This window comes from Rhinatrema bivittatum, chromosome 5 (genome assembly GCF_901001135.1).
Source record: "Rhinatrema bivittatum chromosome 5, aRhiBiv1.1, whole genome shotgun sequence".
Taxonomy (NCBI): Eukaryota; Metazoa; Chordata; class Amphibia; order Gymnophiona; family Rhinatrematidae; genus Rhinatrema; species Rhinatrema bivittatum.
In genome coordinates, this window is record NC_042619.1 from 243,177,155 (window position 1) to 243,319,672 (window position 142,518).

Consider the following 142,518-nt stretch of genomic DNA (forward strand, 5'->3'; position numbering starts at 1 on the left):
TGGGTTTAAAAAAAGGTTTAGATAAATTCATGGAGAAGAAGTCCATTAACTGCTGTTAGAGAATAGGCACTGCTATTACTGGCATCAGTACTTAGTGTTTGGGTACTTGCTAGGTACTTGTAGCCTGGATTGGCCACTATTGGAAACAGGATGCTGGACTTCATGGATCATTGGACTGACGCAATACAGAAATTTCTTATGTTCTTATGCATGGAACGGCCTCCCAGTGGAGGTGGTGGAGACAAAAACAGTCTCTGAATTCAAGAAAACATGGGATAAATACAGGGGATCTCTAAGGGAGTGATATAAATTATAAATAAATTAATTGGGTGGATGGGCAAAGTAGATGGGCCATACAATCTTTCTGCTGTCATGTTTCTATGTATGCTCAGATTACAAAATATGAGCATACGTCTGTGCTGCCCCATATATGTGCACAGTTCTCTGAAAGTTATCCTCCTTAGCATGCACACTACGTTTTAGTGCATGGGTCTCTAAATGAGTACAGTGTGAGGAAAAATTGCATATTTCAATTGTATTATGGTTGCAAAACAAATGATGTCTTAGTTGTGTTGATTACTTTAGTTTGTAATATGTTTTGTAACTATGTTGGTCATCATGAGTGAGCTTTTTTTCTTTTTTACTACTTTCCCCTTTTTAAGGAGATAAGCAATTGATATTTATCTGTGGTTTATTAAAGACAGATAGATACTGTTGCACCATTAATGTACATTTTTCATGTGTTGAGAAATAAAGCATTAACATTTTTTGCAAACAGGGCAGTTGCTTTTCACACTTAAAATATGGCCATGCAAGCCATGAGTCTAGAGATGCATAGACCCCAGACTTTAAAGATGTTTCCTTTGCTAATTGACATCATGTATTGCATTCATTCTACTATGATGCTATATGTTAGGGCTGGATGCGTAGTTTGGCAAGCACTGCTTTGCAGGAAACCTCTGTTTGGTTCCCAGGCCAGGCTCTGCTCCCTGGGCTTGTCGGGGTGGGGGATGCTGTGGAGGCAGCCTTCACAGGCCCTGGGGGTGGAGGTATTCAACAGCAAAACACAGTGGCCAGGCTTAGGATTGATTGAGTTCTGGACTGAGCTGTAGTTTATGGCTTCTGGCTAAGGACTATCGCTGCAATGATTGGACTTGGCTGAGTTGGGAGGGGGGTATAAAAATCAAGGCAAAAGCTCCAGGAAGTTGCAAGTGAAGGCCCATGGAGTCATAGCCCACTTCCAATTTTAAAAAGCTTTTCCCCATCACACAAATCAGCTCATTGCCATGCCCACATTACGTGTGGACCTTTGCCTTTAAGGACTTATATTTTTTTTTTTGGCCACCTCAAGAAGCGAGGGTGGGTATCTCAAGACCCCCTGAGGGTTTTGCTATACTTGGGGGAGGGGGCACTAGTTGGGCTGCTAGGGCCCTTTAAGAGGATGGCGACCCCAGGTTATAGGGGCCACCATTCTGCTCTATGAAGCAGGACCGCAACACATTTTCCCCAAGTCACACAAAGAGGAAACAGATGATGCCCAACATGAATAGGAAAGAAAAACAGTTAATAAGACCAGGTCACAAATCATCCATCATCTGCATGAAAATGTTCCCCGAACTCTTTAATGGCACTCACAGATTCAGTCACTTGTATATTATTATTATTATGCCAAACATGCAATTTAGCCGGAAACTGAAGTGAAAAATTTGATGTTCCTCTTCATTAGTTTTGTACAAAAGGGCACAAACTCTCTCCTCTTGCTCGTGACCAGAGCAGAGAAATCCAAAAATCCTGAAAAATAAGCACTTTATTTCCTTCTATAGGCTTACAGTATAGAAGTCCAGCAAATCCAGTTCCTGCACTAGCCACGTTTCCAATAAGTTTAACAGTTCATATCTACTCAGCGACGTTCTCTAATATTCCAATGAAACACAAATTGCTATGGCATGAGCAATTTTCCAGATCCTCAAACTTTGAATCCATTTCACTTGTCATTCTTTCCAAGGCTTGCATTTTAGTTTTAAGTGCTTTGGTATCCTCCTCAATTCATTTACCAATATTTGCAATCCAGTGCCATAACTACTGAGTTAGTCAAGTCCGTCACTCCCATTTTATCCATTGCACAAGGAGCTGTTGATTCCCTTGTGCTGACCATTTTGCTTTCTCCCAACTGCAGTTTCTCTTTATTGATTTAAACCATTCTCGTAGTCGTTTCTTCCACAGTTTTAAAAATGAACTTGTCCATACATGGAGGACACTCTTAGCCGTAGGTTCTTGAGATCCTCATAAAAGATGAAGGGGGTGATTTTTATGCACCTAAATGGAATTTTGAAAACTGCGACATACATACTATTGAATTGTCAATAGGTTTTATGCGTATACGTGTAGTTAGAGATGGTAACTTTAAAAGTGGCGTGCGGGTGCACGTTTGTGCATTCATCAGCCTGCGCCCAGGGATGCAGCTTTTTTAGAACATACGCATATATATGTGTGCATGTTATAAAATAGCCTGACTGCATGCACATCTGCGCTCAATTTTAAGTGGATGCGTGCCTGTGCATGCAAATATCGCTTCTACCACGTAAGTGGGAGGATTTTAGAAGGCATGTGCCATTGACAGTTTCCCCAGTTCGTTCCCAGTTTGCCCACTTTCGGGATAGGCCTCCCAAATCCCCCTAGTTAAATAGCCCCCTTTCCCCCCTGTTAGCCCCCTCCCCTTAAAACCCCACTGATCTGCCTAGATTGTTTTGTTTTATAACGTACACATCATCCATAGCAGAAGTAAAGTTACACAGCAGGGGACCCCCGGCACGTGTCAGTGCATGTAAGTATTTACCGTGCAAACTTCATGTTAAAATCCTGAATGCCCATGCCCCAACCCAAGTTCACACCCATTCACTGCCCTATTTTTTTTTTGCAACCTTTCATTTGTGTGCACAGCAGCATGTACGCACGAATGCAGGTGGCTTTTAAAATCTGCTCTGTGCATGCTGGCACAACATATTTGCGCATCCCCTAATTTCGATATGCGTCAGGCTTTTAAAATCCAACTTTAAGCGCATAAATGGGCTTTTGAAAATTGCTATGATATAGGCTACTTTTACACACGTAAATTCTTTTGAAAATTTTCCCCCAAAATTTTATAGCTCAATAATCACAGGAGGTATCTGGAGCTCAAGATAAGTATGTCCTCTCCATCCAGTTCACCACATCACATGACCTCAAGCATTGCCTTTTCTTTTCTCCATTAAGAAAAAATAAGAAGAAGAAAAAGAAAAAAGGAAACGAGGAAAAGAATTCCTCAGACCAAGCACAGCTATATTAAGCCATCTTGGTTCCCCCTTCATCACTTTTTTTGGAGTTATTGTGCCTACGGATGGATGGATGGTTGGCCCCTGCTGATTAGACAATTGTAACGCATATTGTTTAAGAGTTTACCAATGCTTTGCAATTCTGAGCAGATCAGTCATAAAGGTGGCATTGCTCTCATTACAACCTTGATTCCACTTATAGACCTGACACTTTTGCACTATGATAGATGAAAAATGGGCCTTAAGCAATGCACTATCAGTATTTGAAGGCAGTTGACTAAGTCCCCCATAAAAGACTTCTCAAGAAATTAAAAAGTCATGTGATAGGAATATCCTTTTGTGGATTGGTAACCAATTAAAAGACAGGAAACCGAAGGTTAGGACTAAATGGTCAAATTTCCAAACAGAGCAAGATCAGTAGTGGAGTACATCAAGGATCAGTACTGGGACCTGTTCTTTTTAACATTTTCATAAATAATCTGGAAAAGGGAACAAGTGAGGTGATCAAATTCGCAGATGACACAAAATGATTCAAAGTTGTTGGCAGGTGAAATTTAATGTGGAAAAGTGCAAAATGGTGCACATAGGGAAAAATAATCCCAACTACAGGTACACAATGCTGGGTTCTGAATTAGGAGTCATCACCCAGGAACAGGACCTTGCGGCTCTTGTGGAGAATACATTGACGTCCTCAACTCAGTGCGTGGCGGTGGTCAAAAAGTAAATAGAATATTAGAAATGATCCGAAAAGAAATGGAGAATAAAATGGAAAATATCATATTGCCTCTTTGTTGAAACATGGAACGACCTCACCATGAGAATTGTGTGCAGTTCTGGTTACCTCATCTAAAAAAAACCATAGCAAATAAAATAAATGTTCCCAACGTTCGTCGGTATATAAAAGTTATTAAATAAATAAATAAAAATAAATAGAACTAGAAAGGTGCAGAGGAGGGCAACAAAAATGATAAAGGGGTTGGAACATCTCGCCTATGTTGAGAGGCTACATTGATTAGGGCCCTTCAGCCTGAAAAGTGATGGTTGAAAGAGAACATGATAGAAGTTTCTAAAATCATGAGTGGGGTGGCACAGGTAAATAATTTATTTTTATATTTAGCTTTTCACACATTTTTCAGCACTTCAAAGTGGATTACATTCAGGTACTGGGGGTATTTCCCTATCCCCAGAGGGCTTACAATCTAAGGCCTGGATTTATCAAAATGCACTAAATATTGCATGCAATAGAAAAGGGGGTGTGTTTTATGGTAATAGGCAGTTTATTGCAATTTGTGCTAATACCTATGCAAAGAGCTAAGTGAGAGAGAGAGAGACTGACTAGCCATGATACCTGAACGCTAGATAGGTATTATTTATATCTCTATGGGAGGCCCACCTAGTAACTCGAGGTGAGGTTTAGGTATTAGTGTAGGGGGTTAGGGGCCACTTTGACATTCAAAGTGAAACGTACGAACAGAACAGTGCACTCTTGTGAAGATTTGATGAACCTCGGAGTGAGGAAACTCACTCCAAGAGGAGATTTGTGCAATGTTCTCTCAACCTAGCTTGATGTTACCCAGGTAGAGAGTCCATCAAGCTAGAAGGGAAAAATACCTTGCTTCCCATACTTGAAATTTTTTTATTTCCAGTCACCTTGAGCTTGTCGTGGATTAGTGGGGGTGGCAAAAAATTTTCACCCTCCCCCAAGACAGGTTCCCATTCACACACAACACACCCATCTCTCCCCCCCCAAGCAGATATTCACATCCACCCATCCAAGACAGACACCCATTCACACCCAGCCACCCTCCCACCTCAGGCAGGCTCCAATTCTCACACACACTTACCCATTCCCCCAGGGAAGGGTCCCATTCACACACACACACACACGCACGCACACACATCCCCCCAGGCGGGCTTCATTCACACACATTCACACCCATTCCCCCACCGGGCAGGCTTCCTTCATACACATTCACACACAACTTCTATGCAGGCAGGGTCCACGAGTCTCCCTTGCTGCTGCTATCACTCAGTACCTCGTTTCTTTGGAGAGCGCAGGATTTGTTGCACATTTATTTATTTTATTTATTTATTATTTTTTATATACCGACATTCGATCTGAGATATCACATCGGTTTACATTCAGGTACTGTAGGTATTTCCTTGCATAGAAAGATGATTCTTATGCGAGTGTTCAATAATGCGGGACCCAAAAAACACAAAGGAAGGCGATCTATAATAGCCGTCAGGATGAAAAAAGGGGATAGATGCCAAAAGTCTTATAAAATTCCTTTATTGAAGTGGAGACACAAGGGTAGCCCGACTCTGGCCGAGTTTCGCCGTCTGAAATGTTTGACCGCCCGAGTGGAGATTCTTCCGTGAATGCGTTCAAAAGATTCAATACTGTTGTTGGTCATATAGTGGTTTATATGACCTTCCATATTCAATTCACTTGAATCTAAATTGTGAATACAAGAGAATATATGTAAGCCCCTGAGGCAGCCGTTTTCAGACGGCGAAACTCGGCCAGAGTCGGGCTACCCTTGTGTCTCCACTTCAATAAAGGAATTTTATAAGACTTTTGGCATCTATCCCCTTTTTTCAATAATGCAGGGCCAGCACTTGAAGAGGAGCTGAAAGACGGACTTTGTCTTCTGTTCCGGGTCGACTTCTGCTTCTTCTGCCGTCAAAGGGATGGGGTCCACAAATGGCCACAAGGGCTTCCTGCTTCTTCCACCGCCAGTGGGATCGGGTCCATCAGCGGAAGTGAGGGTCTCTATGCTCCCAGTGCCGACCCCCTGGGTGTGCTGCCCTGTGCAATTGCACGGTTTGCACACCCGGTGGCTCTGGGCCTGTACTCAGCACTCGTACCGCTAGCACTTCCTGTATGCTCATCTTGTGCATCATGAGATGGCCATACAGGAAGTGCTAGCACTGCGAGTGTTGAGTACCACGGGGCTGGTAGCACCCAAGGAGGAATCGCAGAACAAGCTCCCATTTTCTTCTGCTGCTGCCAGTGATTACACGAGCCTCTGCATTCTTCCGCTGCTGGTGAGGTGGGGTCCACCGGCGGCTACATAGGCCTCTCGCTGCTCCCTGTCCTGGCCCCCACTACTCTCCCGGGAGTGCCGCCCCATGCAATTGCACGGTTTACATACCCGGTGGCTGTGAGCCTGTGTGTGTGTGTATGCATGTGAGAGTCCATATGTGACACATAGGCTCTCTCATGCACAGACATGTACTCAGAAATACATGCACAAGCACAAAGGCTCTCACACAGACATACACATGCACACAGGCTCTCAGACAGACACACATTCATGTACACAGGCTGTCTCTCATACACACACACACATATATACAGGCTCTCACATGGACACACACAGACACAAAGGCTCTCACACAAACACATAGGCTCTCACACATACATATGCACACAGACTCTCACACAAACACACACACACAAGGGCTTCTCACACAGACAACCCCATGCACATGCACTCAGGCTCTCACACACATACACACACAGGCTCTCAACCAGATAGACACAAACACATACACATGTCCTCAGACATGTGGTCTCCTCTTCTCTTCAGTCCATGGTGGGATGAGCTCTACCATGGCCCCTGCCAGCCTCCTCTTCACTTCAGGCCATAGTGGGATGAGCTCCATCATGGCCCTGCTGGCCTTCCTGTGCTGGGGAGGAGGGGAAGATGTGTGTGCCAACGGGAAATGTCGGATGTGGGCACAGACATGAGCAGCTTAAAGGGAACACTGCCCGCAGCATCTCCTCTTCTTTTGGCCACCAGAGGGTTGGGCTCCTCCAGCAGTCCCACAACCTCTCCTGCTCCCACCGTTCCCCCTCTAGGTAATGCCGCCCCATACAAATGCATGGTATGCACACCCAGTTGCACTGGGCCTGGGGAGCAAGATGAAAAGGAAAGACTGAGAAGGGAAAACAGACAGTGGGAGATGGGGAGGAACTGAAAGGGGAAGATGGCGGATTGTGGTTCACTAAGCGATGGAGATAGAAGGTAGAGAGCTTAGATAAAAAAAAAACATTTATATTTTGTATTAATAAGTAAAAGAATAGCAAACAATAGTTTAATTCTAATCTTAATATTGTGGCGAATAAAAAAATGTAAGAATGGATTATATAGAAATGGAAAAGAAAAGATCTGAATCAAGAAATATGATTAATACATGAAGTAAGAGGAAATAAATCACAAATACAAAACATTTCTAATATCCAAATGGACATAGCAGAGGCTGCGTGCGAATTAATAAGACACTTGTAAAACTCAAAAGATATGTTTAAAATCCGTGCAGTCAAGTAATACAAATCTTTATCTATAAAGTAAGTGAAACCCCCCCGTCCCAGGAAGGGAAGAAAGAGCATGCTACCATTGAAATGAGCTGCAACAGGAGAAAAGGCAATGCAGCAATGTAACATGAGCCACCAGGGTGGAAATCAGAGAAAAACCGAAAAAGTTATCAGACCCCCTACTGTGAAGGTAATTAAATGACTAAGAACATAAGAACTTGCCATGCTGGGTCAGACCAAGGGTTCATCAAACCCAGCATCCTGTTTCCAACAGAGGCCAATCCAGGCCATAAGAACCTGGTTAGGGGATTGCATGTGACATCCCCCTGACTACTGCTACTGACTTACAGAGAAATATCACTTCACACATAATGGCAAAGTCCTAAATTGCAGAACTCTGCCTGAATGAGGGATTTGTATAGAAAATGTACTGAAAATCAGTCCTATCAAACAAACAGATTTTCATCCTGAATGGATAGGGGAGAGGGGGGGGGGGGGGCAGAACCCTTGGGAACCTGGTTCTCAGAACAGAAAAGAAAATAGGTGGTAGGATGAAAGAGCCTGCACTTAATCTTTTTCCATATTCCTGCTTGGGTCTTAGCCTTTGTGGCTGAAAGGAGGTGGTCTCTCCAGGCTGGGTAACAGCAAATACTGGTCATGGGCTTGGGTCTACTAGCCATAATCAATGATCAATAAGCAAGCCATGAATCTAATTAAGATATAAATCCAAGCAAAGGAAATCCTTTCCACTGAGGAAAAAAAGCCTAAGGATGCTGGCTGTACACAGGTGACAGTGGATCTTCCAGGAGGACAGGGACCCCAGCAGCTGATTGGGAGGCAAAGTTGGGTCCTCCAGCAAGTCATGGACCCCAGCAGCTGATTGTGAGGCAACATTGGATCCCTCAAGAGTGCGAAGATCTCAGCGGCAGATTGGGAGGTAAGGTTGGGCCCCCCAGGAGAACTGGGATCCCAGCAGCTGATTGGGAGGTAAGGTTGGGTCCCCCAGGAAAACAGGGATCCCAGCAGCTAATTGGGAGGTGATGTTGGGTCCCCTAGGAGGGTGTGGAGCCCAGTGACTGATTGGAAGGCAAAGTTGGGTCCCCCAGGAGGGTGCAGACCCCAGTGGCTGATCAGGAGGTAGTATTGCCTCTTCCAGAATAACAGGGAACCCCCCCCCCCCCCAGCCTCAGATCAGGAGAGGAAATCATGTCCCTAGGAGGGTGTGGACTCCAGCTCTGAATCAGCAGGTGGAGTTGGGGCTCCAGGAAGTTGCAGCCTCCAGCAGCGGATCAGGAGATGGAATTGGGTCTTCCAGGAGGACGCGGATCTGTCAGTAGAATGGTGCAGAGGTGGAGCAGAGGAGATTGCAGATGTAGTTCAGACGCAATGTATTTTCCGCTTTCCTTGACCAGCAGTACCCACCAGCTCAGTTGCATTTCTTCACATGGTGAGACCTGGGGTAAAGGAGGGGGGATACCGGTATTTGATGTCCTTCATATTCTACATGATGGTATTCTGTGGGGACTAACACCCTCATATAGCTAAATGTACTTGCTGTCTTGTAGAAATGTCTACAGTTGCATAGTCTGAGACTGATATTCTTGAGCAGATAAATGTGCTGTTTGATATCCTGCAGCAATGTACATAGTTACATAGTAATACAGTCTAATAAGTCTAATCGGATACAGTGTAATAAATTTGTATATATTTTTAAATACTGCCAGACCTGTTCACAGTCCCAGCTGTTTTTCTGGGGTGAAGGAAAGGAAATCCCATCCATTAACACCTTCTTCCCTAGATGGAGGCACCAGGCACCAAGAACAAAAGGACGGACAGAGTCTGCCTGAGGGGAGCTCCTGCCAGATTGATCTCAGACCCAGGTAATTTGGCATGGGGGCATTACATAAGTATAAATTGACAATAGAAAATAAAAAAAAATAAAACTCTCCCAAAGAAAACACTTTCATACTTATATGCTTGATAACATGGTCCAGAATTAGATAATCTGAATGTCTATCATTTTGCAAAATTAAGCATACATCCAGAATGAATCCATGCCTGGGACATCTGCTTGGTCTGGCACTTAAACTCAGGCATCCAGAGAACTCAAATGTATAAAATCTGTTCATTTTTAATTTGTTAAGGCTCCTAACTTTCAGACTCATGCGCCTAAGTACTGACTAAGCTTTTGAAAATTGGGCTCTGTGTGAGCACTTCAAAATAGAGAGGGAAAAAAAGAGCCATCTTCCATATAAGCAAGACGGACCATAAAAAAGGCTGACTTTCAGTGGATAAAATTGTGGATGCTGGACTCGCCTTTGGCTTGTGGAACAACATAAAGCTATACTGAAAAAAAAATGGCCTACATCTTTCTGTGGCAAGCAAAAAGATCCTAAAAGAAATATTCAGAACATACATTGACAAACGTTTAAACTAGAGGCCAGGAGTGGTGGATGGAAGTGGATGGATTTGGGATGTCATCTCCGACAAGCGCATGAAGACAATGGGAAAATGGCAAAAGAAATCATCTTAATAGTTCACTCTTCAGCAGCAGGGTAGGAGGCAGCAGATATGAGACTATATAGGTATAGGCAAACCAAGAAAAAATAGACAGAAAGCTATAAGCACAAATGCTTGCAGTCTAAGCAATAAAGTTCCAGATCTGCACATCCTAATGGTGGAGGCAAACTTAGATATTGTTGTTGTTATGAAGACATGGTTTAATGATTCCCAGGAATAGGATGTGGCCATGCCAGGCTATAATCTGTTTAGGAATGACAGAGATAGCAGACAGGGGAGGAGTAGCTCTTTATGTCAAAAATAATATTAAAGCAACTGAAATGCAGAGAGCATGGGAAAAAGAGGAGGTGCTGTGAACCATCTTACCAAGGGGAGATGGCAGTTCCATCCACATCAATATGATCATACCTGGGAATTTTCTGGATTTGGTCCGGAGACTCCAGAATTCTAAAGGAATTTCCTGATCTCTGGGCCAGCATCCGAAAACTCCAGGTGCTAGTGCAGAATCGGGACCTGGAAGGAAAAGATGCTTGGGCTGCACACACACAGGAGAGGGAAGAGGAGGAGCATTCGACCCCAGTGGTGGAAGAGAAATCAGGGGCTGCATGGGCCCCACATGGTGGAAGGAATGCAGACCAGATTGGTCAGCTCTGTGGGGCCGAAGGAAACGGGAAACAATCCCACAGCCGAGTTCGATGGAAAGAAGGAGAAGGAAATCCAGGAGGCCTGGAAATGTCTGTTGTCACTGGTAGGTTCAGGGTAAAGAGAATGCATGAGTATGCCTATGTATTTGGAAGAGGGAGAGAAATGTCTGAGTGTGCATGTGAATTTGGAAAAAAGGGAGAGAAGTGTGTGTGGAGGGTATGTGTGTGTGTTAGCGTGCATGCGAATGCAGAAGAGGGAGAGAAGTGTGTGTTTGTGCATATGTATTTGGAAGGGTTTACTTCAATAAGGGCGAGCAGAAAAGGGCGAAGATCAAAAACGGCTTCAATAAAAGGGCACTGCGAAAAAAGGCACGGCTTAATAAAAGTGACGATGAAGAACGGCAAACCTCATAACGGCGATGAGATTAAAAAAGGCCCGTGCTAATAAAGGCAGTGATGAATTTGGGTGCCTCTAATTATTCACCATTAGAGGCGCCCATATTAGCACGGGCCTATAATCTCATCACCGTTATGAGGTTCGCCGTTCTTCATTGTCGCTTTTATTAAGCCGCGCCTTTCTTTGCGGCGCTCTTTTATTGAAGCCTCTTTGATCTTCGCCCTTTCCTGCTCTCTCTTATTGGAGGATACCATTTGGAAGAGGGATAGAAATGTCTGAGTATGCATGTGTGTTTGTAAGAGGGAGAGACGTCTGTGTGGTTGTGTGTGGGCATGAGTCTGTGTTAGTGTGCATGTGCATGTAGATGAGGGAGAGAAGCGTGTGAGGAAGTTCTGAGGAGGGCTAGAAAAAATTGCCTCAGCTTACCAGTCTTGCACCATTTCTCATTTATTGTGAAGGAAATGTGCACATATGAGCATGCTTCTAGGAAGGTCTATCAGCTATATTACTGGGATTAGCTGCCAGCATAAAGCTCTCTGTAATCGCTCACTCCTCTGCACCCACTCACACAAGGTAAGGCAGAGTATTAAATTATCCTATTTATTAGCACTGCCAATGTTGAGGTATGATACAAAATCCAGTTACAATTACTTGTTCCTTTCACAAATGAAAAACTATTGTTTTTTTCTGTTACTAGTTGGTTTTATAACTTTAAGTAATAAACTGCAAGGTGGCTTCATTCTGGATTCAAATTCTCAAATAATAAAAGCTGCTGAGTAATTATTAATGCTAACAATCATAATAATAATATATTAGGGGTGTATAGAAAAAAATGTTTTGCATCATTATGCTGGTTTATTTCAGATTTAGGATGTCTATCATTTTGTTTGCCCTGTACATCGTTTGGCTCGCTTCATTTTAATGCTAGCTAAATTTATACAACACGTGTTCTTTCTTACAGCCTGCCTACTTTGCTAATAGAGCATACTAAACTACTTTTATACACTTTAAAAATATACAAAACCCAATCTTCTTAGGTTGTTTTGCATCATTTTGGATGGGAAATGACACAAAATGATGAAACAGATATCCCTGGCGTTTTCACGTTGCTTTAAAATGACAGCACATTCCCATAATTGATATATTATCACTAGTATTTGTAAGTTTCTGTAATGCCTTTTTTTTTCCCCGAACAGGCTTACAATGTGCTACATCATAATAGGGATGTGAATCGTTTTTGAACGATTAAAATTATCGTCAGATAATTTTAAAATTGTCCTAAATCGTTAGAGTGCACAATACAATACAAATGCCCCCGATTTATCGTCAGGGGCATTTGTATTGTATCGTTAAATAGGGCGCGGGAAAACCGGCACACCAAAACAACCCCTAAACCCACCCCGACCCTTTAAAACCAATTCCTTACCCTCCCCCACCCTCCCGAACCCCCCCCAAATGTTAAGTTACCTGGTGGTCCAGTGGGGGGGGGGGGGTCCCAGTGTGATCTCCTGCTCTCGGGCCATCGGCGCCATTTTGGCTGCCACTAATTAAAATGGCGCCGATGGCCCGATAAAAAAAAAACCCACCCGACCCTTTAAATCGACCCGACCCATCGCTAATATTTTTTTTTAGGGAGGCCCGCGCCGCTAAAAAAAAAAAACCCCGCCCGACCCTTTAAATCGACCCCCCCTTCCCGACCCCCCAAAACCTTTTAAAGTTACCTGGTGGTCCAGGGGGGCCTCGGGGAGAGATCCAGGGGGGCCTCGGGGAGAGGAGAGATCCAGGGGGGCCTCGAGGAAAGCGCCGGCCATCCAGTGCTCCTACCATGTGACAGGGGCCGGCCAATGGCACGGATACCCTGTCACATGGTAAGGGCAAAGGGGCATCGGAGCCATTTTTTTTTTTTAGAACAGCTGATGCCTGGGAACGGGAAATCTTTCCCCGAGGCCCCCCTGGACCACCAGGTAACTTTAAAAGGTTTTGGGGGGGTCGATTTAAAGGGTCGGGTGGGTTTTTTTTTTTTAGCGGCGCGGGCCTCCCTAAAAAAAAAATTTGCGATGTGAATTGGAATCGGAAACGATTCCAATTCACATATCTTAACGATCAGATTCCACCCCCCCCCCCCAAGCCGAATCTGATCGTTAAGACGATCTGGCACACGATTCACATCTCTACATCATAATAACATTTAAGCATGCAGCTACCTCTGGGGTGGATGGCCTGGGAACTCATTTCCAAAGTCTGGACTGTATGTAAGCCTTTTAGGGGGAAGATGCAGAAGGAGCTCTGCGATTGTATGGTTACAGACGTGTAAACAGAAGCATAGAGATAAAGTCGCTACCTCAGGACCAATTGACTATCTAACCTAGAGGGGAGGCAGCACTTCATTCTCTTTTAGAGAAGGAAACAGTGTGTTACTACTTAGATAAGAGAACAGTGAAGGATTGGGTGAGAGAACTTGTTGTGGCAAACTGATGACTGCGGAAGCTTCTGTTGACTGCAGAATCGTGACTTTTTGCAGACTGACAGAGTTCTGGCTGTCTGCTGCTGAGACAACAGTGGAAAATATTTTTTTTGGTCATGGTATCTGGTTTAATCCCATCACAACAGAGTGGCGCTTTCAAAAAACAGCAATTACTCATGGACACGCCAACAAGTTAACAAAAAAACATGATTTCAGGAGAAGCCAGATTTTGGGTTTTATACTTCACCCACTAAATTAAATAATTATAGAGGTTTCAACCAGGCATAACTGATCTGTTATAACAAGGAAATCATAGAGCATGGGCAGAAAGGCAAAATCAAGGCTTCACCTATAAAAGGGGATTTTTTTAATTTCTAGAGAAAATATCTCAGAATGCAGAGATATAAGACTTGGTGCTCTACCATCAAAATTGCCTTAAATGGGCTAGTCCGGTGGCTCACTGGTAGTGCTGTGCACAGTCATGAAGATGACAGGTTCAATCCCAAGCCTAGGGCTCTGTGCCTCTGAGCTGATCAAGGCTGAGGATGCAGTGGAGGTGGTGTTTACAGCCCCTGCAGTGAAGGAATACCAGCCATTGCACAACAGTGACACCCAGTGGCCAAACTTAGGACCTATGATTGCAGGGTTCCAGAACACACCCTGGCATGTGGCCCCCAAGCCAAGTACTGATATTGCAATGTCTGGCCTAAATGAGGTGGAAGGGATATCAAATGGGGGGGGGGGGGGGGAGGAAATCCCCAGGTAGTTGCAAAAGGAGCTCCTGGCACCAGATCCCAATCCCTGTTCTGATTGAACTGGAAGCCAAAAGAAACATGAGAAAACTACTGAGCAAAAATATTTTTTAATTATTTTGGGGAGCTGGGATGGGAGTGGGTGAAGGAGAGAAATTTTATAGTCATGGGGTAGGGTTGGAGGGAGTGATGGAGCCCCAGTGATGATGTTTCATAGTTAGAAGGACCCTAACTCACCATGAGGAGTAGCCTAGTGGTTAGAGCGGTAGGCAATGAACCAGGAGCCCAGTGTTCAAATCCTGCTGTCACTCCTTGTGACCTTGGGCAGGTCATTTTACCCTCCATTACCTCAGCTACAAACTTAGGGGGTCATTTTTCAAAATGCGATAAGGTGTTTTTGCATGTGAAAAGCCCCATTAATGCATGCGATAGTATGGTGCAATGCAAATTCTGAAAATAGGAGGAGTTAGGGGCAGAGAGTGGGCTGGGTTAGCCTGTCTGTGAAGAGCTATTGCACAGCTGTAATGCCAATTTTAACTACACTGGTTTCATTGCCATTTGTGATGTCTCCTGTAAGTCTGATGAGAGAGAGAGAGAGAGAGAGAGAGAGAGAGAGAGAGAGAGAGAGAGAGAGAGAGAGAGAGAGAGAGAGAGAGAGAGAGAGAGAGAGAGAGAGAGACTGGCCATAATATCATGGCCCATAGGTAGGTATTTGTATCCCTATGGTAGGCCCACCTAGTAACTCGAGGTGGGGGTTAGGGGCCACTTTGACATTCTACGTGATACCTACGAACAGAACAGTGGTCTCTTGTGAAGATTTGCTGGCCTTCGGAGTGAGGAAACTCACTCCAAGATGAGATTTGGGCAAGGTTCTCTCAACCTAGCTTGATGGACTCTCTACCTGGGTAACATCAAGCTAGGTTGAGAGAACATTGCCCAAATCTCATCTTGGAGTGAGTTTCCTCACTCCGAAGGCCAGCAAATCTTCACAAGAGACCACTGTTCTGTTCGTAGGTATCACGTAGAATGTCAAAGTGGCCCCTAACCCCCTACATTCTTACCTAATCCCCACCTCAAGTTACTAGGTGGGCCTACCATAGGGATACAAATACCTACCTATGGGCCATGATATTATGGCCAGTTTCTCTCTCTCTCTCTCTCTCATATCCGGGATCATTAAAAATGGTCCCCCAGTGGTGAAATACAACAGGTTTGGCAATTTGTGCTAACTTAGGTAATAAATACTATATTAGCATAAAACATGCCCCTTTTCCTATCGCATGTGGTACTTACCGCATTTTGATAAATCCACCCCTTAGTTTACAAGCCCTCTGGGGATAGGGAAATACCTGAAAGCACTTTGAAACACTGAAAAAGTGGAATATAAATCTAAATAAATAAATTTTGATTTGTCAGTGAATGGGAGGGCGGGACTGGTGAGTCTTGAAGGTACCATTTTCATTTGTCAAGAGGATGGAAGTAAAGCTTCAGAGAAGCCAGAAAGGTCAATGGGATTCATCAGAGGTGTGGGTCAAAGGGAGGTTCCTCTGTATTAACTGGCCTTTGCACTTTGGGCATTTAAAGATTCAGTTCATACACCTGTTAAAAAGCCTGTGCTCCCTTTAGCATGACACTCTGAATGCATGTATACTTTGCATCTCATTATCTTAGTGAATTGGTTGCTAATGGTGAGATTAGCAATGGTGAGATCAGCTTCTATGGGATGGATGGATGGATGGATGGATGGATGGATGGATGGATGGGCCCCCCCCCCCCCCCCCCCATATACCTTATCCTCCCAAGAAATTGTTTTTACATAGAAATGCAAATCTTCCATCATAGTTCATAATACAATTTTACAGATGTATTGTGCTATTTTAAATGAAAAAGAGAGAAGCTACTTTTTCTATGGAACCCATCTTCTGCTCTTGTAGGACTTACGGAGCATGCTCCAGTATGTCCTTCATTTTTTTCTGATGTTTGTTGCTTGATATAAATCATGTAAATGCTTCAAGTATTATTTTTTTAGTCCCACTGTTGAGAAAAACAAGTTGTTTTTTTTTCCTAATGGGAGGTTTAACCCTTCCTGTTTGGCCAGGGCTCAGTTTTGTGACTGTAGTAGAGGTCATCCTCCCATAATGCACAGGTTCTCAGTCTCAACCAAAAGCCCAAGATGGGACCAGACTCAGCTCCTGAGTCAAGAAAAATACAAGCTATGCTACTTTGAGGGCTACAAGTGCCCTAGAAAATTTAGGATTTCTTTTTTTTTACAGCCAAAACAGCATCACCTGCTTCATAGGATGAGACAGGACACAACTTGGCTGTTATGGCCTTATAAAATATCTGGACCCAAAAAAACAAAGCGGAAGCCGATCCAATATTGCTGGTAAGCAAAGAGACAAAAGATGATCGGTGTAAAAGAAGCCTTTATTGGAACTAGCCCAAATATCTGACACAGATTTGTTTCTAAAAGGCTTCTAGATAATAATTTTTTTTTTTTAAAGGGCAGAACATTTATATTCTCACATTTAAAAGAGAACAAGACAAACAAAAAGCAAGAAAGGGGGCAAATGGATTGATGTAGATCTATCTAATATGTGTCCTAGAAATCTTGTCATGAATTAAAGCTTATTATAGCTGGCTTCTATTTTCCAGTTCCTTTAGGATAAAAAGGGAGCTTTTACATCAGCATGTTTTCCATTTGCAGCGCACCATACAATAAAGATCTGTTGTTCGGGGGCTCGGGCACACTGGGGCCCCTTAGATTTGACTCCTGGGCTTGGGTTCTTGCTCCTGGAGCAAGTGTTGTGCAGGCAACATTCACAGGCTCTGGAAGTCTCCCGACCATCACTGGACGGCTCAAAGGAGGGACGTGTGCTTGTGCTGCTCAGCCTAGAGTCGGGGGGGGGGGGGGGGGGGCCTGAAATTAAAATGGAAGAAAATCTCCAAACCAGGGGCGGGTAAGCTTTTTGATCCGCGGCACCCTCCCCATTCATGCAATTGGTTGGTGTCCCAAAAGATGGGTTGCTATATATACTGTACACACACACACACACACACACACACATATACACACACACACACATGGGCACAGAGAGTCAAGTTCCCTGTACCCAGGCAGGCACAGAGAGAGACGGATACCTCATACCCAGACAGACTCAGACATCCCACACCCTGACCGACAGATTCCCAGGCAGACAGAGACTCCACACACAGAGACAGACAAAATTACCCCATATCCACACAGACACCCAGAGAGACAAAGACACCCCACAGAGAGAACAGAAACCCAATACCCAGACAGGAAGAGAGACGCCGACATACCACAACTAGACAGAAAAAAGACACCCAGACAGAATGCAGACACACACGCACCCACCCACACACACAGAGAGGCACAGATACAACACACCCAGACAGACAAACACAGGCACCCAGACACAGAGCGAGACACAGGCAAACAGACCACATCACACACCAAGACCAAAGCACACCAGACAAACACAAAGATACACAACTCCACATCACACCCAGGCCACACACCACAATGCTAACGACTGGAAAATTAAAAAAAAAAAAAAATCTTTAGGAGCTGAGAAAAACTCCATCCCACCCTACCCAACTTTTTATGCTTTTCCACTAATTTTTCCTATTTTTCTTTCTTTTTGTATTTTTCTTAGTTTGCCCCTCTTTTTTTTATTTTCTCATGTTTGATTTGCTTATTCACCTTTATTACACTTTTTGCCCTTATTCTCCCTTCTCCTCCTCCTTATTCTCTCTGGCCCCTTTGCCTATTCCCCTCCTTAACGTCACTTCTTTTCCCCTAGCAGGCAACATCTGTGATCTCTCTCCCTGGGTATGGGACCCGACAGCAGCAGCAGGAAACCCTCCCGGGCAGAGGCCTGAGGTTGGCAGCTCCTCCTGGGTTGGGGAACACTGCAGAGGCTGTTCCCATGTCCAGGTCTTCTGCAGAGTAAACAGCTCCTCTCCCTGGCCCACTGAAAGCGACTCAGGGCTAAGCCATGGAACACTTACCCTGACCAACGTCCCTGCATGCTGGCAGCTCCCTCTCTCCTGAGCTTGCAGTGTCTCACTGAGACTTAACAATGCAGCCATCTTTTGTCCTTCCCTGACTGGGCAGCCTGTGCACTTCCCTTAAGGATTGTTCAATCCCCCTCCCCCCCCCAGGGGTTCATCCCCCTGGTTTGCTCACCCCTGCTCTAGTCTAGACAGCTGTGAATGGTGGCCCAATGCGCCTTGCTTTAGACACCCAATACCCTGATATAAATGGCAGTGAGCAGGACAAGGACTTGTTCTGAAATTAATGAAAGGCCAAGGAGTACAAGGAAATATCTGCTTGCTTGCCTGCCCATCCCCCCCCCCCCCAAAAAAATAAAGTTTTCAATAGATTTGTTATAAATGATTAGTGATGTGTTGATTTTATTGATAGTTATTGCTCTATTGCAGGTCAGGTCCAACTGATTTTTCAAAAACGTGACTGCAGCATGGTTTTCACAGCAGGAACTCTTTCTTTGATTTGGTTTCTAATGGCATTTCCAAAAGACTATGTTCTGTCTCAGGTTAAAAAATGTAAGTATGACACTGGAGTTACTTATAAATAATTATGATTTGCCATATTGGGTCAGACCAAAGGTCCATCAAGCCCAGCATCCTGTTTCCAGCAGTGGCCAATCCAGGCCATAAGAACCTGGCAAGTACCCAAAAACTAAGTCTATTCCATGTTACCGTTGCTAGTAATAGCAGTGGTTATTTTCTAAGTCAACTTGATTAATAGCAGGTAATGGACTTCTCCTCCAAGAACTTATCCAAACCTTTTTTAAACCCAGCTACACTAAGGGCCGGATTTTAAAAAGATTACGTGCGCCGGGCCTATTTTTAAAAGGCCCAGCGATGCGCGTAAAGCCCCGGGACATGTGTAAGTCCCAGGGCTTTACAAAAGGGGCGGTCCAGGGACAGGACGGGGATAGGGCCAGAGGCCTCTGACAGAGCAGCCATTGCCGCTGTGTTGGAGGATCGTGTGCCGGCAGCCTGCCAGTGTGCGCAACTTGCGCCTGCCTGGAGGAAGGCGCAAAAGATAAGACAAAGGACAAGGGGGGGTTAGAGTAGGGCTGGGGGGAGAAAGGTTAGGGGAAGGGGTGGGAAGGTCAGGTTAGGGGGAAGGAAACATGGAAAGGCAGCGCGGCTCGGTATGCACAAGGTGCACAATTGTGCACCCCCTTGCATGCGCCGACCCCTGATTTTGTAACTTGTGCACGCCTGCACACGCAAGTTATAAAATCGGGTGTACATGTGCACGCACCTTTTTAAAATCTACCCCTAACTGCACTAACCACATCCTCTGGCAACAAATTCCAGAGCTTAATTGTACATAGAATGAAAAAGAATTTTCTCCAATTAGTTTTAAATGTGCTACTTGCTAACTTCATGGAGTGCCCCCTAGTCCTTCTATCCAAAAGTGTAAATAACCGATTCACATCTACTTGTTCAAGACCTCTCATGATTTTAAAGACCTCTATCATATCCCCCCTCAGCTGTCTCTTCTCCAGACTGAACAGCCCTAACCTCTAGGGATGTGCAGAGCAAAATTTTATGTTCATATTTCTTATGTCCGAAAGTGGGTCCCACTTGCGGCCAATATGGACATAAAAAAAATCTAATGAGTTGGGTATATGTACATATGTCACCCATTAAAGTCAATGGGGGAAGGATTTCCAGCCTATTTTTGGCTGCAGAATTGTGGTTTTCTTATCAATTGGCCCAGGAGAGAGTTCCCTTTCCTTTGTGCAGGGAAGTACTCCCTGGAAAGGGTCCACCCCTAGAGTTGTGTGTACCCGGTGTTTACATTGGCGTCCAGTGAATATCGTTGGCGTCTAGTGAATTCCGTTGGCGTCTAGTGAATTCAGACGGTACTTACGCACTTCAGCAGATGACAAAGGAATTGGAGGATCTCTCAGAAATAAGAATACGTGTGGGAATACAAGGTCTGGATGAACAGGCAGGCACAGCAATGGAGTTAAAACAGCAGTAGGAACACAAGGCCTGGATGAACAGGCACTTCATTCGAGGACAGAGGTCAATCCCAGCTAGGGACACAAGGCCTGCATGAACAGGCACAGGAACTAGGTTAAAACACTGGTAGCTCGCCAGCATCTTTCTGATGCATGCTAGAATATTGGCAGCGGTATGGGCATGGTCCGTCAGGTGGGTGTGCAGTAAAGCCCACCTCCACCCTCATGCTTGTTCAGGGAAGGACTCCCTGGAACGGGTCCACCCCTAGAGTTGTGTGTACCCGGTGTTTACATTGGCGTCCAGTGAATATCGTTGGCGTCTAGTGAATTCCGTTGGCGTCTAGTGAATTCAGACTGTACTTACGCACTTCAGCTGATGACAAACGAATTGGAGCCTAGGATCTCTCACAAATAAGAATACGTGTGGGAACACAAGGCCTGGATGAACAGGTACATCATTCGAGGACAGAGGTCAATTCCAGCTAGGGACACAAGGCCTGCATGAACAGGCACAGCAACCAGGTTAAAACACTTGTGGGAACACAAGGCCTGGATGAACAGGCACAGCCACTGAGTTAAAACACCTGTGGGAACACAAGGCCTGGATGAATAGGCACCGCCACTGAGTTAAAACACCTGTGGGAACACAAGGCCCGGAAGAATGGGTACAGCAACTGAGTTAAAACACCTGTGGGAACACAAGGCCGGGATGAAGAGGCGCAGCAGTCGAGCACAGAGGTCGATCCCAGCTAGGGACACAAGGCCTGGATGAAGAGGCACATCATTCGAGGACAGAGTTCAATCACAGCTAGGGACACAAGCCGCGGAGGAAAAGACACTAACCAGGATCCTCCAAGCCCTCATTTTCTCCAAATTAGACTACTGCAACTCTACATTTCTTGGACTCCCTTCCTCATACACAAAACCACTCCAAATGGTTCAAAACGCAGCAGCCCGTCTACTAACAAACACTAGGAAAAGAGACCACATTTCCCCAGTCCTAAAAGACCTCCACTGGTTACCAATTCAGTTCAGAGTCATTTACAAATCCATCACCTTGATATACAAAATCTTTCACCAACACACCATAATCGACCTACAAATTCCTCTCCGTTTATACAAATGCACAAGACCGACCAGGGAAGCCTACAGAGGATGCCTCCTTGTTCCACCCTCCAAAACCACTTATCACAGCACCTTTAGAGATTGAGCCCTTTCCACAGCAGGTCCACCGTTATGGAACTCCATCCCCCCAGATCTCAGAAATGAACCTTGCCTCCTAACCTTTCGGAAAAGACTCAAGACATGGCTTTTCAGGCAAGCCTTCCCGAACTGCACCTAACACACACCATCAATAAATTCTCAGCTCAGAAGCTGTATATATTGGACGCCATATTTGTAATGTACTCTTGTATATTTTTATATTCTACACATGTATATAATTAACCTCCTCTATCCCTCTTTATTTCTTACACTCCCAGTTCATAGCCCCAGTTAATTGTAACTGCATCTCTTCACCACGTGTATTTATGTTATAGGTTGTTTTCTTTGCACCCCTGTTTTCTGTAAAGCGACATCATGTGAACGATTTCATGAATGCCGGTATAAAAAAACCTTAAATAAATAAAATAAATAAGTAAGTACCGCAAGGGAAAGTTGAAAACAACTTTGAAGAGGGAGTTCAAGAGGGCGTGAAATTGTAAAGAGGTAAATGGGTGGGGTCCGTGCAGTCCGCCCGCAGGATTCAACCCGGCGGGTTCGGTCGGACCGGGGTTTCGGCGGATCCCCCACCCCCACCCCTTTCGCGGGGGGTGGGGGAGGGGCGGGGAACGCCTCCCGGACGGCCCCCGGCCCCCGCAGGGCGCATTTCCTCTGCGGCGGTGCGCCGCGACCGGCTACGGTTCGGCTGGGAAGGCCCAGGGGGGGCAGGTGGCCCGCTGCTCCAGCGGCGCGTGTTATAGCCCCCCCTCCCGGCGTTTCCTCCTTCCCCTTTGGCAACTGTTAACTTGTCTTAACCTCATTCACTACATCTATGCAGACGATGTTCAGATTCTTATTCCCATAACAGAATCTATTAACAAACTTGGCTATTCTTACAAGCCTTCCCTGATCCTTCAAACTTTCACTAGATAAGTAAAGCTACTCAGCTTTCAATATGGAACTTCGCCCCTCCAATATTCTCCTCATTTAGCTACCCTACTTATGCACTTCAGAAAATGACAAAGGAATTGGAAGATCTCTCAGAAATAATAATACGTGTGGGAACACAAGGTCTGGATGAACAGGCAGGCACAGCAATGGACTTAAAACACCAGTAGGAACACTAGGCCTGGATGAAGAGGCACATCATTCTAGGACAGAGGTCAATCCCACCTATGGACACAAGCCGTGGAGGAAAAGAAACTAACCAGGATTCCCTCCGTAACGGCGAGTGAAGAGGGAAGAGCCCAGCGCCGAATCCCCGCTCGTCCGGCGGACGCGGGAAATGTGGCGTACGGAAGATCGCCTCTCTGGCGCCGCTCGGGGCCCCAAGTCCTTCTCATCAAGCCTCAGCCCGCGGACGGTGTTAGGCCGGTAGCGGCCCCCGGCGCTCCGGGACCGGGTTTTCTCGTAGTCTGTTTGTTTGGGAATGCAGGCCAAAGTGGGTGGTAAACTCCATCTAAGGTTAAATACCATTTCCGGCGCGTGTTATTGCCCCCCCCCCCCCCGGCAGCAGCTTCGCCGTTTCCCCCGCCGTTTCCTCCTTCCCCTTTGCCAACTGTTAAGTAGTCAACCTCATTCACTACATCTATGCAGACGATGTTCAGATTCTTATTCCCATAACAGAATCTATTAACAAAGCCATCGCACTTTGGAACAACAGCTTACAAGCCATCACTAATCTCCTCAACAGTCAAAGCATGAGATCTTATTAAGAAACTGACATTATCCTCAACAAATTCTTACTCCTAGCAAAACCTATACCAAGTAAGTACACAGGGGTCTGTATTTTCATACCCCATTGCTTGCTGTTTGAATACCGCTCTTGCCGTACCGACCCGCAGGGTCCACCTAGGGACACAAGCTGTGGAGGAAAAGAAACTAACCAGGATTCCCTCAGTAATGGCGAGTGAAGAGGGAAGAGCCCAGCGCCGAATCCCCGCCTGTCCGGCGGGCGCGGGAAATGTGGCATACGGAAGACCGGCTCCCCAGCGCCGCTCGGGGGCCCAAGTCCTTCTGATGGAGGATCAGCCGGCGGACGGTGTTAGGCCGGTAGTGGCCCCCCAATAAAACCACCAAAGACTGCTTCTATAAACTGCAAGTTTAAAAAAGGATAAGACCACTCTTCCACGCCAAACACTTCAGAACCATCCTCCAAGCCCTCATTTTCTACTACTGCAACTCTACATTACTTGGACTCCCTTCCTCATACACGAAACCACTCCAAATGGTTGAAAACGCAGCAGCCCGTCTACTAACAAACACTAGGAAAGGAGGCCACATTTCCCCAGTCCTAAAAGACCTCCACTGGTTACCAATTCAGTTCAGAGTCATTTACAAATCCATCACCTTGATATAAAAAATCATTCACCAACACACCATTATCGACCTACAAATTCCTCTCCGTTTATTCAAATGCACAAGACCGACCAGGGAAGCCTACAGCGGATGCAATGCCGGTATAAATAAATAAAATAAATAAATAAAATCAATAAGTACGTAAGGGAAAGTTGAAAATAACTTTCAAGAGCGAGTTCAAAAGGGCGGGAAACCGTTAAGAGTTAAACGGGTGGGGTGCGTGCAGTCCGCCTGGAGGATTCAACCCGGCGGCGGGTTCGGTGGGACCGGGGGGGGTTTCGGCGCATCCCCCACCCCTTTCGCGGGGGGGCGGGGAACGCCTCCCGGACGGCCCCGGCCCCGTCCAGGAATAAAAAAAATAAAGTAAAGCAATAAAATCAATAAGTACGTAAGGGAAAGTTGAAAACAACTTTCAAGAGCGAGTTCAAAAGGGCGGGAAACCGTTAAGAGTTAAACGGGTGAGGTGCGTGCAGTCCGCCTGGAGGATTGAACCCGGCGGGTTCGGTGGGACCGGGGGTGGTTTCGGCGCATCCCCCACCCCTTTCGCGGGGGGGCGGGGAACGCCTCCCGGACGGCCCCGGCCCCGTCCAGGAATAAAAAAAATAAAGTAAAGCAATAAAATCAATAAGTACGTAAGGGAAAGTTGAAAACAACTTTCAAGAGCGAGTTCAAAAGGGCGGGAAACCGTTAAGAGTTAAACGGGTGAGGTGCGTGCAGTCCGCCTGGAGGATTGAACCCGGCGGGTTCGGTGGGACCGGGGGTGGTTTCGGCGCATCCCCCACCCCTTTCGCGGGGGGGCGGGGAACGCCTCCCGGACGGCCCCGGCCCCGTCCAGGAATAAAAAAAATAAAGTAAAGCAATAAAATCAATAAGTACGTAAGGGAAAGTTGAAAACAACTTTCAAGAGCGAGTTCAAAAGGGCGGGAAACCGTTAAGAGTTAAACGGGTGAGGTGCGTGCAGTCCGCCTGGAGGATTCAACCCGGCGGCGGGTTCGGTGGGACCGGGGGGGGGTTTCGGCGCATCCCCCACCCCTTTCGCGGGGGGGGGCGGGGAACGCCTCCCGGACGGCCGCAGGGCGCATTTCCTCCGCGGCGGAGCGCCGCAACCGGCTCCGTGTCGGCTGGGAAGGCCCAGGGGGGGCAGGTGGCCCGCCGCTCCGGCGGCGCGTGTTATAGCCCCCCCTGGCAGCAGCTTTGCCGTTTCCCCCGCCGTTTCCTCCTTCCCCTTTGCCAACTGTTAAGTAGTCTTAACCTCATTCACTACATCTATGCAGACGATGTTCAGATTCTTATTCCCATAACAGAATCTATTAAGAAAGCCATCGCACTTTGGAACAACAGCTTACAAGCTGAAGCCACCACTAATCTCCTCAACAGTCTAAACCTGGTCCTCAATGCCTCTAAAACTAAACTCCTCTTCATTTCCTACAAGCAAGAAAACCTCCCATCTCAGATCCATCACAAACACCTTCTCACCCACAATCATGTGAGAGACCTGGGAGTAATTATAGACAACCGTCTTCACCTAAAGAATATGATCCAAACCACAACTGTAAGATATAATATTATATCTTAATGGGCCTCGACAAAGGAAACTCTTTCCTATTGATCTTGTTAGACCTTTCCGCAGCGTTCGACACGGTCAACCACGCCATCCTCCTAAACCAGCTTTCGTCCATAGGAATCAGCGGCACCGTCCGATCCTGGTTCAAAACGTTTCTCAATAACAGAGGTTACAAAGTTAAACTCCAAAACAAGGAATCCTCAAGATTTGACTCTGTCATAGGAGTCCCTCAAGGTTCTTGATTATCTCCGACCCTATTTAATATCTATCTTCTTCCTCTCTGCCAACTTCTTACCGACCTCAATCTAAAGTACTTCCTTTACGCAGATGATATTGAAATCATCATCCATATCAAAGACACATACTCTAAAACTCTTGACTACTGGGAAACATGCCACCAGAAAATCAAACAAGTAGTAAACAACCTACACCTCATCTTAAACTCATCCAAGACAGAAATCCTACTCATCTCTCCTGAAAACAATATCTCCAACACTACTCTTCCCACCAACCTACCTACCACACAAGTTACAGACTTAGGAGTGATAATAGACAACCGGCTAAACTTCAAGGCACATATCAACAAAACAACCAAAGACTGCTTCTATAAACTCCAGGTTCGGAAGAGGATAAGACCTCTTTTCCATGCTCAAGACTTCAGAACGATCATCCAAGCAGTCATTTTTGCGAAATTAGACTACTGCAGTTCCCTATTGCTAGGTCTGCCCTCATCCTATTCCAAACCACTACAGATGGTTCAAAATTCAGCAGCCCGATTACTAACAGGCGCAAGAAAGAGAGACCACATATCTCCCATTCTGAAAGAGTTACATTGGCTACCCGTCCACTTCCGTATCATCTATAAAGCCATATGTGTCATCTTCAAAACTATTCATCAACGCATCTTATGCACTTTAGCTGATGACAAAGGAATCGGAAAATCTCTCAGAAATAAGAATACGCGTGGGAACACAAGGTCTGGATGAACAGGCACATCATTTGAGGACAGATGTCAATCCCAGCTAGGGACACAAGCAGCGTAGGAAAAGAAATTAACCAGGATTCCCTCAGTAACGGCGAGTGAAGAGGGAAGAGCCCAGCGCCGAATCTCCGCCACTCCGGGTTCGGGGATCTGAACCCGACTCCCTTTCGATCGGCCGAGGACGACGGAGGCCATCGCCCGTCCCTTCCGAACGGCGCTCGCCTATCTGTTAGGACCGGCTGACCCATGTTGAACTGCTGTTCACATGGAACCCTTCTCCACTTCGGCCTTGAAGAAGAATGCTCAGTCTGTTTAAAAGAACAAAATTAACGGACCCACTCAAGGACTATGCTCAGTCTGTTTAAAAGAACACAATTAACGGACCCACTCTGAAGGTCAATGCTCAGTCTGTTTAAAATAGCAATATCAACAGACCCACTCTGAAGGACAATGCTCAGTCTGTTTAAAATAACCAAATGGAACTGCCCAGCTAGGAACACAATGCCTGGAGGTACAGGCAGGAACAGCAACGGAGTTAAAACACTTGTGGGAACACTAGGGCTGCACAGTAGATGCCGGTCAGACACAGCGATTCATGTCAAGAACATGTGCTGCAGTGCTTACTGCTTACATTATCTTGAGCATAGGAGGCAATTGGAACTGCTGCAAGGCTCCTTTCAATAGCTTTTATTCATCTTGCCATTCACAAGGAAAATCGGGAAAGCCAAGCAATGGCAGGTTTACTTTCAAAAACACTAGCATTTCCATCAAGACCGGTGAAAGCCTTGAGCGGTGAGGGCTCATGATATCCCCTGTCATTGAAAAAACACGTTCACTGGGCACACTTGTTGGTGGACATGACAGATATCCTTCAGCCACTTTGGCTAGGTGTGGCCAGACAGTGGACTTGTGTGCCCAATATGCCAGCGGATCTGTCTGCGTATTCTCTATCGGCTCTGAGAGATACCGTTTCACTGACAGCTCTGCTGCTGTCTCCTCCTGTGCTTGGGAGGGCTGAGAGTCACTCAATCCAGTTACTTTCTCTCTCGCCTGTTGCACTACTGATGTATCTTTATGGCCAACATGCCTTGGGCGTTCTGACGTTGAGATGGAGGCACTAGTAATAGTATCTGTCACTGACACAGTCCTTCTCCTGCCAGGGCTAGCAGCAGCACAACTCTGTGACGTGCCTGCTGTTTCCACCTGTGCTTCAAGCCTAATCTGTCTCCGCCTATGGTGCTCCTGTTCACGGACCTGTGCTAACAACAGCTCCTTCACAAATGACAGACAATTGGTCTGTAGGGCGATTTTACCTTTCACACGGGGATCACAGACAGAGGCGAGCATGTATGTGCTGTCCTCTGTTAAAGGCCTTAATCTGTCTTTCACCTGCTGCTGCAAAACGTCCACACACTGCAGCACCTCAGCAGTCATTCCCTCTTGCCGTTTAATGCCTTCCAAATGGTCATCCAGGAATTTCACTATAGGGATGATGTCAGCCAAGGTGGAACTTCTGGAACTCAGCTCCTCCGTGACGTCCTTGAAGGGCTGCAGGATTTTTAACAGCTGACTCATGACTAACCAATCGTGATGCCCTAGGGGATTCTGTACACCTATGTCTATTGTACCAGAAAGTTCATGAAGGGGTGTCTGCAGCTCCAATAACCTCTCCAGCATCATAAAGGTGGAATTCCACCGGGTGGGAACGTCTTGAATGAGACGCTTCTCGGGCATATCCAAAGCAGTCTGATTTTCTCGGAGAACCTGCCCCGCCCTGACACTTCTGTGGAAGTGTGCTGCTATGTTCCTGCACTTGTGTATTAACCGACGCAGGTATTCAGTCTCCTTGTCCTTGGACTCCAAGCCCAAACCTGACTTCACTACCAGATGCAGAGTGTGTGCAAAACATCGGATGTTCTTAAACCGCCCATCGCTTATTGCCTTAACCATGTTTGCACCGTTGTCTGTGACAAAAAAGCCTGCCCGCGTTTTACTGTCTCGCTGGTGTACTTTCCAGCTCGCCAGCATCTTTCTGATGCATGCTAGAATATTGGCAGCGGTATGGGAATGGTCCGTCAGGTGGGTGTTCAGTAAAGCCCACCTCCACCCTGATGCTTGTTCAGTAATAGAGCTGCTGGCTGCCCCTGCCTCTGCCATGTCCCACCAGTGTGCTGTCAGAGAGAGGTAAGAGTGTGCAGCATTCATGGCGGTCCAGATATCGCAGGTGAAATGCACTCTTCCGTCTGCCTTACCTAGCAGTGCTTGCACGCGACTGACACAGTGCTTGTACAGGCTGGGGATGACCTTTCTACTAAATGTGGTTCTGGAGGGGACTTTGTAATTTGGAAGTACGACCTTCAAGAAACGTTTGAAACCCACATTCTCAACTAACTGCAGGGGCTGGTCATCAAGGGCAATCATTTCCCCAATGCTCCTGGTTACTACTTTTGCGGCTGCCTGCCTCCTACCCCGGGATAGCGTTACCGCACTCCACCCCATTTCCTCCATGGTGCATTGTCGCTTCTCCCACATGTCAGTGGGTTTCTGGCCTGCCGCCTGACTGCTAGAAGGGTATGAGGGCGTGGGCTGACTCTGCTGCTTTCCTACCACTGCACCCTGGTTGGAAGGGGAAGGGGTCCCCTGACGGAAAATGCTACCATCCCCAGATGGCAGTAATCTTGTTGGGTGTTGCCTCTTAACATGATACTCCATGCCAAAATTTGACAGATGTCCCAGTTGCTTGCCTCTGCTAATATCCCTGGCACAGTAATTACACCGAGCATAACGCGGGTCTTCTGTCACTTTAAAATGTGCCCAGATCGCAGATTTCTTTTGTGATCCTCCTCTCTTTCCCGCCCTGGGGGTGGATGGTGGCACTGGAGTTGAGGTACTACTGGGTGTGGGTGGTGCACCCACTGCACCCGGCGAAGCAATGCCAGCGGGGGCAACAGTCACCCTCTGTCTCCCTTCTGACAGCTCTTCCTCCTCCTCGATATCAGTGGAATGTCTCCCCTGCCGCAGATTTCTGGAGGTGGAGGCTAAAACAGGACTAACTGACAATTCTACCGAAGATTGCTCAGGTATTACATCTTCCGTTTCTGATGAGAATCCCATCCAAGAAGATTCTTCTTCTGAATCAGAAGCTAACAGTGCCAGCGCTACCTTGTCACCGCAAAGTTTTGCAGGACACTTCTGTCCCCTGGCTGCTCTTGGGTGTGTAACTTTTGTCTGGCTAGACTCTGCCTCCTCTTCACTCTCCTCCAAAACTACAGTGCCAGAAACAGGTGCTGGCGATTGCAAAGTTTCATGGTCTGATTTCTTTTTTTTTGCCATGGAACTGCCATCCCCTACAAAGACGTTTGATTGCGACAGTTGCCTTTTTACCTGTACTGGTGGTGTTGCGCTGGTGTCTTTTGCGGTGCCTCCGCTGCCATTCCCACTAAGTCGCTTGCATCTCCCTTTCCCTGACATTATGGATTTAATGTCAATGAGTACTAGTGGTAACACTGCCCACTGTCCCACAATAATAATGTTCGGTCAGTTTAAAATAACTAAATTAACAGACCCACTCAAGAAGAATGCTCAGTCTGTTTAAAATAACAAAATGAACGGACCAAGTCAAGGAGAATGCGGTTAAGTCTGTTTAAAAATAGCAGATTGAACAGACTCGCTGAAGGCCAATCTTCACTCTGTGTATGCCCACTGCCTGCCTGGCAATGCACGGAATGTGTCTGTCTGTGTGTGTGCAGTGAGTGCACAGAGAACAAGCTTCCTTTTCAGTAGATATGAGGCAGGGTACTCCCAGCCCTGGAACTGCTGCCCAGCCAGCACTGAACCACTCAAGGAGAATGCTTTTAAGTCTGTTTAAAAATAGCAGATTGAACAGACTCGCTGAAGGCCAATCTTCACTCTGTTTACAATGCCCACTGCCTCACTGCCTGCCTGGCAATGCACGGAATGTGTCTGTCTGTGTGTGTGCAGTGAGTGCACAGAGAACAAGCTTCCTTTTCAGTAGATATGAGGCAGGGTACTCCCAGCCCTGGAACTGCTGCCCAGCCAGCACTGAACCACTCAAGGAGAATGCTTTTAAGTCTGTTTAAAAATAGCAGATTGAACAGACTCGCTGAAGGCCAATCTTCACTCTGTTTACAATGCCCACTGCCTCACTGCCTGCCTGGCAATGCACGGAATGTGTCTGTCTGTGTGTGTGCAGTGAGTGCACAGAGAACAAGCTTCCTTTTCAGTAGATATGAGGCAGGGTACTCCCAGCCCTGGAACTGCTGCCCAGCCAGCACTGAACCACTCAAGGAGAATGCTTTTAAGTCTGTTTAAAAATAGCAGATTGAACAGACTCGCTGAAGGCCAATCTTCACTCTGTTTACAATGCCCACTGCCTCACTGCCTGCCTGGCAATGCACGGAATGTGTCTGTCTGTGTGTGTGCAGTGAGTGCACAGAGAACAAGCTTCCTTTTCAGTAGATATGAGGCAGGGTACTCCCAGCCCTGGAACTGCTGCCCACCCAGCACTGAACCACTCAAGGACAATGCGGTTAAGTCTGTTTAAAAATAACAAATTGAACAGACTCGCTTAAGGCCAATCTTCACTCTGTTTATGCCCACTGCCTGCCTGGCAATGCACGGAATGTGTCTGTCTGTGTGTGTGCAGTGAGTGCACAGAGAACAAGCTTCCTTTTCAGTAGATATGAGGCAGGGTACTCCCAGCCCTGGAACTGCTGCCCACCCAGCACTGAACCACTCAAGGACAATGCGGTTAAGTCTGTTTAAAAATAGCAAATGTAACAGACTCGCTGAAGGGCAATGTTCACACTGTTTACAATGCCCACTGCCTCACTGCCTGCCTGGCAATGCACGGAATGTGTCTGTCTGTGTGCACTGCAGTGCACATAGAACTAAAGTATATATGAGGCAGGGTATTCCCAGCCCTGGAACTGCTGCCCAGTGCCCACCCAGCACTGAACCACTCAAGGACAATGCGGTTAAGTCTGTTTAAAAATAGCAAATGTAACAGACTCGCTGAAGGGCAATGTTCACTCTGTTTACAATGCCCACTGCCTCACTGTCTGCCTGGCAATGCACGGAATGTGTCTGTCTGTGTGTGTGCAGTGAGTGCACAGAGAACAAGCTTCCTTTTCAGTAGATATGAGGCAGGGTACTCCCAGCCCTGGAACTGCTGCCCAGCCAGCACTGAACCACTCAAGGAGAATGCTTTTAAGTCTGTTTAAAAATAGCAGATTGAACAGACTCGCTGAAGGCCAATCTTCACTCTGTTTACAATGCCCACTGCCTCACTGCCTGCCTGGCAATGCACGGAATGTGTCTGTCTGTGTGTGTGCAGTGAGTGCACAGAGAACAAGCTTCCTTTTCAGTAGATATGAGGCAGGGTACTCCCAGCCCTGGAACTGCTGCCCACCCAGCACTGAACCACTCAAGGACAATGCGGTTAAGTCTGTTTAAAAATAGCAAATGTAACAGACTCGCTGAAGGGCAATGTTCACTCTGTTTACAATGCCCACTGCCTCACTGCCTGCCTGGCAATGCACGGAATGTGTCTGTCTGTGTGCACTGCAGTGCACATAGAACTAAAGTATATATGAGGCAGGGTATTCCCAGCCCTGGAACTGCTGCCCAGTGCCCACCCAGCACTGAACCACTCAAGGACAATGCGGTTAAGTCTGTTTAAAAATAGCAAATGTAACAGACTCGCTGAAGGGCAATGTTCACTCTGTTTACAATGCCCACTGCCTCACTGTCTGCCTGGCAATGCACGGAATGTGTCTGTCTGTGTGCACTGCAGTGCACATAGAACTAAAGTAGATATGAGGCAGAGTACTCCCAGCCCTGGAACTGCTGCCCAGCCAGCACTGAACCACTCAAGGAGAATGCTTTTAAGTCTGTTTAAAAATAGCAGATTGAACAGACTCGCTGAAGGCCAATCTTCACTCTGTTTACAATGCCCACTGCCTCACTGCCTGCCTGGCAATGCACGGAATGTGTCTGTCTGTGTGTGTGCAGTGAGTGCACAGAGAACAAGCTTCCTTTTCAGTAGATATGAGGCAGGGTACTCCCAGCCCTGGAACTGCTGCCCACCCAGCACTGAACCACTCAAGGACAATGCGGTTAAGTCTGTTTAAAAATAACAAATTGAACAGACTCGCTTAAGGCCAATCTTCACTCTGTTTATGCCCACTGCCTGCCTGGCAATGCACGGAATGTGTCTGTCTGTGTGTGTGTGTGCAGTGAGTGCACAGAGAACAAGCTTCCTTTTCAGTAGATATGAGGCAGGGTACTCCCAGCCCTGGAACTGCTGCCCACCCAGCACTGAACCACTCAAGGAGAATGCTTTTAAGTCTGTTTAAAAATAGCAGATTGAACAGACTCGCTGAAGGCCAATCTTCACTCTGTTTACAATGCCCACTGCCTCACTGCCTGCCTGGCAATGCACGGAATGTGTCTGTCTGTGTGTGTGCAGTGAGTGCACAGAGAACAAGCTTCCTTTTCAGTAGATATGAGGCAGGGTACTCCCAGCCCTGGAACTGCTGCCCACCCAGCACTGAACCACTCAAGGACAATGCGGTTAAGTCTGTTTAAAAATAGCAAATGTAACAGACTCGCTGAAGGGCAATGTTCACTCTGTTTACAATGCCCACTGCCTCACTGTCTGCCTGGCAATGCACGGAATGTGTCTGTCTGTGTGCACTGCAGTGCACATAGAACTAAAGTATATATGAGGCAGGGTACTCCCAGCCCTGGAACTGCTGCCCAGTGCCCACCCAGCACTGAACCACTCAAGGAGAATGCTTTTAAGTCTGTTTAAAAATAGCAAATGTAACAGACTCGCTGAAGGGCAATGTTCACTCTGTTTACAATGCCCACTGCCTCACTGTCTGCCTGGCAATGCACAGAATGTGTCTGTCTGTGTGCACTGCAGTGCACATAGAACTAAAGTATATATGAGGCAGGGTATTCCCAGCCTTGGAACTGCTGCCCAGTGCCCACCCAGCACTGAACCACTCAAGGAGAATGCTTTTAAGTCTGTGTAAAAATAGCAAATGTAACAGACTCGCTGAAGGGCAATGTTCACTCTGTTTACAATGCCCACTGCCTCACTGTCTGCCTGGCAATGCACGGAATGTGTCTGTCTGTGTGCACTGCAGTGCACATAGAACTAAAGTAGATATGAGGCAGAGTACTCCCAGCCCTGGAACTGCTGCCCAGCCAGCACTGAACCACTCAAGGAGAATGCTTTTAAGTCTGTTTAAAAATAGCAAATATGAGGCAGAGTACTGCCAGCCCTGCCTGGCACTGCCCAGGATAAAATGTACAGACTCACTCAATAAGAATGTTCTTTTTTTTTTTTCCCTAACAAAGAATCTGTTCTGTGTTGTCTATCAAATCTGGTTCTGTTCTGTGTTGTCTATCAAATCGGGTTCTGCTATCTTCTCTGCCTCAGCCTGCCTAAGCCCACCCTGCACGATCCCGATCCCACCTCCCCACTGAATCGCTGACAATGTCCGTCAGTCCTCGTGCTGCTGCTGCTTTTATAGTGCTGCTGGCTCGTCAGGAAATCCTCAGAGAAGCACGGAATGACAGCGCGATTCGCTGCATTCAGTGCTTCTCTGAAAAGGTGAACGCAGATTCGCTGCGTTCCGGTATCCATGCCGACCTGTCCCACCCTTTCCTGTGAGTCACTGAGACTCACAGGACAGGGTCAGACAGGTTGGCATGGTTACCGCAGGGGCGCCGCCATTTTCAGGTAATCCGGGGCTCCGAGCTCGAGTCGCAGGTAATGGCGGCGAGAAAGCGCGCGCATGGCGATTCGCCGTATCCGACATATCTATGTTCATTTATGTCGGAAATCTGCTCGTATACGCCCCATCTTTTTTTTAAGTAAAAAAAAAAAATTGAGTTGCGTTTTCCATATGCGGTCAATCCGAATGCACATCCCTACTAACCTCTTCAGCCTTTCCTCAAAGGGGAGCTGTTCCATTCCCTTTATCATTTTGGTCGCCCTTCTCTGTACCTTCTCCATCGCAACTATATCTTTTTTGAGATGCGGCGACCAGAATTCCATATTGCTTATCCCAAGGATAAGAAGTGGATTTTTGCAACTCTGCCTTAATAATGGCTTATGGACTTGTCCAAACCTTTTTTAAATGCAGCTACACTAGTGCTAGCCTCACCAGCACTGAAATTCAAGATGGTGCGTCTGACCTGTGGCTCCTGTTGTCCCTCACATACTGCTTATGGGATCAATTTAGTCTTGAATTTAGAGATATTTGTGGGCTTGGAGGGCTTAGGCCCTGCCAGAGTGTCTATGATCTGGGTATTATTTTAAAAAATAAAATAGAAATTAGACTATTTAACACAACCCCAATCTTTTCTGCAAAATAAGTTATCTATTAATGTTAAATTTAGCCATGTGCCTTTAGACAAAATTAGAAGTACAAAATCTACCTTCATCTTTTTCAGTTGTGATATAAATGCAGAATTGGTGCATTTAGGATTGAATCATTCATTTCATTCAGTAAATTAATATATGGCTATACAACTGTAGTTGTATAAGAAAAACTACTGCTGTTCTCTGTGTCTATAAGCATGCGATGCAAAGAGCTCCTGGCTCTCAGAGAACAAGCCCGATCCCTGGAGGCTAGAGTGGCAGACCTGAAGGAGCTGAGGCAGACAGAGAGGTATATAGATGAGATCTTCAGACTGGCAGCTCTGGTGCTGCCTTGGAGGAAGAAGGTCTCATGACTGGAGAGCATCAACCTGGTGTAGCAAGATAGGATCCTGTAGCAAGGACCTGCTCTCTAGGTGATGCACTGTCCTTTCGTACCGAGGATATCTCCACAAGGCCTACTGCCCAGAAGGGAAGTGTTAGGTCGGCTATCATAGTTGGTGATTCTATTATTAGGAATGTAGACAGCTGGGTCGCTGGTGGGTGTGAGGATCGCCTGGTAACATGCCTACCTGGTGCGAAGGTGGCGGACCTCATGCGTCACCTAGATAGGATTTTAGACAGTGCTGGGGAGGAGCCGGCTGTCGTGGTACATGTGGGCACCAACGACATAGGAAAATGTGGGAGGGAGGTTCTGGAAGCCAAATTTAGGCTCTTAGGTAGAAAGCTTAAATCCAGAACCTCCAGGGTAGCATTCTCTGAAATGCTCCTTGTTCCACGCGCAGGTCACCAGAGGCAGGCAGAGCTCCAGAGTCTCAAGGCGTGGATGAGACGATGGTGCAAGAAAGAGGGATTCAGTTTTGTTAGGAACTGGGGAACCTTTTGGGGAAGGGGGAGTCTCTTCCGAAGGGATGGGCTCCACCTTAACCAGGGTGGAACCAGACTGCTGGCGCTAACCTTTAAAAAGGAGATAGAGCAGCTTTTAAACTAGAACAAAAGGGAAAGCCGACAGTCGCTCAGCAGTGCATGGTTCGGAGAGAGGTATCTTCAAAGGATACTAATGATGCATTAGAATTAGGGCATCCCGACAGTGAGGTTCCAATAATAAGAAAAGTAGTCCAAGTGCCTGTAACTAAAAACTCACCTGAGCTAAAAAATTCTAACTTATCCTATCAATTAAAAAGCAGAATGAAAATACAAACAAAAAACAAACTTTGAAATGTTTGTATGCTAATGCCAGAAGTCTAAGAAGTAAGATGGGAGAATTTGAATATATAGCAGTGAATGATGACATAGACTTAATTGGCATCTCAGAGACATGGTGGAAGGACAACCAATGGGACAGTGCTATACCGGGGTACAAATTATATCGCAATGACAGAGAGGAGCACCCGGGAGGCGGTGTGGTGCTTTATGTCCGGGATGGCATAGAGTCCAACAGGATAAACATTCTGCATGAGACTAAATGCAAAATTGAATCTTTATGGGTAGAAATCCCTTGTGTGTCGGGGAAGACTATAGTGATAGGGGTATACTACCGTCCACCTGGTCAAGATGGTGAGACGGACAGTGAAATGCTAAGAGAAATTAGGAAAGCTAACCAAATTGGTAGTGCGGTAATAATGGGAGACTTCAATTACCCCAATATTGACTGGGTAAATGTATCATCGGGACACGCTAGAGAGTTAACAGTCCTGGATGGAATAAATGATAGCTTTATGGAGCAATTGGTTCAGGAACTGATGAGAGAGGGAGCAATTTTAGATCTAATTCTCAGTGGAGCACAGGATTTGATGAGAGAGGTAATGGTGGTGGGGCCGCTTGGCAATAGTGATCATAATATGATCAAATTTGAATTAATGACTGGAAGAGGAACAGTATGCAAATCCACGGCTCTTGTGCTAAACTTTCAAAAGGGAAACTTTGATAAAATGAGAAAAATAGTTAGGAAAACACTGAAAGGAGCAGCTACAAAGATAAAAAATGTGCAAGAGGCATGGTCATTGTTAAAAAATACCATTCTAGAAGCACAGTCCAGATGTATTCCACACATTAAGATAGATGGAAAGAAGGCAAAATGATTACCAGCATGGTTAAAAGGGGAGGTGAAAGAAGCTATTTTAGCCAAAAGATCTTCATTCAAAAATTGGAAGAAGGATCCAACAGAAGAAAATAGGATAATGCATAAACGTTGGCAAGTTAAATGTAAGACATTGATAAGACAGGCTAAGAGAGAATTTGAAAAGAAGTTGGCCGTAGAGGCAAAAACTTACAGTAAAATCTTTTTTAAATATATCCGAAGCAGAAAGCTGTGAGGGAGTCAGTTGGACCGTTAGATGATCGAGGGGTTAAAGGGGCACTTAGAGAAGATAAGGCCATTGCGGAAAGATTAAATTATTTCTTTGCTTTGGTGTTTACCGAAGAGGATGTTGGGGAGGTATCCGTACTGGAGAAAGTTTTCATGGACTGAATCAAATCACGGTGAATCTAGAAGAAGTGGTAGACCTGATTGACAAGCTGAAGAGTAGTAACTCACCTGGACCAGATAGTATACACCCCAGAGTTCTGAAGGAACTAAAAAATGAAATTTCAGACCTATTAGTAAAAATTTGTAACCTATCATTAAAATCATCCATTGTACCTGAAGACTGGAGGATAGCTCATGTAACCGCAATATTTAAAAAGGGCTCCAGGGGCGATCCGGGAAACTACAGACCGGTTAGCCTGACTTCAGTGCCAGGAAAAATAGTGGAAAGTGTTCTAAACATCAAAATCACAGAACATATAGAAAGACATGGTTTAATGGAACAAAGTCAGCATGGCTTTACCCAAGGCAAGTCTTGCCTCACAAATCTGCTTCACTTTTTGAAGGAGTTAATAAACATGTGGATAAAGGTGAACAGGTAGATGTGGTGTACTTGGATTTTCAGAAGGCGTTTGACAAAGTTCCTCATGAGAGGCTTCTAGAAAAAGTAAAAAGTCATGGGATAGGTGGCGATGTCCTTTCGTGGATTGCAAACTGGCTAAAAGACAGGAAACAGAGAGTAGGATTAAATGGACAATTTTCTTAGTGGAAGGGAGTGGGCAGTGGAGTGCCTCAGGGATCTGTATTGGGACCCTTACTTTTCAATATATTTATAAATTATCTGGAAAGAAATACGACGAGTGAGATAATCAAATTTGCAGATGATACAAAATTGTTCAGAGTAGGTAAATCACATGCAGATTGTGATAAATTGCAGGAAGACCTTGTGAGACTGGAAAACTGGGCATCAAAATGGCAGATGAAATTTAATGTGGATAAGTGCAAGGTGATGCATATAGGGAAAAATAACCCATGCTATAGTTACACAATGTTAGGTTCCATATTAGCTGCTATAACCCAAGAAAGAGATCTAGGCGTCATAGTGGATAACATATTGAAATCGTCGGTTCAGTGTGCTGCGGCAGTCAAAAACGCAAACAGAATGTTGGGAATTATTAGAAAGGGAATGGTGAATAAAACGGAAAATGTCATAATGCCTCTGTGTCGCTCCATGGTGAGACCGCACCTTGAATACTGTGTACAATAGAGATGTAAATCGGAACCGATTCACATCTCTATTGTAATGGACGATCGGCGCCATCTTTAAAAATGGCGCAGGCCATCCAGTGCTCCTACCATGTGACAGGGGCCGGCCAAAGGCACGGATACCCTGTCACATGGTAAGGGCAAAGGGCCATCGGCGCCATTTTGATTAGTGGCAGCCGTCGGCCCGAGAGCGGGAGATGGCTCCCGGGACCCCCACTGGACCACCAGGTACTTGTAAAAAGTTTTGGGGGGGTTCAGGAGGGTGGGGGAAGCTAAGGGAACAGTTTTAAAGGGTCGGGTGGGTTTAGGGATTGTTTTGGTGTGCTGTTTTTCCCGCCCTCTCCCAAAACGATAAGAGAACCCCAGGAACAAAATCATGGGGTTCTTATCGGGAGCCCCCGATTTCTGACGATTTTGAAAATATTGTCCGATATTTTCATTTGTCCGAAGCCCGATTCACATCCCTAGTGTACGATTCTGGTCGCCACATCTCAAAAAAGATATAATTGCGATGGAGAAGGTATAGAGAAGGGCTACCAAAATGATAAGGGGAATGGAACAGCTCCCGTATGAGGAAAGACTAAAGAGGTTAGGACTTTTCAGCTTGGAGAAGAGACGGCTGAGGGGGATATGATAGAGGTGTTTAAAATCATGAGAGGTCTAGAATGCGTAGATGTGAATCTGTTATTTACTCTTTCGGATAATAGAAAGACTAGGGGGCACTCCATGAAGTTAGCATGTGGCACATTTAAAACTAATCGGAGAAAGTTCATTTTTACTCAACACACAATTAAACTCTGGAATTTGTTGCCAGAGGATGTGGTTAGTGCAGTTAGTATAGCTGTGTTTAAAAAAGGATTGGATAAGTTCTTGGAGGAGAAGTCCATTACCTGCTATTAATTAAGCTGACTTAGAAAATAGCCACTGCTATTACTAGCAACGGTAACATGGAATAGACTTAGTTTTTGGGTACTTGCCAGGTTCTTATGGCCTGGATTGGCCACTGTTGGAAACAGGATGCTGGGCTTGAAGGACCCTTGGTCTGACCCAGTATGGCATGTTCTTATGTTCTTAAGGGCCTAGCGAAACATTACAATTGGTGACACGTATGTACAGAGTGATTCAACTCATATTAATATTTTCCAGGTTTTAATATAAATAAATGAATTCATTGTGCAGTCCTATCCTATAAAAATAAAAGACAGTTGTATGCTTTGTGCTGGTCTTATTTGACCCATACACCTGGCAGCTGCTCTGTTACGCCTGGGGAAATTCTGTGTAAAAAACTTAAAATTCTGCACACAAAAACTTAAGATTCTTCAAAATTCTGCATTCTTTATATTGATCAAAATAACACAATATACATGACTTGCCTTTAAGTTATTAATTTAAAATATAATACAGAAAAAAAGTTATTACTTAAAGATGCAGAATTTTTTAAATATTTTGAGCAGAATTTCCCTAGATGTTCACTGTAAGTGTGTCTCTTCCACCCTCTCTCCCTACTCCCCTGGCCAGTCTCCTTTCAGTTTGCCCTCTCAGTCCTCAATTCCTCCACCTACTACTATCTCTCCCTTCCCCCTCTAGGCTCAATCCCTTCCACTCTTTCTCCACTCCCAGAATTTGACCCCTCTCTCAATACTGACCCTCACACAGGCTCCCTCTGTCCCTCACTCTCTCTCACACACAGGTACCCCCCCCCCCCCCCAATACAGGCTCCCCTCTCTCTCTCTCTCTCTCTGTCTCGCACACACACATCCCCTCCTAAAGGCTCCCTACTCTCTCTCTCATGCAAACACACCTCATATAGATTCCCCCTCCCCACACACACCCTTCTTACAGGCTTCCTCTCTCACAAACTAGCACCCTCACAGAGGCTCCCTCTCTCACAAACTAGCACCCTCACAGAGGCTCCCTCTCTCACAAACAAGCAACTTCACATACACACAATCCCTTGTTCACACACACCAGCTCCCAATCTTTCATACACATACACACTCCTTCACAATCTCCTCACATAGGCTCCTTTTCTCTGGCACCCACACCCATGCAGCCTCACACATGCTATCTCTCACTCCCCAGGCTCCCAAATCTTACACACACTCACTCTCACCGAGGCCTGCCTCCATTTTTGCTGCAAGCAGGACGGCCTCCACTTGAGGCCTGAGCCTGCTCCTTCTTTGCATCGAGCGGAGGCCATCCCACTCGCGGCATGCTGCGGCCTGCTCCTTCTTCACTGTGATCAGGACAGCCTCTGCTCGTGACACGCCGGGGCCTGCTCCTTCTTTGCCGTCAGTGGGATGGCCTCTGCTCGTGGCATGACTGTGCCTGCTTCATTTTTGCTGCAAGCAAGACGGCCTCCACTCACAGCAAAGGAGTTGGCCACAGCGTGCTGCAAGCAGTGGCCTTCCTGCCCATGGCGAAGAAGCAGGCCCTGGCGTGCTGCGAACGGAGGCCAGCCTACTACTGGCATGCCGGGGTCTGCCAAATTCTATGCAAATTCTGTGCAACTGCAGAGGAGGATAATTCTGCACTCCGCAGTAGTGCAGAATTTCCACAGGACTACTCTGTACACACATTCAATGGAACAAGCATATGCTAATTGCAAAAAGCAAGCACTTATAGCATAAGCTATTTGCACTAAGAATAAAACCTGCCCCTCAACTGAGTTGTAAAAAATGAAGTTCCCCCAGGGCCTCCCTCTGGCTCCCCCTTTAGCCCTCAGGGCCAGGCTTCTGGGAAAGGTGCAGTGCCCAATAGATCCTGCTTCGCTGGCACTGAAATTCAATAAGGTGCCGTCTGACCTGTGGCTCCTGTTTGTCCCTCACATGCTGGACAATGGGAATAGGGTTGCCAACTGGCTCCAGATTTTCAGGACAAGTTGATCCAGTCCTGATTTTACCCCATTGCATGCTGGGACTTGTTCTGATTTCCCTATTGCATTCCCTAAGACTAAAAGTACCTGCATGCAGGGGAGTAAAACCAGGACTGGATCAATCTGTCCTGAAAATCTGGAGCCAGTTGGCAACCTTAAACAGGAGCCATGGCTCAGCTAGCATCATTTTGAATTTCAGTGCCATCAGGGCAGGAACAATTGGGCATCACACCTGCTTCTCAAAACCTCACCTTGCCCTGGGGGAAGTGGGAGTAAAGGAGTCTCCAGGAGGTTTATATTTGGCAAAGTCAGGTGAGAGGGAAGGGTTTCAGATGGGGAGGGGTGGGAGGTGGAACATTATTTGGGGGGAGGGGCCTTGGAGAGCAGGAAGAGGGTTTATAAATCAATATTACTAGAACTGGAGAATGCAGTAGTCAGATTTCAGATTTAGCTCACATGCATGCAAGCATCACACAGGACTAATTTGTTTTGTGTGTCCATTTTTGCCCTGTCACCCAGATGTCCATTTCTTATCCCTCATGGTGAGTTGAATTAGGCTACAGGACACCACTTTCATGTGCTTTTTAAAACCTCCCTTGAAGTCTGGTACCTTTATTTTCTGGGGGGGGGGGGGGGGGGGGGGTCTGGTAGTTTCCTCCTGATCTTTTGGGCTTCCAGCTAACCTAAAATCTGCCCTAAATGGGGCTAAGGTACTACAAGCCTTCATTTGCAGCTACCTGGTGTTCCCCCCATGTTTCTTCTTATCCTCCTCTCTCTATACTCCAAACACTGCAATGATAGAACTTGGTGAGGGGGAACCTCATTCATGTACACTCTGAATCCCACCTATAGGTGTCGCTGGTGTGCAATGCTTAAAATGTCCTTTCCCCCAGGTGCTATGACTGCTGCCTTGGCAGCATCCCTGGCCCCTATGTCTCATGAATAGAACTGGTTTGGGGACTCAAACCCACCTCTGCCACATGGCAGTGTACAGCAGCATAGGAACAGCCCCTACTGCATCTTTAAAAGCTAGCAACTTGCTCCGAGCTTGTTTTAACTTCAGACCCTGTAGCAGAGATACATTGCCATCAACAGCCCTCCACGACAGGGGCTGAGGCTAGCTGCTGTAGAGTGAGCTGCATCCTAAAATCATGCACTGCCCCCGAGAGGCTGAATACCATTGCTGCATGATTTATAGTGCCAGCTGGCTAGACAGTTAACTCTGGACATTCACATTACAGATCTTAGTGTAACCTTGCAGGTTTCTATGAAGTCTGAAGCAATGCCTCCTCTTATATTTTGCAGCCTGATAAAGATCATTTTAAAATGTTTTGTTTTGTGGGGTTTGCCATAAAGGGAAGTGGTTTCTGAGTTTCAGGATACGTTAACTCAGCACCAAGCTACTTTTGGGGCATCACAGCTACTTTGAGAAATGCTAGAAATTAGATAGAACTGGCTAACACCTGTGCCATGGAATAGGGAAGGTTGCTGAGCACAGGGTTACGGTCTGTGAAAACCTTTAGACTGGCACTATTTTTGTGAGGGCACTAGAGAAGGGGTTTGCTCTCTGGGAGCAAAGTTTTTGAAAAAAAAAGAAAGAAAGAAAGAGAGAGAGGATGGGTGCAGCTGGACTAGGGCCTTAAGTGCTGTACTGGCTCTGCCTGACCACAAGGAATGTAAAGGGGAAACTTAAAGCGACCAGCCACCCATTTCAAACAAAACGGATAGGGAGATTAAGATCGTAGCACTAGTGTGTACTTTAGGAAATTGAGAGAGGCACAGTTTGTTTTTGTTTTTTACTGGGAGTTAATCCTGGTTCCTTTTGCCAAGGAAAGGAATAGGAGAGTTAATGGTAAAGTCTTGGACAGGACCGTGGTGCTATTTACCTGTTCTTATTAAAGTGTATGGTAGGAATCTGCGAAAGTGAATGTGTGCTGTACCCCTTTAAATAATATTCAAGACGGGAAATTTTTGCTTAGCTAGCAAATCAGTTTAATTAGCTTGTGGAGGATTTTTGGTGCCAGGGAGATAGTTTCTCTTATTTATTTGGTATAGTCAGGGAGTAGGCAATACTGAGAGAGAGAGAGACTGGCACCCAATGCATAGGACCAGTCGCCCAGAGAGGCCCTGCTGCACCAGAGCATCTATCTGGGACCAGAGTTAAGCGTGCCTACTGCCCAGGACACACACACGCTAATAAAGATTCTTACCTCCAGAGACGCTGTACGTGGAGAGCCTGAAAAGAAAAAAAAAAAGATAACACAAAGGATCATTTCCTCAAAAATGCCCGCAAAGAGCTATACAAGTGCAATATTTATCTGATGCTTAGCTGGACATGGTATAAGGTTCCTATGAGAAAAAGAATACAATAGTTAAGTGTTTCAAGGTATTTTGCACCACACAAAATAAATTTGGATTGTTTGAAAATCTACGACTGTGGTTTAAATACATGTAAGAATGCATGAAAGTCCTTTTCCGGGAAGCATTGCTTAAAGAGAGAAAATATTTTGTTGAAAGAGTTCAAGTATCTGTTAGGCTGTTTATTGTCAGACTGTTTTAAAAAAAAACCAAAACATTTCTTTTGTTTATCCTGGTAAAATAAAACAGTTAAACATGTTTAACGCAGGAATTACGGGCATCTCTCCTCACAGGACGGTTTCCTTGCCTGCTCCCAGGAGACGGACTGGGTGGCTATAAAAAGCCCAGCAGGAAAGAGGACTTTGCAGCAGTGATGCAAGGGAACATTGCGAGTTTCTAGCTTTTACCATCACACCCCAGCTCTCAGCCTGGGTCACCCACCTGCAAGGGATTCTATCCTGAGGCAGCTTTATACCTCCCTTTACGTTATTACTTTCTGCCCCCTCAGTGTGAGCTATGAAATCCTGATGCTATTTCGTGTGCTCTTAATTTGTTCTTTTGTTAACATGGAAGGTTGGGGTTTTTGTTCTGTTTCAAATGGGCCATAGTTTCCTTGAAGTATGCTTTTTTTTTGCTTAGAAATAAATTTAATAAATAAAAAGTGTATTATTTTTTCAGTTCTAGCGTCTTTAACAAATTTTGTGATATTTTTCAGTGGGGGACTCACGCCTCCCGTCTTGGTCTCTTACAAACTTGAAGATGGCAGTGCCAAAGCCTGGATATGTCCGTCTGACCTGGGACTGCAATGTTACTGAGGAAATACAGAAAGGCACTAAATACAGAATTCATGTAAAAGAATATTTAGGATCTGACTGGCAAGAAAGTGAAGTAAAGTATCGTATATAAGTACCTACAATTAATAACAGATATTTATATTTGTGTAATTTATAGATTCACAATGATAGGTCATGTATTCCATTGTACACTGCCTCAAGGAGTTTTTCCATTTATGGTATCTTTCACCAGAAACTGCGGCATTCACATTCTTTGATGATGAAGTTCCACTAGACATTAACAAAAATTGGCTACTATAATGATGACTACAGAAGACAGCGATGCAGAAAATCAAATAAAATGATACATTTTTAGTAGTGAAGACCTCAACCATTTAAAAGAAAAACACTTCTATGATTTTATTTCCACAGAATCGAAGATGTGCTTCTCAAGATTTTCAAAAACATAAAGGGGCAGATTTTCAAAGGGTTACGCGCGTAACCCCAAAAACCTGCTCCTGTGTGCGCCAAGCCTATTTTGCATAGGCTCGGTGCCGCACGCAAGCCCTGGGATGCACGTATGTCCCGGGGCTTTGAAAAAGGGGCGGGGATGTGGGTAGGGCTGGGGAGTGGGTTAGATAGGGGAAGGTGGGGGGGGAGTGGAAGAAAAGTTTCCTCCGAGGCCGCTCCGATTTTGGAGCGGCCTTGGAGGGAACGGGGAAAGCCATCGGGGCTCCCCTAGGGCTCAGCGCACGCAAAGTGCACAAGTGTGCACCCCCTTGCGCGCGCCAACCCTGGATTTTATAACATGCGCGTGGCAGTACGCATATGTTATAAAATCGGGTGTACATTTGTGCGTGCCGGGTAGCACGCACAAATGTACCCTGCGCGCGCCGATTCGAAAATCTGCCCCAAATTTTCTAAAAACCTGCCCACTTACTTGGAAAGATGATGTCAACTTCCAACATGGGTTGGAAACATTGAAAAGTATTGTAGTTGTTTACAACATGGCTGAGAGAGGAGTGAAGCTAATCCAAGAATATCAGAACATTCTGAACAAGGACGAAAACGAAAAGCAATACATTGTGCAGAATGTTAGTAAACAGAAAAAATTACCCAGATGCTATCAAAACTGGCCTAATGGAGCAGTAAAATCTGGTATCTTATTACATTTTTTTTGTTATTATTTCCATTTTAGTTTTTATTTTACAAAGTATGTATTTTTATTTTGGTTTCAATTTTTGCTCAATATCTTGGCTAATTATTATTTCATGTAAATAACTGTATGAAGAAAATAGTTATAAATAAAATTCTTTCGATTATGCTTGACTATTATGTTCCCAAACAACGTTTGAAAATGAAATCAAAAGTTTTAAATAAGAAATACTAATTTTCAGTGAAATTTGAAAGTTTAAGGCCTTTGGGGGTCACCTTAAAATAGTTCAGTTGTGCTCAAATTTGGCAAGGAGAACTTTTTCTTATATTGGAGCAAGATTAGAGGTTGAGAGCAAAGAATTTCAAAAGTTGAAAAATAATCTCGATGAAGAAAGTACAGAGAAGGGCGACCAAAATGATAAGGGGAATGGAACAGCTCCCCTATGAGGAAAGACTAAAGAGGTTAGGACTTTTCAGCTTGGAGAAGAGACGGCTAAGGAGGGATATGGTAGAGGTGTTTAAAATCATGAGAGGTCTAGAACAGGTAGATGTGAATCAGTTATTTACTCTTTCAGATAATAGAAAGACTAGGGGGCACTCCATGAAGTTAGCATGTGGCACATTTAAAACTAATCGGAGAAAGTTCTTTTTCACTCAACGCACAATTAAACTCTGGAATTTGTTGCCAGAGGATGTGGTTAGTGCAGTTAGTGTAGCTGGGTTTAAAAAAGGATTGGATAAGTTCTTGGAGGAGAAGTCCATTACCTGCTATTAATTAAGTTGACTTAGAAAATAGCCACTGCTATTACTAGCAACGGTAAATGGAATAGACTTAGCTTTTGGGTACTTGCCAGGTTCTCATGGCTTGAATTGGCCACTGTTGGAAACAGGATGCTGGGCTTGATGGACCCTTGATCTGACCCAGTATGGTAATAAAAAAATAAAAATAAAAAGGGCCACCCTAATGTACAGTGGGCAACTCCCTATTCTGGAGAAACCACTAAAGTTGAGTTGAGTCATAAAGGGGTAGATTTTCTAAATTTGCGCGATAGCGTACTTTTGTTTGCGCACCAGGCGCAAACAAAAGTATGCTGGATTTTATAAGATAGGCGCGTAGCCGCACGTATCTTATAAAATCCGGGGTCGGCGCGCGCAAGTGGGTGCACATTTGTGCAACCTGCGCGCGCCGAGTCCAGCGCGTGTTGCCTGTTCCCTCCGAGGATGCTCCGATTTCGGAGCGGCCTCAGAGGGAACTTTCCTTCGCCCTCCCCCCACCTTCCCCTCCCTTCCCCCACCTAACCCACCCCCCGGCCCTATCTAAACCCCCCCTTACCTTTGTTTCATGATTTACGCCTGCTAAAAGCAGACGTAAATCAGCGCGTGCGCCGGCCGGCTGCCCCGCTCCGTGTTCCGGTCCCGGGGGCTGGTCCGGAGGCTGCGGCCACACCCCCGGAACGCCCCCGGGCCGGAACCACGCCCACGTTGCCGCCCCCAAAACACCGCGTCACGCCCCCGAAACGCCGCGTCATCCTGCCACGCCCCCGATACGCCCTGACACGCCCCTTTTACGAAGCCCCGGGACTTACGCGCGTCCCGGGGCTCTATGCAAAATAGGCGCGCCGGCACGCAGGGCATTTAAAATCCGCCCCAAATTAAGTATTTAATATTTTCTAAATGAATCTGATACTTGCAGGGAAGTTTTAGAACAAATGAAGTTCCAAGGGCTAACACTTGTGGGCAGAATCTCAGCAGTCTTGTTGTGTTGGATATGTGGCGCTACTGAAGAAGATAGCATGCTGACCCTAGGATGCAGATTCTGCATGCTAGCCCTTGTCACCCTCGCCCCTAGATTTGTTAACTTTCTCACAACTGCGTGGCTGTGGAAAAGCTAAAAGGTAGATTTTTAAAGTTGTGCGCATGTTTGCTGGCACATGCACATGGATGCGTGCATTACTTTATATCAATGTGCACATGTGCGCGTGAATGCCATCTCGTGCGCATAAGTGGGAGATTTTAATAGATGCTCACGGCGAAGCATTAGGGCCTATTCCCTGTTCCCCCCAGTTTGCCCCTGTAAAGGATCAGACTTCCTAAACCCCCTACCTAAACTACCCCCTTTTACCCTTCTAGCCTTGACCCCTAAAATCCTGCTGACTAGCCTAAATTTTTTTATTTTACTACTTACCCTCAGTACATAGCAGCTGCAACTTACGCAGTCATCGGATCCAGGCGCGCGCTTGTGTGAACTCTGACTTAATGGTGCTGTTCCGGCCTGCCCACCCCCTTTTTGCAAAATCCTTTCCAACGCGCATACCAGGAGATAAGCGTGTGGCTGCGGGCCTTTTAGAACTGCGCAACCTGCATGCGTCCCAGTCACGTGTGCATCTCCCAGATTTGCCATGCGTAGGACTTTTAAAATTCACCCTTTAGCATGCACTTAATTTGTGTTTGAGCCATGTGGCAGAAGCAAATTTTTTGGTGCATCACCAACTTAAGCAGTCAGTCTATTCCTATGAGAGTAATATCTCTTGAACATTCATTATGGTTATCCTGAAAACCAAACCTGTTTGTGGCCTGTGAGGTCTGAAGCCATGCATTGCTCTAACCATTCCATCAAGAAAACAGTTCAAAAGAAAATAATTACAAATTTCTGTATATTATTTTTTCTAGAAAGAAGATAAATATTTTGAAAAAAAAATGGAACTACATAAAGGTTTATCATTCAAAGTCACAACAACAATAAAATACGTACATTTGACATCATCAGAAATCCATTATATTCCAGAAGGTAATACAGCTTTCTACTAATATTTTGTCTGTTTGTTGCCATGTTTTTGGAGCAATTTGCTCTTGGAATATTTTTCTTTTCAATGACAAATATGCTAACGATAATACTGCTTGGGGTTTCCATAGAATATATTTCCATAAAAAAATAAAGGATTAAAATATGAAAACACTTTTATTTATAAAATGAATCTTTAGCAGCTTAGTGAAGTTCATCAAAATTGACCAGAAGGCTGTAATGCACCAGGTCAGTACTAGATCTTGCTCTGCGTTAAGATGACTGCTGAAACTTTGATCATTTTGAGTAACAACTACTTCAACCAATTCCATTTCAGCATGTCTAGGCATCAGGGATAATGGGTTTTAAATCTAAATCCAAATGACAAAGGTTTATTCTCATGACCAGGAAGAGCCCTGGAACAGTCAGAAAGCTTTCCCAGGCCCATCCATTTTATACTATTTTTTTTTTTTTATAAGGGGCCATAAAGTCATAAAAAACAATATTTGCAATACAGCTTGTATAAGCATTAACAGGAATGTTTCTGTTTTAATATGTTTAGATGTGAGCTGTAGTGTTTTACAAGTGTTAGTAAAACTGTAGCGCTGTGGTTTATATTTTTATTTTTTGCTTATGATTTTTTTTAATGAAATTCTTCCAGCATAGAAGGCAGTAAAGCATGCAATGTTATGTGTAAAATGCATGCAGGGCACTGATGCATACATAGTAATAATAACAGATGATTTGCCGCAGGCTTGAATGGGACATCGGCTGAAAACGTCTCCTGTGTGGCTTATAACGTTTTTTCTATGAATTGTTCCTGGACTGCTGGCAGGGAAGCTCCAGAAGACACCCAGTACTTCCTAACATTGAGGTAAGTAAATCAGGTTTGTCACTCTAGTTCATGAAAGTGTGATCTCTTATGTGGCCTGTGTCCTACCAGTACTAACGATACCCTAAATCCTTTGGGATGTGCAGGCAAAAAGGAAAAGAGGAAAAATGTCAACATTACAAGAAGGATTCTTTTGGAAGACAGATTGCCTGCAGATTTCGGCATCTGAAAATAGATTTTCGAGGCCAAACGTATGCACAAATAAATGGTTCCAGTAAAATATCACAAATCCAGTTTTTTGATAAATGGTTTCAAATCTTTGCTAATGGTAAGGATAAAGAATTTCTTTTATTTTGGTTTAAATGTTAATAAGTGTAAAAAAAAAATAATAATCATTAGTTATATTTGTTAGCAGTAATTTTAAAAACAATCTACCCAGGTGCAAAGTCCACAGGAGTTTTACCCCTGCAGGATTTGCACAGAAATTTTTAAAGAGAATGTCCTGTGCATAACTTCCCTTTGAAAATTGCCCACAGGCACAACTGGCCTGTGAATTTTGCACCTGTTTTCTTTTTTCATGCAGGATAAAGTTTGGCTGGGAAACTAGAACACATTAACAAGCCAATGCAATATATTGTGCTCAGCCTAGCGCACCACTTGACATGCGGTTGGATGTGAGTTTAGGATGCGTTAGAATAACTTCTGATGCAATAATGGGATTAGCGTGTCCAAAACACGCATCCAAATAAGCACATAGTTAATAGTGCTCATCACATGTAAATGCCATGTTGATTAGGCTATTAGTTGGTACCCTCGATGCAAAAAATCACCGTGTGCCCAATGTGCATGTTTTAATCCACAAAAATTAACGCCAGCCCCAGAATGGCATTAAGTCTTGAAGCATCCCAAACCTCAACACAGCAAACAAATACTGCTTTTCTGTGGTTCCCCCGACTTAATATCGTCGCTATGCTAAGTAGGATAAACCACAGAAAGCAGCACCGTAAATGTACACGGGTTAGGAAAACGGACGCTCGTAAATTAAGTGTCTGTTTTCCTAACCCGCAAAGCCACGTCTCCTGGGTGCCCGATGCCAAGGACGCGCTAAGGATGCACAATTTATCCCAAGTGCATCCTTTTTAGTGCAGCACCTCATTATCATGCGGCCTACCGGACTGGGACCCTGGCATTCCTTTCCGCGGTCCGGTGCGAAGGTAAGAGGCCCCGACCCCAATCGTGGGAGAGGTGGTCGGGGCCGCAACAGAAATAATCCATAATAGCGAAGAAGAGTAATTCTGCATGTAATATGTAAACCAAGGGAAGCATGCAGAGTAGTTCAGAGTCCACATATTTTTATGAATAAAGCAATTAATTATTTATTGCGGCAACTCCACAATTTTCAAAGCAACATAATTTTAAAGTTTCAATAAATCCCCCGACACGGTATCCGTGTTTCACCTTTCGGCTGCATCTGAAGGGACGGCAACAAATCTTAATAAATCTAAAAAGCAAAACCAAATAGAACCATAAGTGTGGAAACTCAAAAAATCGATAGGGAATACCTTCAACATGCATCAAATTAATTAACATACCTGAGATGTTACAGCATACAGCATGGCTGGGTGTGCACCGTACAAACGTAACAGAGATCTCTTTAAAGTTAGAAAATGGCATGAAAAGGTTCACCAACCAATCAGAAACAAGTAGGACCTGAAAGAAGACTACCTATACATATTTAATTTTATGTGAAAAAGCACCACTCAATTTCATTGTTTAGACCAAACATATAGGTATAGGTATAGGTAAGCTTCTTTCAGGTCCTACTTGTTGATTGGTTGGTGAACCTTTTCGTGCCATTTTCCCATTCCAGTGGGAGCACTGAGAGGAGAGGATCACCTTGCTGGTGGCTGAAAGGAATCAGTAAATTTTTGCTTGGGACATTGTCTTTTTTGGGGGCAAAGTTAACTATTTGGGAATATTATTTAGTGTGTTTGTGTTTTTAATAGTCAGTAAGGCAGTGAATAAACAAGTTAGACTGTATTTTTAAATAATCAGTCAATAAGGCAGCTAGTAAGGAGTAGGTAGTGTGTTTATTTTTAAAAGTCTGTAAGACAGCTAGTAAGCAGAACTGTTTGTATTAAAAAAAAAAAAAACCCACCAAAAAAAACAACACAAAAAGTAGCCAGAAGCTAGAAATAAGCCAGGAGCAGTAAAAAGGTTGAAAAGTTCAGCTCAGTTACTCACCTTGGAAAGGTGTTGAGGTAGTGTGATTTGGTTTGAATAGGTACGAACATTTGTTAATCAAGAGAGCAGTGAGTCACTCTGGCTGAGTAACTGAAGTTAGACTGCTCTCCAGGTGATGCGTTGTTCTTTCACACCGAGGATATCTCCCCAAGGCCTACTGCCCAGGAGGGAAGGGTTAGGTCGGCCGTCATAGTTGGTGGATTGGCCACTGTTGGAAACAGGATGCTGGGCTTGATGGACCCTTGGTCTGACCCAGTATGGCATGTTCTTATGTTCTTAACTTTAAAGAGATCTCAGGTATGTTAATTAAGTTGATGCACGTTGAAGGTATTCTCCATCGATTTTTTTGTGTTTCCACACTTATGGTTCTATTTGGTTTTGCTTTTTAGATTTATTAAGATTTGTTGCCGTCCCTCCAGATGCAGCCGACGGATACCGTGTCAGGGGATTTATTGAAACTTAAAAATGATGTTGCTTTGAAAACTGTGGAGTTGCCGCAATAAATAATGAATTGCTTTATTCAAACAAATGTGTGGACTCTGCACTACTCTGCAAGTTTCCCTTGGTTTACATTTGATATCTTAAAACATGTATGGATTCTTCACCCTATCACAAAAACAAATATTTTATGTTTGAAAATGTAATTGTGTCTCAAATCAGGACCCGAAGGGGACTTTAAGGCTGCAATAAAAAGTCCATGGCAGCATGTCCTACTGTTCTGCTTAGGAAAATCATTTTTTGAGCTGTTTCCTATATTAAGAATTGTAGAATGGCATGGCATGCTCACCTGCAAATGTGCCACCCTCAGCAATGCCATTAAAAGCAGCAGAGTGGTGATGTATTTCCCATGACTGGCTGTGGCATCAATCCTTGCAATTATTAATTTTGGCCAGAGTGCCACCATTGCAGTGTTGTTTTAAAATTTGGTATAATGCCCCCTTGCCCAATTAGCTTGTGGGGGCCATTCCTGAGTCCAGGACTGGCCTGGGAGGAGCTCTCTCTGTTTGGGCTCTGTCAGTCCTTGATATAGGGTACCTGGTGCCTCCACCAGGGGGAAAAGGTTATTAACGGATGAGATTTCCCTCCTCAGAAGAACTCGAAAACCAATGGAAATATAAACAAAGCTGCCAGCATTTGCAAATGGTATTAACTATATTCCTAGAAGATGCGTTTTATTTATTTACTGTATTTACTATTCACATTTGTAAAACCGTCCTGCCAACAAGCAAAATAAAATACAAACAATAAAATGTTTGAGCATGTCCCCCCCTGCGTTTTCTAAATCAAGGGGAGACAGGTTATTTGTCCAGAAAGCCTATATTATAGGCAAGAAAGCCATCTCGGCAGGTTGGAGAGGTGAACATATGGCATCCTTTGGGCACTGGAGGAACTTGTTGCATGACATGATGGAAATGGAGCATCAAACCTCAAAATACTCTATTTGTCATTGGAATCTGTTCATGGCCATTTGGGAAAACTATATCCAAACATTCCCCCTCATTTATCAAAATGCGCTGTGTTTTCACATGCGTTAAGGGCTTATCGCATGCGAAAAGCACCATTAACGCATGCGATAGCACCATATTGTATGGCGCGATGCAAATTTCTGATTTCATTTTAGATTTTTGAATCCGTGAACGTTGCCATTACGTCGTCGCGTAAGGACGCATAACGCGACGACGTAATGGCAACGCTCACGGATTCAAAAATCTAAAATGAAATAAGGTACATCCCATCAGTAACGTAAAGTTAACCCGATACCAGAGAGGTTCCTGAGGCAGCCGGGACGAGAAACGTGATCACGTCGAACTGCACTCTGTTATCAGCATAAGGAAAGTACTCTGAATTTATCTCTGTTTAAGCAAAATTCAACCTCTACCCAAGCGAAATGATCAAAGGAATTTAACATTTGCTTGGAAAAGAATACCATATATTTTTAGAAAAAATTCTCAAAAATACAAAAAAGAATTTGGCACCAGTGGTGGAAAGACCGATGATTAAAGATGATCCCATAAGTGGTTTAAGCAAGGAGCAGACAAGCCCCATACACAGTGGGATGTTATGAAGGTCTATAATATAACCACACCTGGTATGTAAGTGATGGGGTATTGATTTGAATAATGGTAATTTTGAAAAATTCAATAATTTAATTGTTGATGTGGTGCTCTATTATATACAGTTATTTTATCATTAACTATTGAAAAAAATGAGTCTTCATAGCTAATCTAACAAAACATTGGGGTGGCCAGAGATATATTAGGGCCCTGAAGGTAGATTCTGGTGTGATTAAAAATTCAAACAAGGATATTAGTGTCTTGTTTCGCTTATCCTATGAGAAGCTCTATAGCAGCTCCCAGGTAGAAGGAAGGGATATTGTTGAGTATTTACAGGAGGTTAATTTACCAAAATTGCAGGATTCCTAGAGGGATAAGTTAAATGACCTGATTCAACTAGAGGAGATACAATGGGTAATTCAACAAGCCCCGCTTTTGAAGACGCCTGGACCAGATGGGTATTCAGGGGAATTTTTTAAGTTAATGGGGGATAAGATCTTACTACCTTTGGGGGAAATGTATAAAGAACTTATGGTGAAAATTTATTTCCCTTGGATACCTAATTTGGATTATATTGTGATCTTACCTAAACCATGTTGTGATCCATTACTACCTGGGTTGTATTGACCTATACCCCCTTCTAAATTTTGAAATCAAATTGTTGGCAAAATCATGGCAGATAGGTTGTCTCGCTTCTTGCAGGACCTGATTGGTGACACTCAAATGGGATTTATACAAGGGAGGAATTCAGTGTTTTATGTATGAAAGGTGGTGGTCTCTATGGAATACAGTAAATTATGTAGTTTGCCCTCTCTCCTCCTTAGTTTTGATGCTGAAAAGGCATTTGATAGAGTTAATTGGCAGTTTCTATGGGAGGTGCTTAATGCCATGGGTATCGATGGTTATTTCCATGTGGTGTTGCGATTGCTTTATAGTAACCCAACTTCATCTATCTTGGTGAATGGGACTACATCGTAGAGTTTTGCACTAAACAGCGGTACCCGGCTGCCCACTCTCCCTGCTATTATTTCTTCTTACATTGGAACCTTTATTAATAATGATTAAGAATAATGCAGCTATTAGAGGCATATCCTTGGGACGGGGGGACGAGCCCATGTTTAAGCTTTCGGCATTTGTAGATGATATATTGGTTCATATTACAGATGTGCACATATCCTTGCTGGCTTTATTAGATGAGTTTCAGGCCTATGGGGCTTTAGCTGGGTTCAAAATCAATCTAGACAAGACTGAAGCTTTACCAAGACGGATGTTGTGAAAGCCCTTTGTGGGACTCGTTTTTCCTCTCAGATGGGTCCTGGATTCTTTTAAGTATCTGGGGATCATTTTACATAGGGATTTGTCCAAGATGCAAAAGGAGAATTTTAGATTGGTGCTTCTTCACACATCTAAACTCTGGGACTCCTGTATGGATCTCCCCCATATCCTTGCTGGAGTGAGTGAATTTGTACCAAATGTAGATTCTTCCAAACTGGCTCTCTCTCTTTCAAATGTTGCCCTGTTGGTTGACAAGGGGGTAAGTAGCCAGGATTGAGAGGCAAATGTGTCAATTTTTGTGGCATAGAGCTCAGCTTCAGCTATGCTTAAACCAGTTAATGAGGAAACGGGAACATGGTAGGTTGGGCTTAGCAAACATGAGGTATTATAATGGGGCATGCAACATGCGCCATGTGGGGGACTGGTTGATGGGGATGACTTTTCCACTCCCTTGACCATGGAATCGTGTTTGGTCTCTCCCCAAAAGTTACACTATATTCTACACAGATCACATTTGGCTTTGCGTTCCCATCTTCAGTACAGTGTCTTATAGTTCCAATAATAAAAACATGGCAATGGTATTGTAGGCTTACTATAGTTGACTACGGGTTTCTCATTTCTTGCCCAGCCTTGGGAATGCTGATTTTAGCCCGGGTTTCCACTCTTGCTCCTTTAGGGATTGGATACATAGGGGGATATGAATTATAAAACATGTTCTCACTGAAGAAGATTCCATTCTGCCATATCCTGAGCTTTGCTCCAAATTTGACGTTTCCTGAGACAAAGGTTCTCTTATCTTCAATTGCGTCATTACCTCAGGTCTTTGGATCTTGCTGCCTTGCAGGGTGACCAATGGGAAATTCAACTTGAATTGTTTGATGTGGATGATCCTGATCATCATTCTATTTCCTTTTGGTACAAAATGTTGCAGAACCACCATATGGAGCCTGGTTATGAGAGGGTGATGTTGAGTTGGAATCGAGAGCTACATATGGGTATAACAGGGGATTATCTTTTCAGTTGCCTTTCTAAAGCCTGTAGTATCACTATCAATGTTCCACTGAGAGAAACTCAGTTTAAATTTCTACTTAGGGCATTTTACTCCCACTCTCAAGCATTCAAATGTAACATGGTGCCTTCCAATATTTGTTTGAAATGTCATCATATGGTGGGATCATTGGGGCACAGTTTTTGGGATTGTGAACATATACAAGTTTACTGAAGAGATTTGCAGAAATTGTTGTCTGATGTAACGGGTATGGTGCTAGCCTTAGATGTTAACGTATTTTTATTTGATGATTTATGCAACTATATTTTTCCCTCAAGTTACACAAAATTGTGGTGTTGAAAGATACTCTTATTGGCTAAAAAATGTATCTTCAAAAATGGACAATAGGGGATCTCCCTACTATTGGGCAATAGAAGAATATGCTCTTTCAAACCTGTCAGTTGGAGAAATATGTCAAGCAACTGGAGCTATAGAAAAAGCACCGGCCTTTCCTGAAAATATAGGAATTATATTTGCAACATCTATCTCCTCAGGCGAGAAGTTTGATTTTGAACGATCTTACTTCAGAATGGCCCATAGATGATATGTGTCACCTAGGACATTGTGTTTCTTGCTATATTCCGATCAGAAGAGTGAGGATAATGGGGGAGGTGGGGAGATCTAGGAAGGGGGGTAGAGGGTATTATTTGATTTTATTTTTGTAAATTTGTGTGCTAGGGTGTAGAAGAGTACACGCCCCTCTGGCATTTGTTTGTTTAATTACAATTTAATCATGAATATGGCCTAAAGTTAAGCCATAAAGTTATCCGGCCTCGTGTGGCCGGATAACTCTCTACTTACCCGGATATCTTCAGTTAAGTAGTGCACCCTAGAAAAAAAAAGTTGCAGGCCTCCTGGCCCAATTCTCCCACCACTACCACATGTATGTACCCCCTCTCCCCCCCCTTGGCTGTCCCCACATGCTGACTCAAACCTTTAAAACTGGGAATGTTTAAAACTTTCATCCGATGATTGTTGGTGGCCAAGACCTCCCTCCTCAGCCCTCCCGCCCTGCTAAAATTTCTTTAACAGTCCCTTCTCTGCCTCCATTTCTCTCCTCCCACACCCCATCTGATACCCTCCCACCCGTTACCTTCCAAAGTGCCCCCTCTTCTCTATGTTGGGATCGCTCTTCTCAGTGATCCTGGCCGCTTCTAATGTAAAGTAGGCTATTACCTAAATAATGCTTCCAGCATTACATAGGTTATAATGCTGGAAGCATAGTTTAACACTAAACAGTATTTTTAATGATGCACAAACATCAAACCTTTTCTGTTGAAAAGAAATCAGTAGAACTTGGAGTCACGAAATGAAACTCGAGGGAGGATGACTCAGAACCGACATCAGGAAATATTTATTCACGGAGAAGGTGGTGGATGCCTGGAATGCCCTTCCGGAGGAGGTGGTGAAGACAAAAATAGTGAAAGAAGTCAAAGGGACATGGGATAAACATTGTGGATCTCTAAAGGCTAGAGGATGGAAATGAAGAAAAGACAGCATGGGGGTAACTTGCTGGTGCAGCAATTACTACCCTTAAACAATAAGCCTTGATGCAACTCCAATTTTGCTCTCCGCTTCAATGGCAGGGGGAAAAAGGGGAATTGGATTCAGACAGCAACCAACAAGGGCCACGACTTTTACAGTCTGTGAAACTGATAAGCATAGGGGTAACTAGCTGGTTCGGCTGTTACTACCCTTAACAAGAAGCATTGATACTTTTTGCTGCAACGCCAACATTACTCTCTGCTTCAACAGCAGGGAGGAAAGGGGAATTGGTTTTAGACAGCAACAAACGAGGGCTCTGACTTTCATGGTCTGGAGAACTGATAAGCATGGGGGTAACTAGCTGGTTCGGCTGTTACTACCCTTAACAAGAAGCATTGATACTTTTTGCTGCAACGCCAACATTACTCTCTGCTTCAACAGCAGGGAGGAAAGGGGAATTGGTTTTAGACAGCAACAAACGAGGGCTCTGACTTTCATGGTCTGGAGAACTGATAAGCATGGGGGTAATTACCCTTAACAGAAGACACGGATTACTACCCTTAACCAATAAACCTTGATGCTTTTGATGCAACATCGCTCTCTGCTTCGACGGAAGGGGGGGGAGGGGGGATGGAGGAATTGCATTCAGAGACAACCAACATGAGCCCTGACATTTTTACAGTCTGGGGTATTGATGCGCAACATAAGGGAAAAAGCACAGGACTGCTTCTATGGCGAAGTTCATAAGCAAAGCATGTCAAGCAGCACTGTCTGAATTTTCAAGAAGGCTAATCACTCAGTAAAAATGTTGCTAGCAGTAAATTTTTATGGGCTATCATAAGGTTTGGGAATAACTGTATGAAGCGGCAGTTGCTACCCTTAAGAGAAACATGGGGGTAACCTGCAGGGCATGGAAGATACTACTATAAGAAGCTTGCTGGGCAGACTAGATGGACCATTTAGTCCTTTTCTGCCATCATTTCTATGTTACTATGAGTTATTTATTTATTTATTTTTATATATCCCACCATACGAGGCCGGATAACTTTAGGCTATATTCAATCACTGGCCAGTTAGGGTTACAGTTATCCGGCTGCTGCATCCTCGAGGCAGGGCCTGGGCTCAGAACGTTTCACATCCTCGTCTACTGGTGGGACATGGTCTCCCCGCCAGCTCAGCTGATAAGCTGCGTTGATGTGGCTTCCTTTTGGAATGATGGGACGCCCGTCTTGCTGCTGCTGCTACATGCAATATGTATATTTGGCTCTGGTTTTTCTTCTTCATAGACAAACCAGACCCAAATAAATCCACTTTCTTTTTTTTTTTTTTTTAATATGTAATGGGATATGTTTTGTGCTCTGTACTTTTGTCTGACTTTCATACATGCCGCCTTCATAGAGATTGATATCATTGCTTGTGATCAATAATGTAAATTTGAAACTTTCAAAACCTACATGAGCCTTCCAGTCCTTTTTTAGGTTAATAACGCCAACCATGATCAAAAAGGCCTTAGAGACTAAAACATAAAGTAAAGGGCTTTTTTTGTCCTTTTTAACATTCTTACACTTTCCAGTTTAATGAGCTATCTCCTCTCATGAGCAGTAATTTATACTAGTAACATGCTAACAGTGAAAGATTGATGTTATTCTGAAAATCTAATACCTGCAAATTCCTTTCAGAAAGGCTCGTTCCTCCTGTAAATATCACCGTAATAACTAGTTCACAAGGTGTCACAGTGCAATGGGAAAAGCCAACTACCAGTTATGCCATCAACGATGACTGCTTTAAGTATGAAATATACATTAACAAGAAGGTACAGTAGCAGAATAATAATTCTTACTCTTAATTCATTGCTTTTAAGGACCCTTTATATGTATTTCATGCAGTCTCTGTCCTGAAATATTTTATCAGCAGCTTAGAAATTTGTATGGTAACTATTGTTTCACAGTATTAATGGGCGGGCCATATTTTCCTACTATGGCCCAACATGCCTTGCAGTTATTGATTTGCGTGTGCACAAAAGAAAAGTGGATAACAAATTGAAAAAATAAATAAATAGTCTCTTAGCTACATTTAATATTTGAATTGTTACATTCAGCGGTTCACGAGAGGGACTCATGAACCGCCTCACTCACCCCCAATGCAGCCGGACCCATCCCGTGGGCAGCACACAGGCTCCTTCTCCAAATGCCATTCAGTGTTGTCCTGGATGCAACTAGCCTCTGCTCCCACCGCCTCCCCTTAGGCGCATGCATTATATGTGCCCCGTGGCAGGAAACGTTGAGTGGTGCTCTCTCCGATGACATCAGGCCGACCAGCCTATTTAAGCAAAGGCCACGCAGCATTATCTCGCTTTAATAACAGGTCTCCTGCCTTAGTAGTACGGTATTGCTTTTGAGTTCCTGGGTCCTGATTCTTCATCTTGCCTTCCTTCTCCAGCCTTGCCTTGCATTGCCTGTCTCATCCAGTATCTTCTGTGTGCTCTCGTTCACCTTTGGCCTGACTTCTGGATCCAACTTCTTGCCTTGACCTGACCACGCTTGTCTGTTGCCTGCCCTGAGCTTGGCCTGTCTCTGACTCCATTAGTCTGCTGCCTGCTCTTACCCCAGTGTGCCTTTGGACTCTTGCTCTAGCCACCACTTGACTCTTGCTCTAGGGACCTGCCTGCCAGCTACCAGAACCCAAGGACTTAACCTGCAGGGGAGGCAGCTGGTATAGGTGAAACTCCAGCCTGTCCTGCTATAGGGTGTGTTCGCCAGCTTCTGGCATAGGCCTCATAGGTTCAGCTATGAGACCGTATCAACTACACCACAGCACAAAGAGCTCACACCCATGCCACCCTCCACAGGTTGCTGAGGCCGTGAGCTTAGTGGACTTGCCTCAGACCTCAGCCATTGCTGGGCTAGTGCATAAACGTCAGCAGCAATAGGATTAACTGAATGCCATGGCCAGGTACCTCCAAGTTATGGCTGCCTGGACTGCTCCGGCTTCCACTCCAGCATTCATGATACAGCCTACTACTCCCATCCTTCACTTGCCTCCATCGCCAAGGCACAATGGAGAGCCAGTGAAATGTAGAGGCTTCCTAAATCAATGCCAGATGCAGTTCAACTGATAGGCACCTTTGATCCCCACTGATTAAGCAAGGTGACTTATATTCTGTCCTTGCTAGGCAGGTCCTCGCTGGTATGGGCCTCGCCTCTCTGGGAAAGAGGTGACCCACTCCTGGGAGACTTGAACCACTTCTTGCAAGAATTCTGGCAGATTTCGACAAATCTGGTCATACAGGCTTCCAAGGCATCCAAACTCCTGCAGATCATACAAGGTTCTTGGTCGGTGGGGGAGTATGTAATTCATTTCCACACCATGGCCTCAGTAGGGCAGTGACAGTCTCATTGTGATCTTCTTGTGGAGTATATAAAGGATGAGTTGGCTGCCAGGAATCTGCCTGAGATATTGGAAGGTCTAATCAGCCTAGCCATCCATCTAGAGCTAAGATTTCAGGAAAGGGCCCAGGAGAGGGGCTCAGCTCACTGCCCCATCTGCCTTGCCCCAAATTTCCAGCACCCAGTGACTGCCCGCTCATCTCCTGAGCCAGGATCAGCAGCAGTAGAGGCAATGCAGGCCTCCTATTTGCAAAGGAGAAGCAAGTGTGCCGCAATTTCAACCTGTGTCTATATTGTGCAGCATCTGGGCACTTCACAGGTTTCTGGCCGAATAAGCTGGGAAACTCAAGGACCTAGGCCTGATGGAAGGGCACCCTAAGTCATCCCTGCACTTCTCCACATTCTTGTAAATGCTGTTACCTTCTTGGATACTGGTGCAGGAAACCGCTTCAGCCATGAGGCTTTGGTCCATCACTACCACATACCGACAGTTCCTTTGGATACTCTACTCTCAATCTCGTCCACATATGAAAAACCGTTGCTGGACATGTTGCGAGAGCCACTGTACCCCTTAGTATGCAAACATGGTTTCTACACTATTATCTTTACCACATCTTTTGAAAAAAATTCCACCGTTTAATAGAGATGTGCGTTAATTTGAACAAACATGAAAAATGCAATAAATGAGGCCATTTTTTGATTCATGGAATGAACCAAAAATTAGCCTCAGATGAAAAATACCTGACAATGTTTGGATATTTTAATATTCATGTGTAAAAAAAAAACAGGTCTTCAGTTGGAACAGTGCTTGGCCTACTTCCATTCCCAGGACCCAGCCTGAGGCAGAGTCCTATAGCTGAGTCCCAGGTCTGGGCTGGGCCTTGGACCAATGCTGGGGTGTGGTCTGAGGCCAGGTCCCGTCACCTAGGCTCTGGCCCCACACTGGTGCCCAGCTGAATCTGATTCTGTCACTGGGGTCTAGGCCTGGGCCTGATACAAAGCTGGGTCCCTTCACCTAGGCCTAGAACTGATGCTGGGTCCTGTCACCAAAGCCCAGGACTAGGTTTGAGACTATATCTGAGCCTAGTCCAGTTGCCAAGATCTAGGTCCAGATCCAAGTCCAGGTCCCATCGCCAGGCCCAGGCCCAGGATTCAGGTCCGAGGACAGATCCCATTGATGAGGCCTGGGCATGGTGCTAGGCCTGAGGCTGGGTCCCATCACTGTGGCCAGGCCTGGGCCTGACACCGGGTCTCGTTGACAAGGTCTGAGCCTGGGGCTAGGTCCAATGCTAGGGCTCAACTAAGACCATATTCCATTGCAAAGGCTTTGGCCTAGGCTGGGTCTTGACACTGAAGCCTGGACTTAGAACTAACACTGGAGCCTGGCCAAGGCTGGGTCTGATCACTGAGACCTAGGCCTGATGCCAGGACTTGGGCCATGGTGGGGTTGCTGGGTCCAACACCGGGCCCTGAGGCTGGGTCCAGTTGCCAAGGTGCAGGCATGAGCCTAATCTTGATACTAGAACCTGGCCCAAAGCCAGGTCCCATATCCAAGGCCTAGGTCTTGGCCTAAGCCCAGGCTCAGAGGCCCAAGATCAGGCCTTCCAGTGTCTTCTTTCTTCTTCTGTCAATGAAAAATGGTGCCATCCAGTGGACGGATGCACTTCAGTGATGGCACCGGGGCACCTTCCTCCTGATTGGATGGTGCCATGTTGGTGTACTCCTGTACATTTCAATAGCCATATATCTTTATGGTGATGTCCAGTTAGGAGGAAGGTGACCCGGTGACATCACTGAGGCATGTCCTTCTACCAGGCAGCATCATATTTCATTAACAGAAGAAATAATACATCAGATGGGCCTCAGCGATGGAATCCAGACTCAGGCCTAGGCCTAGGCCTATGCCTTGGTAACAGGACCCACCCTTAGGCTGGGCCCTAGCATCTTGCCAGGGCCTCAGCAACTGGTCCTGGCTTGTTTTTTTCTTTTACAATGAAGTCAATGGGGTTTTCCCCCATTGGCTTAAGTATAAAATGAAAAAACAAATGAAACAAGAAATTGCATTCATTTGTTTCAAACAAACCTGATGAATGACTATGACCTCTGACACAAATGAATAAACTAATTTTTTGCCCCTGCACTAAAAAACACTTTCTTAAATTTGTTTTAAATCTGTTACCAGTTGGTTTCAAGGATTGTCCTCTAGTCCTATCATCTGAAAGAGTAATTAACCATTCCCTATTAACTTGTTTCACAACATTCATGATTTTATAAATCTCTACCATATCCCCTCTGTTATCTCTTTTCCCTAATCTTTTATGCCTTTTTTCATAAGAGAGTTGTTCAAAATCCATTATCATTTTTGTCTCTCTGCCTTTTCTCCTACTCACTGGTACCACAGCAAGCACTGACTGGTGCTCTCTTCCTTCCAGGAAATGAGCAATGCTTCCATATCACTCTTTTCCCCAAATAGCTGGAAGAGAAGAAGTGTGTATCATGGATTGAACTATGGCTCTTGATTTATACTACATAGCATAGCAGGCTATCTTTGTTATTGTGAATTCATCCAAAACTTTCTTGGTATTAAACTATTTTTCAATGATTTATAATAAACAGCATTGATCTTGGTTTTCCTGTAAAAACTGTCTATAAAGTTGCTAATGTAGTATGTACATGTAACAAATGTAGTTATTTATTGATCTGTTTCCTAATTTTGCAGTCATATACCGAAAACGGCAAAACTTCATTCCTAATTCCAGGTTTAAATATGGAAAAGAGGCACACTTTGAAAATGAGAGCAAATCCAGACTACTGTAGTAAAAATCCTGAGTGGGGTGAATGGAGCACACCAGTTGAGTTTGGTAATATCTGAATGCTGTGAATTTTTGCATCTCGCTTTTCTCTATCTAGTATTGTCTCCTCTTAGTGATATTTATTTCTAAGAACACAACTCTAACTTTCCTTTTGTATTCTTGTTCTCAAAAAATGTACTTATCTCACAGCCTTTGTAATCCATGCTAGTGTGGTTTTTCCTGAATGATTGCTCAGATTATAATTTACTGACAGTTAAGTCTGTACAGTACTATTGTACAAATAGTGAAGCTTTTGCTTTTAAATTATCATTTAGGTTCATATTCAGAAATTATCCGATTAAACTTTTCCTGCATACTAAGCACTGTGGCTGCACTGCTGAATATACCTGGATAACTTTTAGTTAACGGGCTAAGTTTAGACCTTATTAATAGCAGGTCTAATTTATCCGGCTAATTTAGCTCCTCCCTGTTATGCTCACGTCCTGCATACCATTTGAGCCGCGATAAGTAGTTATCTGGCTAAGTGGTGGCCACTGAGTGCAGCTGAATATTTAACTGCCACCACTTAGCCGGATAAATCAGAACATATCCAGCTAAATGACACTAAATATCAACCTCATTGTTATTAAAGTGATAGTTACTACTTACTAGTGCTATGAATCATAACTTGACACCACACTGGTGCTTTTTATTTTGTCAGGTAATACTGCCTCGCCCAGCAAAATTGACAGGTTTTATATTCCGATACTGATGGTTGTGCTGATATTAATAGCAATGCTTTCAGTTCTCCTGTGCATAAGGTAAACTGATTTTAGTATGACTCATGATACAAAGTTGGCAATTACACAATAAAGTATTACATTTTTCTTGTCCTGATCTTTTTAAATATTCATGGCCTATTGCTTTGACAGCTCAAGTTACTTCCAGAAATCCCTGCCAGACTTCACTTATGCAGCTTAGTATCAAAATGGTTTAAAAGAAATCCTGTAGTTAGAACAAAATCGTTGATATACATGTTTAAAGCTTCTGTCGACTCTTTTTAGGGCCTGATTTTCAAAAGCAATGATGCACTTAAAACCTGATTTTGTGTGTGTAAATGAGCTTTTGAAAATTGCCTTTAGGGTATGCACGTAAAAGTATGGACAGAAGCAATTCTACCCATACTTTTATGTGCATTAGGAGGCATTTCTGGGAGCAGAGTTGGGGTGGCAATAGCATTTATGGTATACTTTTGCTTTTCGAAAGTATGCACATAAATCTTCTTGCATGCATTTACACCTGTGCATAGGCCGTACTATGGGCCATGTATCTACATGAATTTTCAAACCAGACATGTGTATGTCCACTTTGAAGATATGGGATAAAATCTGCATGTACTTTCTACACAAAGACTTTAGCCCCAAGGGCTCAGTTATGAAATAACCCTCTTCATGTATCAAATCCCTTCACTTTCTATCTAAGCTTGCTGGAGTGCTGTCGTGCTGAGAAATATAGGATGTTATTGCCAAGATACATGGGGAGAACAATTTTCTAAGCCATTTACGAGAGTAAACTGAGCCATCTCAAAATGGCCTTCTTCTATCCAAAGCACATGAACTTTGAGCCGGATTAAAAAAAGCATGCCAGTGAGCATCTTTGGGTCAGGGGAGTAAAACAGCACGTGTGCATTTGATTTTCAGATAAACATGTTATTTTGCCCTCACAAATAGGTGCAAATTATGCAGGTGCCAGTAGCGCATGTACTTAATGGTTGCTAATTTTCCAAGGGAAGCAATACGGCTGCAATGTAAGTAGGCTACAAGTGCCCACATACACTGCAATGTGAGCTATTCAAAATTGCCCCCTTAAAGTATAAAAACAAGATAAGCAGCTAAAGATTGATCTCAGAAAATGAAAGAGAATTAGAAAAACAGTTTGGAAAGTCATGTCTGCAAAGGCTCATGGTCTATCTAATAAAATCATTGATACAGAAGCCACTATGATGGAAAAGGGCATTGATATGCTTGTCATAATGCCTGGGAGATGAATATACCAGGATATCCTCTTTTTGGAAAAATGTTTAGGATAGGTAAAAAAGAAAAAGGGGTGGGGGGGGGGGGGGAAGTAGCTTTGTATGTTAGGTAAAAAATAAGTCATTGAGATACAAAGCAAGGAATTGAGCTGTTGTGGGTTGTCTTGAAGAAGCCTAAGGCGTAATCTATTGGTTGTCATCACAAGGAGAAGATGTAGATATGAACATGATAGAAGGCATCAAAAAGTTAGCATGCAAAGATGAGATGTTTTTAATGGGGGACCTAAATCTAACAGATCAACTAAAATAGGGAGATGATGGTATCCTTGCCAGAAGTCTCTCAAGCCACTAGCCGAGGAGACTATAGTATTTATGCTGAAGTGACACAGGAACTGGTACTGATAAATGGAGATAGTGATGCTGAGGTATGCTAGAGGACAGCCTGGTGTCTAATGAGGATGTGGTTAAGGCAGTTAGTGTAAAACTGGTTTTAAAGGTTTAGATAAGTTCCTAGAGGAGAAGTCCATTAACTGCTTTTAATCAATAAAGAATTGGGTACTTGCCAGGTACTTGTGACTTGGCTTGGCCACTGTTGGAAACAGGATGCTGGGCTTGATGGACCCTTGGTCTGACCCAGTATGGCATATTTTATGTTCTTATGTAAGGGTAGGAATAAGGAGGGAGCAGAAAACTACAGACCTATTAGTTTAACATCAGTGGTGAGCAAGGTAATGGAAGTATTATTGAAGGTTAGAATAGTAAGATACCTTGAAGTAAGGTACAGAACTATAGGCAATATGATTTCACAAGGGAATAATCTCACCAAATTTGATTGATTTCTTTGATGATGTGACAGTTCTAGATTTGTTCATTACAAGGATTTATTACTCACTCTTTTACCAAGGTACTCAGAGCTGGGTACAGGGTTATCGGGTGGTCTATATATGTATGGTAAGGGTTACATTTAATATGGGTCAATTACACAGAAAAGAACAGTATATGGTTCATTGTGATTTTGTTATACAGTACAAGTACACTGAACAGTTACATATACTGTAATATAGAAAATATGCTACAGTAGGAAGCAGATTTTAGATAGTAATTTAGCCTCCTCTGCAGCGCACTAGGGTCAATGCCCTAGTGGGGTTTGGGAGAGTAGGCTTGGTTAAAAAGCCAGGTTTTGACATCTGATAGAAAGTCAATATGTTAGCTGCATATCTGACCTCTATTGGAAGAAAATTAGAGAACTTGGGGAGGAACAAGAAGGCAAGCTTGTAGTCTATGGTCGTAGGGAAATGCAGAAGGACTCCTGTTTTGTGTCTTAGCCTGCAAGAGGACTTAGAGTGGAATAAGTAGTTTCTTAGATAGGTAGGTCCTGGTCTTTTTTTGTGATTTGAATGCTATATATAGGGCGTTGAATTGGGCCTGGTAGGGAACAGGAAGCCAGTGGAGATCTTGAAGTATTGGAATTCTGGATCAAGAAAATATCCGTGCTTTTTCCTATCCAGACAGCTAAACATTTTCTCCAATCAGTCCTCACAACAAAGATTCTTTAAGTTTTAATTTATTTATTGTACAGGTAATTTTTCATTACTTACAATTTTTGCATCTCAAACGTTTGCCCTAAGGCAAAGATCTTTGGTAGCTGGAGACAGGGTGGCAGAAAGGAGAAGGAGGTCTCTTGGGTTGCAGGAATTAGTTTATGGTAGAGGTAGGATGCATAGGAGATATGAGGCTGATTGCAAGAGGAAAGGTAAAAACTCAAATCATTTCACAGGGTTATACAGGATGCTGCTGGCTCAAAAGCAAATGTGGCCAGAACTGGTTCTCTTCGAGCTGCTAAAGGAAACGCCTCCACAAGCTGGGGGCAGGGGGGGAGGGAAGGGCAAGGTCCAATGAAGGTGAGCCTAAGAACCATGTGACCCAGGGGGAGCATGAAGGGCAGTTCCTTGATCCTATGAGGCACCTAGGAGGACTCATGTTAGATTGAGGGGTAATCAAGCTCTTCCCATAGTGAGAGAAAGTAAAGGGGGAGGGAGCTTCTCTTAAGGGCAAGGCTCCTCTTGAAGGCGAAGGCTCACAGTTTTTATCATGGGTTACAAAAGGTGTTTCAATATCAAGAATCTTCAGAAGGGAAGGACTGCACTATAAACACAGTTAAACTACAATATATACAGATACAAACATGTACCCACTGCTGGGGACAGAACAATTGGAGTAATATGTTCTCTGTAATTAGAGCCAGATATCATCTTGGTGGCAGCATTCTATGCTAGCTGTAGGCAGTGTTAAAGTAGCCCAGTCAGGAAGGGATGAATGCCTGTCAGAGTAGCTAGTTGGCCTTTATTTAGGTATGGTTTTATCTGTTTGAGTTACCTAAGGTGGTAGTGGGCGCTCCTGGCAATTGTGGATATTTGTGAGTTCAGGTGTAGCCTGGAGTCTAGGATGACACAGAGGCTCTGACTTGAGATTTTATTGTAAAGGGGGTTTAAAGTTTGAGGTTATCAAATGGGGCAGAAGCTGCATCTAGAACTAGTACTTCTATTTTATTGGCATTTAGCTTGTTGGAAAAGACCCATTTCCAGATTTCTGAGAATCAGAGGTTTGTTCTATGCACTGTGGCATCTCTATTGAAGCCCAGAGAAAGGAAGTATTGGATGTTATCAACATAGACAAAGTATTGAAGCCTGAATTTACTGATCTTGTCCATGAGGAGGATGCTGAACAGGATTGGGGAGAGAATTGATCCTTATGAGATACCACATAGTAAGGGTTTGGGAGATGAGGTGGAGTCACCTACAATGATTTGTGTTCTTCCTGTTATAAATGATTGGAATCATTTAAGGACTGGTCCCCTGATGCCAGTGTTGACCAGTCTCTATTAGGGATATCATAGGTCAATGGTGGCCACTGAGAAGCCAAGTAGGATTAGGACGGAGGGCTTTCCTGCATCAGAGGCTCTGAGAAAGGTATGAAGTAGAGTGAGGAAGACTTCCTAAAGCCTGATTGGTAGCCCAGGGAATGCCTTTCTTCTAGTAGAGTCTGCAGTTGGTGAAGGACTGCCTTTTTGATGACTTTGACCAGCAGAGAGATGTTGGTGATAGGCCTATTGTTGTCCAGAATGTTGGAGTCAAGGGAGGCTTTCTTGAGGAAGGGATGAACAGTTGCCTTCTTTAACATGGCAGACATAGCAAAGCTGGTTAAGGAACAGTTTACCAGTTGGGCAATGTAATTGGCGAGGCCATGTTTTGATGCTTTGATTACCTTGACAGGGCAGGGGTCAAGGAAGCTGGAGGATAGGTTGAGTCTGGAGAGAATCTTGATTTGGTCACTGGATACTTCTTGGAAGTGAGAGAGTATGAATTGATCGTTGAGAGTTGCAGTTGATTGCTGTCTAGATTTCAGTAAATTCTTAGATAGTTATACATGGAAGACTGATGGGCAACATAAGAACATAAGAAATTGCCATGCTGGGTCAGACCAAGGGTCCATCAAGCCCAGCATCCTGTTTCCAACAGAGGCCAAACCAGAGGCCAAACCAAGTTAGCCAGTCTGGGAGTTGTAAGAAACAATTGTAAATTGGGAAATAAGTTAGTTGAGCAACAGAGTTTAATGAAGGTGAAGAGTTTCTCATGATGAAGGGCAAACTAGCCAGCAAGGTGCCACAATAAGCCCCAAATGTTTTGGTGGGATCGTGAGGGTGGGGGAAGCTAAGGGGTCATTTTTAAAGGGTCAGGTGGGTTGTTTTTTTTATCGGGCCATCAGCGCCATTTTTGAGTGGCAGCCAAAATGGCGCCGATGGCCCGAGAGCGGGAGATCGGTCCCCGCGCCCCCACTGGACCACCAGGTACTCGTAAAAAGTTTTGGGGGGGTTCGGGAGGGTGGGGGAAGGTAAGGGGTCAATTTTAAAGGGTCGGGCCTCACTAAAATAAAATTAACGATGCGAATCAGAACCGATTCTGATTCACATCACCACCGATCAGATTTTTTTCTCCCTCTAGCCGAACCCGATCGTTAAGACGATCGGGCACACGATTCACATCCCTAATTACTAGTCATTAGACAACAGGAGTAGAGGTAGTAATAACATTGGTATCACTGTATTTAATCTGACTAGGACCCAGGATTCTCCCATCCTCTGGAGCAGAGTCACAAACCTCTTTGGACAATAGTCTTTTCCAGTACCTGGGGCCTACCTGAAAGCCCAGAAGGAGACCAAGCATCAGGACTTAGGGAGAGAGACTCGCTTACAGTTACAGAGCTAGGGTGAGATGCCCCCAGTTGTTGATTGTCCTTGGGAATCATAAAAGTAGTAATGGCAGGCTGAGAATTAGAAGGGGGAACTGTGGGGCCAAATGGGAGAGGCTTTAACTATCTTTTCCTTTTCTTTTCCATGAAACTACCAAACAGGAAAAATAAGTGAGAAGCAGGAAACTTACTCAGTTCGAAGACAGCAAAATCGCCACAGATTTTTATACAGTGGTGCGTGGCTTTGGTGCCATGCGCTGCAAGCTAGGGAGATTTATAGATGGAATTGACGCCTTTCACGGACGTCACTCTGGGCACTCCAAAGATGCAGGCAGCTTCCAATCTGGCTCAGGTGTTGTACTGTCACTTATTTAGTTATTTATTTATTTATTTGACAGTTTTATATACCGACGTTCTGGTAACATAGTTACTAATCACTTCGGTTTACATTGCAACAAATAACTTGACAATATATAGAATAATGTCTTACAATGAACAAGGTAGGATGAACTTGGATAAATAAATAATAAATAATAATAATAAATTAAAATGAACATGGGAATTATAATTTAAATACAATTTAAATACAATATATTTTAAAGAAAATGAGTATAAATGCTGGTATAATTGCTGGTACTGACTATGTCGAGGCTGATGTCGATAGTCATGAGGTTAAGAGCTTGGTTGTTGGGGTTAAGAAAATGCTTGGTTAAACAACCAGGTCTTGAGTCTCTTTTTAAAAGTAGGTGTTGATTGTACAATTCTAAGGTCTGGTGGGAGAGAGTTCCAAAGTTTAGGACCAGAGGTGGAAAGAGCTCTTCGACTTAGTGATGTTTTGAGAGGATGGGCCTTTAGGGTGTCTCTCTGGGCTAGTCTAGTTGGACGGGAGGAGGTGTGAAGCTGTAAAGGAATGGTGAGGTCAATTGGAGTAGAGTTAACTTAGTGCTGTTTAGGTATGTGAGGTGTACTATATTGTAATTCTAATTCAGTTTTACTCATAGCTTTCTGAGCACCAGCCCCCAATTTTGTTTTTAAGAATAGCTTTTAGAGGGGGGAAGTGATGATACTTAGATGTTGAGCTCCTCACCATATCTGTTTCAAAAGCTATTTTTGGCAATTAGTAGTGAGTGCTTCTGAAATATTTTTAGCCCTTGGTGACTGCAAAGGCTGACAGGATGGCCACACGTAAAAAGTCTGTTGATTTACAGCAGTTTTTCTTTGATTTGAGCGGGTCTCGGTTTCAGGCTCTCAGCCAGGCATCAGACTCGGTGGAGGAGAATGAACAATGGCCTATTAACTGCCGCAGATGTGATTCCAGAGGCGGTAAAGTGAGAGATGTTGATTAAGACTGACTTTTGCAAATGGTTCCAAGACATTCAAATGGACATCAAATCTATTAAGGATGAACTTCATGAGACCATGAGTGAACTGAGGTCCAAGGTCATGGATTTTAATAGACAGGTGGAAGATGTGGAGGTGGGCATGGGGGAACAGACCTCGCAAATGATGCAGATGAAATGGTCTGTCTTAGAGCTGCAACAAAGCAATGAGGAATATGTCAATAAGTTAGAGGATCTGGAGAACAGATCTAGGCACTCTAATCTGTGATTTACAGGTGTTCCCGAAGTGGAGGAATACAATACAATACTGTTTCCGAAGTGGTTCAAAAAATTTGCCAGGCCATTTTGAGAGCAAATAATGAGTATGGAGGTAACAGAGAGCTGCCTGAAATAATCTTAAGCAGAGCACATAGAGCACTGGGGTGGGGCTCCCTGCAATGCTCCAAAAGACATCATCGTATGCTTTCATAATTACCTCTTGAAGGAGAAAATCTTCCAGTTGGCACGAAAAATGAGATTTCTAAACTGGGATGGCACCACCATAGCGATTTACAATGATCTGTCGCCCACGATGCTGAGGAAACCCAGAGAATTACAATCAATGACCATTTTATTATTGGCTCTTTCCGTGGGGGCTGGCATTTACAATCAGCAAAGTTACCTCTGAGGTCCAAACTGTCTCGGAGGTCATTCTGCAGGCGGCAGGAATAGCAGTTACATCTCTGTCACAGCAAAAACAACTTCAAGGAGGTCCAGAGAAGCCCAAATGGCAAAGAGTCGGGAAGGGAGGCCACAGGTTACGGCAAAATTCAGAAGACAACCAGTCTCAGCATTCTACACCGACTTGATTGACTGATTATGTAGCTTGGCTCAAGATGGGCTTATTTCTTTCTTAAACGGGCATCTGTTGGCTACCCCTTTCTGGATGTTTGACTTGTGGGTTGTATCACACATTTATAATGCCTTACTTCTGGTTGATGTGTTATACTGCATTGATATATTATGTGTTGCTATTATTGAACTTACCATAGTTCTTTCTGGTTTGTTACTCATATAGACAGGGATGGTTAGAGAGGAGGGGGTACCGGAATGTTCATTCCCATTTTTGGGAGAGGTCTGTTGTAGAGTGGCAGGCGGCCGGAAGTGTGGGTAAGGGAGGGAGAGGGGATAAGATGGGAAGGGGGATTGGGGTGGATTAAGGGGCGAGTCATTTTGGTCTAGGGACGCGTATCAGGGGATTCGCTGTTGAAATGATTTCACAGAAGTGTCATGGGGGATGTTGAAGGTTTGGGCTTTTTATATATTATTTCCTTTCTCTTTAAGGGGGTAACTGATGGCGAAGCTTAGGTTTGTTTCTATCAACACTAAAGGTCTAAATTCCTCATTTATGACAGCAGTTTTTTAGGGAAATGTCTTCTTTAAAGGCCTCAGTGGTTTTCCTACAAGAATCTCATATACGCAAGAGGGAAGAAAGATTATTGGGAGCGTCTTCTTTTTCATATATGTTCTTAGCATCTAGCACAAAAAGGAATAAATACAGGGGTGGGGGAATCCTTATTTCTAAGTATGTTATGGTTCAAATGGGAAATGTACTGTGGGATGATGGTAGATATATTTTCTTACAAGTCTCCTTGAACCATGAGCGTTATACCTTATTGAATGTATATAAGTATGTAAGTTTTACTGTAAAAATAATAGGAAGACACTGATGTTCCTAGTTCATCTGTTCTCTGTAAACAGATGTGATATGTCAGATCAAATTTCGGTACACAAAAATTAATGAATAAATAAATAAATAAATATGCACTTAATGTCAATCAAGGTGACTTTTTTGACCATCTTGATCATCAGCTTTTGCTGCATGTGAAAGGCAATTTAATTATTGGAGGAGATTTTAATCTGACCTGATCCCCAAATCTTGATAGTTTCTCTGGACGGAGTGAGGTGTCCAGATCCCACAGGTTGTGGTTGAAACAATTGGTAGAGAAATGGCAGCTGGTGGACATTTGGCGAGTGTGGCATCCATCTACCCAGAATTATTCTGCAGAATCTAACAGTAGTAGAGAGATAGTGGATGCCCTGCAAGGGGCTCTGTACAAACAAATGGTAATGGAACCCATGAGGGAGGGAGCTATACTTGATTTAGTGCTCACTAATGGAGATAATGTCTCTAATGTCCAGGTGGGTGCCCACCTCAGCACCAGTGATCATCAAACGGTATGGTTTCATATCACAAATAGGATACGGAGAAGTAGCACAAAGACCCAAGTTTTGCAGTTAAAAAACATGGACTTTGTTGAAATGTGGAAGTACCTGGAGGAAGAACTAGAAGGCTGGGAGAACAAGAGAGATGTGGAACAACAGTGGACCAAACTAAAAGGAGCAATTACCAAGGCAACTAATCTATTTGGTAGAAAAGTAAAGAAAATCAAGAGAAAAATTAAACCTATCTGGTTCTCAAAGGAGGTGGCTGACAAAATAAAAGCTAAAAGAACAGCGTTCAAGAAATATAAAGGATCCCAAAGGGAGGAGCACAAGGAAGAATATCTGGTGGAACTGAGGGAGACGAAGAAAGTAATCAAGACAGCAAAAAGTCAAGCGGAAGAAAGTATTGCCAAAGAGGTAAAGCGAGGTGACAAAACATTTTTCAGATACATCAGAGAAAGGAGAAAAGTCCAAAGTGATATAGTGAAATTGAAAGGTGAAAAAGATCAATGTGTGGAGAGAGACAAAGAAATGGCAGAAATATTAAATGAATACTTCAATTCAGTGTTCACTAAAGAGGACCTGGATAAGGACCATCACTAGTTAACAAGAAACTGGAGGGGAATGGAGTAGATGTAACTCCATTTACAGAAGAGAATGTATGGGAAGAGCTAGGAAAGCTGAAAGTGGACAAAGCCATGGGGCCTGATTAGGTTCATCCCAGGATACTGAGGGAGCTCAGAGATGTGCTAGCTGGTCCGCTGCATGACCTGTTCAATAGATCCCTAGAAACGGGAGTGGTGCCGAGTGATTGGAGAAGAGCGGTGGTGGTCCCGCTTCACAAGAGTGCGAGTAGAGGGGAGGCTGGAAACTACAGGCCGGTTAGCCTCACCTCGGTGGTGGGAAAAGTAATGGAGTTGCTGCTGAAAGAAAGAATAGTGAACTATCTACAGTCAGAAGAATTGCTGGATCAGAGGAAGCATGGATTCACCAGGGGAAGGTCCTGTCAGAGAAATCTGATTGACTTTTTTGATTGGGTGTCTAGGGAATTGGATCGAGGAAGAGCGCTCAATGTCATCTACTTGGATTTCAGCAAAGGTTTTGATACGGTTCCTCACAGGAGGCTTGTGAATAAAATGTGAAGCTTAGGAGTGAGTGCCAAGGTGGTGGCCTGGATTGCAAACTGGTTGACGGACAGAAGACAATGTGTGATGGTAAATGGAACTTACTCTGAAGAGAGAGAGCGGTGCTAAGCGGAGTGCCGCAAGGATCGGTGTTGGGACCAGTCCTGTTCAATATCTTTGTGAGCGACATTGTGGACTGGATAGAAGGAAAGGTTGCCTTTTTGCAGATGATATTAAGATCTGCAACAGAGTGCGCAGCTGAACTTTGAAATAAATCTCCTTAGAGTCATTTATAAATTTTTCTTCTTCTCTCACTAAATATGTCAATTTTTCTTCCTTTACTGAACATATTCCTTCATAAATTTATGCTTTTATCAAATGCTCTTTGTAGACAACACTTGACACTGTAGACATGTCATGACATTGATGATGTCATGACGTGGGGTGGGGAAAGAGGTGTGGTTTGCAGGATTTTAAACCCAGAATTTTCACGGTAAAGCTCACAGGTGCGTCAGGAAGTGGGTCTCCATGATGATTGTGGGTAAGTTGGGCAGTTGTGTGTGTGAGAGGGTTTGGGGTTTACAATGTTTCTGGGGTGAGTGGTTGTGTTCGCATGAAAGAAGCCTCATTCAGATTTAATGTTTGAGCATTGATTTCCAGTGAAGCTCAGGTCTGTCCTGTTCTAGTGAATGCGTTTTAAAAAATTTTATGAATGATTATAGAGTGTGGTTGTGTATGGTTAATGTGACTTAGGGGGAGGGGGAGGTGTGGGGTTTAAACGGGTTTTAAATTTAGGAGTTGCAAAAGGTAGTTGGTGTTTCATGGTGCCTGCGAGGAAGCTTGTTTTCATGTGTGTGCTGATTTGCTATATATTATGGTTACATTGCCACGCTTGCTAGTTGGAAGACACATTTAAAGGTCCATCAGTACCAGCGAACCGGTGTTATCCCAAAAGCTGAGGTCCGGGTTCAGGATTGAGTTTAAATAATCCCCTAATGCAGGCGGCAGGATGGCCACTGAAACACCATGGTGTTGGGTGTGTTGTGAAACACATTTCTCTGGAGCATTGGAGCATGTGACCATCAATTGCGACCAGGAGGTTTTTGGATTGATGATTTGAATTACATGATTTGGGACATTGATGTGAACCTGAGAAAGCAAAATATAAGGAAATGTGCGAACTTTCGCATATGTTTGCCAGACTAAGTGACTCATCACACTTTCTTCCGGTGGAGGATAATGTTTAAGAATTAATTGACATTCACTACAATTTTGTTTTTGGAGAAGGAGTCATCAGAAAAAGTACGACATCAAGTTTGAAAGATTTTGTGTCACAGGCAATATTGACACATGTTTTATGGGGTGTGCATGAATGGGGTAGAGGTGTGAATGGAGTATGTAGGTATGAGTGAAAAATTGGGATATGTGTTGAATTAGATTGTGGAGGGAGTAATGTATACATTTCCGTGTTGCCGTAATGAAAAATGGCGCCGGCCGTACGGCAATATTGCCATACGGCCGGCGCCATTTTTCATTACGGCAACACGATTCGAGCACAGGAGGTCGTTCCCGGACCTCCGCTGGACTTTTGGCAAGTCTTGTGGGGGTCAAGAGGCCCCCCAAGCTGGCCAAAAGTCCCTGGGGGTCCAGCGGGGGTCCGGGAGCGATCTTCTACGCTCGTGACGTCGGGGACAGGAACCAAAATGGCGCCGGCGCTACCTTTGCCCTGTCATATGACAGGGCAAAGGTAGCGCCGGCGCCATTTTCTATCAACGCACTCGTGGCCCGACTGGACCCCCCCACTGGACCCCAGGTAATTTAAGACATTTTGGGGGGGTTCGGGAGGGTGGGGGATTTATTTTAAAGGGTCGGGGTGGGTTTTAGGGATGTTTTAGTGTGCCGGTTTTCCCGCCCTCCCTCGATTTACGATTTACACGATATTTTAAAAAACAAAACCGCGACGATCCGATTCCCTCCCCCCCCAGCCGAAATCGATCGTTAAGACGATCGATCACACGATACACATCTCTATTGGCCACCCTCTAGTTTTCAGGAATTATTGCCATTTTAAACAACAAGTTACAGATTATTAATAACAGGTTGGCAGTTTCATGTTTGAGTTCTTGCGGAACTCTGGGTCCTGGTTATTTAGTCTGGTCTTTAGTTTTTTAGTTTGATCTATTACATCTTCCATTATCACAAAAATTTGTTTAATTGCTCAGAATCATCACCATCAAAGAATGTTTCCATGGTGGGTGTGTTCCCAACATCCTGCTCAGTAAAGAACAAGGCAACACATTTACTTGTTTTCCCTGGAGCAACCCATTTACTTCTTGGTCATCTAGTGGCGTAACTGAATCCCTCACAGGGTTTTTTCTTTAAATGTACTTGAAAATGTTTTTATTAATAGTTTTTGTCACTTTGGTAAGCTTCTTTTTCCCGTCGATAGCAGGGCTGAATTAGCCATGCTGTCATGGGATCTGTCAATCAGGTCCGGGAGGCGGAGCTTGTCAAAGCAGAGATTATAACTTTGCTCTCTGCGGCTGCACGTGTGTTCCCGCGCAGGAAAGTAACGGAATCTCCTCAGTCTGTTCTTTCCACGCGCGGGATCGCACACGGAGCTGTTCTTTTCCTTAGCATTTGTAAAAAAAACCCAAAAAAACATTATGTCAAAATTGTGGGTAAAACCCTGTAGTTGCGGTAAGGTAATGTCAGTCACGAATGGCCATGACCGATGTTACCGATGCCTGGGGCCAGATCACAATCGTGAGGTTTGTGAATATTGTTCAAGGATGTCTCCGAGAGCCCTGAAACAATGGGCCTACAGGCTTCAGGAACTTTTTGCCTCATCGGAGCCATCGGAAACTCATTCGTCACCTGGCCCAGTTATATTACCGGCTCCCTCAAAAAAAAAGGGCATCATCGTGGGATCCTCAGTCCTCCAATCTTGAGGGTAAGGATTTGGCGAAACAGCAAAGGCCATTGGATTTTAAAAATTCCATAGAGCCAGAATCGCCGGCACACGAGATTCTGGAGTCCAAAACCCAAGCGCCTAAAATTTCTGCGCCTAAGATGCCTTAGGCGCATAACAAAACGAAGGCGCACAACACTTCCGCGCTGAAAGATGTATCGGCGCACAAGGCTACTGTGCGCATGACGCCGAAGACAATTGGGCGCATGGCGCCGAAGGACCCTGCGCGTATGGCGCCGAAAACCTCTGTGCGCAAGATGCCGAAGGACCTTGCGCACACGGCGCCAAAGATTTCTGCGCGCAAGGCACTGAAGATTTCTGCGCACACGGCGCCGAAGACGCCTGTGTGTGCGGTAGAAGAAACACCTGCGCGCACAGTGTTGACATCTGCGTGCACGGTGCCGGACATATCTATACGCATGGCACCGGAGACATCAGCGCCGATAACTCTTGAGCGCACGGAACAAAAAAGATATGCGCACAAGTCTAGATATGCGCACCACTCTAAATCGGCGCACAAATCACCAGAATATGGGTTAAAACAACGACGTGAACACTCCAGGAGATCTTCTTACACCTCTCCATCGATAACCCCACCGTGGTCAGGTACTTCCCACTCTTCGAAGCCTGATTCGACAGAGTATATAATAAAACATAGAAAACGATCACAGTCTTCATGTACAAGTCATACAGACTCGTCGTTACACCATTATCATAAACACTCACGACACTCCCACCACAAAAAGTCTGAGAAAAGGAGTGCAACATGGGAAGTAAGCCCTTCGACTTCTAAATCATCTCATGTACCAACTTCAAACACCTTCTCCCACAGAGAGGTAATACAAGTTGATTCCTCTATCGCTTCCACAGCTTCGGAGGATTCAATGCACATGATATGTGGAAAGAAACAGAAAGACTATAAACCATCTAGTAATTTACCTCAAACCACTCCAATGCAACCAAAAGCATATGAGTCGCAAGAACCAGATGAGCGTACAATAATGCCCCCTCGTACAAAAGAGGCATTTTATCAGTTATCACAGTCTTTGGCAGGATTCTATGAAACGCTTCAGTCATCCTTCAAAATGACTAACCTTGCCTCGGTCAGTTCTCCGGAACATAAGACACAGACTGCCAGAGAACCGTCGGTGGAGCCTCCTACATCTCCCATAGGCAACCGACCAACTTCACCAGATTATAAACAGGATATATCTTTTGATTCTCCTTCACCACAAATATCTCCATCATCTACGGGATTCCCGTCGGATCCGCAGGAACAACCTCAGGCGCCGTATTCCCCTCCTGAAGACCTTACATACCCAAAATTTCTGGAAAAATTGGGTACAATACTGCATCTAGAGTTCCAAAAAGAGGTAGACCCTAGATCAGAAACCCTTGGTCTCCTAAAGATTTTTGATACTCCAGGAGAACCAACATCTCTTCCACCACAAGAAATCCTGCACTCCGTCTTACAGAAATCCTGAGAAACACCTTACGCAATCTCAGCGGTTTCAAGGAAGACGGACATAAAATTCCGTATGAGGAAAACATCAACGTACTCTATACCGCAATTACCTCATGCTTCAATTGTGGTAGAATCGGCGATGCAAAGATTTAAGAAAACAAAATCTCATTCCTCATTCCCACCAGGGAAAGATGATAAATATTTGGATGAGTTTGGCAGGAAAATATACCATAACTCAATGTTGAGTGCCAGAATTATGCACCATCAATTCTACATGGTACAATACCTGTACGAGTGCATACAAGCTGTTGTCTTTGACTGTGGATCAGACACCGCCACCTCTTCATGACATGGAGGAGTGTTCGCGACACCTTTTGAGGTCAATATATGAAGCATATGAAACATCTTCCAGGGCGTCTGCAACAGCTATTGCAGCCCGAAGACTAGCATGGTTACGCTCAAGTTCGATATGTGAAGATTTACACGAGAAACTAACAAACCTCCCATGTACAGGAGATAATCTGTTCGGGGAACGATTCCAGGACACAGTAGGTAAATTGAAGGAGGAAGCTATAGCAGTAGAGTCATTAAAATCACAGCCTCACTATTCGACCACACGTCGTTATATGGGGTCTATTCGTTGGCAATCATATGCAAGGAGACCTTACAGGTCTTACCAGTCCTTTCGTACACAGATATACCCTTCTTCCCAGCATCCTGCTCCACAACAGAATACTTCCAATCAACGTAGAGGTAAAGCTCGTAACCAGAGACAGCAGGCACAACAGCCAGCTACTGCAGTAAAATCGACTCCATCTTTTTAGTTACCCAGCCACCATCACAGCATCAAGTACCACTCGGCAGGATTCATTCTTGTCTGGCAGCCTGGGAGAGGATAACATCCAATCAATGGGTTTTGGAGATAGTACGACATGGTTACCAACTCCAATTTGTCACAAAACCCATATTACCTCATCTTTCCACTTTTCCAATAGTCCAAAGGGGAGAACTTTGTACTGGTAGTGTCAATGCCTGTAGCGAAAGCTTCCACTATCCATTACTCTCCATATTTGCAATTTCATCACCAAAATGTAGTTCTCTGAACTCACCCATCCTTCCTACCAAAAGTGGTTTCTCAATTCCATCTCAATCAGACCATGGAATTACCCACCTTTTTCCCTAAACCTCATGCAAATGATAGGGAAAAACTACTGCATACACCAGATTGTAAAAGAGCCTTAGCATACTACAAAGAAAGGACAAACTCGGACTCCCATGTTTCTCAACTCTTTGTCTCATTTGATCCAAAGGCACCTGGATTACCGGTGGCTAAACTCACCATCTCCAGCTGGATAGCGCAGTGCATCAAATTCTGTTACGACAAACAGAAACTACAACTACATTCAGAGCCTAAAGCTCACCAAGTCAGAGCAGTAGCAGCCTCATTGGCACACCTAAAGAATGTGCAACCCATAGACATTTGCAAGGCAGCTACATGGTCATCGCTTCATACCTTCACATCTCACTACTGCCTTGATCAACAGGCCGCCACTGATGCGAAGATAGGGCAAGCAATCCTGCAATCTCTATCCTAGAGATGTGAATCAGAACTGGAATCGGTTGTGCGTGCAATTGGGCCACTCAAGGCGTGATGTCATGACGTTTGGCGTCACGGCATGTGACATCACGTCTTGAGCGGCCCAATTGCACGCACAGGGGCCGCTTTCGCCCGTGCGATGCGTCCATCTTCGCGGGCAGCTGGAGGCAGGGGAGCCGCGGTCCGTCTTCGCCGATGTCTGTCTCCGGAGGGGGGCTGCAAAAAAAGTAAGTCGCTTCGTTGCTTTACACTGCCAGTCCTCTCTCCCCTCCTCCCGAAGCAAGGCTGCTTTTCACGCCTTGCTTCGGGAGGAGGGGAGAGAGGACTGGCAATCCCGAGCATAGGATTGCTCGTCCTCTCTCCCCTCTCTCTCTTGCAACTTTTTTTTTCGCTTTTTCGCTTTTTTCCACTTTCGTTGCTTCGGGAGGAGGGGAGAGGAATGGGGATGCCCCGGAGACCAGCACCCATGACGCGGCCAGGGCAGGTGAGCGGGGCTGGGGGAAAGTTTGCCGCCTACCCTTACCCCTGCCTCTAACGCAGGGGTAAGCATAGGCGGTAAGTTAGCAGGTTAAGCGCGCGGCAAAACGGCAGGGTAAAAAAGCGATAGTCGGGGCGCGCATTACTGTATGGGAGGGAATAGCTAATTCGATCGTTTACATGTAATATACATGCCGCGGGCCGAAGGGGTTACCCGATGATTTAAGGACACGGTAAGAGTTGGGTTAAAGGGGATAGTGTATCACGGGTTGGACTAACACGGCCGAAAAGTGGGTAGAAAGCGGGTTAGGAGCAGGGTAACCGCGGCCGCACTTTACTGTATTGCAAGTGTTAGATCACTATTTACCAGAACCTTCTGCAGCAGCCATATCCCTAACTGAACTCTAGTCTGACAAACTTCTAGACCTTATTTGTGAAATACTGAGCAACTTTAATTTCTATTAACATAAGTAATTATTTTGTCTTCTGCAGCTTCTAATTTAACTATGGTATATGCTGTAATATATATGTGCTGACACAACTCCATTGAAAGTATCATTTTCTGTCATCTGTTTATCAGTTGGACATCAGCTAGCATTCAAGGAACACTCAACATACTCTAGTAGCCAGATTTCTTTCCATTCTTGTCAGGAAGTAGTGGAGTATGCTTCATGTTGATGCCAATTTCTGTCCATGTCCTTTTCCAACTTAGGCCAGGATTCATCATTCATCGCAGAATGATGAATCCAGCGAAAACATGTGAAGGGGGGGGAGGGCCTGCGAAAGCCTGTGAAAACATGTGAAGGGGGGGGGGAGGGCCTGCGAAAGCCTGCAGCCTTCGTACCACCGCGGTATCTTCGCTGCAGGCTTTCGCACCAAATAGCGCCACTGTGAAAGGTGGCGCTATTTGGTGCGCTACTGCCGACGATAATGTTGGTAATGTTATCGCTGGCAGCGAAGACACCATTGACTCCTCCCTCCCCGACTCCTCCCCTCCCCCTAATTTGCATATTAGATTGCATGCGAAAAGGCCCTTTTCGCATGCGATATGGCGTTATCGTGTGCATTAGGGTCCTAACGCATGCGATAAAGCTTTAGTGAATGACCCCCTTAGGTACATAAACTTCCAAAGTTATGCACATGGGGGAAGGGCAATTCTCAAATTGCCTGTACTAGTGCAAAGTCCCGAGGTACTTTTTATCCTTGCACTGATTTTCAAAAAGATTACACAAGGATAATGGGTCCCTCATTTTCTGTGGGTAATTTTGAATTGATATCAGATGTAGATTTGAAATGCAATCCATGCACATTATTTTCCTCCCTTGACCTAAATATGTGCCCAGGAATCCTCCTAATTGGCTAAAACAGTGTGGAACTCTGTGTGTACTTTAGCCAGCTTCAGGATTGGGAATTTTCAGACAGCTCTTTTAACCAAGTCAACTGGTACTTACCCCGGTAAAGGTCTTTTGAGCACTGCCCTTCCTGCTTGCACAGTTACATGCATAAGTTCTACAAAAGCAGAAAAATAGGCACATATGTCAATTATATCAGATGCAGCAAGATGGCATCTGTCCTGCTTGGGAATCTAGATAAGAGCATATTTTTCCTATTCGTATAAATTGACTAACAAATGGAAAGCTACACTCAATTTGAAAAAAAAAAAAAAAGACATGGACAGAAATTCACAAGGACATATACATTGCATACATACCCATACTCCATTTCTCAAATATACACTGATGACTCCATTCTTACACACAAACACACCTGTACAAATATTGGCAGCATCTCTGCCACTAATAAAAGTACATGCAAAAAAATTCAACTCTGCCTCAAACACACACAAAGCGTCACCTTCATACAAATCAGCAGCCTCCGTCTCACGTAGATCTTCTCTCTTGAGGAGGTATCACCCACAATTCTTGCAATTGCCTCATGCACATACACACGCATGCAAGCAGCTCACGCTTGCTCAAATACACAAACACAGTCTCCCCATGCCTCACAGACACACAGACACACACACACACACAAGAGAAACCCATTTTGGAAGTATATGCTCAATGTAAAAGAATACCTTTGGAAATTGTGCATATTCTGTAGAGTGCACCTTTCCAGTCTTGTTATCGTTAGCTGTTGCATGGATGGGGATATTTATATTTAAGACATCTTTTTCACAAACATTTGTTTCCTCAGGTGCAAAGTGATACAGAAGCTTTTCCCTCCAATTCCACAACCAAAGAACAAATTCAGTGATATTAACCACTATGATATGGATGAGCAGGTATTTTGCAATTTATATTTATGGGCATTCAAAAGGCTTTAAAAATATTTAAATCAAATTTGATAATATAATAATAGCTGTCATCACATATTTATAGCATGACATTAGCATGCGCATGCATAATTACATCAAAGTGCTCTGATGGAAAGAATCCTTTTCCATAAACACATTGGGGTAGATTTTCATACATACGCACTGGCGTACATGTGTGTGCGCTACCCGGCACGCACACATGTGCGCATGTTATAAAACCGGGCATACCCCTTCCCCTAACCTTTCCCCCCAACCCTAACCTAACCCCCCCCCCCAAATTGTCTCACCTTTTGCACCTGCCTGGAGGCAGGCGCAGGTTGCGCGCGCCGGCATCCTGCCGGCATGTGATCCTCCAACACAGCGGCAAATGGCCGCTGTGCTGGAGGCCTCAGGCCCCGCCCCCACCCCTGGACTGCCCCTTTAGTAAAGCCCTGGGACTTAGACGTGTCCCGGGGCTTTAAGCGAATCGCCGGGGCCTTTATAAAATAGGCCTAGCGCGTGTAAGCCGATTTATGCACGTAGAGCTTTTTAAATCCGGCCTACTGACTTCCTCCTATAGCAGGTTTGGCAGTAGATACCTATGATGAAAAGCCATTTCCTTTGCAAAGAATCATTTATGCTAAGCCTCTCTAACACCCTCTTTGTTGTGAATGCCCTCTTGCCTCATATTAATTTTCACTATGTACAGTGCCTTATAAAAGTCTTCACAACCTTGTACATTTTTAACATTATGCTGTCTAAATTATACATATCAAAACACATGAAAATATGAGTTTGTTTCAATGATCCATACAACATACATCTTTCTTTCATCATGAAAGAACAATTTTAGAAATATTTCAAAAGGAATTACTGTAAGAATAAAAACAAAATAAAAAATCTTCATTGTATAAGTCAAATTAGCTCTGATTTGAAAAATTGCCTTAACAAGGCCCATAAGAAGTTGTCCAATCACAGTAATTGAGCCAATTCAAATACTGGACGAAGAATCAAGCTGTTTCTGTTGTATGAAGTGAATTTGAAACAAAGGTCAAAATATGAGAAACAAGATGCTGCCAAAAGAACTCTGGGATAACGTTATTCAAATGTACAGACTGGAGGAAGGCCATAAGAAATCTCTTGAAACAAGATGTAAGGTAACATCCAATTTTTCAATATTGCTTTCCATCTTTTTGCTTCTGCTGGTTTTGAATCTCAATCTCTATATCCATCTAACAGCAATGGATATATGGCGCAGTCCATGGCAGATTTCTTGGAACTCAAGTTAGTAACTCATTAGGGCAGTACCACTCATAACCATTTGGCCAAAGTCAAACAGAAACAGAATGCAAAATGATGCAAGGACGGAGTCACTATCTCTCATGGGAAAGTCAGAATAAGTTTATTGAATTACGTGGTTAAGAATGTGCAGGCTTGGGATGTCAAATTGTTTCTTTTTGATGATTTAGGGCAGAGCTTTCCAAACTTTTCATGTTGGTGACACACTTTTTAGACAAACATAATTTCACGACACGGTAATTCAGTCTACTAGTAAACCAGAGGTTAAAGGTTAAACGAACAAAACATATTTCGACAATTTATGTATGTTTCCTTAAATATATACATAAATAAAATGTTTCACGACACAACCTATCTCATGAAAACCTTAAATTTATATTAAAAATATATAATATTCCAAGATTCATGTTATTGTTTTAATTTATGAGAAACAATAATAAAACAAATTGTCTGTCCCCCACACACTCATCTCTCTCCTCCCCCCAGCACATGTCTGGCCCCCACACACTCATATCTCTCTCCCCCTCAAGCACATGTCTGTCCCCCCAGCACGTTTGCCCCCCACTCACTCATCTCTCTCCCCCCAGCACATGTCTGACCCCCACACACTCATCTCTCTCCTCCCCCCAGCACATGTCTGGCCCCCACACACTCATATCTCTCCCCCTCAAGCACATGTCTGTCCCCCCAGCACATTTGCCCCCCACTCACTCATCTCTCTCCCCCCAGCACATATCTGTCCCCCACACTCATGTACCTCGTCTTTTTGATTGTTGCCAGTTAAGTGCTTCACTCCCTTCCATGATCACCAGACACTGCTGCTTGCAGTCAGTACTCCTCATGGCCAGGCCTCATCGGCAGCAGCAGCCAATGCAAAAATCACCCAATAATAAGCAACCCATAAACTGAAAAAAAAAAGTGAATGTCTAGAAAAAAAAAAGCCCAAACTCGCATCAGAGTTGACCGGGCTTGCGCGACACACCTGCACACTGCAGGCGACACACTAACGTGTCCCGACACACAGTTTGGAAAGCTCTGATTTAGGGACATCCGTCTTCCCTAATGGTTATATTAAATTGTGGTGCCGGAAGGTACTATTAGCCAAAAAATGCCCACTATTGAACAGCTAAAACTTGTACTCTTTCAGAATTGTCAAATGGAAAACTATGCTGAGCAACTGGAGTTTCATAGCTAACGGTGTCTTTTTAAAAATCTGGGATTTATATTTGCAATATCTACCTCCACGTGCAAGATGTTTAGTCTTAAACGACTTAAGCACCTAAGTCTAAAAGAGCGAAGTTTATTATTGTCTGTACTTATTGTTTTGTTTTATTTTTATCTCCCTCCCTGAGGGCAAATTGTTATGGGATAGAGGTGGGGGGGAGGAGGGCCGAAGTGGGGAGTTTTAGCTCCTCTGTGTTGTCATTGTTATTGTCATGTTGCTGGGGTGCTGCAGAGTCCCTGCACCCTGGTTAATGCTTGATGTTATTATGCTGTTGACAAAAATTGTTGCCATATTCCTTAGCTTCTTGAATCACCATTAGGAACCAATCCATCTTATCTACTGGGAAGGCTTCTGTAAAGAGGAATGCATATATTGGACCATATGCAACTGGTACACTATTATTCTTGAATTAATCATAGCAGAGTGGAAAATCATTTTGGCCACATTATCCAGCAACCTGGCCTCTGTAGTGGGATGGGTTACTGAAATGAATTTTTGAGCACTTTGCTCTTTTTAACACTGTGTTATGTTTAAGGAAGGATGACCCTGGGCTGAGATGAGATATGTCTCCGCCCACAGGGAGGAGCCCTGTGAGCCTCACCGTCAGCAGGCACAGTCTCAGTGGCATGGGACACAGCTAGAAATGGAGACTTTTATTAAGTAGGGCGGAAAAGTAAAGACCACAGAATTGGAGATGAAGTAGTACAGTCCTGAGCAATGGGAATTACCCAGAGTGAGACACAGCTGAGAAGATGATCCGGTACTGGCCCGTGGAGCGGGGTACGCTGGGGATCCCCTCTGACAAGTGTAGGCACCTCAGGAATACAGATCCGGTAGTGGCCGACGGAGCGGGGTATGCTGAGTATGTCTGTACAATAGATGTTGAAGAACTGGTAGCGATGCCGGAACCCCGCAGTGGCTCCTGTAGATGGTGTGTAGGTATTCTGTAGAGCAGGAAGTTGAATGACTTTCACTGAAGTAAGGCGGTAGTGGCCCGAGGGTCGAGGTACGCCATGTGGAATCCTCAATGCAGTCAGTATAGTAGAAGTCAGTAGAGGTACTCACAGTAGATGGTTCCTGGAGAAAAAGAACTGAGAAGCAGGTCCAGTAGCAGTCAGGCAGGTAGGCCCTCCAAGGAGCAGATAGCCAAGAATGCAGGGGAGCCCCCGAGGAGTGGGTACTCAGAGTGTCTGGATGCCAAGACTGAGTCAGGAACAGGAAGTCCTTGAATGTGGAGAATTCAGCAAGACGGAACTGCTTGCTAACTCGAGGAAGGCAAGGGCTGTCAGATTAAATACACTAGTGGGTTGACGTCATCGGGCAGGGACGCCCCCAAAGTTCCCGCCCTGACGTGTTCAAATGATGCCCTTGCGCGTGCACGTCTAGGTAACTCTGGGTCCACGATGGTGGTCGGCAGTGCCCACGCTGTCCCGGGAATGCCGGAGAGGTCGGTGGGGACTGGCAGAGACCGCCATTCTTCCCAGACTTGATGGAGCGGGGAAAAAAAAGGTAAGCATGAGAGGTCGCAGCCGTCTGCGACCGACAGGCATAACACACTGATTCCACCTCTACTAATTGGTGTGGTAGCTGGACCTTGATGACCTGGTGCTGGCTGCACCCTAGCAAGGGTCATTCATCAAAATGCATTATGGCATTAATGCATGCGATAACAACACTAGCACATGACGTGAATGCAAATTTTGGAAAGAGGTGGGATTAGGGAGGAGTTTGGGTGGGATTTATGAAAATGAGGGGCAATATTGAGGGGAAAATAACTACACTTTTTTCCTGATGTTAAGCTGTGCGATATACCCGAAACAGCCATAACGCAATTCGCGATACATTTTTCAAATTACCTCGTTATAATGTAAAATGTTATAATATAAATGTATCTCTTTATCCTGTGATGTCACCCATATGTGCAGCTGTGCGCATGTTATAAAATCCAGGGGCAGCACACACACAAGGGGGTGCACACTTGTGCGTGCCGAGCCCCGATGGCTTTTCCCGTTCCCTCCGAGGTCGTTCCGAAATCTGGTGCGGCCTAAGAGAGAACGACCTGGAGCGGCCTCGGAGGGAACTTTCCTTCCACTCCCTTCCCCTATCTAACCCGCCCCCCAGCCCTACCTAAATCCACCCCCCTACCTTTATGTTCTTATTTACGCCTGCTTCTGGCAGGCGTAACTTGCACACGCTGGCCTGCTGTCGGCGGGCGATCCACCGGCACCCCACCCATGCCCTGCCCCTTTTTCAAAGCCCCGGAACCTACGTGTGTCCCGGGGTTTGCGCGCGTCACCGGGCCTATGCAAAATAGGCTCGGTGCGCGTAACCCCCCTGCGTGCATAAATACAGCCTGATTTACGTGCGCAGGGCTTTTAAAATCTGGCCCAAAGTGAACATAAATGGCATATGATAAAATGAGATCTTATATTACAAAGTATTTTTATTGTTTATTCTATTGTTTATCCATTAGAAACTAACAGAAGTTTTTCTTCCCTTTCTGCAGAGCTACTGGTCAACACAAGAACAACCTTCACTGAAAGCTGAAACTGAAGAAATAATTGTAACTTCTATTCAAGAAATGGCATAATCTTGAAAACCCAAAAGGAACTCTTACATAAGATTAATCTCAAATGCCTAATCTTAGCTTGTAGCAAAATGAATTTATGCAGGAGCAGACCATCATGCTGTGGGTTACAGTGCTTTATTTTTAAGCAATTTACTGTATTGTTCAACTTCTTTTTCAAAGTCCTTTTCATCCTGTGACTGAGCTTGCTGCCAGATAGACATGAGAAATCCCCGAGGAACAAGCCGAAACATCTGCAAGAAAAACTGTTGTATTTTCCAAGTTCTTCATGAAACAACTTCATAGCCATTTGTAAACCACATCAAATAGAACTAGCTTTTATGATAACACATGGTATCAAGAGGTCCAAACAGGTTACTGAGAAGGAAACTAGAACTGAAACCTTAGGGGTAGATTTTCAAAGGGGTACACTCGTACGATACGCGCGTACCCCCTGAAAACCTACCCCAAACCCCCCCTGTGCGCGCCGAGCCTATTTTGCAAAGGCTCGGCGGTGCACGCAAGCCCCGGGACGCTCGTAAGTCCTGGGGCTTGCATGGAGGGGCGTATCGGGGGCGTGCCGCGAGTGAAGCAGCATTTCGGGGGCGGGACGCAAGTGACGCGGCGTTTCGGGGGCGGCGCCGCGGGCATGGCCACGGCCTCCGGACCAGCCCCCGGACCGGAACTTGGAGCACGGCAGCCGGCCCGGGCAAAGTTAGGGGGGAGGTGGGGGGAGGGCGAAGGAAAGTTCCCTCCGAGGCTGCTCTGATTTCGGAGTGGCCTCGGAGGGAACGGAGGCAGGCTGCGCGGCTCGGTGCATGCAGGCTGCCGATTTTGGGCAGCCTTGCGCGCGCCGACCCCGGATTTTAATGGCTACGCGCGTATCTATTGAAATCCCGCGTACTCTTAAGTACGCGTGTGCGCAGATGTTATAAAATCTGCCTCTTACTGTGTTGGGTTAATACAGAAACAAAAAGCACTGAAGCACAGGGCCATGAACAAGACAGTTCCAGTAATGCTGCAAGTAAAAAAGGTCAGGCCCAGAGGCATGTACTGTGCAAGTCCATGTGGAAGGTCTTCTATTGATCCCTGAATCGGGTCTTTCACACCCAAGGTCAGCTGGGCCTTCTGCAGAGACTGTGTCCACAGTTTATGGGGTGAGGGAGTCCTGGTCATGAATAAGGGTGATATCTGGTGACCAGATTTTAAACCCATTGTATAGGGTTCCTGAAGGACACCTGGTGCATGGCTCCTGACCATAAATCCATAGCTGCATTGACCAGAATAAGAAAAATGGGAAGATCTATTAAAACAGGGGGAAAATTCCTAGCAGTTGCAAATGAAGGCTCATGGCATCAGAAGCCCAAGAAAAAAAAGGAAGTCATAGAAGGGTTTGTCTTTGGCAGAAATCATGAGAGAGGATGCAATCAAACTCTACCCACTTCCCTGCCTACAGCCATTCCCTTACACCTACAAGAGGATAGGGGGAATGCAGACGAGGAAGCAGAGAATGAAACATTTCTAGGAGTAACAGAAGAGGAAGTTTATTAGATATTCCCAGAGGGGCAGATTTTCAAAGGGATACGCGCGTACTCCCCGAAAACCTGCCCCAAATTCCCCCTGCACGTGCCGAGCCTATGTTGAATAGGCTCGGCGGCGCGCAAAAGCCCCGGGGCTTTCCTGGGGGGGGGGAGCGCGTATCAGGGGCGAGTCGCGGTGCTGAGGGCGTGGTTCCGTTTTGGGGGCATGGCCAAGGCCTCCAAATCTGCTCCCGAACCGGGGAATCGCACGGCCGGCGGCGGGCAGGTGTAACTTGTCCAACAAAGGTGTAGGGGAGGGAACGTAGGTAGGCTGCATGGCTCGGCGGGCGCAGGCTGACGATTTTGCACGCCTTGCGCGCACCGACCCTGGATTTTAAAGGATACGCGCGTATCCTTTAAAATCCAGTGTACTCTTGTTCGCGCCTGGAGCGCGAACTAAAGTACGCACGGGCATACTTTATTAAAATCTACCCCACAATATACAAGGCTTGCCCCTGGTAGCATCTGTTTCCCCACTGTCCCTGATATAACAAAGTTGTTTACCTATACCAGATGTTCTCTGTAGACAGCAGGACAAATCAGCCACACACATGGGTGATGTCATTATACGGTGCTGATGAAGAACATGCTCTCTGAGCATGTGCAGGTGTTCCCGTGCAGCAGTTCCCACATAAATCTCCTCAGTCATCTCACAAGCTAAGCTTCAACTCTATGGGGAGGAATTCTTTGGCAAATTTGTCCAGCTGTCTACCGCAAACAACTGTTACAGGTAAGTAACTTTGCTTTTTCCATAGACAAGCAGGTACAAATTTGGGCACATGTGGAAATTCCCAAGCTGAAGATTTCATTCAAAATATTGTTGGATAAGGTGGATTTGCGACTAAATTGAAGAAAGGATGGAGGGAGTGTTGAAACTTAAATACATTAAGAACTGGTTAGTCAAAAATTACTCATTGTAAAAGTCTTCAAGTAATAATGCTTGGTAACCTGCTCAGTTTTGCGAAGTACCTAGGGAAAGGGTGGTATTGAGAAATGTTAAACAGCAAATGTTTTCAACCATGTAATTTTCATGAAAACTTAAAATGATATATATATATATATATACATATATACACATATACATACATATACACACACACACACATACATATATATAAATAAATCTATGTAGGGAGCATGGATTACAAAGGCTTGGATCTTATTCACCTTGGGGTAGATTAAAAAAAAATGCACAGGCATTCATGTGCCAACATTCTCGGCGCATGCATATGGATGCGGCTACATACGTGCCTGATTTTATAATCAGCTAGCGCATGTGCGGGCGGATGTCTGTCGGGCGCGCAACAGGAGGGGATCTTAAAAAAAAAAAAAAAAATGTGCGCTGACACAGGTAGGCCTTTCCCAGTTCCCTCCCAGTCTGCTCCAATTAAGGAGCAGACTGGGAGGGAACTTCCCTAACCCTATCCTTTCTCCCTCTTCCCCTCTCCTCCCTGACCCCTAAATTATCCCTACCTAACCCCTTTTTTTCATACTTACTTCTGCTCCGCAGGAGCAGTATCTTTTGTGCTCTGGCCAGCTGCCAGCGCTCACTTCCCCGGGACCTCGGCTAATGGCGCTCTCCTGGTCCACACCCCTGCCCGCCCCTTTGGAGAGGGCCCAGCACTTCGGTGCAAAAATTGGGGTTACGCTCGTGGCCGGGCTCTTCTGAAAATGCGTGCGGCGCACTCAAGGCTTAGCCACGTGCGTAACCCCCATTATTTACGCACGAGGCCCTTTTAAAATCGGGCCGCTTATGTGCTGCTATTAGAAATAAAGCTTTCCAAGTTAGAAATTTAAGATTACTAGATGCTAAAGGTTCAAATAATGGATGCATTAATCGGGAAAGAACTACACTGAGGTCCCAATGAGTAGGCAGGAATTTAAGTGGAGAATGAAGATGATAGAGGCCTTTGATTAAACTTAGTGTGTAATATTTTCTAGACAGTCACATCATAGCATCTATGCTATTTATTATAAAATCATAAAATTAAACACCAAACAATATAATAAAACATCTCTCACCATACAGTTCCCATACCAAACTAAAAATAAATCCTCCCCTGTCCCTCCCTGACCTAATAAAAACAAATCAACCCATTTCCCCATTCAGCAGAATTCCCACCTGCAATCAGCCCCCCTCACTTAAAATCAACTTAAGTAAATTTCAGTTAAAAATCCTTTAATTAAATTACAAACCAGGTTTTAATAAGTTTTGAAAACTTCTCATAATTGAGACCCAGCTTGCAGAGGCAGAGAATTCCACAATCGGGGAGCCTGGTATGAAAAGGAAGCGCTCTGAGCCACCTCAAGTCTTATCTCCTTAGGAGAAGGTAGCAAGATTTTTTTTCTTCTGTAATTGTGGAGATAGGGTGCGATAGGAAACTGATTGTACCTCAGCAGAAAACCTCTGCAACCTGGGTTCCAAGACTGATGGAAGTGGAGGATTGAAAGGGACCTTGTCATGGAGTTGTGGAAAAAAAACTCCAGCCCTAACTTCTACAGGAAAGGATGGAACCTCAACAGCATGAACCTTGTTTCAGTGACAAAGATTGTAGTGCCAGGATGGCCGGCGCCAGCTGGCGCGGGCAATCCAGTGCTCCTACCATATGACAGGGGCCAGCCAATGGCCCGGCTGGACCTCCGAGACCTCGGAGGTCCAGCCGGGCGCTCAGGTCACGGTGTGCGCTCATGCGCCAACCCTGCTTGAGCGCCCAAATTGGACATGCGTTCATGCACCTTTGCCGGCGGGGCTGCTGGAAGCCGCTTTCGCCGCCGGCTGCCCCCGGGAGGCAGGGGAGCCGCGGTGGGCGCCTCGGGAGGAGGGGAGAGAGGACTGGGGCTGCTGGAAGCATGCAGTAAGTTTACTTTTGTTACAATTTCTATTTGCTTTAATAACATGTCGAGTCGATTTTCGCACTGCGCCTTGCTTCGGGAAGGGGGGAGAGAGGACTGGCAATCCCCGATGTCCGAGCGTAGGAGAACCAGGCCACACCATGTTACTCGCTTGCTCCAACCCACCCACTTATTTGACCGGAGCCTGCCTATTGCTGTCACATCCCTGTAACGCCAAGGTCGGCGGTAAATTAACGGGTTAAAGACGCGGCAAAACAGTTGGTTAAAAAAGGCGATAATCGGGCTGCAGGTTACTGTATGGGAGGGAATAGCTAATCTGATAGTTTACATCTCATATACATGCCATGGGCGGAAAGGGATACACGTCAGAGATTGATAAAAATGGATAGTGAATCACAGGTTAGACTTACGCGGCCAAATTGTGGTTAGAAAATGGGTTAGAAACAGGGTAACCGTGGCCGCGCTTTACTGTATCTGCCTGTGTTAGCAAACAGCATTATAATGAGACTATCAACCAACACATAACCATTTCTAAGTACAAAGAAAAATTTACATAAGTCTACATGAATTTATTGTGCTCAGAAATATGAGATCCATATTGAAAAGCCATTTAGATTGATAACTCAAAAGGTATCAGTCTAAATGGCAATATAAGCATATTCAGCCACTTAACTATTTATTCAGCTAAATTATAGCTTATCTGGCTATACTGCATACAGCTATGCATTCCTGGAAGGGATTGTGTCGAGAGAGAGAGATCGAGAGAGAGAGAGAAGTATATTCAGAGAGGTGTATGCCACTGAACATACAGGACAAGTTATCCAATCTGTAAAGTTGGGCTGTGGGCACTTATGGATAAATTAGGATAATTTCATAGTGTAAACTACATAAATGCACAGGAAAAAAAAAAAGAAGACATTCTGACTAGAATCTGAGAGCTAAAACTTCTGCAGCTCAGATTTCAAAATGAGTAAAGGACAACACTGAATTCTAACAAAGTTTTAGCCATTGACTGCTAGTCAAGAAATAGATTTAGTCTAATAAAAAGATAGCATCTGCTCTATTGTCTTGTCTGTTTTTGAGTGCCCACAGAAAGAAAAGGTTATAACAGTATAGGTAAGAGAAAGGCCTTGAAGAAAAAAAAAAAAAAAAAAAAAAGGCAGCAACACTGCTGAGCAATTAAAGCTAAGATCAACAACACAATGATGATTTACAGGATACGCACAGGTACTGCTGATCTCATGCAATACAAGCTCAGCAGGGCTGGACCACACATTTGAGTAAACAGACACTGGTGATATTTTTGACCAAGTGGCATGATGTCAGCAGAACTCCGACTATGGCTTTCTTACCCTCGACTAAACCTTCCAACAGCAATGACTACAAAATAGCTTCTATAGGCCTAGGCAAGAGTTGTTGACTCCTAATATAGGGTACAAGAATCATACACACAGTACACTGTACATGGTTTATTATTTTACAGCAGAATAGCTCATGATCACTAAATATTTAGATATACAAAACAGACCATGAACTGTGGAATACCTCTGGACAATTTAATGGCCTGCAACCATGATTTTGCCTTGGTAAATACAACACTGGAATTTCTTAAAGCTTAAATGGTCCATTATGAAATACAAGTAATTCTACATGATCGGCTAGAGTTAAACACCAACTTGGCTGTTTTTAAATAACTTTTTTTAATTCGTCGTACAGCACAAGCACAAAGGCACCACCCATGCCTCGGAGAACATTAGACCATGCACCCTTGAAGAAGGCACTTCCACCTTCATCCCTTAAAATCTTCTTCCAGCAGTCAATTGTTCCCGTATACATAATCTCAGCTGAAAGAAAAAAAAAAAAAAAAAGATTTAAATATTAATTCTGAGATTTCACAGCTTTTGCTAATGACCAAGCATTAATATACAGTTCAGAATTTAGGCCCTGATGAAAGAAAACCAAGGAAGTATGACCCGATGTGTTTTATCACATCTTTGGGATGGCTACGTATTATGCTAGACACCACTAGTTCCAAATAATTGCATATTAAGTACAAGAAATGCATGTCAGGTGATATGTATAAAGAAAAATGTTACTTATATCAAGCTTGAGGCTTTACAACCATGGGCAGGGAAATGCAGCATTTATTTTTTCTTTGTTATAGATTTTATATAAAAATACCTTTGAATTTAGAGACACTTGAAATTTGAAAATATGCAAGTAAATCCTCTCTCAATTCCAACTCCACCCTCAGCACACCAACATACTTTTGCACACATAGTATAAACAAAAACTGTTGTGTACACTCTTATGCACCACCCCCCCCTCCCCCAAAAATTGCTTTTCTAATGGGGGTTTACATGCAAAAACTTGTTTCTGTGAATAAATCCTTTTGAAAATTACCCCCCTTTATGCCGAAAGCACTGAAAACGGAGTTGTACCAGCTTTACAAAAATCAGAAGTAAAAGGGTGGTTGTAATTTTATTTAAGACTAAGCTATTTTTAAAACTTCAGAACAGAGCAGAGGTTTATAATATAATCCACTAATGCTTTACTCTGGCTAAGTAGCTAAGGCCTTACTTACCTATTTGCATGTGCTATCCAAGCTATTGGAGTCAATGTAACTGAAGATGGAATGAATCACTCTTTACATCTGAATCTGTCTGTCTTTCTGCAACTGCCTAAACTGAATAGAACTAAACAAGAGCCATTACTTTACTTCCAATAAAATGCTGTGAACTGGAAACATAATTCAACCTAATACTTCACACGCTAATCAAACACTATTTTCATTCTGTCTGAAAAGAAAAACAGTGAAAAACCGGTTGGCAATGCCTCAATACTCAAAACGGTTCAGAGAACGTGCAACGCAACGTCAGCTCTTTGGAATGTGTGTGTCCATCCAGCATCTCCCGTGCCTCCTTTCGTTTTTAAAGAAAGACATTGGAGGTAGCTAATAGCAATAACTGTTAAGCCCTTTGGCATTTTAAATCCAGGTGTATCTGTTGCTCCCCCTGCTTAGGCAGGAGCAGAGCCTTATGAGACTTTTTGGTGTCCGTTTTGTCAGTGTTTCCCGCTAAGGAAGTCATACTTGGCGGAACACCTTGTTTACATGACAGTTTCTAATTGTTTCATTGAATAAATGCACCACTGTTTATATCTATTCATTTGTGCATTAGTCTCTTGTTGTAGGCAATGTAGATGTAAATTTCTTTGTAACACTGTCATGTCTTTCATACTGTAACAATATTGCGATGCACCTCTGTGGCCAATATACACTGCAATCAGTTGCGAGTGGTTGAACGTTTCTTGGATGAAAGTTGGGTTTTTTTTTTAAGTGAGGGTGGGTTTATTATGTTACTATATTGTCATTTGAGGAGATGCACGCTCCCCAGGTGGCCCTCCCAGCACAGAGATGCGCCGGCAGAACCAGCGGGCCCCAATAGCGCCAGCAGGTGCCCGAACCGGAGGAGGAGACGCCACGACGACCTGGCAGCCACTGGGCCTCCACGGCTGAGAGGACTGCCCCTGGTGACCTCATCGGGAGGCGCCTGGGCAACCCACAAGAAAGGCGCACTCCCCAGGCGTCGTGCGCCGAAGGAGCGTGACAAAGGGGCACTCCCCTTTGTGCACGCCTTAGTACTTACACCAAACTAGAAAAATCTTACTGCTGCACCCCAAAAAAAAAAAAAAATGGCAAATGCTCAATACCCTGACTACAACCACCTCAAGACCAGCAGAAAGGAACTAATCACAGATAACCCACAGAACGAACCAAGAAAAAAAAAAAAAAAAAAAAAAGACTGTACCAACACACAAACCTCACTCACATCAACACTAAGACCTACAGCAGCTACATAGCACTATCATTCCTACTATTTAATGCACAATCCATAATAAAGAAAAATACCCATCACAGACCTACTCGAAGATTACAAACCGGATTTCATAGCCATCACGGAAACATGGATAAAAAACACCGACCCTGTCTTAATCAACCAAATCAATAACCCTATCTACAAAACATTTTCAATCCCCAGACCAAAAAAAGAAAGGTGGAGGTCTTATGCTAATCATAAAAAAAAAAACCCTACAGATGAAACTACTTCCAACACACACCCACACACCACTGGAAATTCGACTCACCAAAACTACAAATCTGCCTTGTATACTGCCCCCCCCCCCCCAATTCACTGGATCGGAACTGGTCACCACTTGTAGAATTTTCTCTTGACCAAACTATCTATCAACAAACCCATCATCATATTAGGTGACTTTAAACATCCACATAGATACCACCCCCACTCCTCCCCATGTACCGCAATTATAGACACTGTCTCATCCCTAGGCCTAAGTCAAATCAATGGCCCAATGCACAAAGCAAGTCACACACTAGACCAGGTCTTCATCAATACTGAAATACAGGCTACCTACCAAACAAAGATCACAAATATCCCCTGGTCTGACCACTCTATAATCCATTCCACTCTGACTTCCAATTGTAAATTTACTACAATAAAAAGCCCACCTAAATCTCTCTCCTACTGGCCACCCTTTAACATTGTAGATTATCTTGAAGTGTCTCAATCAGAACTATCAAACAGACCTAACGCAGAAAACACCACTTCCTCTTGGCTCACCATCACTAAAACAATAGCAGACAAGATAAACCCCATGATAAAGAAAACAAAAAACCCAAAACACCAGAACCAATGGTACGACAATATCAGATTATCCAAATGGGAACTCAAAAAAAAGAAAAACATGGAGAAACACACTACTTAATGCCTACCGATCACACTTAGCTGACTACAAAAAAAAAAACAAAACCCAAAAAAAACCCCCAACTTATCCACAACGCAAAAAAGGCTTCTACTCAAGCAAAATAAACAAATACCATCATAACCCAAGAATGCTTTTCAATATCGTACAAAGCCTAACCAAATCCTCCAATGACCAGATATCAACCTCCAAGATCACATGCAACGAATATGCAGATTTCTTTAACGAAAAAAATCAAACACCTCATAAACAACAACACGCAAGACCTGAAAATACAAATCAAACAAGCTGGCCCAACTTTGATACAGCATCTTCACTGGAAATCCAAACGATAATAAAAAAAATGAACCCAGCTAAACACCCTATTGATTGCATACCCATACCGACGATCAAAGCCATCAAACCATCAATAACCAAAATGTTAACAGACATTGTAAACCTATCCCTCACAGAAGGAAACTACCCTGACTGCTTAAAATCAGCAATTATCAAACCCATCCTGAAAAAAAGACCAACCTTGATCCAGAAAACCCACTAAACTACCGACCTTATCAAACCTACCATTCACTGCCAAAATTATCAAAAAAATTGTACACTCCCAACTCAGCAACCACCTGGAAGAAACATCCTACTCCCCATGCAATTTGGTTTCAGAAAACACCTGAACACTGAGTCACTACTCTTATCTTTAAACACCACCGTGCTCAAAGGCTTTGAAAAAGGACACAGCTACCTTTTAGCCCTACTTGACCTATCAGCAGCCTTCGACACAGTAAACCATTCAATCATGATTGACCATCTCTCCGAAATTGGTGCAAAAGAAAAAACCCTATAATGGTTCTCATCCTATCACAAAGAACCTACCAAGTGTCTCTCAACGACACCCTCTCATAGAAAATAAACCTCGACACCGGAGTTCCCCAAGGCTCCACCCTATCTGTGACACTCTTCAACATTTATCTGCTCCCAATATGCCACTTCCTCTCAAACTTTAAACTGACACTTCATATATGCAGATGATATACAAATATTAATCCCAATACACAACACTCTGGAAGACACCTACAAAAAACCAGCCACTTACCTCACCAAAATAAAACATCTACTAACCAACATGAAACTTATCCTAAACTTCGATAAGACAGAAATAATCATACTGGACAGAAAGAACAACACTCCTCAACTACCACCTCTCAACTTAATGAACCAAAAAGCTGCAATCTCACCTGTGACTCATGCCCGCTACCTAGGAGTCATAATTGAGAATGAGCTATCCTTCAACAACCACATCACTTCTAAAATCAAAGACTGATAGCAAACTCCTTACCCTATGCCATGTAAAACCCCTAGCCACCAACGACTTCAGAACAGTCCTCCAACTACTCATCTTCTCCACCTGACTACTGCAACTCCCTGCTATTCAACTTACCTCTCACAACCATCCGACCACTCCAAATACTACAAAATACAGCTGCCAGAATACTCACTGGAACTAAAAAACACAATCACATTACTCCTACACTTATTTCACTACACTGGCTCCCAATAATATTCAGGATAGAATACAAAATACTATCCATATTACACAAAATATACAAAAAACAAACAAACTGGCTAAGTACATCTATAAAACTACACTCCCCAAACAGAAACCTCCACTCAAACAAAGGTCTATTAAAGATTTTACCTACTCATTCCAAACAACTTACCTCAACTCGGAAGAGAGCCATATCCCTAGGAGGTCCCAAATTCTGGAACACCCTCCCAACCGAACTCAGAACACAGCAAAGTTTAAAAACCTTCAAAAAAAGAACTAAAAACCTGGATGTTTACCAAAGCCTATCAAAGCACCCAATGACTCCGATATTATTTCACTCCTACTGGACCTATGCAAACATGTGGAACCAATGCAAGCACGAAATACAAACATAACTGAAACCGCATAGTTTGAAATACAAACTAGGTTTATAAAGCCTACAATATTTATGTTGACAATCACATGAATCTTTGGAAACTCTGTTAAACATCGAAACTTTGTAAACCATTGTGATGGTGAAACTGAACGACAGTATATAAAACTCGATAAATAAATAATGGAAGCAATTAGATTAAGATGGTCATTTTCAAGAAACAAGGGAATGATGACACACACATCTTATTTCACTAACATTTGACTGAGGGTATCGTTATATTACCTGGTCATTGTTATCTACCAAGTACTAGTCTGAAGGGGTTGAATACTTATGCAAGCAGGATTTTTCAGTTAATTTTACTTTACAAAAAAATGCAGAGAAATAATGAATTGTGACTTTGAAATTTTACTTTAAGAGCATATTGGTTTGTAACAAACATTGTCTGGAACAATCTGTGTAACTCATTTATTATCCTCACAAGTCTGCAGACATTTAAGGGTGGGGGGTGCCGAATACTTTTGCAAGCCACTGTGTATATAGCGTATGTACGTATATATTTTCAATGAGCCAAAACTGGGTTAGATTTTCGAATATCAAGCACCATTGCTGTGCAAAGTGACAAGATTAGCAGGAGCTTGTTCTGAAAATCAGAGCTTATCAGACTGGCAAAAATCAGGACTGCTATGGAGGTAGCATTCACAGATACATTAAGGAAGTAGCAGTCTACATACAGTAGCAACACCTGTTAAGAGCACATATACCCAATTCTAAGGGTAGGAATGCTCTTGCAATGGCTGACTTGTTCAGAGTGGTCTGGGTAGAGGAAATGACTAGTAGAGTTAAGAGAAAAAAAAAAATACAAAAGAAAAAAAATCCCCCACCCTAAGGACGTCATGTACAGATAGTGCCCCAACTAAGTTTAGATTCAAATAGACTGTAGAATAGACTAAGCAGGAAAAGTTAGCAAAAATAGGTAATATGTTAAGGGAATTACCTTTTCATAAACTCATGACTTCCTGCTATGGAAGCATTAAGAAAAATTTCTGGACTATACAAAATGTGTGAAATTGTTGGTATAACAAAAAGAAGTACTTCAACTTCCAGGCTAGCAACATGATTACAGTTTAGACATCTAAAAATTGGGAACTGAAAATTAGCATCGAGCAGAAAGCCATTTCTGAACGATGCAGTTTTACAGAGAGCAAATGTTAAAACAAGGCCATTTTACTGGAAGTATTGATCCTCAACTCTGTGTACAAAAGACGTCTACCAAAAACATTTCTGGCTTATATTGCTACCTCCCTAGTGATTCAATACACACTGCACTGAATTTTCAAACCTTGTGAGAAAGTGTTCTGCGACAAGCTTCATTCAATAGTATAAATAAGCTTCTGTGAAACAGTCAAGAAAGGAAGACATTTAAGCATAGGTTAAAATTTAAGTTCTCAACTTTACCTCCTTTACGGCCAGACTGCATCATCATACGACGTCTCACTGTATCAAAAGGGTAGGAGATCACACCTGCCACTGCAGTCACCGTCTGTGCAATCATCCAGCTAATAACAATGTGAGTATTTCTGGGATCTGGAAGCATACCTGTAAGTAAATTAACATTCAGTGACTAGTTCTGTCACTCTGAAATTAAGGACTTCATTGCAGAGCTTAGATAAGCTCTGGTTTCAGCCTGTTACTAAAAACTCTATGGTCACCGTCAGACAGGATGCTGGGCTAGATGGACCACTGGCCTGATCCAACTTGGCCATTCTTATGAAAGCTCGTCAGTTAAGGCCTTCAGTAAGCATAATTATTGATCACAACACTGATTTACAAAAACTGAGTTAAAACCATAAGAATGGTCTAAGACAAATGCACAAGCCAGCAAACACTGTTGTAGCTGCTACAGCACCCAAAGCTTGGTACTCAAACTAATAAAATGAGTAGCATCTATGTGGTGCCTGTGCTGCTCTGGGCTTTCCTCACTTGGACAGTTAAAATATATGAATTTCTTTGCTTACTATGACAATGTAAAATTAAAGTGAATGACACAAAAATAATTCAAGGATCGATGGTTGATCAAAATGAAGAAGTATTCATACAATATGTGGATAGATTTCAGTGATCCAATCATTTATATACTACCACAATTATAACTATAGTCTCTCTCAATTGTTAACTGTTTTTTTGGTAATACACATACTAAACAGTGAGCAATCAAGAGGTAGTTAGCTTCTCAAATGAATAGCCCCTGGCATGGACACTGTTCAGGTTTTGGCATATGAAAGCCTGCTTCAGAGAACACAAACACTTCAGTGCATCAAAGAGAAAACGTTACTGGGCAAGTGATGACGAATCTGCAAGATGTGGTGCATCTGTCTACATTTCTATGCAAACCACTTAGCATGGTTTTCTTATTATAAGTGGTATATAAAAACTTAGGGGTAGATTTTCAAAAAATGGACGCACGCATGTTATACAATTCCGGGTCAGCGCACGCAAGGGGGGGGAAATAATTCAGCAAATTCGTGTGGCGACGCAGCAGGACCTTCCCCAGTTCCCTCCCCCTAACCTCCCCTCCCCGTTTCTTTAACTCACGTTTTGCTCCTGCAAAGGTGCAAGAGCAAGTTGCGCGCATCGGCACCCTGTCGGTGCACGATCCCCCAGCACAGCGGCAATTGGCCACTGTACCGGGCGCCTCTAGCCCCGCCCCTTTTAAAGCCCCGCCCCTTACACGTCCCGGGGTTTATACATAAACGTTACCGTGGTAGACTAACAATGGAGGCAGAGATGGGAAGAGTATGTTTTCTGGATTCTTCACCACCTACCCAGTAGCGTTTTCCCTTTGATGCACTGAAGCATTTGCCAGGCATTCAAAGCAGGCATTTATGCGCTAAAACTTGGATATGTTGGGACCAAGGACTATCCTTTAATTTTGTTTCTGTACAAGTCACATGCATTATCCCTAATAAAATTGTGTCTTACCAACTTGGAACTTGCAGAGTAAGCCCGGGGGGGAGATGCACATGAGGTTTCTGACCAGGGTGATTTTCTCCCCCAGATCTATGCATTTGCATGGACTGCTGATGCATGCACGTGTCCCAGGAAAGTAGGTTGGATCTTGTTTATTGTATTTTAGCTTGTGGAAATGTATTTCATCCTGATAACAGGATGTGTAATATGTTTTCTTATATTTAATGGAGCCAACTCATCTTAGTAAACACATATGACATGGTTAAAGTTTATGTTTTACTGTACATAAGAATCATTAAAAGGTTTCTTCCATTGTGTTTATAGCAGAACTCTAAGATGGACCCTCTTAAATTTATACTTCAGTACCCAGGAACAAATTCTTGGAAAACTCTTTTACCATCACTACTGCAATTTTTAGTTACCTTTTGCCGTATCGTAGATTCCAAAGTAGGCAGCTCTGTAAATGATGATGCCCTGCACAGAGACATTGAAGCCCTGATACAAGCCTCGCAGACCATCAGACTTTGTGATTTTCACAAGACAGTCCCCCAAACCGTTGAATTCTCTGTCTGCGCCAGCTTTTCCCACATCGGCTGCCAAACGGGTTCTGGCAAAGTCCAAGGGGTACACAAAACAGAGAGAAGTGGCTCCGGCTGCTCCACCGGAGGCCAAGTTACCAGCAAAATACCTCCAGAACTGGGTGTGCTTGTCTACTCCCCCCAGGAAAATCTGCTTGTACTTATCCTTGAAGGCAAAGTTGAGGGCCTGTGTGGGGAAATATCTGATAACATTCGCCAAGTTTCCTCGCCAGAAAGACAGGAACCCTTGCTCCTTAGGGATACGAACCACACAGTCGATGATGCCTTTGTATTGTTTATCAGCAGCAATTTGTTTACTCGCATGTTGCACCTATGGACAAAAATGGATTTTGAAACTTTGTAAGATTGCCACCAATATTTAATCATTTCTATAAAATGACAAAACCAGAAATTGTACGTCACACGACACAAGAGGATTAATATCAGGAGTCAAACAGGCATTCAGTAAAAGAAAAACTATAAACATGTTTTCCCCCATGGATTGATTACAACTTAAAATTAGTGTAAAAAAATGTGCCATTAATTTAAATTCAATTTATTTAAAAAAATGTTTATATTCCACTTATATCAAAATGTGTGTTAAACAGATTTGTTAATTTTGTTTCCTATGTAGGACAAAAAAACGTTACGCTTTCACGTTTCCTATAAATCAGTAGTAGGTGCTGCTCATAGTTAGGCTAGCTAGTTTAGAGGCAAAAGGTTCACACAGTATGGATTTTATTCTTTAGTGCATGAAAAAGTCAAGTTCCTATAGAGAGAAAAAAAACAAAACACTTTATTGGACTAATTATAGGAGAAGACTAATTTAACCTCTAGAATTTGTTGCCAGAGGATGTGGTTAGTGCAGTAAGTGTAGCTGGGTTTAAAAAGGTTTGGATAAGTTCTTGGAGGAGAAGTCCATTAACTGCTATTTATCAAGTTTACTTAGAGAATGGTCTCTGCTATTACTAACATTAGTAACATGGGATAGACTTAGTTTTTGGGTACTTGCCAGGTTTTTGTAGCCTGGTTTGGCCACTGCTGGAAACAGGGTGCTGGGCTTGATGGACCCTTGGTCTGACTCAGTATGGCAATTTCTTATATTCTTATGCAGTTAATATGCATGCAGGCAAATTCAGGCTTTTCTGGTCTCCTCACTTCATTTGCACAGGGTGTTTGAATCTGGCCCTAAGAGAGCAGGATGCACAACAAGTAGCAATGTCTACTATTGACAATTAAATTACCGTAGGTATTATCAGAAAGCTTTGCAAAGCATCATTTAAAAAGGTTTACCAAAAAATATTCTTCCTCCTGTGATACAATAATCAGTTCTCAGAGACTGGTAATCAATGGATTCATGATGGTGAAAGAAAAAGACCAACAAGGAGCCACAAGGACTACTGCTAGGTGCAGTCCTCTTCGATCACATTGAAGGCAAAGTGTGCCTATTTTCAAATATGAAAGTCTGCAACAGTTGATACAGAGGGGGTAAATAATATGAAGGCTGATTTTAGAAACTTGGAAAAGATCTATAATATAGCAACTATGTTTTAAATTTAAAAAAACTATTCACGTACTCCAACATCCATCCTTAATTCCAAAATTCTCTGACGCTAGTGATACACCAATATAATGCTTAGTAGTGAGTGACCATCATACTAGGCTTCATCGATATAGCATGACGCTTCAGGACTCTGCCTTATATATAATCATAAGTCACTGTGGTAAGTGATTATATATCAAAACTATTTTAGCTTTTTTTGTATATGCAATATTTAAAAGTTCAAATGTGGATTACTGACCCAGCATGGCAATTTCTTATGTTCTTATAAAATAATTGGCTTATACCAAGAAAACATCTTTTTTGCATATTTGTATATGAAATATTATTGCTTGAGTAAAAGTAAAGCTAATATTGATAAATTGATATTTTCTTTAGAAGATTAAATTTGTTACTACATGAACATTTAATAAAATTTCAATATGGGTTATTACTTTAAGACAAGAATTACAATTATCTCACTTAAATACATTAGCTATTTTGTGGGGGAGGGCTTTAGTAATATTGGTAAGTAAAAAAAATATTTTTGCATTTTCTTTGACCTAAGTATTTAATGATAGCTAATCAGAGAAATTCAATTTAAAATTATTCATAGAAGCTATATTACTAGAGTAATGGGTGTTCAAATGAAATTGTGGAATGATAATTTATGTTTAAAATGTAAAATACAAAGTGGTACTTTGTCATGTTTACAGGGTGTCCTGAATTACAAATTTACTGGAGTACAATGTTTATTAGAAAAAATTTTAAATACTAACAGAATGGTCAGGTAAACTATTATATTTACATTTATATGAAAAGATGAGTATATTGTCCAGCGGAGAAAGAAAATGTGTGTATCACTTTTATTAGGTAAAAAAATATATTGTCATAGAAGGAAGAAGCTCCATTATATGAAACATAAAACAGATTATTGCGTACAACAGCACTTTAGGAGATTCAAAGAAGTACAGATATTCAAAATCTTTAGTGTGACTTAGTGTGCACTAACAGGACCTAGTGCACACTAATTGAAAATGCCAACTGATTGCTATCAATTGGGGGAGCAGTTTGTTAGCCAGAGTTATGGTTATGCGTTCCCTTAGTTATTTGTTGTGTTGCCAAGGTGGCAAGGTGTTTTGGGGGGTGGGGGGGGGGGGGGGGTAGGCAGTGCCTGGTAACAAACATAAGCAAACAATTGACATAACAAATATTTAATACCATCAAGTTTCTAGTCAGCAAATGCAAAAGCATGTATTGCAAATGCATATTTTGAATTTGCCAATCCCTTTGTATTTTAGGAAAGGGGCCCCTGGCATTTTGGTACATGCATACTTTTAATTCCCCTGGTGTCTGTGTTTGGGTGTGGTGGTAACTGGTGAGAGGGAAAGTGAATGGGATGGCAATGTGGGGTGACAGATAGAGAGACTGATTGGAATGATGAGTGGTGAGAGGGGGTGAATGGGGTGACAGATGAGAGAGAATGGTTGGGGTTGGTGAGGTCAGCCTAGTACATGGGGGTGAGACACTTCTTGGAGTAGTAACTGGAGAGAGAAAGACAGCCTGTTGTGTATGGGGTGGGACAGAGGCAGCCTGGTGGGGGGGGGGGGGGGGGGGGGGAAGGGAATGACTGGGGTAACAGATCACATACATATGCCAGTATGCCTGTCTCTCTCCATTCACCACCCCAACCAGACTCTTCCACCTGTCACCTCATACATTTACCCAAGTCACTTGCCTTCTCACCCACACACTCAAACCAGGGGAATTCAAAGTCTGCATATCCCAACACACCAGGGTCCCTTTCCTAAAATACAAAAGTATTGATGAATTCTTAATAAGCATTTGTGGTACATGCTTTTGCCCACTAGAACTTGATGCTATAAAATTACATCACCTGTTACCCCAGCAAACCCCACCTTACAATCATAGCAACACAAACAGGTACCGGTAACTAAGGAGGCAGCCAATGGAATGCAGAACCATACTTCTAGCTAACAAATTCCTCCCAAATTGAAACTTTAACCAGTAACATTTTCAGTTAGTGCGCACTAAGTTCGAAAGTAGGAAAACACGAAATAAATACCTCCCGAACCATTTTAAAAATGGAATCTAACAGATGACCCGAAATGAAGACGCCATGAAAAAAAATCAATACACATCCCTAATAATTGCATATTCTATTCATCTGCTGTTTTGAAATATGTATTCCTTTTTAGTATAGTTTTGCTATTATGAAGTTTTATATATTTTTTTTTTTTGATCTTATTAGGAATGGTGATGCTTGTTTTTCTGTTGGCTTGTTGCCATTTCCAGTCTGGTTTCTATCTGCATATTTCTATTTATATTTTATGGTCTCTCTATTCTGTATTTGGTAAGGCTCTGTGTTTGAACGAAGTGCTATTGCACAGACTTAACACCGAATTTCACTACACCTTTTTCAGTAGCGTTAAGCTGTGCGATAGCTTGCGTTACGGGGCGTTAAGGTTTGATCACATTTCGCGATATCCCCTGCAAGGCCTGTTGAGAGAAAGAGAAAGAGAGAAAGAGAGAAAAGGTACAGTGACCGGTGCTTGCAGTTCAGACTCTTGAGCAGAAGTAACATGTCTTTCCAAATCAAACTGCCAACTCACCAATTCCAGAAGCTCATGAGTTTTGCTAGTACCAAATTAAGATCACAAGATACTGAAGACTTACCAACCCTAAGGCTTGGAATGCCCAAATCCTGGTTTTCCTGGTCGATATACTAGTATATCTTCTACTCCCTTAGGGAAGAGCAAAGAAAAGACTATGGCATGCTCAACATCCTTGCTGTGAGAGCCAGGGAGGAATGATATGAGTGGCAAAGCCTGCCCTGTTCCTGCATGTTGAGTAGCTGACTCCTCCTAGTAGAACTGGAGATTGAACCGAATCTGGGATATAGAAACCACAATTGCCCCAGCTTGGCTACTGCAAGAAGGATCATTCTTACCCAGTCCCAGAGGACCTTCTGAATTATCCTTGTGAATAATGGAATTGGGAGTATATGCATACAGTGGACAAATGTACAGGTGTAACTTTGTGCAGGTTAGTTTGTGTGCATTACTGCAAATCCTGAGAGTCTGTTAGGTGCTATATTTCTCTTTCCATTTCTCCAGGTTTGCACTGCATGCAGAGTGGCTTTTTTTGTTTTCTATTCCAGTTTCTGTTTCCATATTTATAATTTGTGGTATTTCAGTACTTGGTGAAGGTCAGTTCTGGGTGTGTGACCAAGGTGAGGTATTTTACTAGCATGTAGGCATTTATATCAATCTTATTTGTTGTGTTTTCTCAATAGGATATGCATTAGTGGTAAATTACTGACTTTTCATAAGGAAGGCTATCGTGCCTGGTAGTAAAGGGAGTTTGTTTTGCTTTTATTGGGATGTCATCAGAACCAGAATATCTTTTTTGTATGGCGCGTTGTACAGGGTAATGCCCTAGATCTGCTCTGCACTCATTGCTGGGGGTCGAGGGGGTTCCTGCAGATGTAGAGTGCATGTTTAAATTTAGCCCCATGATGGTCACATGTTCAGTGTGTCACACATGTCAGGTGAGTCCCGGCCAAAAAAAAGGTTGAGGTGTTACCCTGTAAGGTAGGAGGCCCCTGTGACAGAAACCCCATGCCTTATCCAAAGATTTCTAGCAGAGGGAAAACGAACACTAGTCCCCTTGCTTGTTTATGTAGAACATGGCTACCTTGTTGTCTGTCTAAATTAGACTTTCCTTTCCAGACATAGAGCAAGTGAAAACAAAGGGTTCATAGTTCTAAGAAGTTGATCTGAAGGCATTTCGCATTTAAAGGCGTACATGCCTCAAGTCTATGTCACACCAATATGAGCCCCTCAGGCTCTGGTAGCGGCATCGGTAACGTGTCACCTGATGATGCAGGATCCACAGAGCAAGACCCACATTCAAGACTGTCTGCTGCAACCACTATGGTAGGAATGTTTTCATTCCGGTAGTTACGATAGCAGATGGAACAAGGAAGACCCCACTGAAGATCTCATTTAACGGAATTGTGGAAACTACATGCACCCCAGCTGAGCAGGACTGCTTTTGCTAGAGTCTTGTCTCTGATGGAGGGTCTTCACTAGGCCCCCCAAAGTACAGCTATCCTTTCATTTGGAAGGAATGCTCACTTGCTCCTGAACAGTCTATCCATGCTCTTATGAATTTATTCTTCTGAACCAGGGTAAGGCTTGACTTGGCAAAGTTGATCAGGAAACCCAGGGACCATTTACAGCTTCTGCTGGTAAGCTACTGTGATGAATGACCCCCAAAGGAAGTTATATTCTTTTATCTTATTTCACTTGAATTGAGAAAGTTACCAGCATAAAAATATTCTCTAAAAAAAAAAAAAAAAAAGTGAGAACTTTTTAAATAGCACTAATCACAGCACTGATTATTATTTGTGACCCTGAATAATTGTATGCAAAATTCTCAAAGCATTTGAGATGCTCTGGGGTGGGATGAAGGTCCTATGAAGCTAAATAAATTCACTGGAGTTCTATATTATACTGAAGTAACAGAGACTAGTGCTCCCTTTATGTTTTTTCTTGCCACAAGCTATTCTAGACAGACATCACTCTCTCAGTAAAGTGATATTTAATGTCCTCTGATCCTTCCTTCCTCTGTAGCTTTATAGGGCTCATTGCTTTTCAGTATTATTCTATGGAAAATGACTTCTTGCATTTTATTGAAGTCTAACAACATGCCATACTGGGTCAGACCAAGGGTCCATCAAGCCCAGCAAGCTGTTTCCAACAATAGCCATTCCAGGCCACAAGAACCTGGCAAGTACCCAAAAAATAAGTATATCCCATGCTACTGATGTTAGTAATAGCAGTGACTATTTTCTAAATCAACTTAATAGCAGGTAATGGACTTCTACAAGAACTTATCCAAACCTTTTTTAAACCCGGCTACACTAACTGCACTAAACACATCCCCTGGCATAAAATTCCAGATTTTAATTGTGCATGGAGTGAAAAAGAACTTTCTCCGATTAGTTATAAATGTGCCACATGCTAGCTTCATGGAGTGCCCCCTAGTCCTATTAACCGAAAGGGTAAACAACAGATTCACATTTACCCATTCTAGACCTCTCATGATTTTAAACACCTCTATCATATCCCCCCTCAGCCGTCTCTTCTCCAAGCTGAAAAGTCCTAACCTGTTTAGTCTTTCCTCATTCCATTCCCCTTATCATTTTGGTCACCCTTCTCTGTACCTTCTCCATCGCAATTATATCTTTTTTGAGACGTGGCGACCAGAACTGTACACAGTATTCAAGATGTGGTCTCACTATGGAGCAATACAGAGGCATTATAACATTTTCTGTTTTATTTACCATTCCCCTTCTAATAATTCCTAACATTCTGTTAGATTTTTTGACTGCCGCAGCACACTGAGCTGACAATTTCAATGAATTATCCACTATGACTCCTAGATCTCTTTCCTGGGTGGTAGATCTAATATGCAAGCTAACATTGTGTAACTATAACATGGGTTATTTTTCCCTATATGCATCACCTTGCACTTATCCACATTAAATTTCATCTGCCATTTTGATGCCCAATCTTCCAGTCTTGCAAGGTCCTCCTGTAATGTATCACAGTCTGCTTGTGATTTAACTACTCTGAATAATTTTGTATCATCTGCAAATTTGATTGCCTCACTCGTCATATTCCTTTCCAGATCATTTATAAATATATTGAAAAGCACGGGTCCCAGTACAGATCCCTGAGACACTCCACTCTGTTTCCTGTCTTTTAACCAGTTTGTAATCCATGAAAGGACATCACCACCTATCCCGTGACTTTTTACTTTTCCTAGAAACTTCTGAAAATCCAAATATACTACATCCACCGGTTCACCTTTATCTACATGTTTATTAACCCCTTCAAAAAAGTGAGGCAGATTTGTGAGGCAAGTCTTGCCTTGGGTAAAGCCATGCTTACTTTGTTCCATTAAACCAATGTCTTTCTATATGTTCTGTGATTTTGATGTTTAGAACACTTTCCACTATTTTTCTGGCACTGAAGTTAGGCTAACTGGTGCATAGTTTCCCGGATCGTCCCTGGAGCCCATTTAAAATATTGGGGTTACATTAACCACCCTCCAGGTACAATGGATGATTTTAATGATAGATTACAAATTTTTACTAATAGATCTAAAATTTCATTTTTGAGTGCTTTCAGAACCCTGGGGTATATACCATCTGGTCCAGGTGATTTACTATTCTTCAGTTTGTCAATCAGGCCTACCACATCTTCTAGATGTACCGTGATTTGTTTCAGTCCATCCGAATAGTTACCCATGAAAACCTTCTCCGGAACGGGTATCTCCAATATCCTCTTCAGTAAACACCGAAGCAAAGAAAGCATTTAATCTTTTCATGATGGCCTTATCTTCTCCAAGTGCACCTTTAACACCTAAGTCATCTAACGTTCCAACTGACTCCTTCGCAGGCTTTCTGCTTCAGATATATTTTAAAACTTTTTTTTTTTTTTTTACTGTGAGTTTTTGCCTCTACGGCAATTTCTTTTCAAATTCTATTAGCCTGTCTTATCAATGTCTTACATTTAACTTGCCAATGCTTATACTTTATCCTATTTTCTTCCGTTGGATCCTTCTTCCAATTTTTTATTAAGATCTTTTGGCTAAAATAGCCTCTTTCACCTCCCTTTTTAACCATGCTGGCAATCGTTTTGCCTTCCTTCCACCTTTCTTAATGTGTGGAATACATCTGGACTGTGCTTCTAGGATGGTATTTTTTATTTATTTTTTTTAACAATGACCACGCCTCTTGCACACTTTTTACCTTTGTAGTTGCTCATTTCAGTTTTTTTCTAACTATTTTAGCAAAGTTTCCCTTTTGAAAGTTTAGCACTAGAGCTGTGGATTTGCTTACTGTCCCCCTTCCAGTCATTAATTCAAATTTGATTATATTATGATCACTATTAACAAGCGGTCCCACTACAGTTACCTCTCTCACCAAATCCTGTGCTCAACTGAGAATTAGATCTAAAATTACTCCGTCTCTCGTCGGTTCCTGAACCAATTGCTCCAAAAAACTCAACTATTCCATCCAGGAACTTTCTCTCTAGCCTATCCCAATGTTACATTTACCCAGTCAATATTGGGGTAATTGTCTCCTATTATTACTGCACTACCAATTTGGTTAGCTTCCCTAATTTCTTTTAGCATTTCACTGTCCGTCTCATTTTCTCCAGGTGGACTGTAGTATACTATCACTTTACTGCAAGTATCTTGCCTACGCCTTGTATATTCCTGTAAATAGTCCGTTGCAGTTTTTATTTATTGCTTTAATTCCTCCACCTCCTGCTCTTTGTATACTCCTCCTTGTTCGCCCTCCCTGTTCATTGTAATTTCTACCTTTAAAGTTACATTGTAAACCGGTATGATGTATGCATACTAATACCGGTATATAAAAGTTTTAAAATAAATAAATAAATAAATACTCTTCCCCAACACATAAGGGATTTCTTCCCATTAAGATTCGATTGTGCATTTAGTCTCATGCAGGATGTTTATCCTGTTGGACTCTTATGCCATCCCGGATATAAAGGGCCACGCCGCCACCAAGATACTCCTCCCTGTCATTGGATATAATTTGTACCCCAGTACGGCACTGTCCTATTGGTTATCCTCCTTCCACCATGTCTCTGAGATGCCAATAAATCTTATCATTCACTGCTATAACCTCGAATTCTCCCATCTTACTTCTTAGACTTCTGGCATTAGCATGCAAACATTTCAAAGTTTGTTTTGTGTTTGTATTTTCATTCTGCTTTTTAATTGATAGGGATAAACTGGAATCTTTCCTGTGTCTTGCAGCAAGTGCCCTTAGTTTCTTAAGCTCCTTCTGTGAAGGATTTGTCTTGCAAGTCCTGAACCATTTTGGTAAGCTTTCTCAGACTATCTTCATCCTCTCAATAGCCTTAGAAATGTATGACCTCCAGAACCGAGCACGGTAGAGATGGAGGTTCTCTAGTGACCTATATTAATACATCACTGCATCCTGATGACATCCTCATACAGTCATCCAAGTATACTGTTAACTGAGCAAAAAAAATTAAAATTCTGTATACTATGTATTTGATAAATGATTAAACATGGACTAAATAACTTCAAATGTAATGTAGAAAAGTAGTTCAAAGATACAAAATTTTAAATATTATTGTGCAGAATTCCCTAGTGTGGTTCATAAGAATGTTCCTTTCACCTCCCTCTCCACTGCCCTAGCCTGAACACCTCTATTCGCTACTATTTCTCTAACCCCCCCCCCCCCCATTCCAGGCCTGAACACCCCCTGTGGTCTTCCCCCTCACTCCACCATAGGCCTGAATTGATCTATGCTCTCTCCTTATACCCATCCCCAAACTCTATGCCCTCCCCTCCTCACACAAGCCCAACCCCATTCATACTGTCTCTCCCCTTAGAGATTTTATATACCGTCGTTCCATGTAAAAATCTCAATGTTTTACAATGTGACATTCACAGTTGTAGCTTAGCAAACAAAGATTAGTCACAGGGGTGGTAATCATAGGCTGGCATAAATACCTATCAAGTTAAATTTCCCTGATTTACTATCTAGTACATATGTCAAAGAGTGCATATGATTAAATCAATATAAAAGGGTTTTTTTTTCACATCTTACGGGCCGATACAGTAAAGCCCGCTCTCCTGTGCATGCGATTCAGTATTCAAATTAGGGTTGGCGGTAAAAATAGGTAAAAAAGAGGCACTAGGGACATTAGCACGTCCCTAGCGCCTCTTTTTGGACAGGAGCGGCGGCTGTCAGCAGGTTCGACAGCCGACGCTCAATTTTGCCGGCGTCTGTTCTCAAACCCGCCGACAGCCACAGGTTCAGAAACCGGATGCCATCAAAATTGAGCGTCCAGTTTTCAACCTGTGAGCCACGGGCCGACTTAAAATTTTTTTTAAAAATTTTGTAACTTTCCCGGTGCCCGAAGAAATTAGCACCTACCTTTGGGTAGGCGCTAATTTCTGAAAGTAAAGTGTGCGGCTTGGCTGCACATTTTTCTTTCTGAATCGCGTGGGAATACCTAATAGGGCGCTATTAGGTTCGGGGGGGGGGGGGGGGGGGTTTGGATGCACGTTTTCGACCCCTTACTGATTAAGGGGTAAAGCTAGTGCATCAAAAATGCGCTGGAGCGCACTGTACTGTATCGGCCTAAACACTCCGTTTTCTCTACGTGCTCCCATGCCTGACCCCTGCAAACCTCTTCCATCCTCCAAGCCTAATCCCTTCATCTCTCTCCTCCCCACCCCCATGGCCTGATTCTCTTTTTTTCCCCTCTCTCTCCTCCATGCCCCATCCCTCTTCTCTCCCCAACTAGCTCTTACTGGCCTGCCTTCCACTTGTGTGGGCTGTAGCTCCTAGCCTACTGGTCCAGCTGCCTTCTACCCATATGGAGGATATGGATGCTGCCTGCCTCCTTCCAGACCATGAGGGATGGCACCAATGCTGTTTGACTTTCCACGTGCACAGAACAACTGCTACTGCCTTCCTGGAGCATGCATGGGGAGATGGGTCATACTTACCTGCCAACAGCCAAATTCTGTACTATATATAAAATGTCTGTGCAGGAGGAGAATTATTTGATTTACGTTCCACCTTTCAAGCACGTCAAAGCAGATTACATTCAGATATTATAGGTACTGTACAGATTTCCTCCTTGAGTAATACTGTTACACTGTCTATACCCTTCAAGGCATCTAACAAAATCACTCTTCCCTTGGTCCTGCACTGAAGTAGCCAGCTTTTGCCCTAATTTAAAAAAGTAGCCAATATATTTATCTGCTATTTGATGGCATTTTTTTAAATTTTATTTTTATTGCATTTCAATATTAAATACACAGAAAATATGGATACTTATGATCATATACATATACCAATGAAATCCAAATTTACTCCAAATAATATTTCATAACATCCAATCATAGGAAATTAAAAAAAGAACTGGAGATCCTACAAGCTAAGTTAACTTGGAGCAAATTACAAAAAAAAAACAAAAAAAAAAACAAAAAAACCAGCTTCGGCATAGTTATTCTTGTCTATTTCTACATTAAATATCATTATTTTCCCTCTTAAAATAGTATCTAAGAGTGAGTGCCTAAATAAACTCAAAGCTGCTCTGGATTATTAAAGATATATCTTCTATCTCTGAGCTTTATAAAGCATCTACACGGATACTTTAAAGTAAATTGCGCACCTCTAATACTTCCTTTCTTAAAGCTAAAAAATGTTTATGTCTCAATTGGGTTACACGGGTAACATCAGGAAATATTCTTATGGGTTGCCCATAAAAATCTTGTTTTTGATATTTGAAATGTTGTTTTCATCACAGCATCCCTCTCTAAAAGAGATGTAAATTGAACCAATAATGTCGCCCTTTTATCAATATGCGCCTCATAAGACTTTTCCAGAAAGTCAGTTAAATTCAAGTTTCCTTGGTTTTATTGATCTCTCTCATCTTAAAATTGTTGGAGATACTAAATCTTAGATAATATTGGAATAGAATTTTCAGAATACTTCAAAATGTTCTTCAAATAGCTGTTGAATAAATCAACCGGTGAAGCTAAATATATTTTTGGAAGATTTAACAATCTTAAATTGAATTTCCTGTTCTGATTTTCCAATAATTCAATTTTCCCTTCATTTTCTACAGCAGATTTTATCAAATTTGTTTGAACTTTTTGAATTTCTTCTATTTTCAAAACAGAAGAATTTACATTCTTTTCTAGCTTATCTATTTTTTCCTCTATATAGGTATTATTTTTTAAGGCTTCCTGGGCAGTCTTAGTAAGGTTATTTATTGACTTTTGAACATTTACCATCATTAATCCCAATTCTTCAATAGAAAATTTTGTTGGAACTATAACAGGCATATCCTTAATTCCAAACTATTGTACAACCCCTTTTAACTGTTTTAAATGTCCCACTCTCCCCTTCAGTTGACAATAAAGAGCAGTCCTTTAATTCAATATAAAAGATTGTTCTCTTATATCATCAGGTACTTTGATTGAATTCAAATCTTCATTCCGAGAATTTATAGATTCTTTTGATGCGGATTGAGTTTCCATAACCCTTACGGATGGAGGGCCAGGTTTTTCTGGGGAACCAGGAGTGAGAGATGTTTCATTGGCCAGATAGCTCTTCTCCTGCTCCTGAGCTGTGCTATCAGCGACCCCTTCCGGTGTAAATGTGGAAAGAGCTTGGAAGCATTCCTTAATGCTGGGTTGAAGTATCTTATTTGGCGTTGATGTTAAAGAAGAAGTTTCTCTCAATTTCGCTTTCCTCTTGGTGTGAGGCATAGCGATTTGATAATACACTTGTAATTAATTTCCAAAATATTAACCCAGCCAGGATTACTCGCAAGTTAGACAAAAAATTTGACTTTTACTTAGCTTGCTATTGTTCTCCATGGCCGCAACCTGCAAAGTTTCCGTCCCACACCGTTCCAACCCGGGCAAAGCTGCACGTGGCTTAGCCGTTGCGCCGGTATAGGCAGGTTTTTATGCCTATCCGGCTCCTCCTCCAACTTCCGATGTCACCAGCTCTCCAACCCGGAAACAAAAAAGTTCTTACGGGTCTCTCGCCAGCAAACCCGCAGGTAAATTGAGGAAATTTCACGGGCCTCTTACCAGAAGACCCAAATGGCATTTATATAAAACTAGTAGCATCCATATAAATTATAGTATTAGTATTTCAAGTCCACCTAACAAAACTGTTTAACACATTTGCACAGGTACAAGACTCTTTCCTAAAGGGTTTACAATTTAAGTGGATACCTGAGGCAAATGAGATAAAATGACTCATCCAAAGACACAAGAATGCCTTTGTAAGAAGCAGGATTTGAACCTTTATTGCCTTCGTTGAAAGCCCATTCATTACTCTAACCTTACTCGGTGAGACTATTGGGCAACCCATCAAAATTAGCCTGTCAACGCATAACTGACCCATTGCAGAATCTTTAAAAGCTACAGAGTACCTGCCTGCCTTCAGTCTCAGCTCTCTCGCTGCTCCAGCAGCTACCTTCACAAACAGCAAACTCTCCTTCTTTGCTCCTCCCTTCCCCATTCCTCCTGCCCTGAAGTGGGGGAGGCGGGGGGGGGGGGGGGGAAGTTGGCCTTGACAGAAAAAGCAATCAGAATATTTGAACCCTCAAAGGTCTCGTAAATCCTTAAACAAAAAATGACTGATGATTCCTGGATGGAATGTTTCTTTAGAAGAATTTCATCTTTATACAAAGATTCTTGCACCTATATGCCTCTACTATAAACCAGCTACAAAGAGTTGGGTGTGTTTTTTTTTTTTTTTTCAGAAGTCTACAACTGCTGATGTCCCACAGCTTGCAAAGAAGTCATTAATTTCAATTCATAGAAGCCTTAACTGACACTACTGACAAGTTTTAAATCTATTACCATGTGTCCACGTGAGTAATTAACAGCATGCAAACTGCTGATGCTGAGGGCATTTTTAGCAAACATAAGCTCAAATACTCAGAAAGACAAGGACTTGCTCAAGAAAATGTAAAAAGGATGGTTGCATAGTGCACTGTATTTCAATACAAAAAAACTCACATTTCAGTTACAAGTTTTTAACACAGGCCTTTAATTAATAGTTGATATTTGCTCTTGGTAAATTTTCTATTCGTATATAGTTTAATTAAAGGTTTGTTTCTTTTTAAAACGTGAATTGTTCTCAATTTAAAAAAAAAAATTGAACTTTTTTTTCAAGGTGTGCCTCTTTGCAAAATTATGCAGATTTTTCACAGCTGGCGCAGAAATTGCTAATCTGTTGCAGAACCTTGAAATGTCTGCCACTGAAAACCGGGGGATCTGACCTTAAAAACAGACAATCATTGACAATGCATGCTTAGATCCTTTGCCTCAAGACAGGTCGTCAGGTTGCGCCACCAATGAAGTCCAGCAATAGGATGCTAAACCGCCCCATACTGACAGGTTCTCAATTCCTCCTCGAGACCAGGAAGGGGTCCATCCATAGCTCACGGCTTAGATGTTGCACTTGGATCATAGCCAGAAGGCAGATAAATAAAAAAAAAAACCCTAATAGCGTAAGATGCCAACAGCAGTACACAGCCTGGAGCAACAGAAAGACTAATGGCCAATAATAATAAAAGAAATCTCCTAAGACTTCGTGTTACCGTATGCAGCAGGCCACAGCCGCCTCCTTGTATTTTGTATCAGCGTCTTCTCTCCCATCTCACAGGTCGGGGTGGGAACTAGAGCGCGAGAGAATGGCTCCGCTGGCACGTGAGCAGCCCCCTCGCGCCGCAGGAATCGTCGGGCCCCACACTGTCCGCATGCGCCGCAGTGACTGACCGTCAACCTAGCCGCCAGCTCACCCAGTCCTGGGCACTGCGGCATCACGTGACAGCGCTGGTACCCGGGCTCCAGCAGCAGCCGGCGCTCGCTCAGCCAGCTGACGAGCACAGTGGAAACAGCAGCCAAGGAGTAAGCAGCACCCCCCCTTTTTTTTTTTTTTTTTTAGTAAGCAGTCACTCCGGCAATACTAAGTGGGGTAGAAAGCATCAAGACAAACATAGCCTGATCTCCGGCGCCCCCTTCCAAACTGCTCACCCGTAACAGTTCCTAAGCCTTCCCCGAGCGGAAAGGAAGGCGCGCAGACGGGCACCGGCAGCGATCTCAGCCCTTAAGCCGCCTTGCATCGTGCACGTTACACACACAGGCGGTCGCCTACCTGCAGCAGCAGCTTCACCCTCTCGATGGGTGCCACGGCGGTTTTGGAGATGGCAGCGGCAATACCGCCAGCAAGAAAATCTTTGGCGAAGGAGACGGCTTGATCCATAGCTGAGGCACCCTTTACTTTTCTCGCCCTCCGCTCTTATAAATAGTAAGAAAGAACTAGGCGGATAGGTCCTGTCGTTGGTTCGCCGGCTGACGCTAAGCTATCCCGAAAAAGAAAGCCGGCCAGAGCTCCGCTAGAAAAGGGGTCGCTCCTCCCGCGCATGAGCTAAGAATTCGCCGGTCAGCGCCGGAGCCCCGCCCCCTCCGAGCCGGTAGCCCTTCCTATTGGTGAATCTGGAGGAATGCGGGGCTACCTGCCGGGGAAGGCGGGGCAAGGCTGAGACCTGATGTGATCGTCCTTTCGCTGCAGTGCTCTGAGAGAGGGATTGTATTGGTCCGCAGGCTGAACCTGTCCTAGTTTTGTCCTATAATATCTCTCCTTACAGTTTGTGTCAGGTGGCAAACCCGTTTATGGCTGAACATTTAGTAGTGTGCTGGAGATGAAAATAAAAAATACAAAAAACGATGGAGTTTTGGAATTTTACCCTCTCCTGTTTTTATTTAGGCGGGGAGGGGGAAGTTAACAGGGGTGTGCACTGTAGCTAACCCCCTGCCCACCCTGGCCTTATATCCCATCTTATGTGGATTATCAAGGGAGTGGCTACAAAATCATTTTAATTTCTGGCAACACTGGCTCTCCTGTCTCTTCAATTTCGCTTCCCTCTCTCTTCTCTCACTCTCCTATTCTCTTTAAGGCAGCGATAAAGGTAAATCTCTCAGGATGCTAAAGAGCAAATATGTTACCCCCTTTTTAGGAAGTGGTATCTCCCTTCAGGGCACATAACCATGGGCCTCATTTACTAAGCATTTTTCCCATAGACGCAGAATGGAAGAAAAGTCTTAGTAAATGAGGCCCTAATTTATATCTTCTGGGGATTCCAGCTAGCTCTCAAGCCCTGGGGGGTCCTCACTTATGGTCCAAAGAAAAAGGTCACCAGTGTTTATCCTTGAAGTTTAAATGCTTTCTATGAGGTGAAGTGTAATACTAATTAGACACAGTCCAAACTGGGAGTAAAATATTAGTTTACCGATTCATAAAGTTAAATAAAATCCATTGTCCAAAATTTGAGTGAATAGCTGCTGGTAAAGGATTTTCTGATAGGTGTCCTTCCTTATTACAGACAGCTAGGTAGAGCGCCTGATTTTAAGCGTGCATACTCTCTCAGCAGCTGTTGCCTTGGAGTCCTAATGAGAAGGGCCCCGCTCCATTACAAAAATCCTTTCTTGGAAACCCAGCCTGTCCAGGTCACTTGCTGGGTGGAAATCCAGATTGTATTTCCTGATTCACGTTCTTCCTGCCTTTAGTTCAGTTGTTTCTTTGACCTTGATGGCTTCTTTTTCGTGGGGATTTCTCTTAGGGAAAATGGAGCAGGAGCAGGATCAGGCTTTACTACAGCACTGCCATCGCCCTGAGGAAGGGGGATCCAAAACCTCCCTCCTTAACTCAAAGTCCAAAAAATACTTTAAAGTTCAAGTGGACTTATCTTAAGTAGTATTCATGCTGTCACAGATTTTATAACATGCGCGTGGAAGGGGGAGCACACTAGTGCACGTTGCGTGCGCCGAGTCCTTGGTGAGACCAGCTGGCTTTCCCAGTACCTTTGTTTCACAAGTTACACCTCTGTATCATATTTCAATCATCCTTATTAAGCATTAACTTACAGATGTTTAGAAAAAAATCAGAGGAAAAAAGACCCCAGGACCTCACGTTATGTTCTACACCGAACTTGTTACATATGAGAGGTAGTTTATAATCATTGGTCTTTAAAAAACCTCCAACTTTTTAATTGAATTTAAATTTTTAATTCATTTTCTTTTTTTAAAAATAAGCATATGCGAAAGGGTGGAGCCAAGATGGCGGCAGTGTAGCAGCACTGCTTAGACGCTGACTGCTTTCTGCAATTTTCTTGTTTCTTTCGGCTGAAGAGCCACCGACAATATGCCCCCGAAAAGGAAAGGTCAGGTTCGCGTCTATCCTGCAACGCCATCCCTTCTACCCGGACAGCGTACGATAGCAGAGCTGACTCTTAACTATTCAAGAATGGAGGCGACATGCTCCGCGGAGGTTACCACGGGAGGAGCCACGGTTGACCCTGGAGAAACCACCTTGAGCCCTCCAGACTCCAGAACACCTCCAGTGCCGGTCCCCAGAGATTCCTCGAGCCCGGTGAGTGCTGTATCGGTCCCGACAGGGTTGTTGAGTGCAGCAGCAGGAACCACCGCGGGGAATGGGAGAGAAAATGCAGGCCTGGTGGGGACAGGAGAAGGGATGGCAGGCCTGCCAACGGCAAGCTCAAATTTGGATTTTGTTTCCATTTCGAATGCCCTTAATGGCGAAGATTTCTTTAAATTTGAGCCTGAAGCAGGAAATGCCTTATTCCCTAAACCGGAGGTAGTGTCCATGGATGCTCTCTGGGAGCTGATGACCAAAATGGGGATGGCGTTATTTAAAGTTGAACATCAAAACGTAAAGAGAGGGAAAAGGATCACAGTCCAATCACAAAAATCTAAAGAGAAATTTTTTTGAAATCAAATGACAATATCATAGAAATCGCTCTCAAATTTTAATCTGCAGCCTCTCGCCACGCAATGGGCCACAAGCTGTATTCAGCCTTCAGAGCAATGTGATATGTTCAATCATTTATTGTCATTTTGCTAAATCTGTTTCCTTAAATTTTTATTCCCAAAACATATTTTAATGAATGTATTATTTAAACTACCTAAGACGCGGTGGTGCCATATTTTGAATGCTTGGAGGAGACGGTTTTGCTGTCCGGGGTTGAAGAATATTGGCCTTTAAGAAAATTACATAACAAATCCCCTGAGGAAGATTGAGATATCAGTTGAAACATGAATCATGTGGGGAAAGTTATCTACCTTATAAATGGCCTGTGACCGACGGCCCGCAAATGCGCAGTAGAGACCAGCTCTACCGCGCATGTGCGGGCGAGCACGTCGCTCTGAGGCAGCTTCAGAAAGAAAAAAAAATGGCGGCGTCCAGTGGCAGCAGCGGCGGTACCGGCAGCGGGCGGCGACGGCGGTAGCGAGCGACAGCGGTAGCGGGCGGTAGCGAGGGAGGGAGAAGAGAGAGAGAGGGAGGGACGGACTGAGTGGGAGGGAGGGACGGAGAGAGAGAGTGGGAGGGAGGGACTGAGTGAGAGGGAGGGAGTGGGACTGAGTGAGAGGGAGAGGGGGGACTGAGGGAGGGAGTGGGACTGGGAGAGAGGGAGAGTGAGTGGGACTGAGTGAGTGAGGGGGAGGGACTGAGTGAGGGGGAGGGACTGAGGGAGGGAGTGGGACTGAGGGAGTGGGACTGAGGGAGTGGGGACTGAGTGAGAGTGAGTGGGACTGAGTGAGTGAGAGGGAGGGAGAGAGGGGGGAGGGAGTGAGTGAGACTGAGTGGGAGGGAGGGACTGAGTGATAGGAGAGGGAGGGTGGGGAGGAGTGGGTGAGGGAGGGGGTGGTGAAGAGTGAGGGGAGAGAGAAAGAGGGGGAGGTGAGAGACAGAGGGATGTAGCCCGTTTTAACGGGCTTAACGGCTTGTGAATTATATTCTATAAGCCTTTTTTGGGCTTGGCTTAAATGTTTCATCGATTGGGCTAAGTATTCTCTCTTCAACGTTCTTTTTGTGGGATTTTAAAAAGAAAATTTTGGGTAGTTTAAATGTGGGAATCTTGTTACTTTTTCATCAGAATTTTTGAGAAAACCGTTTGGTAGTTTAAATAATACATTCATTAAAATATGTTTTGGGAATAAAAATTTAAGGAAAAAGATTTAGCAAAATGACAATAAATGATTGAACATATCACATTGCTCTGAAGGCTGAATACAGCTTGCGGCCCATTGCGTGGCGAGAGGCTGCAGATTAAAATTTGAGAGCGATTTCTATGATATTGTCATTTGCTTTCAAAAAAATTTCTCTTTAGATTTTTGTGATTGGACTGTGATCCTTTTCCCTCTCTTTACGTTTTGATGTTTAATTAATCTGAGAGGTGGTTTGCTTCTTGAGTTTTTGATTATTTAAAGTTACACAACAGCAGGCAAATGTGCCCCTAAAAATTAAAAGTTTTACCCATGAATATAATGCAAAATATTCAGATCACCAACAAAAGGTTCAGAGATTGGAAGAACAAGTAAAGAAGTCTCAAGATGTGCAAGCAGCCATGATGAAAGATCGTATCGCCATCAGTAGGAAATTGGAACAGCTTGAAAATAAATCAAGGAATTTAAACCTTAGGTTTATAAATTTCCCTAAGGTAATGGGCGAACAACCGAGAACGACTTTGAGGAAATACATGGTGGATATTTTGAAGATAGCTCCTGAAAATATTCCCGCTTTGAACAAAGTGTATTTCATGCCTCATGCAAGGCCTAGAGGAGAAGTAGCTGCTCCAGAGCTTGATCTTGCAAACTTAACAACTTTTCTAGAGACTTCAACTCCTGAAATAATAGAGAGGTCTATTCTCTTGGTTTCTTTTATTTATTCGCAAGATCTCAGTCTTATAATGAGGAATTATTTTTCCAATATGAGAGCTGAATTCATGGGCAAATCTGTACAGGTCTTCCCTAATTTGGCGCAAGCTACTCAGGAAAGGAGGAGGCGATTCCTGTCAATGCGACAGGATGCCCGTTTGTTGGGGGCAAGTTTTATGCTCAGGTACCCATGTCGATGTATACTAAAGTTAGACAATGTTACTTACGTTTTCTTTGTACCTGAACAAATGAAAGAATTACTAGAAAATAGGAAAAGATTACTCCCCAACCCTTCAGTCCAGAACGCTCTAAATGTGGAGTCATCGGAAAAGAAAGAATAGTTATTAACCGTTAAGCTTGTTTCTTTTTTGTAATTTCTTCAAAGATTATCTCCTGGTAATAAACCCCCCCACATTCATATTTGAGGTCAAGTTAATTGATACTATTATTCTTTTTCAAATATAACTGTGAAAGTTGTAAGATGAAAATTGTTTCTTATGTTTCTGTACAAAGTGTTAATCCTTTGTAAAATTTGTTTAAATTAATAAAGATAAAAATAAACCATATGCATTAAATCTGAATCGAAAATTCAAAAGTTGACTTATTACTCAACTTTCAAAAAATTTTTCCAGGATCAATTTTCAATAACATCAAGACACGAAACAGCAAAAAAAAATTTTTTTTGACTTGTTTGTGTGTGACAAAAAAATCTAGCATTCTACTAGATGCTTGTTGAATCAGTTCATTGTTCTTAAACTAATTTTTCTTGTATTCGTTTGCCTAAAAATATGCAATATGCAAATTGAAAATCCAAAAATGAGTATGATTGTTGCTCAACATTCAAGTAACTTTTCCAAACATGGCAAAGTTGCATTAAACAATGCTATCCTTCTGCCAGGTGTGCTTTAAATCCGTTCATTATTCTTAAGCCATCAGCTGATGTTTCGCCATGAGTCTGCTTCAAGGCAGTTACTGAATGAACACAAAATCAATGTTGAAACTCAAATATATATGGCGACTTACTCAGATGGTATATTACATTTTTACATACCTTCTGGATCATGACAACTAACATCTGAACAGTTCTCAATGCACTCTCCCACTGCTAATGGTGATTCAAGGCAAAAAAAAACACCAGCGCATGCACCTAGTATTTATATCGGGATTCCACCAATCACCCTTATTTGCTTTTAAATGACCAAATGTAGTGATTCAATCTCATTAACTATACTGGAAGTACACCCACTAATCCCATTGAAACTCACAAACCAATGGACCGTTCAATAGAAAGGAAACCAGTCTCTCTCTAAATTCAATCCAAAAGGAGGAAAACTCTGTAGTTTATAAATCCACCTGGTTTCCGGTTGGAGCAGGCGTTAATAGCTGTGTGCATCAAAAAAAATACAGAAAAGCAGAAAAAATTGCTTTTCTGTACTGCCTCCTACTTAATATCGTTGTGATATTAAATACATTTTTCATTCTATCGGCATCAGTTTTCCTTAGTGGCGGACAGCCACGAAAGCAGACACCGATAAACTCAGCATTGGTTTTCGTGACTAACGTTTGCCGTTAAGGAAAACTTTCGCCAAGTCTATCGGCGTTGGTTTTCGTGACGGCTGTCCAACACTAAGGATAGCCAACACAGAGTTTATCGGCATCGATTTTTGTAGCTGTCCGCCGGTAAGAAAAACAGATGCCGATAAACTCGGCGTCGATTTTCTTTACTGCCGCACACCGGTCACGAAAACTGATGCCGGGTTTATCAGCGTCTGTTTTCGTGGCTGTCCGCCAGTAGGGAAAACCAATAGCACCTCCTTACTAACGCAACCCACTAATTTTAATATTGCATAGCTCCCCCCCTTGGGGCGCCTGGGGCACATTAAGAGAGCGGGCGCTGACTGTTCAGCGCCCGCTTTCTACGAGACTTTATTGCATCAGCCCCAGAGGATGGGTGAATTTCTCTCACTTTCAAAGGTGCACAGTCTTGCCAGAGTCATGGTCTGAATTTTAGGTTATCAACCCTCTGCAATTTTGTTAAATCCATAAGAGTAGTTATGGTATATTTATACAGCCTAGGCTTTACCCTTAGAGCTAGATTTTCTAACGACGCAGAGCTCTCTGAATTTCGTGGTAACAGGAGGGCAAGGGGTAGGCCTGTGAAAGCCAGCAGTGATTGCACCTCCACGGTGTTATCGCTGCTGGCTTTCGCACCCAATAGCGCCATTGAAAAAGGTGGTGCTGTTGGGCGCGCTACTGGCAGTGATAAGGGTTCTTACCTTTTCACCGCCAGCGGCTTCCGCCGCGTCCACCCCGGTGCCGCCCCTACTCCTCCTCTTCCTGTGCCAACACTGCCCCAATTTAGCTTTCACGTGCGAAAAGTCCCTTTTCGCGTGCGATAGGGTTAGAAAATGACGCCCTTAGATTGTAAGCCCTCTGGGGATAGGGAAATACCTATAGTACTTGAATGTAATCCACTTTGAAGTGCTGAAAAAAGTGCAAAAAAAAGGAATATAAATCTAAATAAATAAATAAATAAATGTGTTTCCCTGCTGATGGGATGGGCAAGGATATCTCTCAATCAAGGGTAGAAAGATAATCACTGCTAGATAAGGGTAGAAAGATAATCACTGTTCTATGTAAAGCCCCTTATCTCTGTTGGGCAGTTTATCGTTATATGTAAACCGGAGTGATTTGTAGTCTCTATAAGAACCTCGGTATATAAAAATTAAAAATAAATAAATAAATAAATAGATTTATGTCAAGTTCTCTGGCAGGCCCTACAGCTTTCTTACAGGGGATAGTAGGGATAATTAAAACCAGAGCTCACTTTAAATCTTTTTTAAACAGGTCAAGGTTGAGGTAGGCCTCAGGGCAACAACAATGTAAGTCACTCCCAAAGTATATCTCTACCTAAGAAGATTGATGTAAAAAAGTGTGCTAGCCTAGTGCTTCTTTTTTTTTACTACCACTTTAAAGACATGAAGGAGTAGTCTAGTAGTTAGAGCTGCAGGCTACAACCCAGGAAAGTGAAAGAAACAGACTACTCTAGACAGACTACCGCTTTGCTTTGTTGGTACAACCCAGGGAAGCCAGGGTTCAAATCCCACTACCTCTAAGAATAACTTTTTTCAGCTGTGACAAGTGTAGGTATTGGGACACAGCATGTACACTAGTTGCAGCACGTAAAAGTATGCACGTGTATAGTTACCCACATCGAGTCCAGGCAATGGTCATGCTCCTATTTCATGCCCATAAACAGGCTTTTTATTGTATTTCATATTCAATTAAGATTAAGAAAGAATTCTAGTGGGCTAGGAAGAACACAGCATAAGGAAATCGATTCAATCAATAAATATCCCACAAAGTCAAACAAATAGATTTTGGAATACCACTACCAGAGTGGCTAGAAAACAAATATAGCAAATTATATAGAAGATACTAATTAAAAAAAAAAAAAAAAAGAGCCATAGAATTGGCTACTACATAATACCACAGTAGTAGCTAATTTTGATAATTTTTTTTACCCATTGGTAGGTGCTCATTGCAACCTTTTTGCTGAAATTAGCACATACTAGTTGATAAACATCATAAATATTACAATGAACCAGGACAGTTATTTACACTGGAAGAGCACAGGCTAGGATTACCAAATGCTCCTAATTTAGAGCTAGTGGATTTGGTCCAATTGAGTTCCATTGAATGAAAGTCATGTCCTTCAATGACTTACAAATTCTGGCAACCTTACTATCAAAATGTGTTTCTTTATGTAACAAAATTAAGAGGAAAAGGAAAGAGATAGCAAATGTTGCTTACCTGTAACAGGTATTCTCACAGGACAGCACGATGTTGGTCCTCACATATGGGTGACATCACAGGATGGAGCCCAATCATGAAACACTTCTGTCAAAGTTTCTAGAACTTTGACTGGCACCTACTGGGCATGCCCAGCATGGACCTAAACCTGCAGCCAGCAGGGGTCCCCCTTCAGGAAGTGCCGAAAAATAAAATAAGAAAACGTAACAAACCCAACACCGCAGAGCGGCGGGCGGGTTTCGTGAGGACTAACATCCTGCTGTCCTGTGAGAACACCTGTTACAGGTAAGCAACATTTGCTTTCTCACAGGACAAGCAGGATGGTAGTCCTCACATATGGGTGAGTACCCGGAGCTGAGGATGTCCCGAGAAATGCACCAAAGGTACCCAAGATGTGCAACAGGCACAAGGACTGGGGTGGAATTTGGTAGAGGGCATCCTGAACCCTAATGGGCAAGTGGAAGGGTGTTTGGTACATCAAGTTGTAAAAGGTTGCGCAAGACAGACTGGCTGAATATAGAATCTTGTCTTCCGGCCTTGTCTAAGCAATAATGGGCTGTAAAGGTATGGAGAGAACTCCAGGTAGCAGCCCTGCAAATATCAGGAAGCGGCACCGAGCATAGGTTGTGGCTACTGAAGTCGCCGTGGCCCTCACAGAGTGTGCTTTAAAACGGTCCTTGAAGCGGAATGCCTGCTTGCTGATAACAAAAGGATATGCAGTCCGCTAACCAGGAGGAGAGAGTCTGCTTACCCACAAGGCTGCTCCAATTTGATGGAATGGAAAGAGACAAACAATTGAGTGCTTTTCCTGTGGGCAGCTGTACGGTCTAGATAAAAGGCTAGAGCCCGTTTGCAGTCAAGGATATGCAGAGCCTGTTCTTCTGGATTGGAGTGGGGCCTGGGAAAGAAGGTAGGTAGTATAATGGATTGATTAATGTGAAACTCCGATACTACCTTAGGTAAGAACTTAGGGTGAGTGCGGAGTACTGCCCGGTTCTGCAGAAGTTTAGTGTAAGGTGGATCAATAACTAGGGCCTGTAACTCACTAACTCTGCAAGCAGATGTGATTGCCAAAAGAAAAATCACTTTCCATGTGAGATAGCGAAGATCATAGGATTGGAGAGGCTCGAATGGTGGTTTCATGAGCAGACCCAAAACCAGATTGAGGTCCCAAGATTGAGGGCGTAGTGGAGGCTTGAGGTGAAGCAAGCCTTTCAGAAAACGTGTTACGAGAGTTTGTACTGAAATAGGAACATCCCTGACACCTTTATGGAAGGTGGCCACCGCACTGACATGCATTCTGATGAAGTTTTTAGACCTGATTCTGACAAGTGCCAGAGATAGTCTAGAAACCTCGTGGTGGAAGAGGTAAAGGGATTGAGAAGAACACCATGACTTAAACCTGTTCCATTTGTATAGGTAAGACTTTCTCGTGGAAGGCTTCCGTGAAGCAATCAAGACACGGGAAACTGGCTCCGAAAGGTTAAGTGGCTGAAGAATTAACCTTTCAACATCCAGGTCGTCAGGGACAAAGCTTGAAGATTGGGGTGGCGTAGGCACTCACCGTTCTGAGTGATCAGAAGCGGGTCCATTCCCAAGGGAATGTGCCTGTAAATGGAGAGATCCTGAAGTATTAGATACCACACTTGGAGAGGCCAGTGAGATGCTATCAGGATCATGCATCCTTTGTTCTGACGTAACTTCATGAGAGTCTTTGATAGAAGTGGAAGTGGAGGGAATGCATATAGGAGACCGGTTTCCCATGAGAGGGAGACTGCATCTCTTGGCTGTGAGTGTTGGCTGCGAGTGAGAGAGCAAAAGTTCTCTACCTTGCGGTTTTGAGGTGACGTAAAGAGGTCTATGCGAGGATGACCCCAACGTTGGAATATTGCGTCCGCTACTGTGGGGTTGAGGGACCACTCGTGCGGATGGAAAGTGCGGCTTAGGTTGTCCGCCAACACATTGTCCACTCCTGGCAAATAGGTGGCCCTGAGGTACATCGAGTGGGAGAAGGTCTCCGCCCATATCTGCACAGTTTCCTGACACAGTAGGTAGGAGCCCGTCCCTCCCTGTTTGTTGATGTACCACATGGCCACCTGGTTGTCCATCTGAATCAGGATGACCTGATTGGAAAGGTGATCCTGAAATACTCTGAGAGCATATCTGATTTCTCGAAGCTCCAGGAAATTGATTTGGTGTTTGGCTTCCTCTGGAGACCAAGTTCCTTGTGTTTGCAAATCGGCCACATCAGCTCCCCAGCCGAGGCTGGAAGCATCGGTGGTGAGAATTATTTGAGGGTCTGGAGCCTGGAAGGGCAGGCCTTGGAGGAGTTTGATCTGATTTTTCCACCAGGCTAGAGACTGACGGAGTGAGTCGGTGATGTGGACAGTGGTTGATAAAGGTTGGACGGACTGAGTCCATTGTGACCTTAGAGTCTACTGCATGACTCTCATGGCCAAGTGGGCCATTGGGGTAACCTGTACTGAGGACGCCATGTGTCCCAGTAGGATGAGGAAGTGGCGTGTAATCGTGCGGCGCTGAGACTGTAGCTGGTGCGCGAGGGAGATGAGAGTGAGCTCGCAGTTGAGGCAGAAATGCCTTTGCCTGCAAGGTGTCCAAGTCTGCCCCTATGAATGATAAAGTTTGAGATGGGACTAAGCAGGATTTTGCGTAGTTGACAAGAATTCCTAGTGAAATCAGAGTGTGTAAAGTAAGACATAGGGACGACAGAGCAGCTTGCTGAGTGGGAGCCCTGATCAACCAATCGTCTAGATAGGGGTAGATGTGAACACCTTGAGTCCTGAGGAAGGCTGCTACTACTACGAGGCACTTGGTGAAGACTCATGGTGCAGATGCCAGGCCGAATGGGAGCACTCGCTATTGATAGTGCTTGGGGCCTACTAGAAATCTCAAGAACCTGCGATGAGATGGATTTATCACAATGTGCGTGTATGCATCTTGGAGATTGAGAGAGCAGAGCCAGTCTCCTCTTTGCAGAAGAGGAAGGAGGGAACCCAAGGTTACCATCTTGAACTTTTCTAGTTGGAGGTACTTGTTGAGGGTACGTAGGTCCAGAATTGGACGAACGCCGCCCGATTTTTTGGGGATTAGAAAGTACCAGGAATAGAATCCTAGGCCTTGTTGAGAGTAAGGTACTGGTTCTATTGCTCTGGACTGGAGGAGGAGGGAGACTTCCTGCTCCAGGAGTAGTGAGTGGTCAGATGTTCTCCACGCCGGTAGAGGTGGGGAGTCCGGTGGAATGGAGAGAAAGTTCAGGTGATAACCTTGAGAGATTATGGTAAGGATCCAGTGGTCTGAGGTGATTGTGTGCCATCTGTTGTTGAAATGGCATAATCAACATCCCACTGGTATCTGAGGCAGTGGAAACTGGCTGCTGCTCTCTATGCAGGAGTCAAAAACCGGAAGCAGGGCCCAGCTGAGGAGCTGCTTGCGGCTTTTGTTTACAAGGTTGACAAGACTGGGCCTTTTGGAAAGGTCTCGTGGAACGAGTCCTAGACTGTGGTGGATAGGACTTCTTTGGACGGAAGAATGACTTTTTAGTATCCTTCCTGAAAGGCTGTTTGGAGGAATACTCAGAGGGCATCAGAGAGAGCTGGCGAAGGGTCTCATGATGGTCCTTGAGTTCCGCCACCATTCGTTTAATCTGTTCCCCAAACAGATTGTCTCCTATGCAGGGCAGATCAGATAATCTGTCTTGTACTTCAGGGCGCAAGTCCGAAGACTTAAGCCAGGCTCATATTCTTGCCGAAATAGCAGTTGCAGATACCCTGGAAGCGGTGTCAAAGATATCATAAGAAGATCTTATTTCATGCTTCCCTGCTTCAAAACCCTTGTGGTACTAGGGTTAGAAGTTGTTCCTGGAATTGCTGAGGCAGGGACTCTGCAAAGTCCTGCATCTGCTTGAATAAGACCCTGTTGTTCTGGGTCATATATAGGTGTGGTAGGAGGCAATCAGAGAGATAAGCATCGATCCCTGGAAGACACGCCGGCCAATGGCATCCAGGAATTTCTGTTCCTTACCTGGGGGAAAGGAAGAGTGGGGTTTTGATCTTTTTGCCCTTTTTTTTGGGCAGATTCTACAACTACAGATTGGTGATCCAGCTGAGGTTTCTGGAATCCTGGGGCTGACTGGACCAAATAAGTGGTATCAGCTTTTCTGTTGACTGGAGCAACAGAACCAGGGTGTTCCCAGTTCTTTGAGGAGATCCAAAAGAACCTGGTGAATAGGGATGGAGGTTATTTCCTTGGGAGCATCCAGGAATTGTAACAGCTCCATCATTTGATGTCTGTCATCTTGTTCAGTCTGCAAGTGGAAGGGAACCAATTCAGAAATTTCCTTCACAAAATTTATGAAGGATAGGTCCTCAGGAGGAGAATGCTTCCTGCTTTCAGTAGGAGAAGGTGGTGATGGCAAGTCATCGGTATCGTGAGAAGAATTGTCAGTCCAGGTGTCATAGGGATCAGGACCTGCCCCTCTAGGAGCCTGAGGAGGACGGGACGATGGTATTCCTGAAGGTCCCGGTCTAGGTTCCGATGGCATTGAGGCAAGTGCTGGAGGCACCGATGGCACCGATGGATGGATCGGTGGTGCTGATGGGCGCATCGGCATTAATGGTTGAAGCATTGAAAGAACTCCTGATGGAGGAATGCGGGAACCGTGTTTCCCCTCTCGATGACTGAATAAGCAGGGGAGGGCACCGGAGCCATCGGTGGCCCAGGATCCATTGGTGGAAAAGCGGCTATAAGCGCTTCCATCTTAGAGAGCAGCAGCACCAGTGCTGCCGGAATCGGATCGGTGGTCAGTTCCACAATCGGCACTGGTTTCAGTGTCGGAGGAACTTGGAGTCTGTGCATCGCCTTATCGATGGCCTCCTGAATCATCCGGTCCAGTTCTTCACGGAGACCTGGAGCAAGCAGCCCCGGCTCCGGAAGAGAAGGAGGAGGCAGAGGCATAGCCGGAGGGACCACCATTAACGGCAGAGTCACGGCTCCCGATACCCGTCCGGGTGAGGGTTGCCTCGGTGACCCGGTTGCAGAAAGGGTTGGTGCCTTTTCTGGATGGGGTTTCTTCGATGGTGGCTTGGACGATGGTGAGGTCGAAGATTTTCCTTCCTCGATGGTCCGAGACTTGCGGTGTCGATGCCGATGTTTCTCTCTACGATCCCCTCGGTCCTGAGGGGGAGTAGAGGTAGTCAAAGGCCGAGAAGTAGTCGATGCCGGACGGTCACCGGCCGGTGGCCGATACTGGCAAGACGTGGACGGTGCTGGTTCAGATGATGTTGATGCAATTGACGGCGTCTGAGTTTGAGAACGGAAGAGAAGTTCCATTTTCTCCATTCTGGCCTTGCGACCTTTTGGTGTCATTAAGGCACATTTGGTGCAAGTCAGGACATCATGCTCACACCCAGGACACATTACACAGACTTTATGCGGGTCTGTAATGGACATGATGTGAGTACAGTTCGGGCACCGACGGAACCCCGACGCCATGGCCTTTGAAAAATTTAGCTGTGGTATGGTCGACGGCCAGTAGGCCGCGATGGCCAAACTTGACGGGAATCGATCGAAACCGGGTAAAAAACTTACCGGAGTACTGCGGAGAGTCAAAATTCGAAGGAGGGACCCCTGTGGGGTATGAAAGATTTTAGTAATTCCGTGAGGAAAATTCCTGTCAGGAATCTCTGTGGAGTTCCTTAAACCGCGTGGCTACTGCTGCGCGGAAAAAAGAAGACTGAAGGGGGACCCCATGCTGGCACAAAAGTGTTCCATGATTGGGCTCCATCCTGTGATGTCACCCATATGTGAGGACTACCATCCTGCTTGTCCTGTGAGAAATGATTTTTGAAAAAGGTGGTTGAAAAAATAAAGGTAAAAAAAAACAAAACCAGCCTTAAAAAAAGTACAAAGGATACCCCAACAAAAACACAGGAAATAATATCTGGTGAAGGCAAGAGAGTGGAAAGAAATCAGGACAGCAAAAGGGTAAGTGGTAGAACGTATTTTACTGCTCTAGCAATAGAGTGCCAAAACATTCTTCAGATGTATGAAAGAAAGAAGTTTGATGATGCACATGCTTTAAAACACAAGATGTTCTCTATTACCATCATCCACTAAAACTGAACTTTATTTGAAAGCTCTACTAGAGGTTCCTGTTTTCAAAGTTACATCATTGGGAAGGCCTCTTCCTCTGCAAGATAAGTTGGTATGAGTATTGAACTCTTCAAAATCTTCATTTTGCTTTAATAAGTTTATGGCACTGTGCCATTGGATAATCTTTTAACACTGTAGAGATTATCAACAGTAGGAGGCCTGTGTGTAAAGATTGCCACTGAAGAAGCCAAACTGTTTTTTGTGAACCAAGCCCCCGTGGGGAAAGTGTGAGCAGTAAATTTGAAGACATCTGGGAAATACAGGAAGAGTCCAGTTTGAAGATAACACATGAACAATGGATTATGCAATTTTACATGGATTAAGTGGACATTTATTATTGGGAATATTTTAGGGAACACATTGAAAAAAATAAACAATAATTTGAGTCTTTTTATAGAGACTGTGATTGAAGGAAGGAATTTTATTGTAGAAGTGTTATCTTCCTGCTTTTGCAATAGCAGCACATTATTTTCACTTTTTTTTTTTTTTTTTTACATTAAATGTGTTTTTTTCAAGTTACAGAGCATCACCTTTTTGTTCTTCATGATATCATCAGTAGTTGAGTCAGCATTAAGACAAAAAAAAAAAGTCTAAAGCTTTTTCAGAGGTTCTACCAGGATTCCAGACCTTGATATTATGGGAAGAAAATAATTTCTAATGCCTATGCTCCAAACTAGGCTAGCAGCCCATCAGCTCCAGCTGATAGAATATCTATATAATATATTGCTTTATTTTTTTTTCTTTTTTCAATTATTATTTATGAATTTTTAATTTATACAGTCATAATTACCAAGACAGTAATAACAGAACAAGAGAGAAAACATTTAAATAAAAATATACATAATATTGTTTAAGATACAATGAAAATAATTCTTGTTCCTCCTAACTACAGGAAAAAATTAAGGATATCCTCTGTGAAACTTTTTATGAGCGAAAATCTAATTGAAATATTAACCCAACCAGAAAATGTTATGAGATTTCCATCAATCTATATTAACCGGCTGTTTTCACCCCTAGAAAATTTCTAAGTTGTTCTGGTTCTAGAAATGAGTAATTTTTCCCCTCGCTCTTGCTGAGACATCTACAGGGGTATTTTAATAAAAAGAATCCTCCTTTATCCACTACCTCTTTTCTAAGTAGTAGAAAACTCTTTCTACGGAGCTGAGTAGCCCTTATCAAATCCGGAAAGATCCATATTTTTTGTCCATAAAGATTTTTTGATCTATTGCAAAAAAAAAAGATTTAAGTATAACATCCTTATCAGTAATAAAGGCAAACTGTAGCAACAATGTGCCTCTATTTTTTATTTCTATCTTTCCTTGCGATGTTTGCAACAGAACAGAAATATTCTATGGATTCCTGATGTTCTTGAGAATTTTGTATTTGATCTAATTTTGTTGGAACTTTTTTCCTTATGCCTATATAAAAAGCCCTTACTATAACTGGATGGTTTACCTCTGGAATATTTAGAATTTGCATGATATATTCTTTAAATAGTTCCCTTGGTCCCAATTGATCTATGATGGGAAAATTTATTACCCTTAGATTTAAGGCCCTTATATTATTCTCCAAAAACTCAAATTTCCTTTGGAATTCTTCTTCCATTTTAATTTGATGTTGTTGAATTTTCTCTATCTGCACACATCTCTTATCTAAATCTTTAATTTCTTTTTGTTGTTCCTCTACTTTCTCCAAATTGATCTTTAGGGAATTCTTTATTTCCTTAACTTCTTCCATAATTTTTCCTATTGAACCATCTAACTTTGCTATAAAATTCCATAGATTTTCTAAAGTAATGGTAGGAGGCTTTAATATCACTGATCTAACAGTTTCCCGTTCCCTAGTTCCAATTAATTTCCCAATAGGAGTACTTACCTTTTTTAAAGATGATAGAGATATATCAATATCGGATTCTTCCAATGATTCAGCTAGGGCTGGTGCCATTTGTACTTCAGTCTCTAGGGATTTTACATCTTTCAATTCCTCATTTCCTCCCGGTACAACCGGAGGGGACCTCCCTTCGCTACTGGGTGGGGGCGGTGTCTCCAGTTTCCCCGGACTCAATGATGTTTCTAAGACCATGGATGTAAGGATTCGCTCCACTCCCTCCTCCAACGCGGTCAGTCCATCGGGGTTTACAATTGGAGATCCTAGCCATTCTGATACACTTCGTTGCCGAGAATCAACATTTAGTAAATTTGAGGAAAGCCTTAATTTGGCCTTCTTTTTAGTGTGAGGCATATTTGAAAAGCAATTTCTCCGGGCTTCTTAGATTCTCAAAATGGACCATAACAATTCAAACATTCAAAGAGATATTCTTATGGAGGAGAGCAGGTAGGTGCAAGAAACACAATCAATATCCTACCTGTGGAGTAATGAGGAGTAGCGGAAACAGCTGAAAAGTCCATGCAAAGTCCGGGCTAAGCCACTCATCTGCGCGCCCCTTAGGCACACGCGCGGCTTTGACGGTGCGCCGCAGTCAAGCCAGTTCTTATTGGGTTTGAGTCCAGGTCCGTCCTCTCACGATGAACATGGAAACAGCTGTTAATCAGTCAGGTTGGTGAGCCCTCACACACCAACTTTTCCCTCCAGCAATCACTGACCTCAGCAAGGTAGGCAAGGAAAAAAACAACAAAACAGTTCATTTTCCAGCGAGTCAAGCAATACAGTTAAATTCACCTCCTCCTGCTCCTCAAGCAGTGCTGCAAGAAAGCCAGTTCTTATTGGGCTTGAGTCCGGGTCCGTCCTCTCACGCTGAACATGGAAACAGCTGTTAATCAGTCAGGTTGGTGAGCCCTCACACACCAACTTTTCCCTCCAGCAATCACAGACCTCAACAAGGTAGGAAAGGAAAAAAAAAACACAGTTCACTTTCCAGTGAGTCAAGCAATACAGTTAAATTCACCTCCTCCTGCTCCTCAGAACTGCTAGGCCTTATAGTGAATCTAAAAAAGTCCCACCTAGAACTGACCCCATTATCTAGAGTTCATAGATGTCAGTTTGAATACCAACTTAGAAAAAGTTTTCCTTCCTCAAAGGATGTACAACCTAATCAAGTGGTGTGCAACCTAATCAAGATGACCAGCAGTAACAGCAAGGCTGTTCATGCGAATGTTAGGTCATATGCAGCCATAGTCCAAGTTACAGAGTTAGCAAGGATGCACACAAGAAAAGCTCTGTGGTATCTAAAAACCCAATGGAATCAACACCTCCATCCACGATCATGAAAGGCCTAAATCTCAGTTAGGCTGTCCAAGTCACTGAAATGGTAGACAAAGCCTTTGCATTTCCTTCACGGTCCATTATTCTATCATCCAACAATTCAGCATGGATGGGTGGGGATCTCATTCCAACGATCTTATGTTCTTAAGGGACCTGGTCATTCAAAAAAACTGGACTGCATATCAATCATCTGGAGCTCTGGGCCGTTTACAATGCTCTCCTGGTGTTAAGAGTCATTTGTAAATCAATCCATATACAGATTCAGACAATCAGGTAGCAATGTTTCACATAGGCAGGGAAGCATAGAGTTGCTAAGATTATGCAAAGAACCCCTCAAAATTTGGAGTTGGGCAATCCCAAGGATTATCACATTCTCAGCAGTCTATCTTCCAGGCAGGAACAACTTGTTAGCAGGCATTATAGGTCGTTGCCTTCAATCTCACAAATGGCCACCACTTCAGCTGCTGCTTCAACTGGGGAACTCCTCAAATAGACCTTTGCACATCCTCTTGGAATTGCAAGCTACTCCTTTACTGCTCCGAGAGAGACTGGCAAAAAATGCAATAGCATTTGATGCATTCCTACTCAAATGGAATAGAGCATTCATATACACTTTTCCATAGATTTCTCTCATCCTCAAAACTCTTCTGAAATTATGAAAGGAAAAAAGGAAAATGATTTTGTTCGCCCCTCATCTGTTTTCAGTGGCTAAGACAACTAGCAGTGGCTCCAACAATCCATCTCCCTATTTTTCTAAATATCTTAACTCATGTCCATCCAAACCTTTGATTTCTAACCCTAACATGGATACTGAAAGCAGAATAGTAATAGCTATTAGAGATGTGAATCACATGCCAGATCGTCTTAACGATCAGATTCGGCGGGGGGGGGGGGGGGGGGGGGGGGGGAAATCTGATCGTTAAGATATGTGAATTGGAATAGTTTCCTATTCCAATTCACATCGCTAATTTTTTTAGGGAGGCCCGCGCCGCTAAAAAAACCCAACCCACCCGACCCTTTAAATCAACCCCACCCCACCCTCCCGACCCCCCCCAAAACCTTTTAAAATTACCTGGTGGTCCAGGGGGGCCTCGGGGAGAGGAGAGATCCAGGGGGGCCTCGGAGAGAGATTTCCCGTTCCCAGGCATCAGCTGTTCTAAAAAAAAATGGCGCTGATGCCCCTTTACCACTTGACAAACCCAGTGGCAGTCACAATCAGTGCGGCCATTGTGCTCATTGTCAGAACAGCATGGACGGAGAAACATGGATCGAACCTTTGACAGGATATAAAGTTGTTCGAAAATCACATACCACATGCGATTCAGATCACGTTGTTTACGCCATTATGTGTACCTGTCCTAAGGTATACATCGGTAGAACTATTAGAAAAATCAGAATTCGCCTGAATGAGCATAAATCCAAACTAAACACGCAGACTTTGACAGCTCCTATTATTTCACACTGTGTCCAGCAAAGCCACGCTTTCACAGACTTACAATGGACGATCTTGGATCAAGTGTTGACATCTCCCCGTGGGGGTGATCGCATTAGACTCTTAAACAAGCGGGAGGCCTTTTGGATCTTTACATTGAAATCACAAGCCCAGTCAGGTTTGAACGAATTATTGGATTGGAACTCTATATTATAATTTGTCATTAAATCATTGAACGAGCACCAAATTGACTGTTTCTTTTGATTGGTTGTCCAGACGTACACGTCATTACCTCAGAGCTTGTTTGGGATTGGTGTCATCACACGTTTATGCACACACTGGATGGAGGAGGTCCGTTCATGATTATAACTACAATCATATTACCCCTGTGGGGATTTATGACAACTGTATATGAAACGTTCCTCTCTTTCCAAAAATTTTTTTTGACAAACACATTAGTCAACAATTGTTCAAATGACTTTACTCATTTTGAGATTTGGAATTCATATATTCATTTGATAAATTGACCATGAAGGATTTAATTGGTGGTTGTTCAATAGCGTTTACAAATCCTTCTTAAATCAATTTGGTGCTCATTGGTAGTTTTTTGGTATTTTAAAAAATAAAATAAAACATTACGAACCCAACACCGCGGGGCGGCGGGTGGGTTTCGTGAGGACTAACATCTTGCTGTCCTGTGAGAACACCTGTTACAGGTAAGCAACATTTGCTTTCTCACAGGACAAGCAGGATGGTAGTCAAATATGGGTGAGTACCGAGCTGAGGATGTCCGAACATGCACCAAATGTACCTGAAAGGCGTGCAATAGGTACAACTACTGGGGTGGAATTTGGTAGAGGGCATCCTGAACCCCCACCAGGCAGGCAGAAGGGTGTTGGTATGTCACGTTGTAAAGAGGTTACGAAGGACAGACTGGCCGAAGATGGAATCTTGTCTTCCGGCTTTTCCAAGCAATAGTGGGCTGCAAAGGTGTGGAGAGAACTCCAGGTGGCAGCCCTGCAAATGTCAGGAAGCGGCACCGATTGCAGGTGTGCTACTGAAGTCACCATGGCCCTCACAGAGCGTGCTTTAACACAGTCTTGAAATGGAATGCACACTTGCTGATAGCAGAAGGATATGCAGTCCGCCAACCAGGCGGAGAGAGTCTGCTTACCCTCAAGCTTCCCTAACTTGTTAGGGTGGAAAGAGACAAACAATTGAGAGCTTTCCCTCTGGGTAGCTGTACGGTCTAGGTAGAACGCTAGAGCCCGCTTGCGGTCAAGAGTATGCAGAGCCTGTTCTCCCGGATTGGCATGGGGCCTGGGAAAAAAGGTAGGTAGTATGATGGATTGATGGAGATGAAAATCCGAAACTACCTTAGGTAAGAATTTAGGGTGAGTGCGGAGTACTGCCCGGTCCTGAAAGCTTAGTGTAAGGCGGATAGGTAACTAGAGCCTGCAATTCACTAACTCAGAGCTGAAGTGATAGCCAAAGGAAAATTACTTTTCATGTGAGTATCGAAGTTCACAAGAGTGAAGAGGCTTGAATGGTGGTTTCATGAGCCGACCCAAAACTAGATTAAGGTCCCAAGAAGGGGCTGGAGAACGTAGTGGAGGCTTGATGTGGAGCAAGCCCTTCAAAAAACGTGTTACCAGGGGTTGTACTGATATAGGGACATCCCCAACACCTTTTTGGAAGGCGGCTACCGCATTGACATGCATTCTGATGGAAGAAGTCTTAAGACCTGACGCTGATAGATGCCAGAGATAGTCCAGAAACTTCAGGATTGTACAGGAAAAGGGGTCAAGGGACTGAGAAGAGCACCATGATGTGAACCTTTTCCATTTGTAAGAGTAAGCTTTTCTCGTGGAAAGCTTCCGTGAAGCAATCAAGACACGGGAAACTGGCTCAGAAAGGTTAGGTGGTTGAAGGATTAACCTTTCAACATCCATGCCGTCAGGGACAAGGCTTGAAGATTGGGATGTCGTAGGCACCCGTCGTTTTGAATGATCAGAAGCGGGTCCTTTCCCAAGGGAATGTGCCTGCAGATGGAGAGGTCCTGAAGTATTGGAAACCACACTTGGCATGGCCAGTGAGGTGCTATCAGGATCATGGTTCCCTTGTCCTGACATGACTTCACGAGAGTCTTCGAGAGAAGAGGAAGTGGAGGGAATGCGTAGAGGAGACCAGTTGCCCAAGAGAGGGAGAATGCGTCTCTGGGTTGAGAGTGTTTGCTGCGAATGAGAGAGCAGTAGTTCTCCACTTTGCAGTTTTGTGGGGACGCAAAGAGTTCTATCCGAGGATATCCCCATTGTTGGAAGATGGAGTTCGCTACCGAGGGGTAAAGAGACCACTCGTGCGGTTGAAAGACACGACTCAGCTTGTCAGCCAGCACATTGTCCACTCCTGGCAACCAGGTGGCCCTGAGGTACATTGAATGGGAGAAGAGCTCCTCCCAACTCTGCACAGCTTCCTGACACAGAAGGAAGGAGCCTGTGGCTCCCTGTTTGTTGATGTACCACATTGTCACCTGGTTGTCCGCCTGAATCAGGATGACTTGATTTGAGAGGCGATCCTGGAAGGCCCTGAGAGCATATCTGATTGCTCGAAGTTCCAGGAAATTTATTTGGTGTTTGGCTTCCTCTGGAGACCAAGATCCTTGTGTCTGCAGATCGGCCACATGGGCTCCCCAACCGAGGTTGGAAGTATCGGTGGTGAGAGTGATTTGAAGGTCTGAAGCCTGGAAGGGCAAGCCCTGGAGGAGATTGATCAGATTTTTCTACCAGGTAAGAGACAGACGGAGTGGGTTGGTGTCGTGGACAACGGTCGACAGGGGCTGAATGGATTGAGTCCATTGAGACCGCAGAGTCCAGTGCATGAGTCTCATGGCCAAGCGGGCCATTGGTGTGACATGGACTGAGAACGCCATGTGTCCAAGAAGGACGAGAAATTGGCATGCAGTCACGGAGTGCTGAGACTGCAGCTGCTGAGCAAGGGACGCAAGAGTCAGTGCTCGTTGTCAAGGCAGGAAAGTCTTTGCCTGAAAGGTGTCCAAGTCTGCCCCAATGAACGACAAGGTTTGAGATGGGACTAAGTAGGATTTGTCGTAGTTGACGAGAAATCCTAATGAAATTAAGGTGTGTAAAGTTAGATTGAGGGACAATAGAGCAGCTTGCTGAGTGGGAGCCCTGATTAACCAATCGTCCAGGTAGGGGTAGACGTGAACACCTTGGGTTCTGAGGAAGGCTGCGACGACCACGACGCATTTTGTAAAGACTTGTGGCGCAGACACTAGGCCAAATCGATATTGATAGTGCTTGGGGCCTACTAGAAACTTCAGGTACTTGCGATGAGCTGGATGCTTCCTTGAGGTCCAAAGAGCAGAGCCAGTCTCCTCTTTGTAGAAAAGGTAGAAGCAAGCCCAAGGTGACCATCTTGAACTTTTCTCACTGGAGGTACTTGTTGAGGGCCCGTAGGTCTAGAATAGGACGGATGCCTCCCGATTTTTTGGGGATTAGGAAGTACCAGGAATAGAACCTAGGCCTTGCTGAGAGGATGGAACGGGTTCTATTGCTCTTGACTGGAGAAGGAGGGAAACTTCTTGATCCAGAAGAATGGCATGTTTGGATGTTCTCCATGTCTGTAGAGGTGGGGAGTCCGGTGGCAGGGCGAGAAAGTTCAGATGGTAACCCTGAGCAATGATTGTCAATACCCATTGGTCGGATGTGATTGTGCCACTTCCACAACATGTGGCATTCAATCGACCTCCCACTGGTATGTGCGACAGAGGAATCTGGCTGCTGCTCTCTAAGAGGAAGTAAAAAACCTGAAGCAGGTCCTGGTTGAGGAGCTGCTTGTGGTTTTTGTTTACGGGCTTGACGAGACTGTGGTTTTTGATAAGGTCTTGTGGCACGGGATCTGATTGGTGGCGGGTAAGACTTCTTCGGGGGGAAGAATGACTTCTTAGAGTCCTTTCTGAAAGGCTGTTTTGAGGAGAAGTTGGAAGGCATCAAAGAGAGCTATCTTAGGATCTCATGATGGTCCTTTAATTCTGCCACCATCCGTTGAATCTGTTCGCCAAACAGATTGTCTCCGACACAAGGCAGGTCGGATAACTGGTCTTGTACTTCTGGGCGAAGGTCAGAAGACTTGAGCCAGGCCCACAGTCTTGCCGAAATAGCAGCTGCAGACACTGTGGTAGAAGTGTCAAAAATGTCATAAGATGTTCTAATCTCATGCTTGCCTGCCTCAAAACCCTTGTTTACTAGGGTTTGTAATTGTTCCTGAAATTGCTGAGGCAGGGAGTCTGAGAAGTCCTGTATCTGCTTAAAAATGACCCTGTTATACTGGGTCATATAAAGCTGATAGGTGGCAATTTGGGAGATAAGCATGGCCCCTTGGAATACTCGGCGACCAATGTTATCTAGGAACTTCTGTTCCTTTCCAGGAGGAACAGATGAGTGAGGCTTTGACCTCTTTGCCCTCTTTTGTGCAGACTCTACCACGCCCGAGTGGTGATCAAGCTATTATTTTTGAAAACCTGGGGCTGACTGCACCAAATTGGTAGTGTCAGCTTTCCTGTGTACTGGAGCAATTGATCCAGGATGGTCCCAGTTCTTCTTGAGGAGATCGAGAAGGTCCTGATGGATGGGAAGAGAGGTGATTACCTTGGGGGCATCCAGGAATTGGAGCAACTCCATCATCTGGTGCCTATCATCCTGTTCAGTCTATAATTGAAAGGGAACCAATTCAGACATTTCCTTCACAAAGTTTATAAAGGAGAGGTCCTCTGGAGGAGAACGCTTCCTATTCTCAGTGGGTGAAGGTGGTGAAGGTAAATCATCGGTGTCTGCTGA

At 43.8% G+C, this 142,518-nt stretch overlaps 2 protein-coding genes across 2 annotated transcripts; one reads left to right on the plus strand and one right to left on the minus strand.

Moving 5' to 3' along the window:
- Positions 1-11,704: 11,704 nt before the first annotated feature.
- On the plus strand, positions 11,705-88,897 carry LOC115091573 (interleukin-5 receptor subunit alpha-like). The gene is made up of 11 exons (XM_029601752.1): positions 11,705-11,769; positions 18,880-19,002; positions 44,481-44,653; positions 48,364-48,481; positions 49,229-49,349; positions 49,454-49,635; positions 59,093-59,226; positions 63,519-63,660; positions 64,313-64,412; positions 83,247-83,334; positions 88,377-88,897. Exons 2-11 carry the CDS (start codon positions 18,918-18,920, stop codon positions 88,458-88,460), a joined length of 1,227 nt encoding a protein of 408 aa, XP_029457612.1. The 5' UTR covers positions 11,705-11,769; positions 18,880-18,917; the 3' UTR covers positions 88,461-88,897.
- A 5,426-nt stretch (positions 88,898-94,323) lies between these two features.
- On the minus strand, positions 94,324-118,784 carry SLC25A6 (solute carrier family 25 member 6). The gene is made up of 4 exons (XM_029603636.1): positions 118,445-118,784; positions 102,954-103,440; positions 101,020-101,160; positions 94,324-94,713 (listed from the first exon to the last, which is right to left on the minus strand). Exons 1-4 carry the CDS (start codon positions 118,550-118,552, stop codon positions 94,556-94,558), a joined length of 894 nt encoding a protein of 297 aa, XP_029459496.1. The 5' UTR covers positions 118,553-118,784; the 3' UTR covers positions 94,324-94,555.
- Positions 118,785-142,518: the final 23,734 nt, after the last annotated feature.

Bases quoted from the DNA above. Each gene is read 5' to 3' on its own strand.
- LOC115091573 (XM_029601752.1), top strand. From the start codon at position 18,918: ATGGTTTTCACAGCAGGAACTCTTTCTTTGATTTGGTTTCTAATGGCA. The intron at 19,003-44,480 runs GTAAGTATGACA...GATATTTTTCAG, and splicing joins TCTGTCTCAGGTTAAAAAAT to TGGGGGACTCACGCCTCCCG. The intron at 44,654-48,363 runs GTAAAGTATCGT...TATTTTTTCTAG, and splicing joins CTGACTGGCAAGAAAGTGAA to AAAGAAGATAAATATTTTGA.
- SLC25A6 (XM_029603636.1), bottom strand. From the start codon at position 118,552: ATGGATCAAGCCGTCTCCTTCGCCAAAGATTTTCTTGCTGGCGGTATT. The intron at 103,441-118,444 runs GTAGGCGACCGC...TTTTGTCCATAG, and splicing joins GGGTGAAGCTGCTGCTGCAG to GTGCAACATGCGAGTAAACA. The intron at 94,714-101,019 runs GTAAAGTTGAGA...TTTTTCTTTCAG, and splicing joins GCAGTCTGGCCGTAAAGGAG to CTGAGATTATGTATACGGGA.